The sequence below is a fragment of the Molothrus ater genome, chromosome 11, assembly GCF_012460135.2.
Source record: "Molothrus ater isolate BHLD 08-10-18 breed brown headed cowbird chromosome 11, BPBGC_Mater_1.1, whole genome shotgun sequence".
Lineage (NCBI taxonomy): Eukaryota > Metazoa > Chordata > Aves > Passeriformes > Icteridae > Molothrus > Molothrus ater.
Genome location: NC_050488.2, coordinates 2,223,774 through 2,367,952, shown reverse-complemented (window position 1 = coordinate 2,367,952; position 144,179 = coordinate 2,223,774). Strand labels below are relative to the sequence as shown.

Below are 144,179 nucleotides of genomic sequence, written 5' to 3'. Positions count from 1 at the left end.
CCTATTTTTCATTCTGCTGTATTTTGTGTATATTATATGTGTGTGGAAGGGATCATGCACTGCAGACCCTTCCATCTCTCACATTTAGGAACTTGGCAGATTTCTCAATTTCTCTGGTTGCTCTTTGGGTTTTTCCCCTCAGTTTTTAATTGCCAGAATTAAATGTCTGAATTTTTAGAATGTAGAAGTTTTAGAATGTTTAGAATTTGTAGAATTTTTACTTTCCTGATTTTAAGAAAGGTTTCAAAAAATCCTCAAGATTTTTGCAAAATGGCCTTTTCCCCTCAGTAATACTTTTCAAAGCAAACAGCTTTTATAGCACTAATCATAATATAAATGATAACTATCAGTAATTATAATGCAAATTAAAGGGAAATCCATGGAGCTGGTAAATTTTGACTGTCACAATCTCACTTGTATCACATATAATGTTCACCAAATGCAGGAATAGTCTGGGGAGTGCCTGACAAAGAGCAGATTGGGAATGGGAAGGGAGGATTCAGGTCAGGTTTTCTGTCATTTCTATGGGACATTTCAGGTTTCATTGGCAGAACAATCCCCTGGCCATGGGTTGGTGGCAGAGAGGTGCTGCACCATGGCAGAGGGAAAACTGGGATAAATAAAATCAGAGCAGCAATAAAGGAAAAGCTGCTCACACCCCAAAATAACAACTGCTGAACTTCATCAACCTGTCCCAGGGACAGCTACAAACAAGAGAAGTGCTGGGATTATTGAATTTTGCCTGCCTGGTTTTTTCCTCTCTGAAGTTTGAGCTGCAGCATCCAGAGCCTGTTCCCTCAGTCTGTGCTGGGATGTGGTGGAGCACGCGGAATCTCAGGATCAGGGTCCAGAGAAAATGATGTTCCTGCACTTTTCTGAGGGAGAAAGCACTTTTTTTCTTTTCCTTTTACTTCTTTTTTTTTGTTTTGTTTTACCTTTTTGTTTTTCTTTTTTTTTTCTTTTAATGTGAGTTGTATTGGCTACTGTGGGCACAGAGGATTCCGCAGCTTTGGGATCACAGGAAGATCTTTTTTCTTTTCGTTTTCTTTTTTATTTTTCTTTTCTTTTTTTTTTTTTATTTTCTTATAATATGAGTTGTGTTGGCTGCTGTGGGCCAGAGAGGATTCCACAGCTTTGGGATCACAGGAAGATCCGTGGCCCTGCTAATTACAGGAGTGCCATCTGCGCTGCTGTGCTCAGAGGTCTGCAGCATTTCCATGACAAACCCCTCTGCAGTGGTTTGCAGCTCAGACACAGAAATGTGCTGCTGCCCTGATGAATCTCCACTCTGGCAATGATTTGTTCCCCTCCTACCCTCAAGAACTGAAAAAACAAAAGAGCCTGGTTTAAAATCTGAAAGTGATACAGCAGTGACTGGATGTTGACTAAGCAGGAACTTTGGTTGCTGCAGTTTAGCAAGAACTTCATTCCTAAATTCCTGTAGGGGTGAGCTTTACTGTGTCATGCAAGTGCTTCTGGTCATTCTGAAACCAGTCAGTGTCTCATAAAACCTCCAGCAATTCTTAGTTTATGTTCCAGAGCATCAGCTTTGCCTCTGGCTGTATTTACTGTGCTGGAATGTGGCACTAAAGGGAGGGTTTGGAGCCTGTAACACTGTCCTGCTGCTGTCCAGTTTAATTACATGTTGAAGGTGTTCAGCTTTTTATTCCTAGTTATAAACCTCTTCTGTGAAATGCAGTTTGTGCTTGAGTGATAGAGGTTCAATAGATGCAAATTTTAAGTGAAAAAAGCAGTGCCAACCATGGCCATGACTGGGAGATCTCAAACTTTTTCAAGTGAATGATGGAAGCAGAAGTGGTCATTCACAGCACTTTTTGAGAGACAGAAGCATTCCCATTTCAGTGGATAAAGTCTTTTCAGCTGCTTCTGTATATTTGATTTCCTACTCAGTGGTTGGATTATTCCAAATTATTCCCTGCATTCTGGCCAGAAGCTGGAGCCTTCCCTAGAAAACTCAGATGTTCTGTAGCACAAGCTAGGAGCTGTCTTTAAAGCAAGTTTTTGTGAATTTAACATCACTGCTTTCATAAGTGGCCAGCAAATGTATTTAGAGCCCTGTTAAATAGTGGAAATTAAGGGGAAAAGGTGGTTAATTTGGCATCATTACTGATTATAACCTTGGAGAGTGTGTTTGTGGCTCAGAAAACACAGAGGCTAAGCTTAAAATAGGAAACAGCAGAAATTCAGTTTAAAAAGTGAAGTTAAAAGACATACAAAAAATGTTAAGATTAAGAAAAGTTAAAAGCACCAATTGGCTGTATTGGGAATAACACTGGGCTAGAAAACACACCCAGCAAGTCACCCAGCAGTTTGAGGCTCCACATGGCCAGAACAGCTTTGGCCCCATTATGACCATGCTTCTATAATCTCCCTAGATGATGCTGTTTAATCTCATGGTTGCTCTCTCCTCTAATGCAGATGTTTTGTTTCCCCCAGCTCACAATGCCAACCTTAAGCTTAAAGTAGGAAACAGCAGAAATTCAGTTTAAAAAGTGAAGTTAAAAGACATACAAAAAAATGTTGAGATGAAGAAAAGTTAAGAGCACCAATTGGCTGTATTGGGAAAACCATTGTGCTCAGAAAATACACCCAGCAAGTCACCAGCACACAGAGGATGAACAGTTTGAGGCTCCACATGGCCAGAACAGCTTTGGCCCCGTTATGACCATGCTTCAATAATTGCCCTAAATGATGCTGTTTAATCTCATGGTCTCTCTCTTCTCTAATGCTCCTGTTTTGTTTCCCCCAGCTCACAATGCCAACCTTTCCTGTTGTTGTGAAGATTGGACATGCTCACTCAGGCATGGGAAAGGTGCAGATGCTACTTGTTGCATGTTGGGAGCCTGGGGTTTGTCCCTTACCTGTGCATGCTCCTTCCTCCCCTGAGATTTTACCTTTATCTATGTCTTGGATCCCCCCTTGCAAATCTCTGCCTGTCCATGATAAGAAAGCATCTCTCTCTAGGAAAATTAAACCATGCCCAAAGTATTTTTACAACTTGGCCTTTGCAGTTTGAGAGTTGCCCTGTGTGGGATGTGCTTTGAACAGTGCTGAGATGCTTTCTGCAAGCAAAACCTTGTTTATTAATGTATTGTCTGCACTGAAACTCTTCAAGAGTCAAGGTCTGTTGCACAATCCAACTTTTTGGAGCTGGGAGTGTGGGAAGGATTTGCCTTGGTTCTTTGTTGGTTTCAGCTTGGTACTGAACGTTGATTTCCTATCTCGATGTGCTGTCTGTGATTGTTTCATACCTCTGTATAACTGCTGCTTTTTTCTCCAAAGTAATTGCATTTCAGTGGTGAGTACAGATGTTTTGGTGTCACTTATCTCACAGTGCAGGGCCAGTGGGAGAGCATTTAAATCCCATTTTCACTGCTATCAGTGCCAACTTCTAGTCCTTGCAGGGTAACTTCACTCACTGAAAACACTTCAGTGCTAGAAGTGGTTAGGTTTTAAATCAGTTAATCAGAGAATAGTTACATTTATCATCCTGAATCTCCAAAGCTCCATGAACATAATATTTGCCACTATTTTCAGATAGAAAACTGATTTGATTACAGCTTGTACTGTATGTTATTTTTTGCCTATGACTGTTTTGCTTTGTTTCATATTTAGTAAATCATTGAAGTCCAGCAGCCAATTTAATTAAGGGCAGACTGAACCACTAATTAAACTGCACTTTCTGTGGGTTGCATATGCGAAGTGTTAGAATGTTTATGCTGTACTTTGGATATTCACCTCTCATTTAGAGAAAAGGGGAAATAATGCACAGAAATGTTCCTCCTATCAAATGTCTAGAAATTATTTTTCCTTTTAGCTATGAAATATTTCAAACCCTCCAAGACTGAATTCAATCAGAGAGCAAAGGAAGGTTCCCCTGGAAGCCCAGTCCTCCCTGAGGGCACTGCTGGCAGCAGCATTTCCAGAGGTCCCACTTAAACCCACACAGCCCAGTCAGTCTTCAGAAAATCAAGTTGAAACCAGACCTCATGTCTGGTTTTTGGCTCTCAGATGGCAAATTACTCTGTGTCTTTCTCCATCTGAGAGCTGGGGGCAAATACTTTAACCTCAGGCTTTTATCTCCACCAAATTCCATTTATGGTCCCACCTCCCAGCTGTGGCCCTCAGGTTCTCCAGTCCCAGGAGAAGGAGAAGCAATCAGGGTGTGCTGGGCTTTCAGAGAGCTGCAAACTTCTCGTGTTGGACACCATGGGCAATCCTGAGCCTGCCTGCTCCTCACCACTCTGAAATGTCCTTTGGATTGGAGCCCCACTTCCCTGTTCTGCCCCTTTCACTCCTGCTTGCCCAGCTCTAATCCCCACAGGGACTGTCCTCCCTGTCCAGAGGTGATGTCTCTGCCCTCCAAAATCTGCTTCTCCTCTCCTCTGGACCAGCAATCCCCACTTGTCCATGCCCCTCCAAGGTGTAAAACTGATGGTTTAGTGTCACTCACACTTCAGCAGAGCATTCCACACCTGGGAAATCCCACCCCTAGAAAGCCCTGGAAATCCCACCCCTGGAAAACCCTGGAATTCCCACCCCTGGAAAGCCCAGCTCCTTCAGAGCAGAGGGGAAAATGAGAATGATGGAAAAATGAGAGTAGAATCTGCTGCCTGGAGCCAGCCCTCTGTGCTCCTGCCCTCCCCAGGATATCAGGACCCTTCAGCTCCTCCCTCATGGGAAAAGCTGATGGGATGATGTCAAGATTCCTGGTGGGCTCCACATGTATTCAGTTACCAGAGCAATTTACAGAACCAGCAAGAATCTGCGTCCATCGGAATTGCCTGTCACACCTAAAAAAATTAATTTTGAGGCCCAAAGATCTATAATTGACTAACATCAAAAAAAAACCCAAAAAACAAACAAACAACAAAAAACATCAACAACAAAAACAAACAAAAACCAGCCAAAACCAAAACCAAGCAAAAACCAAACCAACACAAAACAAAACAAAAAACCCAACCCAAAATAAAATTCCAGTGCCTACAAACTGCTTTCTCCAAATGAGCAGGTAATATTTTGCCTAGAATAATAGATGTTTTAAAGCAGGAATGCTATAGAATCTAGAAATCAGATTAAATATCAGATTTTTATAAATATTGTCAAAACCATGCTTCTCACGAATGCCGTTTGCAACCGAATTCCACATTTTATTCCTAATGACTCTTTTCTTCTTTTGTCTGTGCTGTGTTCTTGTGGCTTGATGACTCCAGATCAAGGTAGACAACCACTACGATTTTCAGGACATAGCCAGCGTGGTAGCACTCACTCAGACCTACGCCACCACTGAGCCCTTCATAGACTCCAAATATGACATCAGGATCCAAAAAATAGGCAGTAACTACAAGGCATACATGTGAGCCAAATCCTTATGTTCTTTCCTGCTTTTGGTTCAAAGTTGATAAGCACCAGTGAGATTAAAGGGTGTTGGAGGAGTCTCTGAGATGGTGCCTCCCTTGGCACACTCTCTGGAAAGAGTATTTTAGACTTTCTGTATTTATCCAAATTCTTTTTATCAGTGGTTTGTGGCTGGGAGGAGGAGGATGAGACACCAGGTGAGCCTGTGAGAGGGGTTTTGCTGCTAACTTGTGTTCAATATTTTCATTTAAAGAAAGGAGCAGTTGGAAGAGGGTTTGGTCGCACAGAGGGCTTGTTAACTCAGATTTCTTCATACTTTTCATCAATTTAAGGCCAAATTTTCTTCAAATTTTTCTTCTCCCCTCTGAGGATAAGTTAGATGGCATTCATTCACACAAACAAGCCTGAACTGTCACACTTTAATGGAACAAAGTCCTCTCCTTTCAACATAACCCATCAAAAAACAATCCAATCTTGCAGTGTCCTTCACAGAGACCATGGAAACCTTTCCCATGTTGGAGCCCAGGTGTTTGTTTGAAGGCCATGGCTAAAGGAGAGGCTCAGGGGATGTTTCACTTTCACAGATGGCATTCAGCTGGAGCAGCAAACCAGCTGTGATGCAAGAGTTGAGCTCTGGTACCTGTGTCTATGCAGATTTTTACTCTCTTTCAATTATCAGGCAGGGTAATCTGACAAACACTTGTTTTGTTTCTCATTTTGTGACAAGTTAGGTCATCTCATGCCTTTGTTCCTTCACACTTACCATCCTGAGGCAGGGAAAATGTACCAGAACATGGATAAAAATACACAGTTACATATCCACACCCACATCCAGACACAGGGATATTTCTCAAGGAACTCCTGAACAGTGGAGGAATCAGCAAATCCTTGTGAATCATTTGTAAGGTACAGTCAGGTTCTTTATCAGTAAAGAATTGCAAGCAAACCGTAAATACTAAGAGAAGTTGAAGCTGGAGTGGGGTTAAAGCAAATCCATAAAATGTTTTATAATTTAAAAGACAGGGCTGATGTTAAGAATCAAATAATTTAGAACAGCCATGAGGAAATAGAATCTTTGGTCCAGGGTGGGAGAAGGGGAAGAATTTCTCTCCTTAGGTTGATATTGGAGGGCCACAGACTCTTGAGCTCTCACCCAGACATTGCTGGTGCAGGATCTCCTGCTCTGCCCTCACCTGGCACTGAGGGGGCACTTGGGCAAGAACATCCAGGTCCAGCCTTCCCAAAACTCAAAACTCCCAAACCAGCTCAGAAATCCCTGCTCCCTCCCACGTGAGGGGCTCAGGAGAGCACAGATCTGGTGGAAGCACAGTTCCCATGGGTCAGACCCACCCTCAGACTGGACACCCAGTCCTTCTGAACCCAGAATTCACTGAACATTGCAAAATCAGCGTGTTGGGCATGTGCGTTGTGCAGTGACCAAGGCAGGACACCCAAACAGCTCATGAGGATGCAAAAGTTTCTGGAACATTCAGTGGTTTGGTGATACAGGACTGTGATTTCAGCTCCCTGTGGAACTCAGGTGTGTTGGGCCTTCTCCACCTCTCCCTGCAGGCTCCAGAACCTCAAGCAGATGCTTCAGCTTTTACCCCCCAGCTTTCCCAGGAGGGCTCCTTCCAGTTCTGTGTGTTTTTCTCACACTGCTGCTCCAGACCTGATTTTCCCCTCTCTGAGGATCCCATTCTACTTTTTCTGGCAGCACCATCAATGTCCCCTCTGACCCCCTGTCTGGGCCATGCCGTGCTCCAGTCCTGCTGTTTTCCCAGCCTGCTCCAACCTTCCTGTCCCTCTGTCCTGTCCCCTCATTGCAGAGCTGTTCCCATTCCTGGGATGTCCCCAGGATGTCCCTCAGCCCTTGAATCCTCCTCAGAGCCATTCCCAGCCTGGCTCTGGCCCTGCTCCCAGTCCCAGCCCTCTTCTCCCCACACACCTTCCCAAGCCACTGCAGGCCTGCATGGGGCTTTCTTTCCTCTCTTTCCTCTCTTTCCTCTCCTGTCAGTGCTTTGACAGGCAGATTCCTTGTGTTTTGCTGCCCATCTTTCCCCTTCCCAAACAAACAGAGCTGATTTTTCCCACTTTAGTGTGAATGGGAAAGGGATAAGGCCCAGCACTTGCTGGCTCCAATGCATGGCCAGGTACCAGATGCAATACTGGGCTCATCCCCTGTGATAGAAATTGAACCACAGCATTTTGGAGAAGAGAGCCCCACTTTTTCTTTCCCCTTTTGACTTGAAATTTAAATGCTGTTCGGCATCAGGAATAATTTTGGAAGAGTCAACCACGGTAAATTTATCATTCTGAAACATAAATGTTTCTTGTCTGCAGAAGAAGCAGTTGGCCTAAGGGACAGCAAAAATAAGTTAAAATGACAGCCTGTTCCTCCTACTTTTTTATTTATTTTTAAGTTTCTGCTCAGAAACTCTGGGTTCATCCAAATGCTAAAAGCCTAGTGATCATTTTTTTTTCTCCAGATTCTTTCATGCACTTAAATCACACCCCAAAATGAAATACGGACTCGTTATTACAAAGCAGCGTGGAAAGGAGAAGATTTACCAAATGTCTGAAGAATTCTTCATGTGCACATACATATACATGATGTCAGTAGAATATTGTTCTACAGCTGGTTCTCATTTTGCTCTGTGACACAGGAACAGAGCACTTAGAGAGCCACCACAAAAAATACCAGCTGAACATTTGTTTTTGTAGTTTAAAGAGAGTTATTAAGAGCCTCGGGTTTATAATTCTGTGGGAAATTGTGGTTTAAGTGGATCCATGAGTCACCAAACACTGGTGCTTATCGTCTGTCAGTAGAGATTATGGCCAAAAAAGCAGGATTGGATCCCTGTAAATACCACAGCCCCTCTGGAGGCTGTGTGACACACACTTAACTGCCCTGGGCACCCGGGCAGCGTTCAGCTGACTTCAAGGAAATCCAGTTTAAAAGGGTCACACACCATGTAGAAAAACAGAAGTACAAAAGCTCTGTATCTAAATCTCCCCTCCAAAAGCAGGACTGTGAGGCCAAGGCTTAGAGTTCTTTGATCAAAAGGTCAATAAACCAAAAGCAAAGCACATCAAGCAAAGGAATAGTGCTGGAGGATCAAACCACAGAGCAGGCTGCCTACCCAAGAATAGTAGGCAGACATTTCCACATATTTTTCTGATGATAAGTCCCTGTCCCAGCAATTTGGATTGGATACTGCAAATGCTACTAAATAAAGCAGGAAGGTGTTGGAAAAGGGGAAGCTCAAGTTACTATGAATTGTTTAGCAATTCTAAAACAGTTCTTCCTTCTTGCAAAGACCAAATTGAGTACAAACATGTTAAGCCTTAGTGTAAAGCACTTAAAGGTGTAGGAGTTGTTTTATTTATTGTTCAGTGTTTGGTTAAAGAGGAGGAAATGATGATGTGAAAGGCTCCTGGCAATTATCAGAAGTGAAGAAGGGTGGGAAACCTACATGTTTCATATATATAATTACAGAAATCATCTCTAGGGCTTAGGGTGTCTGGGTGGGTAGTTTTGGATCAGTTCACCATGATCTCTCATTCTGGAGTTCATCTGTGTCAAACCCACAATCTCCTGAGATCCCACCAGTGAATTCTGTGCCCACAGCACTCCCCAGCCCTGCTCTGACCCCTGCAGCATCCTCACAGCCAGCCAAGCGCCCACTTGGAGACTTCCACAGGAGCTTTTCTCAGTGTGGAGGGAAAATAGGGCTTAAATCTGGCCATCTCTGCCTCTCTAGTCGGTGGTGCTGGGATTCCATCACTGCAGCTGAGCATCTTGAGCTAAATACTGGCTAAAAGCCTTCAGGATAACTATTTCCCTTGATTTTGTCATATCTTCCTACCTAAAAGACACCTAAAAGGGTGCATTCTGATGAATTCCCATGAGAAATCTGCAAGAGGATCGAACTGTGATTTGTGGGATTTTCTCTCTGATGCCAAATGTCTGTATGGAGTAGTAATGAGCCTAAAATTATTCATTTTTAAGCAGGCACATGTATATACCTTAAAAACTGAGCAGAAATCACAACACAACCTCTCTGCTGGGTAAGGTTTCCTTCTCTTCTCTTCTCTTCTCTTCTCTTCTCTTCTCTTCTCTTCTCTTCTCTTCTCTTCTCTTCTCTTCTCTTCTCTTCTCTTCTCTTCTCTTCTCTTCTCTTCTCTTCTCTTCTCTTCTCTTCTCTTCTCTTCTCTTCTCTTCTCTCCTCTCCCCTTCCCCTTCCCCTTCCCCTTCCCATCTCTCTTTTCTCTCCACAACACAGGACATGGCATCACAGAAGAACTTTAAATTTTATGAGGGTCTCAGAGAAAAGTCAACATTCCCCCACAATTGCTACTGACCCTCGTAATTAACTTAATGGGAAATGGAGAGGGAGCTCTGGCTGCTGCCTGATCCACTTTTAATGCATTGCAGATGTTCCCTTGATTTTCCTAACTGGAAACACTTCATAACTTGTATGCATAGCCTGTTCCCAGTACAGCATTTGGCTTTCACAAAGCAGTAATCTTCCCAGCCCTGGGAGCACTCCTAAGGTTTGAGAGGGAAAAAACCTTCACATGGATTTTTTTCTTTCTTAGAGGTTAAATACAAGAAGGTGAACTGACACAGAGTGTTTAGGTTATATCAGTAAATAGCAAAGAGTGAACACTGGAGGAGGAACCAAAATCCACCTCCAAAACACACCTGAATCACTTCAGAGGTGTTAGAAACATCAATGTGTTGCTTTTTGAGTGTTGGGACACAGTGGGGTGGGTTTGAAAGGAGAAGCTGAAGCTTCTTGACATTTACCTTTGCAGTGCCAGCGTGTTACAGATAATTCAGTGCCTTTGTAGCTGGCACCAGCTCGTTTCTAACACTGCCCCTTCATCAAAGCAGGCTGGGTTTTTAGAAAACAACTTAAATAAATAAATGGGGAACAGAAATTTCCCAGCCATTCTTTGTACCTCCAGTACAAAGTGTGTTCCTGACAATGCTCTTACAACCCCTCATGGTTCAGATGCTCTGTTATGAGCTGCCAGCTGGGGGAAAGGTGTCAACACTGCTGCTGCACTCATGGGAAAAGCAGAGGCATTTGATGATGGCAATGTGAAACCACTGGCTGCCTTTGTAATGTTTTCCCCCTTTCAGGAGAACTTCCATATCTGGGAACTGGAAGACAAACACGGGCTCTGCCATGCTGGAACAAATTGCTATGTCAGATAAGTAAGTGGAGTCTCGTGTCAAAGGTAATTAAAAAATTAACAGAGTTTTATTTGAAGTGGATTTTTATAGAGTGCCATTGTTGGCACACAGGTCACAGTAAGTGCATGCATTGTGTTCATTTGGGGGAAAGGAATCTCTCAGTCAGGGGAAAGAGCAGAGGCAGGAGCTCCACGTGGCTTCAGAGTTACCCACCCACACTCACAGCCTTGGGGGCTACATGAGCCCCTGGGCTCCTACATCCACATCTGCTCCTACAAAATGTCTGGAATTCCCTTCAAAAAACTGAATTTCACAGATTAACCTGTCAGTGATTTCTCCTGGTTCATTTGCCCTCTCTTACCCACCAGTCTCACACCTCTTGTAAACTTTCCTCCTACTACATCCTACCATCCTCCTACCTAACCAAGCACTCCAGTCTGCACTTTGCCTATTGAAATCCCATTTCTCTTTTCTACTTTCAATCCCAAACTCCTTACTTTTCATTTTATAAATTTCCACTGAAGTGCACTGTGAGGCTTTTTCCCCTGTTGCTGGGATACACTGAAGCTTTATTTCCCCTGTGCCATCATTCCAGCTCTGTACTTTGGTTTACTGTTCTTTTCCTTTTCTTTCCCATTCTTATCCTGGATAATTCCTGCAGTCCAGTTGAAAACATTCATGCAGCAGCACTTTGAAGCTCAGAACTCTTTTCTCATTCCCCCTCATTTGCTCTACAACCCATAAACCTCTTTTCCCTGCAAAACAAAATCTCAGAGGCTTTTGAATGGCTGTGGATTTTCTGCTGTTCAGCTTCTCCAAAGGCTGCCACTAGTGGAAGCTGAAATAAACTCTGTGCAGTGAAAGTGGAATTTAAAAGGTATTTTAAAGTTCAACAGTAGTCCTGGCTTGTGGGGTTGTTTGTTTGGGGCTTTTTTTTAATGCCTGGAACCTACAACTTGGTGCCTCTTACGAGCTGAGGGAGACACAGAAACAGAATCATTGCCTGCCCTGGAAAGGTGAAAACAAGAAAGAAAGACGGGAATTCCAGCTCCCTGCTGTCCATGCCCTGTCTAGACTGTGTCCTCAGTGATCTCCCCTCTGGGCATGGCCTGCAGCCACATCATTTTCTCTTTCTCATTCCCTCCCACCTCCCTGCAGAAAGTTGTGTGTTCCTGGAGGGGAGGCACCGTGAGCTCTGGGCTGTGTAATTACAGCCCGTGGGCTGCTGGAACACACAACCTCCACTTGTGCCCCCAGGAAAGCAGTGCCAGGGATGGGAAATGCTCCCCTGGCCCTGCTCCTGCTGGGAATGCTGGAAATGCTCCCTGAGCTCTGCTCCTGCTCCCTGTTTTTCTGTGGAGTCAATTAGAGCAGAATGGGGATTTTCCCATTAACACACCGGCCAACAAAACCAAACTTCCTTCAGCTGCTGGGGCCAAAAGCATGGGAAAGGTGGATGTGTTCCCTGAGAGAGAGGGAGAGGGGTCACAATTCATTCCTCATTTCCCCCTGTTCCAAAGCTCCTGCTGCCCAGAGAGCTGTGCCAGCTGTGCCCACCTCCCCTGGCACACCTGGTATTGCCCCCTGGGAGCAATCCTTTATCTTTATCCTTTACAAAAACCAACCTTCCTTTGTGCTGGTGGGGCCAAAAGCATGGGAAAGGTGGATGTGATCCCTGAGAGAAAGGGGGGTGAGGCAGAGCCCTGCTCCTCTGGGAGTGCTCTCAGCAGAGCAGGGCACACAGGGGGAAAAGAGACTTTTCTGAGGGCTGCAGCAGGCTCAGAGCACAGCAAACCCCATCAGATCTGCTGCATTTGGGGTTTAATATGGATGGGCAGGAAGTGCCTTGGAAGCACTGCCTGGTGGGCATTGTTGGCTGGACACAAACCTCAGGGGAGAAATTCAGAGAAGAAAGAAGAGAGGGGCAGGAAGGGACAGGGAGAGGGGTCACAATTCCTCATTTACCCCCTCATTTCCAGAGCTCCTGCTGCCCAGAGAGCTGTGCCAGCTGTGCCCACCTCCCCTGGCACACCTGGTATTGCCCCCTGGGAGCAATCCTTTATCTTTATCCTTTATCTTTATTCTTTATCTTTCTCCTTTATTGCTGCTGGCTCTGGGAAAAGAGGGCCCATGACCTTTTGTCAAACCTACTGTGCAAGCCTTGGGTTTCAAACACTCCAGGCTGCTCCATCCAAAACCTCTCTTTCCAAATGGATTTTTCCAGCTCTGTGTTTGTTGGCAGAAGATGGGCTATTAAATATACTTTCAGAAATCTGATTGATGTTGCAGCGTTTTAGAGAAAATGTCCTCGGTTTTGTTTCCAATTCAAGTCCAGATATTTACTGTTCAAGACAAGTTTTGTTGTCCCTGTGACTTTCTAAGATACACAATATTTTACAGCCAAAAAAGAATAAATTATTTCTAAGCAAGTGCATGCAAAAAGTCCAGTCAGCCAGTGCATCTACAGATGTTGAAATTGTCAGGCATCCAAAAAACCCTCTTATATTGGACAAAAACCACGTTTCTCACAGGAAAAAAAAATTATTTTCATTGCTAAGATATTACCATCAGGATCTTTTCAAATCAATTTCTTTGTATTCTGCTTAAAAGTAAAACTTTTCCATTGGAACAGATTTGATATAAGAAAACATAAAGAATGTGACTCAATAAGTTTACTTGGAAAGGATGCTGTTACTGAAGATATTTATACATGAATCAGACTCTCAGCCCAGCAAGGAATTTCCTTTGATCCCACAATGAAATCAAATGCTTTGTTTATTACAGCAGGGTTTTTTTTTCCTGTGGAAAATACTATGAGGTGGCAAATCCATCATCAGGGCTGGAGCAGGAGAGGGGCTGGAAGAGGAAATCGCTCTGCTTTAGACTCAACAGTGAGCTAAGAGGAAAATTCATGATCAATGAATGCTTTAAAAATGGGGTTTTTTAGCCAATCATGCCCTTCAGTTGGTGACATCGCCCTGCATCATTCCAGGATCATTTCCTCCCAGCCCGGGCCTGTGGAGTCACTGAACATTCCCAGTGCCTTTGGGCCCTCAGAGCTTGTGCTACAGGAATTACAGGAATTGCCTCACTCTTCTTCTGAATAAATCCCTCCCCATCCCCTTGTTGGTCAGATAATGGCTCTATTCATGGAGAAAAAATGAAAATAAATCATATTGCTGCTGGTAGGATGGGTGAAGAGTCCACCCTCAGTCTCTTACTCTGACATTACAAAACAAAATGAAGAATTTTTGTGCCCAACTCTGTATGAAATTGCCTTTTTAGGAGTTGTAGAATTCCTTGGAATTCTTTAAATTCCACTTGAATTGTGCTGTAGCTGTCTGTAACCCAACATGAAGAACATAACCCTTGTCTGCATGTTCCACTACCCCATAATGTCATATTTTTGTCATGTCCTTCTGCATCACCTGAAGGGTTTTCCTGCCTGGGTTTCTCCTTTTGCTCAGTGCTGTAACAATAAAACCAGCCTGGTTCCTTTAGAAAACAGTTGGGCCAAAATCTAGGATGGAGCCTTCTCATTCATTTTCCTGATACAGGAGCCAGACCCATCCAATGTAGTGAAAATTCTGAATTTAGGGTGAATGTAATATTGAATACATTATTAGGTGAGCCTCTAGAAAGTCAAGAGCCTGATGAGACACTCACAGAGCAAATTATTTTTGTGAAACAGGTACAAGCTTTGGGTTGACACCTGTTCTGAAATATTTGGTGGCTTGGACATCTGTGCTGTTAAAGCTGTACATGGGAAGGATGGAAAAGATTATATTTTTGAGGTAAGAAATCCTGCTTTTTTTTGATATCTGCCTTTACATATTACAAACAGGCAAGGAAAGAACCTTTCTGATAGCTGGGCATTGGCTTATTTGTGTTTCAGGCAAGGCTGTGTATTTTTGAGCACTGTTTCAATCATGCTACAAAGCCACAGGTCCAAATTAGTGGCAAAACTTGCTGGAAAATGTAACCCTATGGATGGGAATGTCTTTTGGTGTTGGAGGAAATGTACACAAACTGCAAAACAAAGCCAAATGTGGATGGCACATTTTGCCAACCCTGATGATTTCTTTCCTGAGCAGCCTCAGTAGCTTTTCCAGGAAGGTTTATAGATAGCACCATCCCAAGGGAACCCCAACAAAATTATACCTTGCCCTGGAAAGGGAGATTAAGGATGAAGTGGAAACAACTTTACTTTTTTTTGTAGCCTAAATATTGCCCTGAAGATCTAAATCCTTGTGAATCAGAAGTTTCTGCTGTAGGTAATTTTGAAAAGTTGAAGTTTTTCATTTCCTTTGAGGTTTTTTTATGGAGAAATATCATTTTGTGTAGCCATAAAACAAGTTACCATCACTTTCCTGTCACAATTTCTTCAGCACCTTCCACGTTCCTAGAATTTTATTTAGTAGGTGGGCAAGGATCTCCAGAATCTCCTCACTCCAAAAAAGGTTGATAAAGCAAAAAGGGCAAGCTTTTAAAAAATGAAATAACCCCTGCAAATTCTGTAATGGACTGAGACTGCTACTCAACAAATCCCCTGATTTTCCATGCCAGAGGCAGACATAATTTCCAAACCCCAGAATTCTCAGAGCTGCAGAGCATTTTAATCAGGGTGCAGACTAGACCGTGCAATTAAAAAGAAAGAAAAAAGAGTGGGTGGAAGTGTGTAATTCCTGCTGTTGTCTGGAATCAGCTGAATTGTCCTGGAGATGGGAATGCTCATCAGCAAGGATGTTTAGAATCTATAAAAGACATTGATTTGTGGTGCTGTTTGCAAGGTTCACATCCACCAGAACATCTGGAAAAATTAGGATATCAACAGTTCTTACACTGCAATTTTTACAATGAAGAGGGGGAAGCTGTCTGCACCAAGATAGGGAGAATTTTCTCCTTTTGTGTCCTTTCAGAATGGGAAAATAAAAGTTACTGAGGCTGGCACGTGCATGATGCACTCGAGAGAGCTGAGCAGGACAGAGAGTCCAGAAATCCTGGGCTGCAGCTCCAGGAAAAAATGAGGAGAAAACAAGGAAAAAATGAGGAAAAAATGAGGAAAAGTTTAGGAAAAAAATAGGTAAAAAACAAGTAAAAAAACTAGGAAAAAATGAGGATTTGGGTACCACTGACATCTTGATCCTGCAGAGCTCACCTGACAAGGAACACACAGATTCCCTAATGGGTGAAATAACGTTGGCAGATTTGTTCTTGCTGATTTTCACTTGGCACATTCAGCCAGTGTCACCTCCAGGAGGAGGACACAGGTGTGTGTCACCCACCCTGGGAGAGAATGGGAATTAGGAGAGAATTCCACCCAAGTTTTCTTCAGATATCCAGACCAGTTTCCTGCTCTCCAGAAAACTGTCATCTCCAGTTTTGCTGAAGAGGACAAAATGCTGAAGTGATATTATTCAAGCCCAAAACCACCTGTGCTGTTCTGTGAACGTTTGGGCTCTTTGCAGATTTGTAGGTGAGGGATGTAAGAGATTTTTGCCTTTTCTAAACCTGGTGTGGTTCCCTGGACAAAACTGCCTTCTCCAGAGGAGCACAGTGGTTTTTCCTGTCCTACTCCAAGGACCTGGCTCCCAACTCCTCCTAGGGAGGAATGAACTAATGAAAGGATGGCTCAGCTAAGCAGAGGGGCTGTCAGGTTGATCAGGATGAGGGCCAAGTTATGATTCTGTGTCACAGCCTCATCTCTTCATTTGGTGTCTGCTCTTTCCCCCTCAATGGGAATTCTCAGCTGCCAAGCATCAGACAAGCTGTAGAAACAGGATTTTTATTAACACATCACTGCAACATGCAGCAATTTAACTGCCTCCCCTCTTCTTCCTGATGAGACATCAAATCAAGGTCCCTTAAACTTTTAACTTCTTAAATATAAGGACTTTCCCCCTTTTAAAATTAACACTTCTGAGGTTTCAGTACTAGAAGGAGCAGAGCATTGTTTGTATTTCTGATCCCACTGAATATTATCTTTCCTGTTTCATTCTTGGAAAAGCAAAGCTCTGGGAAAGTAAATAAAAGCTCAGAGTGGTGATGAGAGCAGTAAAAGAGAACAAATGTAAGAGAATCCTTCAGAGTGGCCTCCCAGAAGTCTCCCAAATTTTGTTTTAGATTGAATGGGCTGCTGCAGGTGTCTTTCCCACTTGCTTCACTTTGCCCTGAGCTAAGTTAAAATTAGCTCCCAAGTGGTGTTTTTGACTTAGAAAGGATTTCAAGAAGAAAACTTCCACTGAAAACCAACGGAGGAAACGAACAAACAGCGTTTGTGCACAATTGTATGGAAAGTTCTGCTCTCGGCCTCGAATTCCTCAGAAGCTCAGCTACTTCTCCTGTGCTCCCATGCAGGACAGAATTCCTCTGCTCAGCTCAGGGAGGGAGTGAAATCCCACTGTAATCACTGATAAACTCAGAAGTCTCTCGTAATTTCTGCTCTGGAACATTGCTGTACTCACCCATCAAAGGGAATGGTTTTGCCCATTTCTCACTCTGCCAAGCATGGACCTTCAAAATCACCCTGATTGAACTCCCCCTTCCCCTGTACTTACCATTTCTCCTGTTTCCTCCTGGAATTCCTGAGCTTTTCCCTCAGGAGGTCCATCTGTCCTGCCAGACTGACTGACTGACAGCCCCCTGGCTGCTGCTCCATCATGTTCCTCTTGTATTTCAGCATCCTGGGAAATGCCTTTTCCCCACTTTATCCACAGCATTCTTTACCTTTGCCCTTCCTTTCACCTCCCCAGCTCTGCCTTTCCCAGCCCTTCCCAAACCTCTGCCCAGCACATCCCAATCCTTAGGGGTGAGCAGCAGAGCTGGGTGTGGGAATTTCTCCCCCAAACACCATGATCACTTTGCAATTACTGATATTTTATAATTGCTCTGGCTCCTTTAGAAATCCCCTCCCATTTCCCCTCCTAATTACAGAATTTCTCTTCTTTGGGTGGCCAATCTCAGTCTTGTACCCCAAATTTTAGCTATTCACCTTTCCCACTAATATTTACAGTCAGTCCCTGGGTGATAAGAGAAATTCATCCCAAGGAACTGACTACTGAAATGAAAATACATTGATATAAAAATGCAAGTTCACAGAGATATGAATTAAGGGACTGTAATTCATAGTGACCCATGTTTTTACTGGCATCTGCAAAAGGAATGTATTTGATTTTATAAATTACAGATGTCCTTTTTTTTCTGTGAAATCCTCTTAGTGGGAAACTCCAATATTTTAAATAGCTGAACTATATGCTGAACTAAAAACTGGCTGGGTTTAAATGAGATTTTAAATCTAGCACAGGCTGTAAATAGACTATTTATAAACAGGGAGCTTTGTGTATGTTTAAACTTTGTCAAATCTTCTGAGGGGGAAAAATGCCAGCCTGACATTCCTGTAGTCACTCATAGGATTTAAAATCTGTTGGTGTTGCCCAAAATATTCTTAAGATACATTTATATAAAATCAAAATATAAAACAGTTGTCATTAACTCTTGTACCAGGAAAGAAAATTGACTGTATTCTGTGAAAGCAAAAGAAAATACACTAAAAATCACCAGATAAAGCATCCACCTGGATCTCAGCTGCTCTGCCAGGGAGTGCCAGAGGGGCTCTGTTGCCACATCTTTGGCCAACAATATTTCTGCCTCTGTGGCAACAAACCCAAGGATTTTAACAAGGTCAGAACCTCTCCAAGTGATAGGCTGGTAAGGGCAAATGGTCCTGGTTTTAATGCCAAATCTGTTTGAATCTGCCTCAGTTTGTGACTATGCCTGAAAATTCTTCATTCAAGGAGTGTAGCAGCTTCTGAGTGTAACAACTTCTCTGCTGGAGTGGCCACAAAGATCTGACACCTCAAGGCTCCTTATTTTCACTTTTCCCACCAGTTCTGCTGCACTCCATGGCAGTACCTCCTAAAGGAAGCTGGTGTGTGAACTTGCAGTTGTAGAAGTACTTGAGAGCAGAAATTCAGTCCAAACCCAATCCCCCAGATCTTAATCCTGCCTAATCCTTTGGCAGGATCTATTGGAGATAATTTATTTCACAGTCATTCCAAGTAATTGTTTTAATGCAAGTGCATGGTAAACAATGGGAGAGTTTTTTGCTCGTGAAACTTTTAACTGATGTTGGGTAAGAGGGGGGTTCATCTGCACCCTATGGTGCACATTTTTATAAATAGCTCTCATTAAAAGAGATTTTTAGAGCCCACACATCACTCCTGCTCTGAAAATCAGATGGTTTGCAGTGAAGAACCAAACATCCAATGCCCTTCACACCAAAACATTCTACATTCAGTCATCATTAACACTTCACAGTCCTGGCACCAAGCAAATTCCTCTCACAAGGAACAGCTCAGGATACCAAGTGGATTTTTAACGTGGTTATACAATTTTTAAAATAGCAGTAAGCGAGCAGAAATAAATATTAAAGGGCCACTCAACCTGCAAGGTTACATTTTACCCCTCCAGAAATATCAACTCTTATTGGTTGGTCAGCTCTTCTCCCAATTAACGGAAAACATTGGCATGTTCTACTTAAAACTATGGTTGTTCAAAAAGATGGTAAACTTTAAAGAACCTTTCAGTGTACTTATTAAACATCTCTTCTCTGCTGTTGATGTGGCACTACAGTCAAAACCAGTCATTCATTTCTAAGGAAACATTTGTTCTGGAGTTCAATTATTGTGCATTGTTTACTCTGGGGTTATTTTCAAGCCTTTTGGCTGTGAGGAAGCTCAGAGACCTCCTAAATGTGAAAATCCCAGCACAAGCATTGCCAGCATTTTGATTGCCAGCAAACAATGCCAGTGAATCTTGTAAATGAACAAACAGAAGAATCATGGAAACGATTTGGGACTTCAAGCTAATCCCATTATTGGAACAAAATCTCCCTTTGTCACTCAGGAAGAATTTCTATAGCTCTCATCATAGTTTGAAAAGCTCAAAATTTATATTATTTATAAATAAATCCTTCCCAACTACTGCAAGGTGCAATGTTCTTTTAAATCCAAATATCCCTTTAAACACCCAACTTCTGTGTCTAATTCCTAGAAAACCCTTGAAAACCTAAAAGAAGGAAGGCAAAACTCTGTTCTTTGGTAATTAAGGAGATGTTCTGGGGAGGTTGGGGGACTGAGAAGAGTTTTGCTTCCTCTAAATCCCTTTCAGCTCAGGAGGGATCCACACAATGTGGGTGTGTTCCTGCTCTTCAGACTGATCCCTGTGCACCCTCAGATAAAATTCTTCCACCCAGACCTGTGGGAAACACCAGAGTGCAGCACTGCAGGTGACACGGACATGCAAAAAGGATTGCAGCTTCTCAAAAGTGAATGAAATCCTATTATTTTTCTAAGCAGGAATGCCCAGTGCCCTTGTGAATAATAGCTGGGGTTATGTTATGTTCTTATTTCCCCCGAAACAAACACAGATGTGGCAGAAGAGGATACACTGAGAAATAACAAATATGCTGGAGAAATAACAAATATTCTGGAGAAATAACAAGTGCTTGTTTATTTTGCTTTGTTGTTTTTGTTTAGCTTTGTTATTGTTATTATATTTCCAAAACCAATACTGAAGTGTGAGGATTCAGTATTGGTTTTATTCATCAGAATGGGTGTGATAAATAACCACAGAGCACCATTAACCTGTCATGTTTAGAATGGAAATGTGCCCATTTTTATCTGCCTCTCTGCCATCCTGCTTTCTCTGTAGAAATCCTTACCTATTCTTTGCAGCCACACTACTTTTTTTAAAAAGGTTATCAATAATAACAAAGTGTAATTCCTTAAAAACTGGAAAAGTTTTAAAGTTTTTCATGAATCAATTTGGATCCAGATTTCCCTAGCAAAACTCCACAATGTGCCAGGGAGCTCAAGCTTAACTCTGCATTTCCCTGGGGTAATTCAGCTCCTGGATGTGGAATGAGCCCCAAAATCAGGGAAGGGAGGAAAGCTCAGCTGAAATTCCTGCAGATCACTGCACAGCCTGAGAAATCTCATTGTCCTTAGCAGCCCTGTGCTTCCTCTCCCTGTTCCCAAGGTGTGTGCCCAGGTGTGAAGTGAAGCTTTTTCTGGAAGGTTCTTTTCTCCCATTTTGTGGAAGATGGGGAGGGGAAGGCATTGCAAAGTTGCTATTCTCTCATTTATTTTCTGATAGAACACATAATGCCTGCAATTGTTGTGTACTTCTGCTAAAAGCACTGCTGGAAATGCACAGTCTGCCCTCGTGCAGGGGTGGGTGAGGAGGATTTCCCTCCCAGCACTGATGTCCTGTTGGTTTTGCAGGTGATGGACTGTGCCATGCCCCTGATTGGGGAGCACCAGGCTGAAGACAGGCAGCACATCACTGAGTTAGTCGTAAGCAAAATGAACCAAATGCTGTCCAAAACTCCTATTCCATCTCCTCAGAGACCCACTGCCACTCAGCAGCCTCAGGTAGGATGAAATTAAATTTCAATTCAATTACAATACAGCATCTTGCTCTATCCATTTTAAGCACAAAGTTTTTTGGACACCTGTGGAAGCTCAAAGATTTGGGAACTTACCAACACAATTTATCAGTTTGTTATATTTCAAAGAGATTGTCTCCAGATAGAATCAAGAAGTGCAAGTATTGCTGTGTTTCTACCTGTGAGTTCAGGGAATTACCAGGCTCTGTACTGTTCCCTTTCAGTCCCATATATAAAATATCATGGAAATACTGAGAAGCACTGGCATAGAAAATGCTTGCCCTGAAGATGTCAAAAATAATACTGAATAATTCTTGTTCTTGTGAGAAATTAATGAGGTTATAATCTTTGTTTAATGTGCTGCAATTCATGAAAATGCCTTAGAAATCTAGGAAGCTCTTGAATGATGTTCAGCAGAGTAGAAGATTCAGTTAAAATAGAGCATCTTGGTCGATCATTTTAAGTACAAAGATTTCCTCCAAGAATTTGGAACCTCAAGGATTTGAGAGTTTACCAACACATTTTATCAGTTTTTTAGATTTCAAAAAGATTGTCTCCAGATAGAATCAAGAAGTGCAAGTATTGCTCTGTTTCTACCTGTGAGTTCAGGGAATTACCAGGCTCTGTACTGCTCCCTTTCAGTCCCATATATAAAATATCATGGAAATACTGAGAAGCACTGTCATAGAAAATGCTTGCCCTGAAGATGTCAAAAATAATATTGAATAATTCTTGTTCTTGTGAGAAATTAATGAGGTTATAATGATTTTTTAAATGTGCTGCAATTTATGAAAATACCTTAGAAATCTAGGAAGCTCCTGAAATATGTGGAGCACAGTAGAAGATTCAGTTAAAATAGAGCATCTTGGTCTATCGTTTTAAGTACAAAGTTTTCCTTCAAGAATTCAGACGCCTGTGGAACCTCAAGGATTTGAGAGCTTACCAACACAATTTATCAGTTTGTTATATTTCAAAAAGATTGTCTCCAGACAGAATCAAGAAGTGCAAGTATTGCTGTGTTTCTACCTGTGGGTCCAGGGAATTACCAGGCTTTGTACTGCTCCCTTTCAGTCCCATATATAAAATATCATGGAAATACTAAGGAGCACTGTCATAGATAAACCCTTTTACTGAGGATGTCAAAAATAATACTGAAGAATTCCTGTTCTTGTGAGAAATTACTGAGGTTATAATAATCTTTGTTTAATGTGCTGCAATTCATGAAAATGCCTTAGAAATCTAGGAAGCTCTTGAAATATGTTCAGCACAGTAGAAGATTCAGTTAAAATAGAGCATCTTGGTCGATCATTTGAAGGACAAAATTTTTTGGACACCTGTGGAACCTCAAGGATTTGGGAATTTTTCAACACATTTTATCAGTTTGTTAGATTTCAAAGAGATTGTCTCCAGATAGAATCAAGAAGTGCAAGTATTGCTGTGTTTCTACCTGTGAGTTCAGGGAACTACTGGGCTTTGTACCGCTTCATTTCAGTCCCACATATAAAATAGCATGGAAATACTAAGGAGCACTGTCATAGATAAACCCTTTTACTGAGGATGTCAAAAATAATATTGAATAATTCTTGTTCTTGTGAGAAATTAATGAGGTTATAATAATCTTTGTTTAATGTGCTGCAATTCATGAAAATGCCTTAGAAATCTAGGAAGCTCTTGAATTATGTTCAGCACAGTAGAAGATTCAGTTAAAATAGAGCATCTTGGTCCATCATTTTAAGTACAAAGATTTCCTCCAAGAATTTGGAACCTCAAGGATTTGAGAGCTTACCAACACATTTTATCAGTTTGGTAGATTTCAAAGAGATTGTCTCCAGATAGAATCAAGAAGTGCAAGTATTGCTCTGTTTCTACCTGTGAGTTCAGGGAACTACCAGGCTCTGTACCGCTTCATTTCAGTCCCATATATAAAATATCATGGAAATACTAAGGAGCACTGTCATAGAAAATGCTTGCCCTGAAGATGTCAAAACTAATACTGAATAATTCTTTTCTTGTGAGAAATTAATGAGGTTATAATCTTTTTTTTTAAATGTGCTGCAATTCATGAGAATACCTTAGAAATCTAGGAAGCTCCTGAAATCTGTTCAGCACAGTAGAAGACATGGGCCAAAGGTTGCAAATAAATGCACATTTCACTTCTTTTATTTGCATGGCCTGACAGTTAAAGTGTGTGGAGGAAGAATTTCTGCCCCTGGTCCAGCTGGCTCCCAGGAACCACCTTTGTGTTTCCATTTCCATTTCCATGCTTTAAAAACATGGGGTTTATTGGAGTGATCCTTTTAATAACTTTGGGGAGTGTGGTGGTTTTGTAAAAGAGCAGAAAATTTGGGAGAGGTGTGGATTTGCTCGGTGGGTAAGGAATTGGGTGGGATTAAATAGAAGCCAGTAACAAATGCTGACCTGGGGGTTTTGTACTTAAAAAAGGTCACTAAATCCCTTTTTTTGCCAGGACTGAGGGGCAGGGGGATGGCTTTAGGCAGAAAGATATTTAGATTAGACATCAGTTCTTTGGAATGAGGGTGGTGAGGAACTAGAAAAGTTTGTGCAGAGAAGCTGTGGGGGAAATGGAACTAAATCCGCCCTGCCCATGACCTGTGAAGGGTTTTGGTGCTGCCCTGAACCTCCTCACTCCACAGGCATCAGCTGAAGACCAGAACCAGCCAAACTGTAAGCCAGGAATTACCAAGCCTAAATAGCTAAATACCAAGCCTAAATCAAGGATCTATTTTTGCTCCCAGCAGGCTCCACACCAGGTAAACAATTTGAGAACAGTTTTGTGGCCTACCTCAGACAGACCAGTTCTTGAGGCAGAGTGACTAATTTGTTCTTCAAATACCTCATCATGCTTTAAGATATAAAAATACCCCATCCCACATGAAAAAATAAGTGGTGTGGCTTCTATTTATGCTGCAGCCACTTGAAACTAAGCACAAAATTGTTTCAGCCACAGAACCACATACAATGGAGAAGTTTCCATCCAACATGACTCAAGTCCATTGTAAAAAGGGCACTGAGAGGGAAAGAAGGGGAAAAAATAAATCACCTTTTGCCAAAATAGTTCCTTTTAGGAGCAACAGGTATTAAAATGAAGCAGAGGCAAATTTAGAGTTATCCACTCAATACAAGGCAACACAAATCAAAATTTAAAGTAGCAACAGACATGCCTGTTACATGAATAGATTCACATTTGATATTTCACATTTTGGGGGAAAATGTAAGGTCTTGGGTAGGCTGTCCTGGATTTCAGAGCAGCCAGGGGAGGAGCAGGGTTCACTGTTACTGCTGTCATCCAAAGGAGCTGGCTGTTGGTTGGATGCAAATAAAATTCCCAATCACCCCCAAAGAAAAACTGCCACCTGAGTCCAGAATGAAAGCAGGATCCAAGGAGCTTCTTTAGAAGGGTCTTAAATTCCTCAGTCATTGCTGTCACTCAGCATGTCCATGGGAAGGGGTTTTTGCTCTAAAACCAGACTTTGGGGTGAATGCAGAGACAATATTCTGGGATGGTGGAATTCTGGTTGGCTCTTTTTAGTTTAGGTTATTCCTGAAGGATTCAGCCCTTACTGACGGCAACAAGATGTTATTCCACATTAATCTTCTTTTCCTTAGCCTACCCTTACATTATGGATTGCACAAAAAAAATGCTGTGAAAACCAGGGATATTCCTTCAGAATATTTGCCATATCTGTTAGTGCTCCTCTCAGTTAATCAGACTCTTAAAATTGGCCTTGTTCTACCAGTTTATGGTAGGAAAAGGGGACCTGATTTTCTGCTGAAGATTCCATTTGCAAATCTTCCCAGTTTTAGGGGAAAATCATGAAACACATTTGTAGAACTTAAAGCAGATAACTCCTCATGCACAGACAGCCCTTTTTTAGCTGGGTTTTGCTAAGAGTAAAATCAGCCTGTTAAAACAAAGCTGCCCCTTTCACTTTTGAACAGTCTTTCCTAATGTAAGAAATTATTTCCCATTCTTGAGGAACAGCCAGTTCATCTGCAGGGCAGGGGACACTGCCCATTTCTATGGGTGACACAAAATGCAAAGCCACTAATTTATCCCAAATCAACTCTGTGCACATGTAGAAACCAAAATACTGGAGATATCAAAGAGTAACTGCTGAGTTTTGCTGCTTCTGCTTTTAAATGAGCAGCCTGTGCTCAATAATGCAGCTCCAGGTGTGCCAGGTTCTGAATTTCTTTATTATCTGGGGGTTTCAGAAGTGTTTCTATTTTAATCCAGACTGGGTGACTGTACATAAAAACATGCTTCAATTTCTAAATGCCCACAGTGATCAGCCCCACTCCAATTAAGCATCCATCAGGAAACAAATCAATGATTGGGAAAATCAGCCTTTGTTTGGCACTGGGCAGCCAAGTCCTGTGGGGATGGTTGGCCCTGCAGTGCTCTGGCAAAGCTCTCCTGTCACAGTGCCAGTGGGAGCAAATTCCAGAGGGAAACCTCACAGGGCAGGCCTGGGATTGTTAACCCATTAAACCTGAGATATCTGAATGGGGAGACTTCTTCAATACAGGTTTTCTATGTTATTTGTTTATTTATCTGCAAACTCTTGCCCAGACTCTGCAGCAAGTTCTGCTGGTGCACAAAGGGCAGAGAAGTTGGGCAGGAGGAGATTTGGACTCTCAGAAATTCTACCTGTTGTGGTAAAAAAAAAAAAAAACATCAAAATGAAGCTGTTTCTATTTTTCAAATCATGATCATTTGTTTTACCCCACACCATGCTGAAAATGGAACTTTATCTAGGAATATGAATTGAAAAGTTTTCCATTAACAAACCTGCTCCATTTGCAGGCAACAAAATTGTGGATTTTCCATATTTTCTCACCTCTTTGACTACTTTTGACAGATCTTTAGAGAACCCTCTTTCAAATTTTCCCTAAAAATCAAGAAAATAGCTTAAACCACCCCGTGACTCTGCTCTGGATTTGCAGGATCTGGCTGGTTCCTTGACCATTACATTTGTGGATAAAAAAATAAAAATGGTCAAACTCAGAGCTGCCTGTCAGGTCCTGAGGTGAATTGTGCTGGAGGAAATTCTGCAAAGAAATTGGCATTGTCATTGAGAATCCCCATAAATGCAAATGTTTATGGGTGTGTGAGCAGCTGAAGCTGAGGGAAATCCTGGTAGGGAAATGTCCATTCAGTCCTGTTGCATTACCCATGAAAGAAGAAGGGATTTATTTCCTTCATGGAAGGGAAGAAGGAAGGAATTTGTGCTCCAGAGGCACAATGTCCATGGCCTGATGACATCAAAGAGAGCAGAGCATTCCCAGCTACATCCTGGTTCTGTGTGCTGTCAAAGGAAGGAGTGGCCCAGTGCTAATAAACCAATTATAATCTGTGTATTCTCCATTCCCTGACCCTTTCCATGCTGGAGTTTATCCAGTTTGATTGTTCCATGTGCAGAGAGAAAATTGAACCACACGTGGACATAGTGTAAATAACAAAATGTGAATTCCAGAGAGAAAATCAATCCATCAGCAAACTCCCTGTTCCTGGATGTCCATAGGATCAGCCACAGCTCTTTCACTTCCATCTCTTGGATTTAGTGGGATTTTGAAAGGAAAATACTTATGATGAGCAGCAATTTACTTCCAGTCACTGCAGTTTTTATGATGACCAGAAAATGCAGTTATTTGGTTTGATCTTAGCTGAAGGGACCACATTTTATTGGGAATGATCCCCTCATGGAGTTATTTGGAAATGGAGTCCAAAAGGACTTTTGGTCCATAAAAATCCTTTTAAATCATAGTCCTTGGTAAGATAAATTACATTTCTTATTAAAATATTTACAGGGTTCTTGTGGATGCCTTCCTAAACATATTGGTAGAGAATCTAAACCATTGGCATCAAAACTCACAAAGAGCAAAGAAAAATATTGCTGGGGCACAGAAATCACACAGCCTGAAATGCAGCACGTTCCAAAGGTTATTTCAGTCAAAAGCCATTCTGAAAACTGTCGGGTTTGCTGGAGGTGGTGCCCCCTCACTGCAGTATTTTGGTTATTTGCATCCCAGCGACACCTTGTGGCTTCTCTTCTGCAATATGTGACTTGGGGAATAAATAGAATAAATCTATTCTTTATTATTACACTGTATTACGTCCTATTCCATAAGCTCTATCACATTAAAATCTATTTTTCTGTATATTTTACAACGCAAAAATGCTCCATACTCGAAAATTTTTCATCATGTTACTGTGATGCATTTCTTTCTTATTTTTTATTATTCTTTTAATATGGAATATATTTTATTTGGCTACATTAATGTGCACATAAATAACTGTATATATATATATTTGTGTGTGTGTGTGTGTGTATATACACACACACAAATGTTTATCCTTGTGTGCTTATTTTGATCAAAAGGGGGTTTTAAACTCTTAGTTTTTATGTTAGTGAAAATAAAAGAACAGCTGTTACTCCTTTAGGTCCCAATATAAACACAGGGAATTAAGAAAAGCTGCAGAAAATAAACAAGTAGGAGCCTGAGCTCACCACAGCCTTGTAAAAGGCCACATTTAGGGCACAGTAAAATTTATTTATCACAAGTACAAAGTGATGGAAGGGGTTTTTTTTCCTACACTGAGGTTATTTGTCCACCTTTGAACACGACCCCAGCTGGGGCAGGTTCTGCATGAGAGGGACAGGGGCCCAAGAGAGGCAGGACCCAGCTGGAGCTGCTGCATGAGGGATGGTCATGGATCCAAAACAGTCCCTGTTTCATTAACAAAGTTTGATTTATTTTAAGCATTTGAACTCCACATGCAGGTATTGAAATGTATCAAAACCACAAAGTTCATGCTGGAAAATAAACCTTGAACCCTTGAATATTGATAAGGACACAACACATAAAGAACTGAGCAGGAATTTTACTGATGGTGAAAGTGGAAATAATTGGTTTCAAATCCTTCCTGAGCCCCTGCACCAGCAGATGGAGTGAGAGCCAAGGGAGCTGCTCAGAGCTGGGTTTGAGTCTCAGGTAAATAACTGGGGATAAATCTGTACAAACTCTGGGATTTTACCTGTGATTGTATCCATAAAAGGAGGGTGATTTAATCAGAACACTGATAAGGGGTATCCTGCTCAGCTTGGTTCAACTTGCCAAGAAATAACCAAGGGTGCCCTTCTGAAGGGATCTGATGGCCTTAAGATTATAGAAAAATACACTAAGGGTCATCTATGAAAGGCTTTGGGTTATTTGGTCAAAATTTCCACTGACATTAACAGAAATTTGACCAAATTAAATGAAGTTTTCTGGGTGTACCCTGATTTTTTTTTTTTAATTTCTGAGTACTCTATATTGAATGCCTATCACCAGCAGTATACCTGGAAAAATAAATGATTTCTGCAGAAAAGCCAACAAAGCTTGGTAAGATAAAAATTTGCCCACAAAGCTTGGTTAGAAGAGAATCCCAAAGGAAAAAGCCCCTGACAGGGTCAGGCTTCAGGCCCAGGAGGATTTGGATGATCTCAGTTGTCTGTAGGATCCAGTGCTTCAGCATTAGTGCTGATTTTTTAATTCAGAAAGCCACAAAGCACTGATAAAACTGAAAAACAAAACAATTATTATACTTAACCAATACTTTTCCACATTTCTGTTAAACATAACAACATGAACATTCTCTTTTTGTCTTCATTGACACAACAAAGTGATGATTTTCCTAACTTTTTATTACCTCCTACCAGATGATCTCCTGATCATCTCCCAATCTTCCAGTGGTGTTGGGAATTCTGACACTCCGTGGTCCCTCCCCTCAAGAAAAAGAAAATATTTGGGATTTAAAATAACCCTGAGCCCACCAGGATGGAGGGGCCTGTCTGTTCTTGGTAGACTTCTGTGAGAAGCAGCTTTTTGGTCCCATAGGAGTTCTTTTGGAAAGTGCAGGAATTCTCCTCATTCCATTCCAGAGCAAAGCCCATCCTTTTCCAAGAGAGAGCCAGGGCAGCAGTGAGCCCATGGCCCCAGGGCAGGGAAAAGCTGCCCCAGACACAAACAGGGCAGCCCAGGCTGGACCCCTCTGTTCTGTCCTGGTGCTGTCATTACTATCATAGACAACATCCTTTGTTGGGTATTTTATAATTATTTTATCTTATTTTTCATCTATTTTTACTCTCTGATTGTTTATTTAAGCTGAACCTCACAAAATTCCTTTTTTTTTGGAGGCTTTTCCTTGCTCTCCCTTCCTTTCCCCAACATGGTGGGTGTGTTTCCTCTCTACTTTTTTTTTTTATTATTATTATTCCCTGTCTCCACTTGACTTTTTTGTTTGATTTCTCTGACCTTTAAATCATACCCAGTTAAGCAGAGGGGGTTGGCTTTTCTCCATGTTTAACTTGCAGGAATTCTGCCCCTCTCCCCAGAAATCCCTGCCATGGTTTATTTTCACTAAAGACCATGTGTGTCAAAATCTTTAAACAAGGAGAAGCACCAAGAGAAATTATGGAAGAATCCAAAGCCAGAGCAGCTCATTTTCAACTTTTCTTGATTTTTCCATAGAAAAAAAAAAAAAAATAATAAGCAACCCTCACACACAGCCACACTTCCAGCTCTGGAATGTGGGGATGGACTTGTGGAGCTGCCAGCAGAGCAAACTTGTGTTCAGCTGCTTCAAAATCCCCCTCCATCACCTTTCAGCTTCTAACAGAGACTTGTCAGAGCTCAGAGCAGCCCTAAAGCTGCTGTGTGTGTTTGAGGGCAGCAGCAGCACCATGAGGAGCAAGCAGAGGAGCTGTGGATGGTTGTTGGGTCTGGTTCTCACCAGAGCCCTGAAATTCACTTTTATTTGGGGACAGCTCAGGTGTCTCTCCCAGTGCCTTTTTTCTGTGCCCCCTCCCACTCCACTGTGATCCTAAAACACAAAATGGGGGTTCTCAGACTGGGCTTGAGGCTGCTCCAGCATCTTTTTTCCAAATTCTCTCATTTCCAAGGATAAACTTCAGCTCTGGGTGGATCCAGTACCGATGGATCTCTGCAAGGTGAACTTGTGCAGCCTTTAAGCTCCTCCTGTTCATGCAAGGATCTCTTGCCATCCCACATTTCAAAACAGCCATAAAAATAACCTTCTGTTTGTTAAAACTGGAGGAGCAGACACATCACAGCATCACCCACAATCCCTGGGCTCAGGGATCAAAACTTCCTCACAGTTCCAGCCCTCAGCACAGGATTTTGGCACTTCCAGCCCCACCTGACCCACTGAGAATGGGGAGATTCCTCTGTATGCTGGGAAAGGTGAGACAAATCCACCTTGCCAGTCACAGGATGTCCTCCTGCATCTCCTGGAGCCTTTTCCCTGCTTTTCCATGTTTTGGAGCTCTTGCCCTGCTGCGAGCTCCCTTCACACCCACTGTCAGCACACGGGGGAGCTCGCTGCCATCCCAAATTCCCTCCCTGTTTTTGGCTTCTCCTGGAAACAGCTGCCTAAAAGCTGCTGTGCCACTGCGTGGCTTCACTGCCCCCTGCTCCAAAAGCACAAGGGGAAATCGGATTTCTTCAAGCAGCAAAAGAGCTGAAGATGAAATTCCAAAAGCATCCTCGTCCATTGCAATTATCGCCTGGTTCTGGAAGGAAGCAGAAAGCTTCCTTAGCTGATGGCACTTCAGAAATGCATTTTCCCTGAGAAGCTTCTTTAGAAAGCTCATCAAACTGAGAGATGGGGTGGTTTTTTGTGCAGCAGGATAACAGAAAATAGGGCTGGAAGGGACAGTGGGAGCGGAGCTGTTCCAGTATCTCAGGGAAAACGCTGAGTGTCCATGAGAGCAGCACTGAGCTCCTGCTGGGTGCTCACCTGCCCTGAGCCACCTGCCCTGCTGGGAGCATCCCTGCCCAGGTGGAGCAAAAAAATATTCTTTAGGAAAAAAAAAAAGGTCCTGAAAGTCCCTTCCAACCTAAAGCATAAAAATCTATGATTTTATGATTTTTAAGACTGATTCAAGAAGGAAGCTGTTGTCTGGGAAGTAATTCGTTATCTAGTAATGGAAAACAGTCTGTAAAAACAAAGTTAGAATACTCTTTAATGTTTGGGGGTTTTTTAATCCCTTTTCAATGCATTTTTTAAATACTATTTCAAGTAAAAGTCTCACTGTTAACTTGTTTTCTGCTCTGAGCAGGCATTTCCTACCCACTCAGGGGAAGCCCCTTGACAGGTTTTGCAGAGGTTCTTTGGAAACTTGGTTGGGCAACAGCAAAAGCTGCTCAAAGTTTGGGAATTCTTTATCATAACTTCAACATGAAGCAACCCCAGGCTAGCCTCATTTTTGCTGAGTGTGTTTTGCACACAGATTCCCTCAGTGCAGAAGGGCAAGGCTGGACAGGGCATTCCAAAATTGTGTAAAAATCAGGAGAGAACTCTCCTCTTGCTGTCCCCCTTGCACAGGCAGCAGGAAGGTGGATTTTTAAAATCTCATCTCTCCATTGTAGCTGTTTCTCTCAGTCCACAGGGAATATAAAAAACAGCAAAATCTTTATTGTGGGAAATGGATTTGTAGAGAGTTTTCAGGGCTTGACACAGTATATATTTATATGTAAACTTTGAGATAAGAAATGTTGACTTAGAAATGCTCTAAAATAGGACAGATTTGAAAGAGAAATAGATTTAGAAAAACAGTTTGAAAGGATGGTTTTGTAAATAAGACTAGATATTTTAGAGAAATAAAACTATGAAAGATGCATTGTAGTAAGACCTATGAGGAGTAATTTTAGATTATTAACTTTAAAGTATCTACAGCAAAAAGCTAACAAACTGAGAAACACTGATAGTGTTTTGTAATTAGGAAATAGCTTCTAATTATAATAGTGTTAATTATAACATCTGTATTGTCTCACCCTTCTCATGAGACTGAAAATGGAATAAAAGTTTTTAAAACACCTCTCAGTTACCCCATCTCTGGGTAGAACAAAGCCTAACCCAACATTTCAGGTGCTGCTCAGTGGCCCAGAGTGGGGCAGCTGCACCTCCTGGGCAGAGCCTCCTGCTCCAGGGGAAGCTCTGAGCCAGGAAAAGCCCCAGCCCCGCTCACTGCACGCTGAAGGGACAAAGCAGGAGGCTACAAGTCACTGAGAAATTCTGTATTTTTGGAGGTTCCACTTCAGGATTTCACTGCTTTGCTAAATTACACAGCACGGGCTTATTTGCAGCCCAGTTTTATTCAATTTCTGCACATTTCGTCTTGGTTTGCTTTGGCCTTTGGCTTGAAACTGCCCCCAGTTTCTGTTCATAAAACCCCTTTATTTTACTAAACTAGGCAGATAGGTTCTTCCAAAGGCTGCACTGAGTTGTGAGGAGATTCTGAGGTTTTCATGGCACAAATCATTCCCATTAGATTTCAGTTACTGAGTCAGCTCTGCCTTTGTGACAGATTTATTTCTTATTATAGAAGAAATCATAATTAAAATTATAGTTTATATTTTATAATAATATAGTTATATTAATATTGTATTATTGACATAATTATAATATCTTTATATATAATATAAAATATATGATATAATATAATATAATTAATATAATATAATATGCAAATAATATGGTATTGTATATTATATATTATATAAATACTATAATATGATATAATAGATATTATTTTTAGTAATTATATTATTATTAAAATTATTATGAATTTTATTTAGCTCCACCGATCAATGTCATTCTTTCTTTAGGATATTTTGGCCCCACAGTCTTCCAGCCCTGCATCATCTACAGGTTTTAGTAGCACACACCTATTTTTTTGTGCCAACCTAATTAATTAATAATCTACTTGAGTTCTGCATCCCACTAATGTCCTTCCCAGTATTTTTTGTTCAATAACTGCTTCTTTCCTCAGCAGACAATTCCTTAGCTCAAAGCAATATTAGTGCTTTACCTTCTCCAGTAACTTGGCTATTCCCAATTTTACAGACCTGGTTTTGCATTCTGTATTTCATGAGTCAGCTGGTTTTCATTTCTGAGATGAAGAACGTTGCATTTTTACCTGCATCTCATTTTTAGCTTTTATCCCACCTGCCATCTTGCCCTTCCTCCTGTGTTTATCATCATCTATAACACTTCAAACACTCATTTACAGTTTACTCTCCACTTAAACTCTCTCAATGACCTCTCTCCTCAGCAAAAACATTTTTTCTTAGTTCTCTTTTTACTTAAATGTTTTACTATTTATTCCTGTTCCTTTACGAGCTCTAACTCAGCTCATATTTTGGCAGCTCTCAATTGATCCCTCTCTCCTTCTTGACCTGAAAAACATGGCTTTCCCCTCAAATATTGAAATACCTATGAAAAGCTCCTGTCCTTGCATTGCAAAGAAAACCAAACGAGACCCAAAAACAACTCTACGTGCTCCAAGTACAGTTCACAAAGGCTTCAACCTCAGCCAAATCCAAATCAATTTTTGCTGGGACTCTGTTTAGCATCTCTTTTGCCCAAGGGCTATTTCCCTGCCAAGTTGCTGCTTTTGCTCCCACCCATTTCAACATTCTTCAGACTGTTCGAAATTCAAGTGTCTGTGAATCCAATCTGCATTTATATAAAGGTAGAAAAAGAGGTAATGCCTTGATCAAACCCTGATGCAACTTATTTGAAGAATAAAAAGCTTTTTCTACCGGTTCTACCCCTAAAACTCCAAAGAGACAGTTTCAGGTAAGTGTGGAAAGGAAGGAAGTGCCACAGGGACATCTAGAGACATTTACATTCTAGATAATTAGTGAGGTTTGTGCTCTGGCTGTAATTAGCCAATATTCCCAAAAGTCATTATGCAGCCAAATCCTCACTTGTTCTACCCAGGGCTGAGAAATCCCTGGAGTGGATTTGCAGCATTCATGGAGGCTTCCCCAAGTGAAGCTGGATTTTTGGGGGGCAGTTGTATAAACAGCAAACCCCTGTGAGCAGGAGAGCCCCTTCAGGCACCCCACAGATTGCTCCTGTCAACAGCAAAACCCCTCCTCCCTGGGAATTTGGGTGGATGTGGAAATTGTGTTCCACAAGGTGAAAACCAAAGGGGCTCCTCCTGCCATCAGCCACCACACCTCACTCAGGTAATCCTAAACCATCCCAGGCACTCTTCTGTACCACTGAGTCTGCTCTAAACCATCCCAGGCACACTCCTGAACCACTGAGTCTGCTCTAAACCATCCCAGGACACTCCTGTACCACTGAGTCTGCTCTAAACCATCCCAGGCACACTCCTGTACCACTGAGTCTGCTCTAAACCATCCCAGAGACACTCCTGTACCACTGAGTCTGCTCTAAACCATCCCAGAGACACTCCTGTACCACTGAGTCTGCCCTAAACCATCCCAGGCACACTCCTGTACCACTGAGTCTGCCCTAAACCATCCCAGGCACACTCCTGTACCACTGAGTCTGCTCTAAACCATCCCAGGACACTCCTGTACCACTGATTCTGCCCTAAACAATCGCAGGCACTCCTGTACCACTGAGTCTGCTCTTCAGCTCCTAAACCATCCCAGAGACACTCCTGAACCACTGATTCTGCCCTAAACCATCCCAAAAACACTCTTGTATCACTGATTCTGCCCCAAACCATCCCAAAGACACTCCTGTGCTACTGATTCTGCTCTTTAGCTCCTAAGCCATCCCAAAAACACTCCTGTACCACTGAGTCTGCCCCAAACCATCCCAAAGATTCTCCTGTACCACTGATTCCTCTCTTTAGCTCCTAAGCCATCCCAAAAACACTCCTGTACCACTGATTCTGCCCTAAACCATCCCAAACACACTCATTTAGCACTGATTCTGCCCCAAACCATCCCAGGACACTCCTGTACCACTGATTCTCCTCTTCAGCTCCTAAACCATCCCAAACACACTCCTATAGCACTGATTCTGCCCCAAACCATCCCAGAACACTCCTGTAGCACTGATTCTGCCCCAAGCCATCCCAAAGATTCTCCTCTACCACTGATTTTGCCCTAAACCATCCCAAAAACACTCCCATACCACTGATTCTGCTCTTCAGCTCCTAAACCATCCCAAAAACACTCCTGATTCTGCCTTAAACCATCCCAAAGACACTCTGTACCACTGATTCTGCTCTTCAGCTCCTAAACCATCCCAAAGACACTCCTGATTCTGCCCTAAACCATCCCAAACACACTCCTTTTGCACTGATTCTGCCCCAAACCATCCCAGGACACTCCTGTAGCACTGATTCTGCTCTAAACCATCCCAAACACACTCCTGTACCCCTGATTCTGCTGTTTAGCCCTGAGTATCCAAATGAGGACCCGTGCAGGGCCATTTTCCATAATAAAATCCTACATTCAACCCTTGCTCCCTGCAGTTTTTGAACCCAAAACCCTGCATTTAACCCTTGGTCCCTGCAGTGTTTGAAGCCAGGCTGCCTTCAGATCAGTTTTATTCCAAAACATGTTTGTGCTACAAGAAGGTGGTAGGGAGGGTGAATGTGGAGGCTGGGCAGCAAAAGAAAACAGAAAATCAGCAAGAGGCGTGAATCCATGAGCAGGACAGGTCTGGTCCAGCACCTCTGCTCAGAGAGGAGCTCCCCCAGCTGCTCTGGCAGCACCTTGCAGAGGTGAGAAGAACAGTCTGCAGCTCATCTGCCAGCAACTGGGGCTCCAGAAGGAGCCTGGATTGTATTAAAGGTCTTGGCTCAGGGCAGCAAACAAGGCTGGTTGAAAGCCTGCCTTTAATAGCAAGTATCAAGGTTCTGACTGTCTGAAAGAAAGGCTCTTGGAAAGGGCTGGAGATTACTACAGACCATTGAAAAACCATGAGTAAGATTTCTCAATTAGGAATGTAATGCTAATTAGACTTTTTGGGTCAGCCTGGGTGGGTTGGCTAATTAGCCAAAGTAATATACCCATGTGATTGGCCTGGAGTGTGGGTGAGGTTCCTGGAAGCACCAGGTGATATCTGGTGAAAAAAAAAATAAAATAAAAAAAAGGATGTGTGGGTGGTAAAATCAGGACAGCTGCAGTCAGTGACTGAGGAGGGGGAAATACACCTTCAGCAGGGAATGCACTGCAGAGGGAGAGCTGAGGAAAGGATTAGGGAGCTCCTACAATGTTTATTGAAAGCTTGCTTTGGGATAAAATCATTTCTTTGGGAGATGAGAGATATGCAGATTGCGTAAGGGCTGCCGGTGCCGTGTCAAGGCAGTGCAGTTGTGTGCTAGAGCCTGAGACATTTCAGAGGCAGAACAAATGGCAGGTTTGCTCCAGCCTCGGGGCATGGGGCAGCCAGGGGCCCTGCAGGGCTGTTCCAACCTTACAGTGCACGTGTTTTCAACTGCCAGCCTGTGTTTCTAAATCAAACACCAGTTTGACCTGCACAGCCTTTTGTTTTAGTGGAAAAAGGATAACACCCATATCCTCCCTGGGCACCCTGTGCCACTGCAGAGAGCTCCAGGCTGTGGCCCTTGGGACCACAGGCCCTTAGCACCATCAGGTGCTAATCATGACAATCACAATTATTAAACCTGGAGTGTGCTTTCTAACAAAGTCACGTGGGCTGCTTGGGACTCCAGCAAGAAACCCTTGGGGTTCCTGCAGCTCACTCCTGGTGGCTTCCCTTCCAGAGCTCTGTGCTCATCCCAGTGCCCAGCAGCAGTGAGGGGGGTCAGGAGCTGCATCCCAGCCCAGGGACAGGCAGGAGCTGCATCCCAGCCCTGGGACAGGCAGGAGCTGCATCCCTGCCCTGGGAGAGTCTGGAGCTGCATCCCTGCCCTGGGACAGGCAGGAGCTGCTCCTCCAGCCCTGGGACAGGCAGGGGCTGCTCCTCCAGCCCTGGGACAGGCAGGAGCTGCATCCCAGCCCTGGGACAGGCAGGAGCTGCATCCCAGCCCTGGGACAGGCAGGAGCTGCATCCCAGCCCTGGGACAGGCCAGGAGCTGCTCCTCCAGCCCTGGGACAGGCAGGAGCTGCATCCCAGCCCTGGGACAGGCAGGGGCTGCTCCTCCAGCCCTTGGACAGGCAGGAGCTGCATCCCAGCCCTGGGACAGGCAGGGGCTGCTCCTCCAGGGCTGCTTTCAGCTCCCCCCTGGGCTGGTGCTCTGCTCCCCAGGCAGCTCCTGGTGCCCAGGCAGATCCTGCAGGGACTGGTACCCCCAACACTCTGCCCAGGGCAGCCCAGCAGCTCCTGCAGCAGCCTCTGAACATCCCAGCAAGGAGGGAAACAAAAGGAGAGGACTCCAACCCACACTAAAGCTGATATTTTATGGTGGCTTTATCTTTCCTTACAAAAGTTTCTTATTTTCTACACATCCTCACCCTTTAGTGATGCTAAGAGAGGACTCCAACCCACACTCTAGCACTCTGACATTTCCTGGTGGCTTTATCTTTTCTTACAAAATTTTCTTATTTTCTACATATCCTCACCTCTTTAGTGATGCTCATCAGGCACTGTGGAACTGGCTCAGGTAAATCAAGGAGCACAGTTTATGAGGATCAGTTTTTACTCCTCATTTGGGCTCCTGCAGGTTGTTAATGCTGACTAATGAGACTTTTGGAGCTGCCCTGTGTCCTTTTATTTATGCAGCTAAAGCAGACACAGCAACTTGCAGCAGCTGCATGCACTGGAGGGCTCTTGTGCCATTTAGAACTCCACAGCTGCATTGCTGGGCAGGAATTCAGAGCACTAGGAGCAAGATTTATTCTGTAAATAAAGTACTAGGAGCATGATCAAATAAAAATCTATCAGAAAAAACCCAGTAAGCTCTGCAAGAAACACGTTTAATTGATTTTGCATTTGCTCTTTAATAAATTCTGCATTTTTTTCCTCTTGACAGATGGCAATTTGATTTCTGGATCCTTAAAAAAAAATCCTAAGCTATTACCTACAATGATTTAACATCTTTCACATTTCAAAATGTTAGAGATGGGCCTAAGACAAAGTTTGGATTCAAATACTCCTGTTCCCAGAGGATGTTCTGCTCCAAGGTTTTGGTTCAGGCCCATCTTTTCCTTTCACAAGTATCCATGTGAAAAGGATGCTGCCAAATCAACCTCCTGTTTTGAAAAGTGAAGTATCACATGTGTTTCTAATAACATGTCAGATGGAGAAGCATGAAGTCATTTCAATTATTTTTATTATTTGTCTGTGGTTTTTGCTTTCTTCTTTCATTTTGCTTAGCAAAACAGTGAAGCTGGAGCAGCCCACCTCCCTCCCCACTTACAGCCAGCAAATCAAAGTGAAACTATCAATGGCAAAACTTCTGCTGTGCAAATGCTTCAGGATACAAGTGAACATAATTAAAAATCAATTATTTCTTAAATTACACAAAGGTATCTGTTGAAATCCATTTCCTATTCAGTCTGTCCTAAAAAAAAAAAAAAAGAGAGAGAGAGCAGATGCATTGAAATACAAAAAAATGGTTGCTGGTGCTGGGAACTGAGGATAAAGTCCTTCCCCAGATGGAGGTAAGGCTGGGAAGGCACTCCCTGCATCCTGATCACATGCTGCAAAGGGAAAACAATTTTTATAAGAGCTCAGCCTTGGACCAGCCCAGGATTCATATATCATGTCAGGCAGCAACTAAATTAAAAAATAGTGTCTGGAAGAAATTTAAAGTATATGTTCAGCCCCACCAATAAAGAGTTTTCTAATGAAAATAAAGACAAATTAGTGGAAAATTGGAACCGAGCTACTCTAATTTTTTTTTTTCTCTTCTGTTTTCAAATGTATTTTCCAGAGTGGATCACTAAAGGAGCCAGAGCCAAACAAAGTCCCACCTCAGCGACCACCACCTCAAGGTTGTTTACAGTACATTCTCGACTGTAATGGCGTTGCAGTAGGACCAAAACAAGTCCAGGCTACTTAGATAACTGAGACCAAAAGCAAGGGTTAAAGCAAAACTGAAAAGTGAAAAACAAAACAAAACCCAATTGAAATCAGAGAAACAAACAATCTGAATGCAAGCATCCCAGTTTTGTTCAGTTTGCCATTGTTTCAGTGCTGACCTGGACTGTGTTTTTTCTATGCAGTGTCAACTCTCCCGTCTGGTTGTTTCCTTGTTCCTGTCTGTGCGTGTAATGCTTTCCAACCTTCCTCTGTAAACTCGTGATTGCAGGGCTGCTGTCAACAGTGTACAAAGAATGTGCCTCTCTAGAGCCCAGTGCCATGTACACCCTGGATGGTTAGACAGTATTTCTGGATATTTGATATTGTTCAGTACAATCCCCCTGAGGTGCAAGCCCCCTGTCCCTTTGCTTACTCTGTGAGTGTGTGCACACTGTACTCATAGCCTTTATTTTTCTGTGCGTGTGCATGACCAATAGGTAGGTGATCCAGATATATTTTTAAAGTCTAGATTAGGATTTGCTAGTGAGGCTTTTTATTTATAATTTTATAAAGTTTATTAACCTTTGAGTTTTACTTCTATGCGAGTGGAAGTCTGCTATTTTGGTGACTCCATAAAATACAGTTCTTCCCAAGGAATATTTAAAATATCTTCTATTTTACATACTGGTATTCATATTTTTAGTAATTCTGCATTAAATTATTAGCTACAAAGCTATGTAAATGGGCCACCTATGTGCAATATCTCAGTGAAAGTGTGAGTATTTAATGTATCCTGTTTCAATTAAGTAGTACCTTTTGTTGTCATTCTGAATTAGTAATCTATGGAGATTTTTAATGAAAACTAATGCAAATACTTTCAAAAAATCTTATACTTACCTAAGATTTAAATCCCAGGTTATTTGGTGAGAAGTACCTCAAGGACTGTTAAACTTCCTGTAAGAGCTCATTTCATTGCAAATACTGAGAAGTGAGGGGATGGCAGACCAAGGTACCTTTAACCAGCTGAGGATCCTGGGTTAGAAAATGCAAGGCAAAAAATATCAGTGGTTTTCTTTACCAACTCAGGTCTCCTATTTTACACCTGCAAGTTTCCAGAGAGCTGTAAAGAAAATCCAGTCCCAAGGTTATCCACATAAATAGGGTTTCTAAGAACTGCTTGGCATCGAACGTGCAAAAGGACTTGAGGTGCCTGACAACTGCTAGATTTTCTGTAGGTAAATTCTTTGTGATTTTTGCATGAGCAGTGCTCCACAGGCAGGCAGTTAATCTGCTGGGAGAAATCTAGCCTAGAATCACAAGCTGCACGCTGCTGGCATACCAGAAAGCTGAGTTGCAAGCGAGCCACAAAACTATAATTTTCATCTTGAATATGTACAAAGATGAGTAGTGGCCATTAGTTTAGTGCAAACAATTATGTTTAAGGGGAAAACAGCCTGATGTTCTACGTCTGTTTTCCCTACAAACACTGGAAAAAGTTATCAGTGAGTCTCATCATTCTTAGTGTTTCTTTTATTTGTACGAGCTGGCTGGTGAGATGAGAATTAAGGTATGCATTATTAGCTATTTAAATGTTTGTGGTAAGTGCTACTGTTTACTACCTATCAGTAAATTACATGAATATTTTGCTTTAGTGATCAGCATTTGTCTGGGTCAGTGGTCGTTCCAACGATGGCATTGGCTATTTTGTTCTATGTCAAGGAAATCCCACCCAGAAATCAGGTTCACAAATCCTTTCCTCCAGACACCCTAAAAGAGAACAAACCATACTGCCCTGGGGTGGAGAACTGAATCTGATGGCCGATTTTCCTTGCAAGCAGTTGGTATTTTTTGCATGGAGTAGTGCCAGTATTCACAAGTGCTTTTCACAGGACATTTGTGTGTTTTGTGTGTGTGTGTGTGTGTGTGTGTGTGTGGAAGACCTGGGTGTCTCAGACAGGATTCCAGCCTGTTCCCTGGGAAGGATTCGCAGGGGCACACACAATTCCTACATCCCACAGCCAAGAAACAAGCCAAGATGTCTCTCTGCATGTCAGCATGCTTAGGTGCAATATTGTGGGTAACAGGGAACAGATGTTTTACAGTGTAGGCTTAATGTTCAGTTCTGTTGAGTTATTTTTGGTAAAAGTTTCTTTCATGATTGTTGCCTTTTGTACAACCCAGCTGCAAGAAAGTGAGCAAACACTGGAAATGTGACAGCAGTATATCTTTTATGTGAAATCTCTTGTACAGCTTAATGTGCAATAAAAGAAAGTTATATCTGTCTTCAGTGTAAAGTTTCTGGCATTCAAGCCTGTACGTACAAGTGGGGGAAAGAAACCTTTCTGGTTTTCAATATTGAGTGAAAGGAGACTAATAAGAAAAGGCTCCTTATTAAGATGTTGCAAGACCATGTTATCACCTTCAAATATTTCCTACAAAAGTGGTTCAAATTAATAAACAATGAAGGCACATTCCTTAACATTCAGTACGTGCTATTTATCTTTCTACACCACAACACACTGCTACAATTGTGTTAAAACTCACTGAGGCATCAGCACGTGCTGTCCTCACACACACACACTGGAATTCATGTAGTAAGGGGAAAGTTAACTGTAAAAGCAATTTGAAAACAACAACAAAAAAATAATGTATTGCAAGAGTACATCTAGATATGATGGTTTGCTTTGAGAGACTTGAGCAGATTAAGTGTTTTACTTGCACTAAATATCTATGCAAGACTAAAAATTCCCAGATATCCAGAAGGTCTAGCTCAGTTGTGTTCTGTGGTATTTACAACAGCTCTTATCCTGAGTGAAGCACTGTACAAACAAACACTCAGAATGTCATCCCATCCTTTCTCCCCTCAAGTCAGATGTCCTGAGTGCATTTTCAAATGCAAGGGTTAAAATTCAGTTACAACAGCCATTCATCTAGAAAACCCCAGTCAGACCTGGGAGCTGAGATAAAAGCAGCAAGCCCTGATGTCTGACACAGCATTATTTCAGCCAGAAAGCAGAAAAAACCCCACTGGTGATACTGTGGAATCTTTCAGCCGTGGGTTGCGCAGCCTGAGTCTCTCCTGCACGTGGTGGTTTCCCACTTCATGCAGTAGTTTGCCAGTGAAGTGCCTTCCTGGTAAAGCATTTGTAGTGGCTTTCTTGTGTTTCTTGTAATGTTTTTGACATATCTCAAAAGAGATATGTCAAAAGAGGTTAAGTAAGTTATGAAAATATTTTCAACCAGCCAGAAAATTAGATTGTTTTACTGCTGTAAGAGTGAATCTAAGAGGAATATTACAGAAATGATTTTAAGACTCTGGAGGAAGAAAATATCTGCAATAACTACACAGAAAATAGTGACTGTCTTGCTGAATTAGATATTGCTGCTCTGTTCAGTTACCTCACAGCCTCTCCTTGACTTGGGCCAAAACTGTTCTGGGTGTAACTCCATTGATTTGGTTTGAAGTCAGTACCTGGGATAAATGGGGTGCTATTTAGCAGTTTTAAGGCTGATTCATGGGGGGCTCCAAGCAAGTTCCTCACGATTGTGAGCAGTGCTCTTGCCTCCCCGCGAGCACACGCGAGCAGGCTTTGACCTTGAAAGTAGAATTAATCACGTTGGAGAGGATGATTTTAAAGTGTTGGGTATGAAGTTCTAAATAAGGCCTCTTTGCAACTATAACATTATGAAGTTTTTCTTGTACTGAACCTAGGGGGCCCAGTGCAACCCCAAGGAATGCAATCCCAAAGCCAGGAGCCATTGCAGCCCCAGCGCGTGTTCCCCGCGGGGCAGGCAGCAAAGCCCGCAGCCTCGCAGCCCCAGCGCCCGCCCGGACCCACCACCCAGCAGCCTCGGCCCCAGGCCCAAGGTCCTCCCAGCTCCAGGTTATCAAAGGAAGCAGAGCCACAGCCACAGCCCCAGCCAGAGCCACAGCCTGCGCCACAGCAGAAGCCTCAGTCGCACCCGCAGCTTAAGTAAGAGTCGCTTTATCCGGGCTTCTTCTCTCCTCATGGCATAGATTCTGTCTGCTGGGGTTGGGGGGATGCTCTGACAGCCAGGGGGAAAATGAATGTGCTGTTCCCAAGTTTAAAAGGAGGTTAAACAGCTCAAAAAGCTTAATCCCTGGTAATGGAGTCAAGTAAACTGCTAGCGTAGTTCTAGTCCCAAGTCTAAAATGACTTTTTAGTCCCTGGTAATGGAGTAAAGAAAGCTAGCATTAGTTCTAATCCCAAATTTAAAACAAGGTGAAATACCTCAAAATGCTTAATCCCTGGTAATGGAGTCAAGTAAGCTAGCATTAGTTCTAGTCCCAAGTTTAAAACAAGGTGAAATACCTCAAAATGCTTAATCCCTGGTAATGGAGTCAAGTAAGCTAGCATTAGTTCTAGTCCCAAGTTTAAAACAAGGTGAAATAGGTCGAAATGCTTAATCCCTGGTAATGGAGTCAAGTAAACTGCTAACGTTAGTTCTAGTCCCATGTTTAAAATGAGTTTTTAGTCCCTGGTAATGGAGTCAAGTAAGCTAGCATTAGTCTAGTCCCAAATTTAAAGCAAGGTGAAATAGCTCAAAAAGCTTAATCCCTGGTAATGGAGTCAAGTAAACTAGCATTAGTTCTAGTCCCAAGTTTAAAATGAGTTTTTAGTCCCTGGTAATGGAGTAAAGTAAGCCTCTAGTGTTAGTTCTAGTCCCAGGTTTAAAAGCAGGTTAAATAGTTTAAGAACCTTAGAGCCTGCTAATGGAGTAAAGCAAACTGCCAGGGCTATTTCTAGTCCCAGGTTTAAAACAAGGCTAAATAGCTCAAAAAAACAGTCTCTGGTAATAGAGTAAAGTAAGCTGCTAGCATTAGTTCTAGTCCCAAGTTTAAAATGAGGCTAAATAGCTCAAAAAGCTTAATTCTGGTAATAGAGTAAAGTAAGCTGTTAGCATTAGTTCTAGTCCCAAGTTTAAAATGAGTTTTTAGTCCCTGGTAATGGAGTAAAGTAAGCTTCTAGTGATAATTCTAGTCCCAAGTTTAAGACAAGGCTAAATAGCTCAAAAAACAGTCTTTGGTAATGGAGTAAACCAAACTGCTAGCATTAGTTCTAGTCCCAGATTTAAAATGAGATTAAATAGCTCAAAAAGCTTAATCTCTGTTAATGGGAGTAAAGTAAGCTGCTAGCATTAGTTCTATCCTGAGCACCATGTAAAATTTAATCTGCCCATTGTGCAATTTCTGCCCTGGCCAGGTCTGAAAATCCATCATCTTTTGGTCTCTGTTTCCTCCTTTTGGTGCCACCGAGTCACGGGCTGGGTGTGATGTGAGCCTGCCCTCCAAGAGGAAGTCTTATCTGCTTCAACTTTTAACCTTGCAGTCACTGAGACAACAGATTCTGTTTCTAAAGGCACAGTCCAGGCTGGGTCATGTTGGACAGTGGCTGCCAAATTGGTTCTCTCTGCTGCCTGTGGTTGTGCAGAGGCATTGCCTGAGTGCTCAAGCCCTGCCCAGAGAAGGCTACACAAAACTCAAAATAATAATAAAAAAAATTTTTTAAAAAGTGGTTCTCCCACTTCTAGAAGGTTCCTTACTGATTTACACCCAGTAAGGAATATGGAAAAATCCCCCCTCAGAGCTCAAAGCCAGCCAACAGAAACCCCAGAGAGGCACCAGCAGAGCTCTGACACAACCATTGCCAGGAGAGTCTCAGACACATCTCCTCAGTCTGGGATGTACAAAGAGCTGCACAGAGGCTTTGTTTCCTCCCAGGAACACAGATCCCCTTGTTCCACCCACTCCTGTGCTAACACCAGTGGGAAACAACCCCGGGTCCTCCCTGAGCCCAGCTCAGTGCCAGAGACACGCTGGATGACAATATTGTGCAAAGAGGACAGAATTTCCCTTGCCTCCATGGCACAATGTATTTCTTTATTCTGTTTTCTGATCATAAACCTCAAATTGATTCCTCCATCATTTCAGATGATGGAGAATAGAGAGGTGGATTTTTTTTAAGCAAGATGGAAATCAGTTTATAGTTCAAAACTTAACTTCTGACATTGAAGAAAAGCAGCTAAGAACAGTTACAGGAGGACTCTGCCACATGCTGCTTCCCAGCTTTCTCCTTTTAGCTTTTTCTTCACATCTAGATTAATTTTTCTGTTCTCCAAATGGAAGAGTCTCTCTTTAAAATAAAATAACAAAGGAGAAATGAAAGTTTTTAAGATGCAAGCCATAATAAGAGCCGTTTTCTAACTTTCAGAAGCAGTTTTAGGTCCACACCAAGGCTCAGATCTCCTGCCTGTAGGATTAACTCTATTTGCATGTGTATGCTTTGTATTCACCCACATGCTGTTGCCTAACCTGTATGTACATGTTATTAATCTGTGAATAAATATTTAATTAGGCTACTTATTGTGTTACTAATCAAGTCAAGTGCTGCTTCCCACCCTCCCTCTTTCAGTGAGTACAAACAAACATTTATCAGTCTATTCTCATTAGCACAACTATAATTTATGAAAAACCTAAAACGCCTGCAGCACTGTTTGCTGTACATTATTAGTTTAGAAGGAGAGGAGCTGCAAACCATGAGGAGTCTGAGACAATCTGAATAAGGAAAGTGCTTCAGTTTTACCAGAGCCAAAACTGAAATCTATTGTGCTGAGATAAAAATGAAATCAGGTAACTCGTTTTACCCATGTAGGGATGTCTTTGTAAAAATAACTCATTAATGTCTTCTATTTCAATTCAAGCCTATTTTTTAGATGTTATTTTATCTGACAAGTCATGAGTTAAAGTCTTAGACTTATAGCTATTTTCCTCCTTGTTTTCCTTGTAATGTTTTTCTTGCTTATGGGAACTTAGACCAGAGTTACACGACAGCGGTAAGAATGGAGTAGCACTGCCAGGCACTGCCTATAGGAAAGAAAAAATAGATTTGATTTGGGGTGTTTTTTCAAAGATATAAAATGCCTTTAAGCCTCTATTAAGGCTCTAATATTCAATACATCTAGACAAAGGGAGAGCACATTACAGTTTAGGATTCAAACTCTTGTAAAATACCTGATTTTTCTCTCTGCACAACCATTTGCAGCCTCACCAAAACACAATTATTTATCAATCCTGTTGGGTTGTGATTTGGATTTAGTAGCCAGGCCCACATTTTCTTCAAGGCTCTAATTTGCACCATCCAATTCAGATCTGCAGAAAGAAAAGAAAACACCATTGTGTTCCTTGAAGGAAATGTTATCCTCAAGCCTTACTCTCAAGTCAAAGGTGCAGAATTGTGTGGGACATAACAAAAATGGGTAAAAGCCAATTTTTGTCCAGCTTCAGGGACAAATCCAAGGGACAAGTCTGCTGGAGCTTGATTATCTGTTTGGTCTCACTTCTCCAAGGGGTTGTGGTTGCACTTGGTGTGCACCCAGTTATCCCATGGGATGCTGTGGAGGGAATTCCAGTGGGAATTTCTATGATTTCCTCTGCATTTCCCCTCCTCTGAATCCAAGTGTTGGGGGGTGGAGGCTGGGGGACAGCGTGACCATGCAGAATTGTTGTGTTTGTGTCTTGCAGCAAGTCTCAGTCCTTGACCAACGCCTTCAGCTTCACAGAGTCCTCCTTCTTCAGGTCGTCCGTGAACGAGGACGAGGCCAAAGCTGAGACCATCCGGAACCTGAGGAAATCCTTTGCCAGTCTGTTCTCTGATTAGCCAGCTTTGTGTAGAGTCTGAATGTCCCATAGGTTTTGTTCTCCCTGTGCCAGCACCCTTCTCTACTGTGCTCACTGTTGTACCAAGCAATATGTCCAACCTACAGAAACACAAATCGATAGCAGGAGGACTTTGGTGGGGGAGATGCCACGCAGGAACACGTGGAAAGCTCTGGAAAGAAGGAAGGGTTCCATTGCTCCCACAGAATGTCTGGTTCCAAGGTCCTTATCCATTGTAATTTTGTGGCCTTACTGTGACTGAAGTATATAATCCTATTTGAGACTCCTTTGTAGAATTGTGTTAATAAAGCATTGGGGAAGGGGTTCCTCCTGGCTTTGCCCATCCCCAATGCATTGCAATGCATGTGTATTTCGTGTGTAAATGTTTTGTACTGCAGAAGTATAGTCTTGACTTGTTCTTGCCTCCCAGACTCAGGAGGCCATTCACACCGACATTCTTGTCGAGCCACATAAATAATGTGAGAAATTGAAGCAGTTTCTTCCTCCTTATCCAATCCCTCCATCAGCTGGTTGTGGACTTCTGATGTATTGCTGGGAGTTATCAGTACACTATATGTCATAAATAGAGTGTATATGTACTACTGTATCTCCATATGTCTATTTAAAGAATTTATTTCCAGACTGTAACCATAACTGGGTTTAGTTGCAAAGAATATGCATGATGTTACCCTTATTTTTGTGAACACCTTCTAATAAATGTAAAGTCCCATGCCTGATTTAAAAAAAAATGTCTTCTACAAAGCTTGTTTAGACATCAATATATATTGTCTATTTTGACTGATATCAAGAGGGTAGCTTTATGATTATAAAATATTTGGACACAAACTACAGCTGTAAGAAAATAAACTATCACAATGAATTCCTTTGTTGAATCAGCATTATAAAAAAATCCCTATAAATTGTAGGAATCACATTTACATTTTCTACTGAGTTGTGTGGTTTAAAAAAATTTTTTTCTGACTTCTGCAAACAGAATTGATGCCAGACTTTGAGGCAGTAGCAGCAGATTTTAACAAAAGTTATCTGAGTCAAACTGAAGAAGCTTTTTAGTAATCCCTAGATTACCCATTTCCAACTGATTTTCATGTCATTCTCAATCTCTTGTCACGAATTACATGCAATCCTTGCCAGGAAACAGTGCTAACAGAAGAAACAAGAAAAAATAACTGAATAATATTAACAGGGAGAGGAGATTAATGAGGGAGAGAAAGAGAACACCACGGTCACTTACAAACCCCCTTGGATTTGTGGTGGGTTTGTAGGGACACCTCTGCCTCTGAAATGTCAGCTCCCAGGGATGGGGGAGCTGGTGGGGCCCGGGTAAATCACAAGCACCTTTCAATGGCACAGACCCTGTCAGCAGTCAGGGCTGCTCTGGGCGCAGGGCTGGCAGTGAGAGTGGAAAGTTGAAATGCAGAGGAGCCAGGGCTGAGCTCCCACAGGAGCACCTGGAGGCTCTGGAGTCAGCAGTGAGCTCAGCACTCACCCTCCTGGAAAATGGGCAGCCCCAGGTGCCCCAGGAAGCACAAGCAGCCCTTGTGGGACTGACCACAACAGGACCAGGGCTGAGCCAGGCCAAGGGGAATTTCTGGGTGAGTTTGCACTGCAGCCATGGAAACGTTGACTCGCAGCCCTCGGAGAGGTGGAACCCCAGCCCCTCATCTCTGGAGCAGCCCTTGGAGAAATCTCTGACTGACAATTCTCTTTCCTTGCAGGAGGAAGGCACTGTGGACAGTGTAGCTTAGCTGATGAATTCTGTGGCCAAACAGAACTCTTTTTATTAGTTATTAGTTCATAAATATAAGCTAGACTTTGATTTTTTTATTTTTTTTTTAAGCTTTGTCCCCTTCCTGCCCCCCCACTGGATTGAAGCACCCTCCACGAGGCTGCAACAACAACCTTGAGCACTTGGAGAGCCTTTCATGTCTGAGAAGCGCTTTACTTCTAGATTAGAGAGATTAATCAAAGTTGCTAACGCAAATTAATTACTGCTACAGAGAAAGCATAGTAATTATGCATAGTTTGGCACGGTCCATGATTAGTACATGCCTGGTTTCAGCAGTATTTAGCACAATCTGAATTACATTAGCCCAGGCCCCAGATTTCCACTCGAGGCAAAGTTTCTTGCTCATATAAAAATTCCCTCCCACCTCTTCCTGGGAGAAAACGGGTTTCACTACAGCCTTTGTTTTACCATCTGCAAGACAAAAAAGAAAGAAAGGGGAGGGGAAAAAAAAAAAAAGGAAAAAAGAAAAAAAAGCCAGGGAGAGGGGGATGATGCAATCCAAGGTGGCTGCTGGTGTTTCCTCCCACACAGAGAACTCGCTGCCTGCCCCAGTGCCAGCGTGCCAAGGAGTGTCACACACAAGCTGCTGCACGCTCCCCTCCCCGGGCTCTGCCTCTTGGCTAAGGCATTTCCATCTGGAGACACCTCCAGAACAGAACCAGGCAAAAAAAGGAGTTTTTGTGGAGGGCTGTTGGAGCTTGGATTGTCTGTGCGGTCTGGCTTCTCCAAGGGGTTGTGTTCCACTTGATGTGCACCCAGTTATCCCATGGGATGCTGTGGAGGGAATTCCAGTGGGAATTTGGGTGTCTGTGGGGGCTCATCTCTGTGAGCCCCAGCCTGGGAGCACTGCTCTGTTCTTCATCTCTGTTCTTCACTTGCATTTTTCCATGCCCAGGCAGCTCACAGTGCCACAGGTTTCTATGCACAGCGCTCCATCTTCACTCATCTTTCACTTAAAAATCAGGAAAAAGCTGCAAGATAAATAAAGCTACAGGAGCTACTAATCAAGTTTAGTCTTGAGATGGAGATGGAGCCATTCTCTGACCATTAGGCCTGAAGCCAATTCAAAATGCTGAAGCAGATTTCAAGAGATTGTAATTATGGTCGAAGTGACTAATCCAGCTTTGAAACAACCACTAACTCTCCAGTAAAAATTAGTCAAAATAGCACTGAGGTACTTTGTAAACACTGGGTGTACTTTGCATACTTCCTACCTGACAAAAACAAAGCCCCTTGTGGGAGCCAGGGCTGGCTCAGGGAAGGGATCACGTACAGGGAAGCTCCTGTTTATGAATTTGGGGCAGGCTCTGCAGCTCTCTGGGCACTCACAGGGCTCTTGCCACCCTTTGGCTGAACACCACCAATAAATTTCCTCCTGTCCACCAGCAGCAGCTTCCAGCAGGGCTGGACGTGCCAGGAACATCAGAGGTGGGAGCTGAGCTAGGCCTGGGCTGGATGGAGGGGGCATCCCAAAGGACACAGCTTGGCAATGCTTGGGACTGAGCTTCCTCCTCTGGCTGGACACAGCTGCCTCATCCCTTGTGCACATCCTGAGCTGGAAGGGCCCCACAGGATCACTGACCCAGCTCCTGGCCCTGCACAGCCCCCAGCAATCCCACCCTGGGCACCCCTGGGAGCTCCTGGAGCTCTGGGGGCTGTGCCCATTCCCTGGGCACTGCCCAGCACCCTCTGGGCGAGAACCTTTCCTAATATCCAGCCCAAACCTCTCCTGGGTCCTGTCCCTGGTCATTAATGAAAACAGCTCAATTACAAAAGGCTGTCACACCACACCACATCCAAGAAAAGGACCAGCCAGCGTGGCAGAGCTCAGAAAATGCAAAAGGCTTCAGTCCTTTAACTCAGAGGGTCAAATCCTCTCCCTAGCTTAACTCAAATCCTCTCCCATGACTGACTACCCTCTCTTAATCAACCTCAACATTGCCCTCCCAATCTTAATTGCAGTAGCCTTCCTCAGGCTAGCAGAGCCCAAAATCCTAAGCTATATACAAACATTGTTGGCCCATTGGGGCTCCTACAACCCCTAGCAGATGGAGTAAAACCATTTATCAAAGAGCCTATTAGACCATCAACATCCTCCCAATCTTATTTATCACAGCCCCAATCCCAGCCTTATTCCAGCACAGCCCCCAGCAATCCCACCCTGGGCACCCCTGGCAGTGCTGTCCTGGAGCTCTGGGGGCTGTGCCCATTCCCTGGGCACTGCCCAGCACCCTCTGGGCGAGAACCTTTCCTAAAATCCAGCCCAAACCTCTCCTGGGTCCTGGCCCTGCTCACCATTCCAGCATGGGCTCAGAAGCCATTTAACAGTGCTCTGCATTTCTGCTCCCCCAGCACAGCAAAGCTGTTCAAAAGGCAGCACTGCAAACAAAGAGCAACCTGCACATTCTGATCCTCAGCAGAGTTTAGTTTTCCATACCAAAAGTAGCTAGAACTGATTTTGGACTCAGAGCAGTTCAAGAGAAATCATCTAAACTGCCCCAGGTGTGCCCACAAATGGATTGAAGTTCTGGATGGCAGTGCCTGTCTCCAACAAGGAAATGCTTTTTCTTAGACATCACCTCTAAACAAGCAAAAATGTTTAAGGTGTTTTTTAAAATCTCCTATCAAGAGATTCAAAATAGGTACCTAAAATTAGTGATTAGTTTTCCAAATGCATATTCAGTTATTCAAATTAGCAGCCAAATTTGCAAAATCCCATCAGTTTCTGTGATTCCTCCTCTTTTTTGAGGAAGAGCATTCCACCTTGAGATGACACTTTACATCAAATTTCATGAAACAGGGATTTACTCCTCTGTAGCTAAATTATTGCAGCTCAAAAATTAACTCAAGATTAAGAAAGATAATAAAATTAAACTTCTTTTAAATAAAGAGAATGAATTCAAATCATATTTTAAGAATCAAGTAATTTTTCTAGATTTAAAATAAGCCAAGAAGAACAGAAACAACACCCCCTGTTTCACAGTAAGATTGCCCAGGAGAGACTTGTTTGGAAGTTTTTTAATCACAAATTACAACACAAAAAAATTAGAAAGAGAACCAATTTAAACAAAACAAAATCAAATGAACAGAATTTGTGGTTTTTACTGTGTCTGCAGTTTTAACTTCTTTCAGCAGTGGCATTGCTCAGCACTGCCAAGGGTGGATGTGGGGTTTAAAGGCTGATCCACATCACATTATCCAACACCTGAGTTTCTTCAGGACAAATTCTCCTTCAAGGCTTTATAACCTCTGAGGAATAACCACTTTTTTTACCTAAAAACAAGATTTCAGTGGTTATTATTGCCTTGCACTGCTTGTACTTCCCAGCACCATGAAGATAGTTACAGTAAGTAAAAAAACTGAAGCTGCTCATGTTCTTCTCTTGCTTTTTTTTTTGCTAGGAGTGAATTTTTGGTAAAAAATCATGCAGATTTATAAAGCACCTGCACTGCAATACAAAAGAGCTGTTGTCTCTCCAGATGAGAAAGAAGAGAAACAAGGAGAGCGTGTGGGCTGGTATTTAGCTATTTTTTCTTTTGGGAGCTCCCTCTCAGAAGTCTGTTAGCAGTGTTTGAGTGACAGGCGCTTTTCAGAGCTGATGCAAGAGTGAAAGGACTTAAAATTACCCAGCTGGATCTGCTCCATCACTCACAGAATGTCTGCAGTGCTGAAGAAACTCTGGATAGGACTGAACATAAAATTAACCAGAGCTGGGCTTCTCTAGTGTGCCCCCCTAAAGAGGGGATTTCATTTTCCTGTCCCTCAGAGCAGCCAAGGTGATCCCCCAGGGAATTTGTGTGGATTAGCAGTTCTGTTTTAAGGAAAAGCAAGATGCTGATGCTTCTTTTCACATCAAGTTTCACATCAAATTCTGCCACTGAAGGCTCCTTTTGTGGGCACTGCAGATATTGGGCAAAACTTCTTCAGGTAATCAAAGAGTGTGAGGATACATTTCTTCAATTCACACCTGCTAGAATAAAATCTCACAGCCTCTCTCCTAAAGCACCTCCTGCCCTGAAATCAGGAGTGGTTTTGACCCAGAGAGGAAGCAGAGGGGGCAAAGCATCCTCACTGTGAGAGCAGGAGCTGGGAGCAGCTCCTCTGCCAGCGAGATGCAGCTGGGGCTGCTCTGCAGATCTCTGCAAGAGGGGATTGTGCAAATCCTCCAGATTGCAGGATTTGAAAATTCCTTCAAACAGGATTTTTCTATCCTGACTCTATCATCACTGAATTCTTCAGACTTTGAGCTGCTTCAAGCCCAACCCCTGCTTTTTTCCCCCTTTCCTTGCTTTGCACCCCAGAACCAGGAGCACAGGGGATCTTTAGGCAGGTTTTCCCCACATCCAATTCTTTTTTCCCTTCAGTCCCAAACTCCAGTGGCCTCATGCAGTGAGGAACAGGATGTGCCACTGAAGCAGTGCCCCTGGAATTCAGAGTGCAAACAAACTCTGCTGCCAGGGTGACACATCAGCTCCCAGTCCACGGCACATTTGCCTCACACAATAGATACACCAAACAGCTCCCAGGGCCAGATTTCTAGCTTAAGAGAAAGGAAATGTTCCTTTCCTCCCCTCTCCTGGTGGGGAAATGGAAATTAGTCACTCCCTCCCCAGCAGCTGAAGCAGGGCTAATTGCAGTGATGGTAATTGGGAGCTGCCCTGGTGTTTGTCCTGGTGACAATTTCAATAAATTCACTGGCACTGAGGGCTGCAGGCTTCACCTCCCAGCTCCTGGGGAATGGGGGGGTGTTTCCACACGGGCTGGATTCCACCTCTGCTGCTGTAACCACACAATCCCAGGCAAACACTCATTTTTCAGCCCCTGGAAATGGGAGTTGCTGTCTGCGTGCAGCGGGAGCGGGGCTTGCTCATCACCTGTAACAAATTTGGGTGTATGCAGGAGAGCTGCCATTTAAATAAAGGCCTCTGCCCCACCTGCTGTGGGAATGTCTCTGAACTAGGATCAAGGAAGCGTTCTTTTTTTCTTATTTAGATGGTTTTTGTCTGTTTGCAAGTCATGACTGAATCTGTGAAAGCAGCTGAAATGGCTCTTTCAGGAGCACGATGTCTCAATCCCTTCTCCCCTGCAAGCCAGGTTCACTTCCAGGTGAGCAGCACACTCCAATAAATACTCCTTTCCTCACCTTTGTTCCAGGGTACATTTCTGAAGACATTAGCATTTTTCACGCCTTTTTTACTAGAAAGGGAAAGCATTTGTGTTGACTCTGGGCCACGGGAGCTGATGTAATCCCATGGCAAGAAGACTCCTGCTGCCCTTAAGAATGTCAGTACAAGTTCTGAACTGACTTACCCTCCTCTGGAATAATTATGCATTCCACTCTGGCACATTTGATCATGCAATTCTCCTGCTTTGTAGATTACATGTCTTGAGGAGGTACAAAAGGAAAGAGCAAAGCCTGGTTTATTTCTGTGCCTGCACCTAACAAAATTATATACACAGACACACACCTCGAGTGGGACTTTTAAATGTAAAATTATGTGAGAATTTAGCTTATTTAATATGTACATTAAATACAGGCATCCTTTCATGCAGCAAGGAGGTGCAAGCATCTCTTGGGAGGAACACAGCGAGCTGGGGGAAAATACATTGCTAAATTACAATTGAACAAGCTGAAACTTGTCCAGGTTAAACAGCCCACCCTCAAACTGCGAAAAGCCAAATTTTGCCCTCGGCAGCTTCTGAAAAGCAAGCTGCCTTCAGTGGATTTGTGTGAATTTAACTGTCTAGAGTCTCCAGCCACATCAGAATCCGTCTCCCTGATCTGGGAGATAGCAGAGCCCAGCCTAGGAAGTCTTTGGAGAAGAGACCACTTGGCAATCCCACACTAAAACAGGATTAAATGTGAGCACAGGATGCAGCTGGGAAGGGATGGATGTTCAAGCACACAGCTACAGTAAATGTCCCCACCAAGGAGGTTTTTGGGTGCATTTCTCAGCCTACCCCTCGCTGACTACAGCAAAAGCCTAAAATGGGGTTTAAAAAAGAAACCAAACAAATAAAAAAAAACCCCAAACCAAAACAAAAATAATCAACCCCCCAAAAAGGCTTCCCCCCAGCCAAAAAAAAGCCTTAACCAAAACAGGCAAATAAACAAACAAACAAACAAAAAACCCTAAAACGAAAAGAAAACCCAGCAAACTGGAGGCATAATTGCCCTTGGTTCTCTCTACAAATAGCAGATAACAAAGGCTGACTGAATAAAAGCTGAATTCAGTGTGAATTCAGTTCTGACAAACAGGGACTAAAATACAATAATGTCCAGGGGCACAGGGCAGGTCAGTTTTAGACTGAAGACACAAGAATGGTGTTGGCAGAGCCAGCAGCAGCCCCTGGGGAAGGAATGGTTAAAGTCACTGCACGCTTGTTCCTCACCAAAGTGAGGAAGAGGATTTTTGCTCTCCTCTCTCAGAGGTGTTTTGCTGCATCCTCTTGAGATGGAGATATTTCAAATCCTTTTTTTTTTTCTCAGACCTCCAGCACATCACGCTAAAAACTCGGCAGCAAGGGCACCCAGCTCAACGCAGGGGCACATCAAGGATTTAAATGTTTAATTTTTAACTCTCCTGGAACGTGAATTCCACTATTGAAAAGTTCTACCTTGTTCCACAAAACACAAAGCTTTTTTATTTTTACCTCAAAATATTGCCATAGACTGGTCAGTGATGCTGAGGTGCAAAGTCTCTGTGTTCCTGTGGGATGAGGGTGGGACATGGGTGATGTGCATGGAAAATCTAAACCTAAAAATGTTACAAAAAGACACACAAATGTCTTCAATTCTCAGCTAATTCTGAGGTTCAGGTAAACCAACACATCCACAGTAGGAGAGGGGGTAACTGGAGCACCTGCACCTGTATTTGTATCTGAATTTTCCTGTTTAAAACTTCCAGATCAACCCAAAAGTCAGATTTTCTATGAGTGGCTCCAGTTTATGATGGGGGCAGCACACAGTTTATATTCACAAAATACAGCTCTTCCTTATTTTTAAGCTTATTCTCCCAATTAACACACTAAAGACCTCAATAATGAACATTAAAAAAAGGCCAACATTTCCATTCAGCTGAGAAATAGAGTGTTGAGCTGTTAGCAGTGATGGGGTTTGTGCTCCCTCACACAAATGGCTAACTGAGAATGAGAAGCAAGTTCAAGCTTGAAATGAATTTTTTTTTTAAGCCACCAGAACATAACACTAAACATGATTTAATAATGGAAAGACTGGCACAACCTTAAAGGAATCTCATCAAGTAGGCAAGGTATGCTTGGGACTTATTATAAAACAGTTAAATCGAGTCGGAACCATAATCCAGATTCTTTACATAATTATGGCAGGAGGGTGTGGGAGAAAGAATATCAATTATTTTTTAAACTGGAGAGCTTCTAAAGTAAAACAAGCAATACATTGATCTCCCATTTCCCTCAGCTCTCTTGGAAATGTAATTTTTTCACTTACATTCATGCTATAGCCAATTTAAAATCCAGCTTAACATTTTGCTAGCACTGAGAGGTTTTTTTGGTTTTTTGGGGCTTTTTTGTTCTTTTTTTATTCTTTGTTGTTGTTGTTGTTGTTTTGTTTGGTTTGGTTGGTTGGTTTTGTTTTTGAGTTTGGGTTATTTTTATGTTTGTTTTTTATGGTTTTTTTATGTTTGGGGTTTTTTTTATTTTAGAAATTAGAACAATTTTTATCACAATTCTCAGCAGGTCAAGCTTAACATTCTTAGGACAGTTTCTTCTCTCATTAATTAAGCTGATCACAAGGTGAATGAAGCATCATTACTTGTCCTCATTCCAGTGGTAACAAAACATTATTTACTTAGTCACTCATAGAAATGACTTAATTAAAACAATAGGATCTGATGCTGTGGGCAAAATTAGAGAAGGGACTGAATTGGAGCAGTGCAGTGACTGAAAATGGAGAATTTGTTGTTTTACACTCAATTAAACCTTAAATAATTTCTGCTCCAACTAAACCCAGATCATTCTGTGCTGTTTGCAGCCAGAATCCCACCTGCAAATATCAGAATGGCTTTCCCTGCTTGGAAGGGCTTCTGCTGTGGATTTCTGTGCTGGACCCAGCAGAACCCTGAGATTTCCTCCAGCATTTCAAGGTTTTGAACCTCTCCTGCAGGTGACTGGGACGAGGTGTCAGGACAGGACAGGAAATGACACAGACACGCTGCTCTTTTCAAGGTAAAAGAGAGTTTTTAATTTCTGGCTCCAACATTTATAGATTTCCCAAAGTGACAGTGGGTTGGAAGGTGACAGTGCCACCTCTCCAATGACACTGGACAAACCAACAGCCCCTCAAATTTCTCCTCCTCCATAAAAGAATGCAAAGCAATGAGTTATTTACAGAAAGCGTGTGAGAAAGCTCATTACAAGAATGCAAACATCAGAAGCTTTAGAAAAACTCAAAAAATCAGGGTGACATCGAGGGGATGGGGAGGTGCTGGGTGAGGTGAGGAGAGCAGAGAGCCCTTGTGGGAGCCCTGGAACCAGAGGTGTGGCTGTGATTAGAGCAGATCTTCCGCTGATAAAGGCGCCTTGCATCAGCTCCTGGCTGCTCCTGCCGGTGACTCAGCAATCCCAGGAATCCAGCCCCAGCCAGCTGTGAAACCTCCAGTGATGCTTTCTAGAATTCCCCAAAATGGAGCCCTGAAGCCCTGGGCAGGTTCAGCTCTGAGGAGCAGCTCCCCAGCCTCCATCCCCTGCGAGTGGCAGAGCCATCCCAGTGTGTGGGGTGTTTGAGGGTGCCCAGCACGAGGGAAGAGAGGAAAATCTTGACTCCATGTTTCAGAAGGCTGATATTATATTATATTATATTATATTATATTATATTATATTATATTATATTATATTATATTATATTATATTATATTATATTATATTATATTATATTATATTATATTATATTATATTACAGTATATCAATATATTAAAACTATACTAAAGAAAAAGGAGACATCAGAAGGCCAGCAAAGAAAGGAATGGAATGATAATAAAAAACCTGTGACTGACCAGAGTCCTGGCGCAGCTGGACCTGGGATTGGTCATCAGTTAAAATCAATTCTCATGCTGGGTAAACAGTTCTCCAAATCACATTCCAAAGGAGCAAAACATGGAGAAGCTGAAGCTCCCCAGCTTCTCAGGAGAAAAGATCCTGGTAAAGGTATTTTCCAGAAAATATGTCAATGACACCAGTGTTATGGATGGATACTGAGATGATTGGCTCTCACAACTAAAAGATAACAATTGTGTGAATATTGAGAAAAGCTTTAGTGATGTAGAGTTGTGTTATTGTGGTTAGGATGTCCTCTGTTCTCCCCACGGTTCCCTTTCCCCCTGTATTGTTGCCATCAGACAGCCTGGGCTGTCTGGGACAGGTACAAAGAAGCTGCACAGGTGTCCCTGGCATGGGGCAGCTGGGGATGGAAAAGCTTGGGGTGCTCAGGGGGTGGGCATGGCAACACCTGAGCTCCAATGCAGGTACAAAGCAGTCTGCACTGATGAATGGCACAGAAGAGCTGCCAGACAGACCTTGGGAGGGGCCAGGGCTGGCTGGTGCAACCCCAGGGGTATAAAAGCCTGAGCATCCATCCTGAACATGAACCAGCCATGAGGGGCAGTTCTCAGCACTGCAGCTTGTTTCCTTATGTGTTCCTTTGCTGTATTTTTGTCAAGGTTTAATAAACCTCTTTAGGTTTTCAAAGTGAGCAGTTGTCTCTCACACCAGCCCAGGTGTTTGCTCTGCAGCAGGATTTGGTGTGCAGGGCTCAGCAGCTGCTCCTGCTGCAAGTCAGTGCAGCACAGCACAGGAAACTCAGATTTGGAACCAAAATGGAACTGGGAGAGCAAACATTCCTGGTAATTCTGGTGATTCATCAGTCCTTTTTTTCTATTTCTTTCCCCCCTGATTTTGGCATTCTCAAAAAAACCCAGAATTTTTGTCCATTCTGTAGAAGTCTGAAAAGGAGAACACCTCATAAAATTCTCTTTGATCAGGAGTCTGTGTTTTGGGTACTACCCCAAAGCACCATGATTAACAAAATTATCTTTGTCAAATATTTAATTAAAATAGTGAAATACTGTTTTTTTAAATTATCCCCTCCTGCTGCCATCAGAGATGGAATATTATGGAATTATATTCCATGGAGTTATATTCCATGGAATTATATTCACCATTGGATGGACTCAGCAGGAGAATTCTGGGGTTTTTTCTCTTCTTCCCTCTAAGCAATGAGTTTGCACCCATCACTTTAAGCCAGCCCAAGTGAAAGTTACTGTGGCTGGGTTGCCAAAATTTCTTCTGAAACAGGATTGTAGTTGTGGAGGGAAGCGGAAAAGGAATGGTTCTGTTCCTTTCCCTCAAGACAGACTTGTGAAAAGGAGGAGTATTTGTGGGTATTTGGGTTTGGTCTTCACAGAATTGGTCAGTTTGTGCTAGAAGTAGATGCAGGAAAATTTCTGCCTGTTCCTGGCCTGCCATTGAGCACAGCTGTGCTGGTGCCCACAGGGGTCCCAGGATGAGGAAGAGAGGAGGATCTGACTCCATGGTTCAGAAGGCTGATTTATTATGATATATATTACATTAAAACTATACTAAAAGAATAGAAGAAAGGATTTCATCAGAAGGCTGGCTAAGAATAGCAAGAGAAAGAATGATAACAAAGGTTTGTGTCTCAGAGAGTCCGAGCCAGCTGACTGTGATTGGCCATGAATTAGAAACAACCCCATGAGCCCAATCCCAGATGCACCTGTTGCATTCCACAGCAGCAGATAACCATTGGTTGCATTCTGTTCCTGAGGCCTCTCAGCTTCTCAGGAGGAAGAATCCTAAGGAAAGGGTTTTTCAGAGAATACCACGGCTGCACCCAGGTGTAAAGAGCAGACTCCAGGCAGTTTGTACCTGAACCTGGAGTTTGCCCACGTTTCTGCCTCTCCTCTGAGTGCAGCTCAGGCTGGCAGCTCTGCTCTCAAATCTACAGCTCCCTCTGACTAAAACTGAGCCTTACTTGCCATGCTGTGCCTGCTTTCTGATATTTCAGTCGTTCCCTTGAGCTCTGGCAGGAAGCAATGACGGGCTGTGCATGCTCTGACACAGCAAGGTGTCACAGGGCTGGGATTTCATCATCACCCTGTGACTGAGCAGACATTTCCTCTGGGCTGGGTGATCTTCAAACAGTGGCCTCCAAGAAGAGGAAAAATCTCAAAGTTGCATTTCCAGTTAGGCTCATTCTTAGAACAGGGCCCTGAAAAATCCTGAGTGATTACAAACATATGGGAATAAAATTGACATGGGCAAGGAAAAAACCCCATTAATTTAAACCAATCAATCTTTGTCACTTATTGTACAGTGTTCCAGAAAGTCTGCAGCTTCTCCTGAAACAGGAATTGCATTTTCTAGGTTCCATTAGTGAAGTTTAGGAGGGGCTTTAAAGCCAATTTTGAGGTCTGCCCATTTGCTCTGCGTTGAGATCAGTAAGTCTGGAAGAGGCGATGAAATGAAGATGAAGTCAAGAGCAACTTTTGTGCCCAGTTTGCACAATGCAGCTCCAAAATACAATCCATCAACTAATCCAGAAAATATCTTGGTGCCAGCTCTGGTTTTCAGCACCATGCCCTTCTGAATCAGCACCCAGAGTGATTTAAAAGCACAATTGATCCAAAGCTCAGTTTGCTCTGAGCTCCTGACACGCTCACCAAAGGCCAAGTGATTTTCTGCTCGTGCAGCTGATCTCACTGCAACAGTGCTGAAAGTGGTTTTGCGATTATTCAACTAATTTATGTCAATTTTGGAGCAGTTGGTCACTTTTTTGGAGCAGAGTGGGCTTTGAGGAGAGTGATTTACTCTGAAATATTGGCACCCATCTGCTGCTAAGGCAAACATTTCCTATTCATAAAACCCAAACCAAAGGAGCCCACTGCATTCACAAGCCAGTTGCACTTTAATATCAATGAAGGCTCAAAATCCTGTGTGCTGTAAGGAGGATTTGAGCCAGAAAAGGCCATGATGTTGCTGAATGGATTGCTGTCCAGCACAGGGATCATTTACATTTTAAACAAGTGGGAGTGTGGGTTACTCTGTGTATTGACATTTCACAAGGTGCACTCACAATGCAGGGAATGCCCCTTTCCCAAATGCAAATCCTCTCTTCTGTAATTTTCAAGATCCAGTGAGAATTTCAGGACTAAGGAGGACCCAAAAGACAGAACCTCCTTTGTGCTCGGCTCTCTTCAACTCTTTTGCCAAAGACCCCTGAAAAGCAGGGGGAAACTCTGAGCAGGAAAAGTGGCACTGCCACGAGCAGCACACCAGGACCCTGCTGGATTTGCTCTGTTGTGACAGACACAAACCTCAGGCTCTGACCAAATACTGGGCAGCAGAGATCAAGGGGCTCTGGGACCCTCCCCAGACAAACCCTGGGGTGCAGCAGGTGAGCCCTGAGGGGAGGTGGGGACACCCCCAACCCTAAACCGGGCCCCTTGGTGGCCCCCTCATCCCAGAGAACAGCACGGGGCCCCAGCCCTGAGCAGATTTTCCTAAAATAGATTCAAAAATAAATAAAAATCAGTGTGAGGTGCTCTGTGAGGAATGAAATATTTTTCAGCCTTATCTGTTTATATGTTTATCGTATTTTATGTTTATCTGTATATGTATATGTAATATTTATCTGTATATTTTCCAGTTCTGTGCATCTTTGTCCAAAACTTCTTTCTGATCCCCAAAAGAATGGACAGCCCCCATCACCCTCTTGCCTCTTGCACTCAACATTTCTAATCCATCTGCCTCTGCACTCTGTTATTTCTTACTCCAGCTCACCAGCTTTTGTAACAGTGTACAGAAAACATGTGCCAAAACCTCACTTGAGCAGAAAAGGCCCAGACTGTCCCTTCCCCAGAGCAGATTTGGTCAGCATGGATTTGCCTATTGCCATTTCACACTGGAAATATTCTGGAATTCTCCTTTGGCTGCTGGCTTCCTGATATTCATAGAATATCATATATATATATGTATATGTATATATATGCATATGTGTATATATATGTATATATATATGTGTGTATATATATCTCATATATATAATTATATATATAATTTATATGTATATAAAATTCATATATAGAATTCCTATATATGTATATAATTCAAATAATTAGCATGTATTTGGAAAGGAAAACAGTGAAAATTTACACATATATATATGTATATATATGTGTATATATATATTTCATCTATATAATTATATATATAATTTATATGTATATAAAAATCATAAATATAATTCATATATATATAATTCATATATATATATATATATAAAATTCAAATAATTAGCATGTATTTGGAAAGCAAAACAGTGAAAATTTCTGTAAAAACACTGGGTCACAATAAAAATATAATCTTTTTTTTTTAAATCAAAACAATGAGAAGGGAAATTAGTAGGATATCTTAATTAACTTGTCTTCTGCCTTATGCCTGCTGCAATGCCCAGAGCTCCTGGAAGTGCTGCTGCTTGTGTCGAATGAATGATTTGTCACTGCCCAGCTGCTGCAGCCACCCCACTGCTGGCTGGGCTCTGGGGAATGCATCCCTCACATGTTCCTGTTCCTGGCACTTCATTATTCACAAATTCCCAGGCACCAGAGCAGCCCAGGCAGTGCCACCACACCCAGCCCCACCAGGGCAGGCAAACACCTCTGACAGCCTGGCTGATGCAAGCAGCAGCAGATCGATTCCATTGATTTGCACATGGCTGCTCACTCACTCATTTGTAATTATTTGTAACTGCTTTCCACCCAGGGTTTGGATTTGAACTTGTGTTATCTGTCAGAGACACTGCTTATTATGTAGCCTAAGTGTAAAATATTTCAGAAAAAAAGTGAAATAGGTGATTTTTACAAGATCAAAACTGGGGATATGTGGAGCAAATCTCGACCAGGCAACTTTCAGTTCTACTTTAGTTTCAAACAAAGTTTCCTCAGAGTTAATACCGCGGCAGTGCTGCTGTTACATTTATTTCCTACCTCGGGTTCAGGGCTGAAAAGTGAGAGGGCTCCATGGTTTGGGAGGAGGGATTTGTCCCCAGTTCCCGGTGTTTGGGATTTGTCCCCAATTCCTGTGGATGGGATTTGTCCCCAAATGCCCCGTGGGTGGGATTTGTCCAGAGTTCCCTGTGGATGGAATTTGTCCCCAGTTCCTGTGTTTGGGATTTGTCCCCAGTTCCCTGTGTGTGGGATTTGTCCCCAATTCCTGTGGATGGGATTTGTCCCCGATTCCCCGTGTTTGGGATTTGTCCCCAATTCCTGGGGATGGTTTTTGTCCCCGATTCCCCGTGTTTGGGATTTGTCCCCAATTCCTGGGGATGGTTTTTGTCCCCGATTCCCCGTGTTTGGGATTTGTCCCCAATTCCTGGGGATGGTTTTTGTCCCCCGTTCCCGGTGGCCCGGTCTGGCCGCGCCGCTCGGTTGCGCTCCCGGCCGTGCCCAGCAGGCGGCGCTGGCGCTCCCCGCGCGGCGCTGCCGGGGCCGCTCCTTGGAACCACCGCGGAGAGCCCGAACCGCCCCCGAACCGCGTCCGAACGGCACCCGAACCGCCCCCGAACCGCATCCGAACCGCATCCGAACCACCTCCGAACCGCCCCCGAACCGCCCCCGAACCGCATCCGAACCACCCCCGAACCGCATCCGAACCGCATCCGAACCGCCCCCGAACCGCCCCCGAACCGCATCCGAACCGCATCCGAACCGCCCCCGAACCGCATCCGAACCGCCCCCGAACCGCATCCGAACCACCCCCGAACCGCATCCGAACCGCACCCGAACCGCATCCGAACCACCCCCGAACCGCATCCGAACCACCTCCGAACCGCCCCCGAACCGCCCCCGAACCGCCCCCGAACCGCATCCGAACCACCCCCGAACCGCATCCGAACCGCATCCGAACCGCCCCCGAACCGCCCCCGAACCGCATCCGAACCACCCCCGAACCGCATCCGAACCGCCCCCGAACCGCCCCCGAACCGCGCCCGAACTGCATCGGAACCGCGTCCGACCCGCACCCGAACCGCAGCCGAACCGCATCAGAACAGCGTCTCGCAGGCCGAACCACAGCCCGAATCACATCCTGAACCGCAGCCCGAACCGCATCCCACAGCCCAAACCTCATCCCGCACTGCATCCCAAACTGCACCCGCATCCCGAACCGCATCCTGAACTGTGCCCTGCATCCTGAACTTCATCCCGAACTGCATCCTGCATCCCGAACTGCTGCATCCCGAACTGCTGCATCGGGCTGCATCCCGAGCCGCAGCCCGAACCGCATTCCATCCCGCATCCCACATCCCGTGTCCCGCATCCGGCGTCCCGCACCGCATCCCAAACCGCATCCCACATCCCAATCGCGACCGCATCCAGCCCCGCAGAGCCGCGGCGGGGCCGGTCCTGGCAGCGCCCAAGGAGTCCCCATATCCCGCACCTCCCCGCATCCCGCACCTTCCCGCATCCCGCCTGCACCTTCCCGTATCCCGCACCTCCCTGCATCCAGCTCCGGATCCCGCCCCTCAACCAGCCTCGTGTCCCACCCGCATCCCGCACCTGCATCCAGCTCCTCATCCCACCCCTCATCCTGCCCTGCACCCAGCTCTGCACCCTGTCCCGTGCCCAGCCCCCCAAACTGCTCAGCATCCCACCCCACATCCAGCTCCTCATCCCACCCCACATCCCACCCCCATCCCACCCCACATCCCAGCTCCATCTCATCCTATCCCACCCCATCCCACCCCCATCCCGCCCCCCCATCCCTCCAATCCCTCTGCCCAGAGCCACGGGGACATCCCAGGTTCTCCCAGTGTCCCACAGCAACAAACTCCTGTTAGTGCTTGTTCCAAACTCACTCAACTCTAAGAGCCCCAGTGCTGTTAAAACTGAAAGAATGATCAAATTCAAACACAATTAATCATTTCCTCATTTTTCCTCTTTTGTTAAAACTCAGATTGGGCAGCCTTAGCTTGGAAACTTCCATGTAAAAAAATCATATGAAAAGAGGAAATAATAAGTAACAGAGAGAGAGAAGGCTACAAATATCTGAGTGACCTACAAAAATATTGCCAAATCATGCACCGTGTCTTACCTCTGATAACAAATTCCTTTTGAAAATGATTGCATTATTTTTAAAGCCTTCTGTAAAGGGAAAACCTTAGGTAGAACTCTAAATTTAAAAAAAAAAAAAAACCACACCCATCCAATTAAAAATTCCACGTTCAGTTCTTTGGCTGAGTACAGGCACTCACCACATTTCACTTTCTTTATTGCAGCTGCAGGAAGGAGGTTTTTGGGGCTGTTCCTCCGGCCCTGACCCAAGTGCACCTCAGTGCCAATTCCCCCTGTTCACAACAGGGAGATGGAAGGGAAACGAGGGAACAGAAAAGAGAAACAGGGATTGGGGTTTTTTCCACCCATGGGCTCTGAAACTGATCTTGGCCACGCTACCCAAGGAAAGTTACAACTGCAGTTAAACTCAGAGCTCTGGAGCACCCCAGCTAAAAGAAACAAAACCCCATTTGTAGAAGTTTTTCCCCACAGTTTTGTCCATGAATTCTGTAATCCCTTCTTTAAAAGGATGAACACCTTCAGCACCAAGCTGTGTGTTCAGGGAATAACTCGTCCCTGGGATGCGAGACAGCTCAGAGCAGGCCTGGGATTATCCATTCACACACAGGAACATTCCTGCCAGCACTGACACCCTGAGCTGATTTATTCTCTGTGTGCTCTCAAATGCCACTGCAGCTCTGCTCGCCATGGACTGGCCTTGAGCTGTGAGTGCTTCAGCAATGCACATTTCGTGTTTTAACAAAATATTATCCAATAATAAATAAATAAATAAATAAATAAAAGAGAATACCCACATTTGGGTTCTTTTGGGCATCTAGAGCTGAAACATCATCGTGTGTTTTCCTTTCCTTTCTAAAACTAAACTACAGCTGTGTACATATCGCAATGAAATATTTTTGTCTTCCACGTGTCTTGAAGAGAGCATAGTCCAGCCAATCCCATCACTAATGCAGGAAGTGTTAATGGAGAATTGGTTTGCTCTGTCCTGAAGAGCTCAACCCCTGCCTTTTGTACTTCCATACACACTGGGGTGTCAGAAAACTCAAATGGAATTTGTAGAAAAAAACAGCAACTCTGCTTAAAGCCACCAGTCCTTACAAAAATAAAAAAAGCAGGATCCATTTTGAGTGTTTTCATATAAAAAAATTAAGATAGCAATATTTGATTTTGAGCTCTGGCATTCCTTGCCCTCCTCCTCCCTCCAGCAGGAGCCAGAGCGACCAGCAGGAGCTGCAAGGCAGTTTGATCTTTGTTACATTGGGACTACGGGATGCAAGCAGCTCTTTTACAAGGCATCGTAATTGTTTGTACTTGCAAAACTGGATTAAGAAATCAGTGCTATTCTTAAAACACATTTATCACATACATACAAAAGTCAGCACATTTCCACTCGGAGCACAGCCCCAGCCAACCAGAGAGAGTTCCCGTGTTCCGCCCACGCTCGCTCTCTCATCCTCCCCTTCCCCAGAGCAATCCTGCAGCTGGCCCCTGCAGCCTGTGAATGTCCCCCCGAGCCCAGCAGGGCACACCTGCCCCAGCCTGGCCCTGTGCCCCTCACCTGGCCCCTGCTGCTGCTGCCACCGTCCCCAGCTCCCCGCCGTGGTGGCTGGGACAGAGAAATTGGGAGTTCTGGATAGAGAAGGTGAATTTATGGAGGGATCCCAAGGGGTGCAAGGCACAAGCCCTTTGCTGTTCCAAAGGCTCTGGGAATTTCAAGCAGTCCTGCACAGGGGAATTGAGATGAGGAAAAGAAATGGGGTTCTATAGGGGGTGTCACTGGACCTGTAGGATTTTTAAGTTTGGGGCTTTACTGAACTTCTCAAAGTTTCATGAAACACGTTTTCCTGTTATTTAAATCCATTTGTTCTTCGACTGAAGCTTAATTTAAAAAACATGTCTCTGACTAATTCTGTTGTAAATGCTGCTGAAGATGAACAAAACTAACACTATAATTGAAAAAAAAAAAACCCAGAAAAGGCCTCATGCCTGCAGAACAGCCATACTCAGGCTGCTGCCCAAGCTGTGAGAGCACAGCTCTACTTTCGTTAACTGACTCAAAATCAACACCCATCCTGCTAAAATCTGTACCAGACATAGGGAACTCTAATGACAGAATCCAGAAGATGGAGTTCCTCTACTCATCTGTTTTCTCTTTCTGTTTCTTTCTTGTTTGTGTGGCTCCTCTGTTTCCCTTTTGTGCAAACCCAGGACACCGGGAACATTTCTCTGTCTGCTCTGGGGTGTCCTGACCCCCAGGGAAGCTCTGACTTTGACCCTCATTCATGGAGAAAGCTTCCCAGACTTCAAAATAAACCAGAACCCACAAAAGTGTGAAATAGATTATAGAGAGTAGTGTAGTTATATCACTTGGTGAGAAATTTAGTTTTGGGATTTTTAGTGTGTTGTGGATGGCAGCAAGATGGAGGGCACAGGGTGTCATCCTGGGTTTCTTCTTCATGCTTCTTCTTCCTCCTTCTCCATGGGTTTGGGTGGCATTTTGTAATTGGGCAGAAAAGTCTGCATTGCAGCTCTGTGGGATCAGTTCTTGGGTTAAAAGGGAAAATAATCCAAGTGTCAGTTCTTAATTGGACAGTTCAGTCTTAAAAGACCTGGTAACAAGAGACTGTTGGCCATTTTGTGCCTTCTAATGAAAAGCTGCTGACCTCACAGTAATGAGACTGTTTTACTGATAAGAAATAATAAACACTTGAGTCTGAACACGAATTACTGTCTCAAATGCCTTCAATCCAGAGCCAGAAAAACCAACGACTGGGACCCCCACACTGTTTCCCAGTGAAGCGGGAAAGGGTGTGAGGGTCCCAGTTGATAAAAATGTTCAAATAAAATAGAAGATATGGAATGTAAAATGTAAATGTAAAATGTTGAGGTAAAATTTTAAGACAAAATGTTTCCATTTTGTCCCTCCAGCTCTTTCCTGATTCACTCTCCCTTTCAGCACAAACCAAGTCCTTCAGCACTTGATCTCTGTGGAGCTGCTCCTCAAGGGAGTTTTCTCCAGGCCCAGCCTCTGTGGTAGCTGTCCCATTCTTTCCCCACTCTCCAGGGAAAAGGAGGGGAAAATACCATGGATATCATCCTTGCTTCTCACCTCAACCCCTGTGTCCTTCTCCCATGCAAGGAAAGCATTTTTGGGAAGCAGAAGAACCAGCAGAACCCTGGAGCAGCAGTCCTGTACATTCTGGTTAATTCTCTTGGCTGTTTCACACTTCCAGAAACGTCCCATGGGTATTCCCAGTCATGTCAGAATTTCTGTTACTGATATTTCATAAGCAGTGTTATAACTTGGGAACAAAAGCTGCAGAAAACGACATTTTTATTTGTTACTTTCAGTTCAGGGACGTCTGTTTTCCAGACATACTCTGCCTGCAAGCAAGATGCCCTCATGTTTTCCATAGGCACCCTCTATTTTAACTGGAATTTCTTGCTACCTGCAGGGCAGGTTGAGAATTGAGATGCCCACAGTTTCCTTCCTGCTTAAATGTTTGCTTTCTATCCTTCTTTCTCTTTATAGAACCTCCTGGAGCAAGAAAAGTCATTCTAGACCCCCTCATGGTCCATGTTTTCCATAGGCAATCAGGGCACCCTCTATTGTAACTGGCATTTCTTGCTTGCAGGGCAGGTTGAGAATTGAGGTGCCCACAGTTTCCTTCCTCCTTAAATGTTTGCTTTCCATCCTTCTTTTTTTCTCTTTATATAACCTCCTTGAACAAGAACCTTTTTTCTCTTTATATAACCTCCTTGAACAAGAACCTTTTTTCTCTTGATATAACCTTCTTGAACAAGAAAAGTCATTCTAGACCCCCTCATGGTCCATGTTTTCCATAGGCAATCAGGGAACCCTCTATTGTAACTGGCATTTCTTGCTACCTGCAGGGCAGGTTGAGAACTGAGGTGCCCATGGTTTCCTTCCTCCTTAAATGTTTACATTCCATCCTTCTTTATTTCTCTTTATAGAACCTCCTCGAACAAGATAAGTCATTCTAGACCCCCATTGCCCAAGAAAAAAAAGACATTTTCTCCAATGAAACTCCATGGCAGCCAAGAAGTGTTGTTGTGCCCCTCTGGCTGGCCAGGGCTGTGTGCAGCCTTACCTACATCCCAGCAGTGCCAGAGAAGGAAATGGATTTTTTTCCCCTCTTGGCAGCTCCTGGGGAGGTTCACTATTGTGTTCTGGGAGTCCTCGTTCTCCGGGGCTATTGTGAGCACTGTAGTAAACAGAACTTTCAGCCCCAGGATGCAAGAACAGGATCCAAGGCTGGGAGCAGGAGCCAGGAGGGGATGTGACCGCTGCCCCATTGCGGGGATGGCCCAGCCCTCCATCCCAGCTGCTGCCTGAGCACATTCCCTCTCCAGGGGGACAAAGGTGGCAGCAGCGACAGCCGGCCCGCGCACAACAGCACCAGGATGTGGAAAAATTTCCTTCCCATCAGGGGAGGGAGGAAGAATGGATCTGGATTGCAGATAGGGGCTGCAGCTCCCTGAATTGTGTCAGCAGATTCCCAGCGAGCGCGGGGAGCCAGGAGCCGATGGCAGCGGGGATCTGGCCCAGGGCTGGGCCTGAAGTGCTCACAGAATTCCAATGAGCTGCTCTGCTCTTTGGCACAGGCTGGGATGTCAGCCAGGCCAAATTTCATATTTTATAGAGGAGCAGATAGGGAGCAGAAAGGGGTGAATGTGGATGGTTAGGGAGCTGGGATTAAATAGAGCTATACAGAATAAAGCTATAACGCAGGGGTTGTATTGTGTACTGAATCAAATAAAATATTTTATCATAAATCAATTGAAAAGTCGTAAAATAAATGCAATTATTTCATTTTAGATTTTTTATATTTATTGGATTATTTATTATTTTATAATAAATCAATTGAAAAATAATAAAATAAATTGAATTTTCTTATTTTATATTTATTTATGGTCATTGAAGTATTATTATTTTATAATAAATAAATTGAAAAATAACAAAATAGATTTAATTATCTTATTTTATATTTATTTATATCTACTGAAGTATTTATTATATTATAATAAATAAATTGAAAAATTATAAAATAAATTGAATTTTCTTATTTTAAAGTTATTTCTGTTTATTGAAGTTTTTATTATTTTATAATAAATAAATTGAAAAATAACATTAATTGAATTTTCTTATTTTATATTAATTTATATTTATTGAAGTATTTATTATAATAAATAAATTGAAAAATAACAAAATAACATGAATTATCTTATTTAATATTTATTAATATTTATTGAATTATTTATTATAATAAATTGAAAAATAACAAAATAAATTGAATTATCTTATTTAATATTTCTTTATATTTATTGAAGTATTTATTACTTTAGAATAAATAATTTTTTAAAAACAAAATTAATTGAATTATTTCATTTTATCTTTATTGGTATTTATTGAAGAATTTATTATTTTATAATAAATAAATTGAAAAATAATAAAATAAATTGAATTATTTCATTTTATATATGTTTTTATTTATTGAAGAATTTATTACTTTATAATAAATAAATTGAAAAATAACAAAATAAATTGAATTATTTCTTTTTATATTTATTGAATTATTGACTATTTTATAATACGTACATTGGAAATAATAAATAACATAAAATTCATAACATAAATAAAATACTGTGAACAGCTCTGAAGCCAAGTGTTCTGCGTTAAGTTTGCTATGGACATAGAGGTGTTCTTGTAGCTTCAGGAAGGAATGAAGGAAAGGTGATGATAAACTTAATGTTTAGGGAAAGATTACATGGATTTTACTGCTCATGAAATTGTTCAGCATAGAGGAAAGAATGGATGAAAGCAACTCTGGATGAAGGAAATTAATTGCTTGGTACTACCAATCTTCAACATTCAGTTACATAAATAAATAAAGATTTTGGGGGTGTTGAAACAGCAAAGGTTGGATCTGATTTGATCCCAATCAATGACCTTTACCTTCTCAGGGTCACTCCAAGTCCCTGCTGTCTCCAGGCCATACCAAAGCTGGAAGTTGTTTTTCCTTTCTTCCCACACACTGTCAAATACCCTCAGGTTGTACCAACAGCCCTCCAGTGCCCTTTGCAATGTGGAAGCCCATTTAAGTTGCTAATTAATTCAGAAAAACATCACCTGTTTTTACTGACATTTCATCACTTCTCGTATCTCTGTCAATTGGATTATTGGGTGGTGTTGAAACCAAACCTAGAGAAGCTGCTTGCCATGTCTGCAAGGCCATTCTGACCCAAAACAGAGCCCTGCACCAACCAAAATCCTTCTGATCATCTGAGAGGTTCTGGGCAGAAATGCCAGGGCCTTTTCTCAGATTAACTCTTCACCAGGAGCCACCAACAAAGGAATATTGGGCACAGTTAGCAGGGAGAGAGAGAAAAGAGGAGTCAGGGAGGAGATGCACATAAGGAGGACAAGTTGAGGGTCATTTCCAGACACAAATTAACCCTTGAGCAAAACAAGTGTGCACAGAGCATCTCTGAGAACTTCACACCTCTCTGGAAGCTGCTTCTCTCACCTCATGAGTTTGTCACCTTCTAGCACCTTCCTCACCCTCAGAAAGGAATCATGAGCTGGAATCCAAGAAAAAGCTGGTTCACAGTTCCCAAACTTAAAGACATTTTTCTTCTGTACAAAAGAAGTTGTTTGGGTTTCAGCAGGAATGGATTTTTCTGTCTGCACACCAGATTTCATCCAGGCAGCTTTAGTTGCACAGGAGTCTGAAAGGGCTTTTCAGACTTGGGAAAGCAAAGCTGCAGAAAACAACATTTCCATTTGTTCTTTTCAGTTCAGGAATGTCTGTTTTCCATGGTGGGCTGCAGATTACCCACCAAAACAGAGAGCTGGGGCAAAGAACCCTCTCAGAGCCTGCCCACATTTCTGAGAAAAGGACCAAGAGTGAATTCTGCTCACCTTTCTGCCAGCAATGAGCTGAAGCCTTGATCCCTGCAGTCCTTGACACACAAATCACCCCATGAATATCAATTGTTCCATGGCAGTGGCAGCAGACATGTGTCACCATGTGTGGCATTGGGGGACAAGTGCTAATACCACAAAGATATTTTAAAAATTGACAGAAAAATACAGAAGAGCTTTGCTGACAGAAAACTTTTGTAGCATTCAAAATCCAGCTTTTTCCTTCAGCTCTGTCCTTTAAGGAAATCCCTGAAAAGGTCAAATCACCTTGCTCGTTTAAGGAGCTGAAAAAAACTAATAAAAACCCAATAATTTATGGAAATGTCTTTATTTTCTTATATTCCAGGAGTAACTAAAGCCACTTGGCAAAAGGAATTTCCCAAATTCTGCTTTGAGCAGAAAACATTCTGGAAACTTTGGCTATGGCAATGCTTTAAAAATGAAATTTAAAAACCCCCAGCCTAATTAACATCTGCTTCAGGAGCTGAAGTTATTGCAGGGCCATTTATCTACTCCAAGGATCTTGTTCACAATTGAACAGATTTTTAATGTTTAACATTTCTGCCCATAAACCACCAATGAGAGCCACTCACCTGAGGTTGCATGGAATGGGTAATTCAGGGCTGTGTTCCTCATCAACATTTCTCACTAATTCCAGCTTTTCTACTCCCAGGAGAGCTGACAGCACCCATGACAGAAGTGCAGTTCTTTTTAGAAAGCTCAGAGAAGATTTAGAAATTTTAGCACTGGAGGATAAACAAAAACTATTTAAAAAATAAATATTAAAAACCAAACCGAATATTAAATAACTGAGAAAACTCTTTCTGCAAAAAGCCTGATGTGAATGGCTTCAGGTGTAGTAGGTTTATGAGGAAATAAATCTGGAAATATGTTTTGGAAAGGTCCTCTCCAAAATGCAGCTTTGCCCACCCGCAGCCTGGCTTTTCTGAGACATGGCTGGTCAGAAGGTGACAACCAAATCCTCTGCTGCCCTCCTGTTTTAGGGGAATTTTTCCTCTATCAGGGGAATTTCATTTCCCACTGTTAGACTGGCCAGTTGCTTAGCAGGAGAAATGGAATTTTTGGGGCACATGGCACAGGATGCACCATTCAGGCAGGGAATAAATTCCAGAATTTGAGAAGATTCATTTTCCTCAGCTCAGGCAAACTGCAGCACATCCATGGTGTGTCCAGGACTCAGAAAGCTCAGATTTTACCAAGGGTGATCTAAAATTTAAGAGATCTGAAGTCAACCCTTCTTCAATTAACTTTGGCTTTTCTTAATGTTCTCATTATGCAAATCATTCTAAAGGCTTTGGAAGAACTTTTTGATCATTATTCTGCCTCTTCCTTCAGTTTTGGTTTGGTGTTTGGGGTTTTTGTTGCTATTGCTGTGCCCTACATAATGAGCATAAATTTCTAGAGTAAGGAAGTATTTCTTCTACCTGGTTTGTGTAGAAACAAAGGGTAAAAAGAGGATTTTTAAAAATCTTGGGGGCTGCTGATGTTCCTGCAGCTGAAAGCCAACAGGTAAAAGGTGATGGTTGAGCAAATCAAAGATCCCCAAACAATTCTGTAGTCCTGTCTCACTTAAAAGGGATTTTAAGCCTGGCTTAAGTCCAGGGCAGCTCTCTACCTTTGAGTCACACATTTGAATTTGAAATGAGTGCTGGGGAAGGTTTATAATTTATTTAAATGGCCATTCAGAAGAGCTTCAGCAGCAGCTCAATGGTTGTTATTGAAGCTCAAGAGGAACAGATAATTGGCTTCTGGAAAAGCAGAGCTGTGGGAAAGTGGGAAGGAAAAGTGTAGCTGGAAGCCAACAACACTCCAGAAAAACCATCTACAAACCAGGGTTTAGACATGTGAGGGAATAATTATCAAATATTGTCTTATAAATAACTTGAGCAGGTATTGGAGAAACACAAATATAAATTATTTAGATAATCATTCTTAAAAGATGTAAAGAGGTGAATTTAACAAGTGGATTTGCTGCCATACCCACAGATCCCAGAGCAGCTTGTGCACATTCCTACTCTCACCTGGCTACCAGAAATCATTATTTATTTTCTCAATTTAAGTGGTTTCAGAGTATTAGAGAACTGAATAAATGTCTCTGGGAAATAAGTTTTAATGCTCTCAAGTTAAAAAAAAAAAACAGATATTTTTATAGAAACTGTTTCTCAAAAATACAAACATTAATTTAAAGTAAAGTTTGAGACCATTTAAAAACCTGAGCTGGTAAATGGATCAGACCATCACATCACACAAGTTAAAAATAGGAATATTACAAAATAAAACCAGCTGAGGCAAAATATCGATGGAGCTGAAATTCCCAACAACAGAAAAAAAATCAATTAAAAATGAATAAATGACTATGAATAAGAATGAATGTGAATATAGTTTTATGAATCAAACTCCAGCCAAAACCAGCCTGGAGCTGCATGATGAGTAAACAGGAAACTGGAACCAAGAATACAGAATGGAAGGAGGCTGCTGCCACAGGTGAGAGCAATGACCCCAAGTTTTTTCTTTCTCCTGAGCTAAGATCAGCAGGTTTAATAACTCACTTATTAAAGGATGAATTCTTAAAACCAATAACTTTTTTCTCCATTTCTAGTGATTTTCTGGATGTCTATCTACAGACAAAGGCAATTTTGTTCTCTCTTTTGTTCTCCTGATCTTAATGGAAGTTCAAATCCTGCAGTACTCCTCCTCTGTGTTACTGCATGGGGTACTAAATCTGAAATTCTGCTTCTCACTCCTTGGGCATTTATTGTTATGCTTTTTATATTCCATCACGAATCCTTGTTATTTCATCCTGCCTGCCAAAATGTCCTTGGAGAGCAAAGCTGCCCAAGTCCCAGGACACAAAAAGCCATTTTCCCCCAAAAAATCTTTCCTGTTGCCACTTCCCCGTGCTCTCAGTAGTGACCCATCTATTTCTAGGAGTGAAAGTGAGAACTACCCCCAGTGAGCTGAAACTTCTGTGCTCTGGCTGGAAAGGAAAGCTGTACATTGGTTTTCACTCATATCTAAAGGGATGTTTTGCTCTCTGGAAGCAGGTGTAAATTATTGGAAAAAACCAAAATTATGGAAAAGCAGCTGGTACCAAAAAAGTGACTTCAATTATGACCTGATTGGAATTGTCACACTCTGAGGAGAATGGTTATGAGAAGATAATCTTGATTTCTGATACACTTTATTATCTGTATTTTATCCTTTAAAAATCAGCTTTCAGTGATTTATGTCAAAAATTGAGTTACCTACAAAGCCTATTTAGAGAAAAAATTCAGCAAAGGGCCAAACTCCACCCAACACAAAACGTTTTTACAAATGGATGGTTTGTTGCTAAGCATATTTGAGCAGGAAAATAAATAAAATAAATAAATCAAAGGCACAATAAATTACAATGTACCATGAGAATTTCTCACTAGAATCCAATTTTCTGTCCTACCATTCTACCCCCATTTTTGCACTTTGCTTCCACAGGTTTGGCTCCAGGTTCAGCTGCTGGAGCACAGAACTGTGCACAGAACAATGACCGGCCCAAATGTCCAAAATTCTCAAATAAAAGCAGGGAAATTGATATTAAATTTATTGTGGTTCACTGAAACAGCAGTGGGTTGCCAGGTTCTACTCCATGGTGTACTGAACTGCTCCATTTTATTATTTATTGCTTTATATAAAACTCAAAAGCCAGAAATCAGCACAAGGTCCTCTGTAAGTTCCCAGAATTTCATTGTTTTGCTCACACAACCACAGGGGAAGAAAATACTCTTAATGAAGATCACAGAGAAAAAACTTCTGTAGAAAAAATGAGTTTGATGACATCTGCTCCACATCCCATAGAAGAGATGCTTCTATATTAACTTATGCAAATAAAATTAAACATGCCAGAGTATGCAAATGAGCTATTAATAAAAAAATTACCATACCTCACATGTGTATAAAAGACTTTTTGAAGAGCTTTTACAGCTTTCCTCTGCTAATAGTGAGGGCTCAGAGCCACAGAGAGCAATTACAATGCTATTACAATAAAAATAACTCCAATTTCATTCTGAAAAACACCAAAAAAAGTTATTTGCATTATCAGCTAGTTACAATCTGAGGGAATAAGAAATCCCAGCAATGTGGAAATATTTTTAATTGGGGTTTGAAACATATTAAAGCCATCCACCAACACTACCCTCTACTCTAGACCTGCTTTTATTTAATCAATTGCATCTTGTAACAAAGAAATTTTCAGCAGGGAGTATTTATATCCTAAATTAGAAATACCAGGTTTCTGGCTGCTTTGTGTGTTGTTCCTGACCCAGTGTTATTTTTCCTCCATTTCTGATCCAACCAGCTATTTAAATTCACCAGGATGTTTGCACATGCTTCCTAATTCACTTTATATCTTAGCTAGCACTTTTTTTCTTCATTCTAAAAATTTTTTGGCATCCAACCCTTGACATGAAAAGGCAAATTCTATAGAGCTCAGGTTGAGTCAGCAGAAGGGCTGCTGCTATAGAATGGCAAAAAAAACCTCCACAGAAATTGTCAAATGTCCTGAGAGAGCAAAACATGACAAACCCAGGAGCTTCTCCAGTGATGATGAAGGGTTTCAGGCACACAGTGGGCAGAAGTCCTAAAACACTTGAAAAATATTTAACTGAACAATGATGGAGCAGTGCCAAATACTAAAAGTTACCAAAGATAATTTTAATTGTTGTAGATATAATAGTGTTCAATGACAGCTGTTTTGGAACAAAAAGGTTATTTCCTGAAAATTATTGTAATATTTTTCTCCCCAAAATAGCCCCTGATTCACTGCTCAAGTTACCTGGCATCCTCTAATGCTCAGCACAGCCTAACAACCAGTTATTAACTTTAGTTTTTAGGAGTCTTCAGATCTTAAATGAAAATAATGACTTATTTGAAAGACTACCAAGAGTCAGTTGAGAGGGGGAGCAGACAAAGCAGGAGAACAATTTGCATGGCTGGAACACGATGCCTTTAATGTAACACCAATTTCAAGCTGCTTTGCCTGGCCATATTTTGTTTTCTTGTGCTTCTGCAAAGCGTAATTCAAGTCAGGATTAAACTCACTGTTTCTCTGCCCAGCAGAATTCCCTGCACATTTTTATGATGAAGGTTTAATCATGGAGTAAGGAGATATTTATTACACTTTTAACAATCTCATCTGAGGCCTTTGGGTTCGGCATCTGTGTGCATCTACACAAAACAACCCTGGGAAAGGAAAAATAGGATAAATATTGGGGTAATTTTTGACTGGGCTCTGTCTGGATCTCCCACTCCTGCCTGGATAAAATCAGAAGGCAGAGTTTGGTGTTTGTTTTGTCAGCTCACAACACCTGTGGATAAAGAAGCATCTGCAGCACAATTTGTGAGCTGTAAGAAAAGGATGCTCACATTTGATTGTGATCCTTTCAGAACTGACAGGACTAAAATGACATTGGTTTAGGACATTTAGGGTTATAATAATGTGTATTAATTACAAAGACAATCAAGAAACTGCTCGACTCAATCTTTGGTCCTTAATCAAAAGCCATGCAACCCATTCACTGTAAAGACTAATGAAGGCATTCCAGCAGACATCATTAAATCTGGAGGATAATCTGAATGTCATCTGATTCTCTTTCAGTCTCTGTCACCTATATCCACCCTAAATAATTCCAAAATGTCTTCAAGCATTTAAGCCAATAAACCTGATTACAGGACATTTGGAAGAGACCCTGATTTCCTTGGTTTAGAAGCTCTTTGCAGAAGAAATGCAAATTGTGGTGATGGGAATGAGAGATGCATGACAGGAGTGCTGAGAGCTGCTCCTCAGGAGGAGGAGATGCTCCCCATTCCAGGATTTTCCTGGGATTCAGGAGCTGCAGTGGGAACTGCTGCTCTACAGCATCATCAGCATTTCATGGGCAGGCAGCATTTCCTACGTCCATCCCAGCACCCTGGAGATTTGGGGAAAATATGTAAAAAGCAGGGGGTTTAAAAATAGTGCTTCAAATTAACTCCATCACAACAATGTATAAAAACTATAAAGCAGGACAAAGGTTATAGGAAATGGAAGTACCAAGAGATCTTCAAGCAGTCCTCCAAAAGAAACAATGGGAGGGGGGGGATTAATTATTTTTTCACAATTATGAGGGAGTGAGTACCTTTCTCATACTCTTACAGGAAAACACAATCCTCCTCGTGAGCAAATGTCTGATTGCAATCTGGAGGCAAAGTTCCCCAGGTATTTCGAGTAAAAGTTTGTACTTTAGAGTTTTTAGTCTTTACTGGAATCATTGACTTGCTGTGTAAGAGAGCAAATTAGCAAAATTAGTTACTTCAGGAATATAGCTTTATAACTAGATATATTCCTATAAATTTAGGAATATAGCTTTATAACTAGGTATATTCCTATAAATTGAGGAATATAGCTTTATAACTAGATATATTCCTATAAATTTAGGAATATAGCTTTATAACTAGGTATATTCCTATAAATTGATGAATATAGCTTTATAACTAGATATATTCCTATAAATTTAGGAATATAGCTTTATAACTAGATCTATATCTATACATCTAGGAATATAGCTTTATAACTAGATCTATTCCTATAAATTTAGGAATATAGCTTTATAACTAGATCTATATCTATACATCCAAGAATATAGCAGTGACCTACTGATACAATTCTACACAAATTATGAGAATGAAACAATTATATAGACAGCAATGACTTGGATCACAGTGCTTTAGCAATGCAATATTATTTCTATTTTGTATATGAGTAAAATGAGCAGTCCTCTAAAAGAAACAATGGTAGGGGGGGATTAATTATTTTTTCACAATTATGAGGGGCTGAGTACCTTTCTCATACTCTTACAAGGAAAACACAATCCTTTTCATGGACAAATGTTTAATCGGCACCTGCAAGCAAAGTTCTCGAGACACTTTAAGTTAAAATTTGTATTTTTGAGGTTTTAGTCATTAGTGGAATCATTGAATTGCTGTATAAGACAGCAAATTATCAAAAGGAGTTACTTTAGGAATGTGGTTGTGATCTGCTGACACAAATTTCTTTTATGAACACAAAACAATGGTACAGACAGCAGTGACTTGTCTCACAGTGCTTTAGCAATGCAATATTATTTCTTTTTTATAAATGAGTAAAATGAGACAGAGCTCAGTGACTCCAGTGACCCACAGGAAGTCAGTGACACAACCAGGAATAGAAGCAAGACCTCTCAGCAGCTCAGTCCCATGCTTTAACCACAACCCAGCCACCTCCTTCCCATCTCAGATTAGCACAACCCTGAGCCTTGGTTGCATCAGCTCCTCATTTCAGATGTCTAAGCATGTATAATTGTAGAAATCTGGATTTCTGAAGTTAAGTTACATTCATAAATCTGTCTCAGCTCAATCAGCCAAGAAATTCAGATAAACTGGTTTTAAATGAAGCTCAAAACGACCTTTTGGTTGCTTTAAAAGGATTCCTTCAGAAATGAATTTTGGATGGATGAACACATCTGACACATCAGTTTGTGCTTAAGCTCCTTATTCCTATATTTTCTTTTGCCTGCCAGCTGTCTGTGATGTGCAGTTTGGGCCCATTTCATCAGAACGGGACTGGAACAGCAATATCATATCCCACTGCAGAAGAGCCAGGCACTCCTAGAGAGGAAGTTATTCCCTCCAAGATGAAATCAAAGAGTGGGGGGAGACTGAAGGTGAGGAAAAAAAAACCATTACAATTAGAGGCAGGCAGGCTGGTGTGATCTTGGCTTTAGTGACTTTAAAGCAGGCATGGGTTGGATTTTGCTCTCTTTTTATCCAAGCCTCAAAGTTCAGGCAGAGGAGGCTCATTTTTAAGGGGTTCTTGTTTTGACCCGCTCTGCAGTTATCTGTGCAAAATCTGCACCGTGCCTGCTCCTCTCCCTCCTGCTGGATCCCAGCAGAAACTCACCCAGCAACTCACCCAGCACTCTCCTCTGCCCCAGGAATGCACTTTCCACCCCAGCTTTTGCCATGATCTGTGTAAAATGCCACTGATAGCAGCTGAAACTTGCAATTCCCTTCGAGAAAAGAGTGTGCAAGCTGCAGATAGGAGTGTGCTGTGATATTATGACTTGCTTTTTAAAAACATGCCTTCCCAGACCAAAAACTGCCAGTTAAGACAGAATGAGATATGCTGAGGCAAATAAGATATGCTTTTTATCAATAAAAGGACACCAGATATATGAATTAAAATATTGCATTACCCAAGAGACAGAACACGGGGTAACTTTAAAAAAAGGCAGCAATACAGGACATTTTTAACTTATTTAAACTGCCATTCCTTTAAAGCATTGCATTTTGCACAATCAGGGCTTGCTGCTCAGGCTGTCAGATTTCTGGCTGCACTCTCAGAGCAGGAGATTGCCCTCTAGATGTTAAAAGTTTGGCTGCTTCTCCATTCCATCCCAGAGCACCAGGATGGGACACACTGCGTGAGGGGTGATTTTAAACGTGAGTAATGCACCCAGAGACTGAGCACAAACCCAGGGGAAACATAAAAAGTCAGTAAAAGATGGAATTTGTGTCTTTGCAGAGATGGGAAGGGGTAGAAATCCTTGCAAGGTTGCCAGCGTGGTCAAAAAAATTGTAAAAATCACAGCATCACCTCCAAAAAATTAATTTTTCTAACCATAAATGCCTACCTGGAATGCCTTAGGAATCGTTGCACAGAAATTCCTTCACCAAGATGGAAAAGAGAAATGAAACCACTCAGGGGAGTTTATTTTGTCATTGCTAACACCCTGATCCATCTGGAGATTCCACAAAGTCCTCATTTCAGTTTCTCCTCTCAGTGAGAACTATTTTTGCCATATGATTCAATTGAATCTACTTCAAATTTTCTGAATAATTGAAACGCATAATGTACAGTCAGTCAGTAATAACTGCAAGCAGAAATAATATTTTTTTTTCAGATGCAATAAATGCTTCAAAAAGACTCACCCTGAAAAATGGGCTGATTAAAGTGAGTTTAAAATGCAATTCTTTCACATGAAAAGAATTAACTAATGCTTTTATACCCAATAAAAAAAAAAAACAGAGTATAATTGATCTTGTGGAAGGCAAATTATCTTCTAATTTTAAAACCAGAACTGATGCTGAGAGAGTCTTTTCTGCTTGTCTTTGAACTTAGGGGAGCACTGCCCATGGCTCAGCAAGGCCTGAGCCTGACATTTCATTCTTGTTTCATAACTCTCAGAGCTCCCAGCCAAACTCAGGAATCCTCTCAGATAAGCAGGGGAGAAAGTCTGGATCATCAAAAACTGCACAGCCAAACAATGCAAACAAAAACTTACCAGAAACTGATAAATGTCTTTATTATGACCATTTCAGTACTCGATAAAGCAACTTGATTACAGAATAGATAATACATTTGTAGCCTCTTTTATTTCTTTACCAATACAGAAATTATTGGCTTTTTCTGAAAAAAAACCCCACTCTTTGTTAAGGAAAAAAACAAAAAAAAACAGATTAAAATTATAAATAAGGCATACATTTAATTATCAGAGAAAATGTATGGGCTTCTCATCTCTTCATTCTTCAAATTAAGATTAGCTGTCCAAAAGAAACATTTAATAGGATATCAAATCCTACCTAAAAATCCGTGTTAAGCAGAAAATCAGACTAACTAATCTTTTCTTTTCCTATCTCAATCTGCAAAAATGCATATTTACAAAATGTAAGTAATTTTTACATACGTTATCTCTCAGTTTTTGCTTTATTTTTAATGAGTTCTGTTCAAAAGATGAACTTGCTAAAGAAAATAATGCTTAGAACAGAACCAGACTGACAGTGTCTTTGTACTATTTCTGTGAAAGCTGTGTTTGGCTGATTTCTCTGGACTGACAGAGATATCTGTCTCACCCGTGCAATTTCATTAAAATCCAAACTGTGCTTTGTATTTCTGCCTTTATTAAAAGCCTGGGCTCAAAGCAGGACTGCACAGTCCCCACTGGATGTTATCAATACCTGCCAATTTTTGGAATGCTTCCAGTTGCATGGAGTTTGAAAGAGTTTGCAGGTTAAAACCTTGATTTTGGGGAGGCATCCCCTTTTTTCAGACACTTAAACTAAATGGGGAATTCTCCAGCAGCAGAGCAGCTGTTCTGCTCTCACCAGGGCTCAGTCAGAACTCTGTGAGGGTCCAGCTCAGATCCTTCTCCTTTTAACTTTCTATGGAAACTCTACCTCAGCTATTGCTGTAAAGTGGTAGAAATATTAATAACCAAGGTATTTAAAATCTCTTTGTTAAGATTGTTTTACCCGCATTTGCCTCTTTGTTCATCCATGGTAATTCTGAGGGTTTGTTTTACTTGTTTTCAGGACCTGGCTTCTAATTCTGAGCCAGGGCATTACTGGAATAGGTTATTACTGCAGTATGTTAAAATAATTTTTAAAATACCCAACCCAAACAATAAAAAAGAACCACTTAAAAAAAATATTTCCACATTTCCAAGGCTAAAAAAATTCAGATGAAAGGGAAAAAGCAGGAATTGAAAAAAAAAAATCCTTGATCTGTCAAGGCAGAGGTAACACCTCAAGCCTATACAAATAGACAGATAATTCTCATAAAAATTAACACAAGGCTTCAAGCCTCTGCAGACAGAGAGATTGTTCTCATAAACAAAAGGCTGGAGGCAAAGTTAGTATCTGTAGGTAGTCCAGGTATTTTGACGTGTTCAACCCTAATCTATAAATTGCCTTCAGTATACAAATAATAAAGCAAATGTGGGCTCTCTTTCAAAACTCTTGATGACTAAGAGACATAATGAGGCAAATTTGGGATCCTCTCAACCTTGCAGTGATGTCCAAGGGATCAAGAGTTTTTCAAGATAAACTGTTGTGTCCCGGGGCACCTCGAGTTCCAGGATGACTCTTTAAAGCCTGTTGATCTTATGCCTTTTTTTCCACATCTAACTTCTTTTTTCAAAGCCTCAGAGGCTGAGATAGAGGAGGTGACAGGCTTGTTGGGGCTTGCTGCCTCCGGAGAGGTACCGAGCACAGCCTATACCGCTCGGCTCTGCATTCCTGGCAGGGGGGGAAGAGCGCCCAGAGATTATCTCAAGCGAAAAAGAAAAAAAAAGAAAAAGAAAAAAAAAGTGAAAAAGAATTTGCTTTACCTCCGTTACTGCTAAGAACCTTGTCAGAAAAGCCTTTACTCCTGTCACAGCAGGACACAGCCTGACGTGAGGCGAGCCAGCCAAAGCAAACCGCGCAGCGCAGAGCGGAGCCGGCTGCAGAATGGCAAGGCAAAAGAGAAAGCAGCCGGCAGGCGGAAAAAGTGAATTTTCAGTTACGGGAGATTACAGGGAGCAGAGATCAAACTCCAGCTGCGCTGCGGGGCCGCGCTCTGCCCTCGGCTACACGCGGCCGATTGCGCTGTGCGGGCCGGGCCGGGCCGGGCCGGGCTGCAGGACGGCCCGAGGGGACAGCGAGGAAGGGGAGCGCCTCCTCCTCATCCTCATCCTCATCCTCATCCTCCTCGTCCTCCTCACTGCCCGCTGCCTCTCCCGTCCCGCTCTTCTTCGCCATCCCCGTGGCTGCCCCCGGTCCCCTTCCCTATCCCCATCCCTGTCCGCGTTCCCGTCCCCAGCCCGGCCCGTTCCCGGCCCGGCCCCGCTCGCTGCCAGCCCCGCTCGCCGTGGGCTGGCGGAGGCGGCGCCGGGGGGAGGCGGGCCCTGCCCGGGAGGCCGGGCCGAGCGGGGGAGTTTATCCCGCTGGAAGGGAACGGCTTCTCCCGCTGAGAACTGACAGCGCCAGCTCCGTGCGGCTGCGGGGACCGGCCCCGAGGTGAGGGGCGGCGCGGGCAGCGCGGGGCTGAGGGCACCGCGGGCTGTGAGGGCACCGCGGGGGTGTGAGGGCACCGCGGGCGGGTGTGAGGGCACCGCGGGCTGTGCGGGCAGGGCCGCCGGGCTGCGGGGCTGCGGGGGCTCGGGGCGGGCAGGGCACGGAGCCCGGCGCCGCCGGGGATGCTCGGTGTGCCGGCCGGCCGGGCGGGCCGGGCCCCTTGGAGCGGGCAGAGCGGAGCGCTGGCGGAGCCCGCGCGGGATGCGGTGCCCGGAGCGCCCCGGCCGCGCTCCAGGCGCGCTCCCGGCGCTCCGGCCGGGGCAGCCCGGGCGCTGTGTCCATGGTGCTGCAGCGGATGGTCGGGGCCGCCCCGCTGAGGTGAGGCTGTGATGGGCAGGATGGATGGATGGATGGATGGATGGATGGAGTGATGGATGGATGGATCCGCTGCGCGCCCTCCATCCCTGCTGCCCGTGGGGGAAGCACCGCCAGGGCACTGCTGGGCTCACCTGGCTACTCTCGTAATGAATGAACAACTCGTTTCTCTTTTTTTTTTTTTTTTTTCTTTCCTTCAATTTCCCAATCGCAGAAAGTCGGGGAGCCTCTCACAGCCTGCAACAACTGAGATGCTATGTTGAAATATATTGTGTCTTGATGGCATGCCTCAGGTTCGCAGGAGCGTTTTGTAATCTTCCTGGTGTCATTTCTCCCCAGGGTATTCTGCAGCTAGAGAGTGCAAGTTCCTGTGGTGTTGTAACTTTGTGGCCCTGTGTACGCACGACAATACTATGCTGACTTCACAGGGATGCCTTATTAATATCAGTGATGTAAGGCTGCTATTTACTGTGATCAAAAGCTCGGGGAATTCTCAATTTCTGGATGTCCTGTGGAGTTTAGGTTCCTTTAAATCAGATGGATCAGTTTTAATTCTCCTTGAAATAACCAGGGGTTTGAGTTGGATTTGTGGCTTGCTGCCCCGTCTGTGAACAAGCTTTTGCTGTAGAACACTGTTACAATGTTCCATTTTAAAATATCTATTTTCTGGTAGCAATTAGCCTATCATTTAATAAGTAATTTACCTTTTAAAAGGTTACTATGATTTGTTACTAGTTAACCAAAAATTCCCAGCATACACCAAGCAATTGTGACATATGATACTGAGTGCTCTGCTTTGAAAAGAAGTTTCACATGGTGTGCTCCCGTTAATATCAGAATTTGGAGCATCAAGTGATGTGTTTGACATCATTATTCACTTTGGCTGTCACAAAAAAAAAAAATTGCTGCAAAAATTGCTCAGAGATTTAATTATGAGATTACAAGAAATCACTCCTAGCAGTGTGTTAAGGCATGTGGCACAATATAAGCATGGGCTTGTCAAGGGGAGAGAAAGCTGAAAAAAATAGTTGGCACTGACTTTGAATGATAACCAATCAGAAATATAATATAAAGGTATTTTTTACACAGACAGCTTTTGAATTTGAATGTTTTTAGGCATCAGTTTTGTAAAATATCTCACTGACTTGTAGTGGTTCAGAGATTCTGTGCTTCTAAACAGCCTTCAGATGGTCTGTGTTTCTTAGAAATGCCAAATTCCTAGATAATACAATGTATTTAACATCAGCATTCAACGAAACATCCATTATAATACAGAATATACAACTAATATTTTTCCAGATATGAATTTGAGTTTCGTGTAACGGATCTGAAGCGAAGGCGGTGAAATATTAGAATTTAATTGAAGGATATCGAAGCTATGCCTTTTAACCTTCCTTGTGGCACTGATAAATGCACCCCTTATCAACAGTGCTTCTGAATCTGACTCTTTTGTGGACTTTTTTAAATAACCAGAAGTCCATTTCTAAGTCAATAAAAGAAGTTTAGGCACTGTTTCAATCACTTTTAGTGTAATTTCCTCCTTTTAGCAATGGCTAATAAAATGAATTTTGAAAACGATTTTATTGTAAGAACAAGAAAAATTTAAAAGTGGAATGAAAACTCTGTCTTGTACAAAGCCGGACCAAATCATGCAAAGTGAAATTAATACTTTTTTTCAACTTGATTGGTGAGGCCCTCTTCAGGTATTTTTTAAATATAATCTGCTCAGAGTGGAGTTGAAGATCTTTCCTTGCCCTTTTTAGTAGCCTAATTGTGAATCACTAATTGTGTGTGTTTGATATTCAGAATCTGAGTTTCTTTTACAAGCTTCTTCACGAGGATTGTTCCCATGTCCTTCTCTGTCACGCAGTAAAAGTTTCCAGTGCAGTTACTCAAGAGGAATCATCCTACAATTACAAATTCTCCATGAGGCTTTTGAAGTCATGGCTCCAACACTTTCCATTAGTTATTGCTACTGGTTTCATTTTTTAATCACTAATAGGTTTGTTAAATCCAGCATGATATTAGGTGATAAGTGCTAATTATTTCATTCTGTATTTCCATAATGGTGTCTAGTTTGTAACAGCATTTAACAGCAGGATCTGGTTTTCAGGTACTTTATGCCAGATGTTCTTTGTGTGTCAGGTCACTTTTTGTGAACTAAAAGAGGAAGAGTTAGAAACAATCCAAAGCAAGAGAGCATTGATGCACTCAGTCCTACTCCTCACACCTCAGACAGAACTTGGGGGCTCCCAATAACAGGACAAGTTAAAGGAGGTAATTTACAATTTAAAGGACTCCATTTACTTGGGGAAAATCTCCTCCTTCCCCCTGTCTTTTTCCCTGTGGAGGCTTTTCCAAGGCAGAATGAAAAATGGAAAAGCTGTAAGATTTGTCTTCGATTCTCAGGAATATGAAACATCAATTGATTCCTACATTAAATAATAAACTTTTTCTATTTCTTTTGTCTCTTCCCCCTTCCACTTTTTATTTTCCACAAAGGGAAGAGCCCAGGGAGTTTTTTCCAGTTGTGCTTTGTTTTAAATGTAGGGTAGTCCACCTTTTTCCAGTGGTGCTGCTCTCAGGTACCAGGGACAATGTAGAAAATGCAGGTGCTAAGCAAATTATCACCCTGGTACTCAACCCTGTGGTGAGTGGGCTTGGGATACTCCCAGGTCTTGCAGGTACAAGGAAATAGGAAGGAGAAAATAAATGTGGCAGCCATAGGAAAGATTAAGTTTCTACTTCAGCATCAGCTCTTCTGCTGCAGCATGCGCTTCCCTCTTCCTCCTGCTACAAAGTTGTCAGCTCTTCTCACACTGCAGGGCAAATGATAATAAATCTGTCGTGGAGTTTTGCTCTTGAAATTTAGAGGGGGAAAAAAAAAATGAAGCAAGGCCTATTCTGCAGTCTTCCTATCCAGAAACTTTCGCAGAACTGAAGTCAATTTGATGATGTTCACATTTTTCTCCCACTCCACCCACACCTTCCATTATATTATTTGGCCTGTTTGCCCTCTCATAAACCACTCTATAGAACTGAACTAAACAATGACATCATTCCCCAATTAAAATTCGTGATACATGAACTATATAGATATTTTTAATTACCTGTGTTGCAGTAGTACCGAGCAGCCTAGTCAAGACTGGGGCCATCTTCTTACTCAAATGAAATAATTGAATAATTGCCCCTGTCCTCAATACTGTGTGATCTGGGATGTGAGAATGCAAAGAATTCCCCATTTGCAATGGAGAAACAATGCAGGAGTGAGACTGAGGCAAAAAATGAAATTTAAAATTTCAGTGTGTACATTTATACTTGCAGGAGTAAATGATGCTGACAATGGTAGGAGATTCTAATCAGCATTATGACAGAAAAAGTTAGGGGTTTGTGGAATAAATCTCCAAATTTGCAGCAAAAAAAACCACCTCAACGTCTAAGCAGTATCCTCTTTTCTTTACTTGGCAGTTTTTAAGCTTTCCTTGGAGACAGGGGAATATCCCTGTTTGACAGGGAGGAGAAGGAAGCAGCTCCAGAGGCAGGCTGTGAGTTTCTGGAATGGACTAGCAGGAGATGCTCTGTGGACTTGCATCAGCCACCCCCTTTCCTCATGACTAAGCAGATCTCCTCCATGCCATGCAGGCTGCACATTCAGGACAAAGTCTATGAATTCAAGTCTCTGAATCCCAAAGTCTACTCTGCTGGTTGATAATTAGCAATTTACAAAACACAAAACTGCCGCAGCTCTGGGGATGTACATCCAGCACTGCCTGGGGTGAACATCCCTGTGGGGTTCTGGACATGCTTAGAGGGGATGTGTGTGTGTAGGGAAGGGATTAACCCTGTGTTAGCAATGGCTTCCTGCTAATCTCAGCAGTGCTGAAAGGCTCTGTGTAATTTCTGATAACACAGGATAATAAATATTAGGTAATATCCCAACAGAAAATACACAGAACACTCCACGCCAGCAAAGAAACTTCTTGGTTTCGTGGGAGATGCATAGAATCTAAAAAATGGATCAAAATCCCAGCTTCCTTGAGGCCAGTGGTGGATGTGCTGTCTCAGAAGGATCAGGTTTGCAGTGATAAAAGTTCAGTCCTCTGTACAGTTTGCTCCCTTGCAATTACTGCTGGATTCCTGCGTGGCTGTGGGTTTAGCATGCTCAAAATTGAGGCTCCGGCTCTAAAGGAATTACTGCTTGCCCTGTGAGACTAAATGCCTGAAATTAAATAACCATGAGTATGTATTATAGCCTAAGTCCTACATATTTTTCTTTAAAACTTGTGAGAAATGCCAGCGTAACAGGAGGAGTAGATTCATCTGCCTTTTATGTGATCCATTTCTTAACATATTTCAGCTCCAAATGAAACGCCAACATTTTGGTGCAGACTTTGCAGTTGGTGTTAGTTTATTCTAGACTTCAAATTAGGCATGGATTCTCCTTTTGGTCTTCTCACAGCTATTATTATGCCATTGTAAAAGAGTCTGCTTCGTGCTGCTTTACGGGCTGCTGGAATTTCATGGGCTCCATGGGGATTGATGTCTTTCCTCTTTATCACAGATCAGATTGGGACATATTTTAGATTCCCTTTTGCCAGAATCCCAGAATTTTTACAGACCTCCTGCTTCAACTCCTCTAACTCACCTGTGTGTATAAAATCCGAAATATGTGATTTGCATCAGTCGTACTTTCAGCTGTATGGAATATTTCTAGGATAAGGCAGAGCAGTGGAAGTTTTCCTCTTGCATCTCGTGTTTCCCTCTGAGTTTCAGCATTTACAGATCAGACTGGGACATGTTTTAGATTCCCTTTTGCCAGAATCCCAGAATTTTTTAGACCTCCTGCTCCAACTCCTCTAACTCACCTGTGTGTATAAAATCTGAAATATGTGATTTGCATCAGTCGTACTTTCAGCTGTATGGAATATTTAGAGGATAAGGCAGAGCAGTGGAAGTTTTCCTCTTGCATCTCGTGTTTCCCTCTGAGTTTCAGCATTTACAGATCAGACTTTGACATGTTTTAGATTCCCTTTTGTCAGAATCCCAGAATTTTTACAGACCTCCTGCTTCAACTCCTCTAACTCACCTGTGTGTATAAAATCCAAAATATGTGATTTGCATCAGTCGTACTTTCAGCTGTATGGAATATTTAGAGGATAAGGCAGAGCAGTGGAAGTTTTCCTCTTGCATCTCGTGTTTCCCTCTGAGTTTCAGCATTTACTCTGCAGAGAATTTCATATTTGCACAGAGCAGTCCTGCCCAGAGTTATGATCTCGTCTTAAACTTTTTACACAATACGTGATTACAGCGCGTTGCATAAAATGGGATTTTTTTATGTTATAATATTGCATGAGAAGTCCATAGTACTTGTGTGTTTGTTTAGATTTATTGAACAGAGAGGTTGTGTAACTGCTGTTAGTATTTGTGGCCGTGTAGCAGCAATTCTGAAGTTTGAGAGGCTTTGAACTCAGGTGCCATCTGTGTACAAACAGACTGAGGAACATTTTCACTCCCTGTGCTGGGGGAGTGTTTGAATATTGCTGTGAGCTCACCCATGGTGCTGTGAGAGAGATGTCAGCCTACCAAAAGACTCAGATTGTTCCACCAAAAAAAAGAACTATGGAAAGAAAAATGTTAATTACAGGCTTTAACACTCACACCAAGATCTTCTAGAAGGGGTGGTCAGAAAAACAGGTTTTACTACCTGGACCTGGTGCTTTGTGGTGCTATCTAATACGGGGGCTTGTGGAAAAATGCAGCCACTTCTATTTACTGCCTTTCATAATGTACATATTTCCTCATGATAGGTTTAGGTCCTGACTTTTTATGTCTACAGTAAATAAAACTGAGAGTTTATCCTGCCATCTCGAATGTGTTTTCCTTGGAGTTGCTGTTCCCTACAGTGGTATTTCAGTATTTCAGCTACAGTATTTTATGCTGAATCTCAGTTTTTAAGCTTCATGGAAGCATGTTATTATGTGGTACATTGCTAGATTGATTTTGAATCCTACCTATGAATGTAAAAAAAACCAAGAAACCCAAATTTTATTTTCAGTTACACCCAGAGAAATCTATAGATAAGCAAGTACAGAAGTACATGAGGGCAAAAGGTTGCTTTATTTACTCAGAGTTTATCTGTATTCTCTAAACTTATTCAGGATCATATTCAGGGAGAAATTTTGAAGAGGATGCAGCAGAGGGTCTCATTCCCTTCAGGATTAGGAAAAAAATATAATATTTATTTGCTTTCTAGCAGTCATTATGTCTAAAACAAAATTCTTACACTGAATTAACGATGAATGCTCCCCTGAAGTTAACCAGTGCTAGGGGATGGATTTATTTCATGGAGTCACTAAAGTTCTGCAAGGCTTTCACTGTTTTTCTTTCCTGTTGTCACTCCCAGATGCCAACATTTGCACTTAAACTGCATTTCTGAGATGCCTTGTTTGTACATCAGGGCATGATAGCGTGTTTGAGGTTTGAAATTATTGGGCATACGAAGAAAAACAGGCAAGTGTTTTATTTTCTTTTAAATACCCCATGGTATTGGCAATATAAATTAAGTTTTACAAATGGGTGGATATTTGGGGGGTACTCATATGGAGGTGCAGACTTTTTGATTTTGTCCTAGAACAGGATTAGAGAATGTGGAAACAAAAGTTCTGCAAATGTGCTTTCACTTTCAGAATTTCCAGCTGTTGCTGAAGCTGGTTTGAGATGATAAACAAGATGAAACTTTAAGCCTTATTTCAAACAAAAGGATTTCACATTAAATCAGCTCTCTGAATGAAATAAGCACCATTTAAAAGGTTTCTTTTCCTGCATTTGGTTTAGATGGTTTTGCATTTACATTACAGCTATTGCCAGAATTGCTGAATTGGCCTGGAGTGGATTCTTTAGTAAAGATCTCATCTAAATAGGAGTTGTTCATTTGACTACAGAAAACAATTCTCCAAATTGCTGCTACAAAAGTTTCAGGTCCTGAATTTACGATAGGCAAAAAGCAAATATTCAAGGATTCCATTGAAAGGCTCAGGGTTTTTTACTGATGGTTTCAATGTATTTTTCATTAGTAAGGCAAGGCAAAATAATTTTTTAAAATCTGATGGAAGCTCAATAAGTCGTTCCTACCTTGCTTCTTTGGGTTATTATTGTTGTTGCTGTTATTAGTATTATTACAATATTTAATAAATGCTACTGGAAGCAAATGCCAGCCCTGCTTTGCCAGCTTTTGGAGCATAATTTGTGATGTGAGCTTGCCAGTTGTCTCAAACTGGAATTGTTTTTGTCACACAGAACATTAGGCCATGATGAACAGGAAACTCAAGAGGGTTCCTTGCACAGCTTCCTTTGGGCACTGCCCAGATTTTGGTCCCTGACCCTCGTGTAGCCAACTTCAGCAGGATATTTGTGTCCCCAAAATCTGCTTCAGTGTCAGGCTTTTAGCAGGGATCCCAGCCCTTGGATAAAACCCACACTTGAAATCCTTGCACTGCTCCAGCTTTTCAGACAGGGTAAGACATCAGGTTATGCAAGCTGCATTCTGACACAGGTAATGACATTTGAGGAATTATTTTCTTAGATCAGGATTACTGATTTATTAAGAAATAGTGATTACAGCACAGCTGGCGTGGGCAGGAACTCTTGACAGTGCTTGAAGTACTGGGAAACCCTTCAGCACCAAGAACCCACTTTTCCTACAGCAGAGATATTTTCTCCTAGACATCTTCTTGAAAAAATTTTGGCAATGAAAATCATAATCCAAAAATAGAATATTCAAGATCCGCATGCTTCATTTATATAAAAAACCCACTTAGCAGGGGAATGTCAGAGTCCACAGCAGCAGGTCCCATGATGAAATGAGCCTATCACTGTTTTCATTGGTATCTGTCAATTTTTTCATGAGTCACAGTTTTCTTGAGAAGGGCATTTTTTATGCAAGGCAAGAGTTGCACACAGCACAGCAGCTGTGCTGTACACTGTGAGCTGTACACAACCTGCTGTTTCATCCTTCATGATGTAACACTGAGGATGTGGAAGTCATGTGCACTTCTTGCCATTCTTCATTTTGGTGCCAATTTCGAGTAGGTGAGAGATCAGACAAAAGCCCAGAAAACTGCTCTGTATTTTCTCCATTCTGCTTTTAAAAGATGACAATATCACCAGTGCCCTCTTTTCTAATATTCATAAAACAGAATTTATGCAGAAGAGGTGGAGTAATGTGTGATGTTAAGATTGGCTCTGGCTTTTTTAATCTTGTGAAATAGCAAGATTATCTTTAATCTTAATGGAGGCTACTGGTGTGCAGTGTGATTAGATTAATTGCAGTGGTGGATTAGGGCAGGGATTGAAGGCCAGTGTGGGACTTTGGAGGCCCAGCAGAACAGGGAGTTGGGAAAATGGGAAGAAACTGTCCACAGTAAATATCAGGAAAGGAAGTTAATTAATTAATTAATTAATTAATTAAAGGAAATTTCAAAGGAAGGCAGTGGGCAGATTAGCTATGCCTGCTGGATTTCTGTATTTATTTAGCCCTTTTTATTTTTGCCAATGAAAAGTATTTAAAAATGGGGCAATTCTTTAAAAATATACAGATGTTTGAATTTCTTTCTCAAAGCCTAAAGTTTATTGTTGGAACCTTCTTGATTTTGAATTCTTCTCTCTGGTCTCTTATGAGATTTTCAGCTTTTCTTGGTTTAAGATATGCTGACAATGCCATAACGTGGTCTTTCACTGTATTTTGGCATCCTTGCTCATTGTTCTTTTTCTGCCCAAGTTTGCTCTGTTTTTTAAATCTAGCCTCACTTACGACTCCTCTGAGAACAGGAACTGTCTGATCTGCTAACAACAAGTGACAGCTTTCCTGTCACTGGGGACAGCAGGGCAGGCAGGGAGCGTTGCTGCACTCGAGGTGAGTTCAGAATAACAATAACTCGTCCCTAGCCCCGATTTTCTGTGCTGAGCCTCTGCTGTGCCTCTGACGCAGGCTGGGCAGCAGATTCCTGTCTCCTCCCCAGCAACAGGAAGGCACAGCATACAAACCATGTGGCAATTTGGAGTTTCTGCTCCAGCTTGACCCTTAGACACGAGGGTGACTCTTGTGCGGGCGCTGGTGAAAGAGCTGGACTGGGCATCTCCACGGAATGGCAGAGTTTTCATTTGAATTTTTTTAAAAATTTAGACATTTTAATTTTTTTTTTTTTAACTTGAAAAAAAATTCATTTGAATTAAAAAAAAAAACCAAACCCACAACAAATTGCTAGGTGTGAAAACAGCAGGATTGTCTCTCTCTTTTCTCCCCGCTAAGTTTTGAAGGGAGGAATAAAGGGAGGAAAAGGGCTGAGGTGAACAAAGGAAGAGAAAGTAGAGAGGGCCTTTCATTGTCCTGGAAGGCAAGCAGGAAAAAGCAAGGAGGAAGAAGGAATTGATGTAGGCATGGTTGCCACTTTCCTGACAATTACTCCAGGAAAGGCTGATGAATGTAGTAATTATACCTGGCAGTGACTCTGTGAAATGAAGGGATTCTCTGGAGTTCAAAACAGCCAGAGTGATAGAGCACTCATTTAGCTATGAATATGGAAATGAAATAAATGAAATAAAGACAATGTAGGCTAAGTGCTAAATAGCACTGCTGTCTACTTCCATGGTGTCATTTAAACAGAGAAAAACATCCTCTGAGTAAGAATTCCTGAAATTAAATCAGAGAAAAAAAATGGGAAATATGCTGCAGAAGGGAGGGCGGCAGTGGGAAGAGATACTGACAGAACCCACAGGAGTTTCCTCCCTTCATCTTCTAAAAGCCATTCTTCAGAACAGGTTCCCTTATTGCCTTTGGTGCTGAGCAGCAAATCTGGTGAAAAGAGAGTTTTCCTCTACATCCATGGAGAATGTGGATTATCCTAAAAGCTGGCGGTGATTTTGAGGTGCCAGTATGTAATAATAATGTGATTATTAAGAATGATATGAATAATTATAAATATGAATGCTTAAAACTGATTTCCAGCTTGCAGCACTATTGCCATTCTTGTATTGTGGAGTCTTGAAGCAGCAAAATATCTCCTGTGCTTTTATGAGACACAAAGATGGATGGGTAAATGCCTCTGTTGGATGGCAGCTACAGGAATTTGATCATTATCAAGAATGGAACTTGTATTTTAGAGTTTTCCATCTGTACAGGGGTTTCTGCACAGATATTTCACTGAAATGAACTGCAGATTTTGGAAAAAGAGGTCAGTGCCTTTCTTAGCGCTCAGTGAAGTGGTGTACAAGAGAAAAGCACCTCAGGTGAGATTGAGGAGAGCCCTGGTCATGTTCAGCTGGGGCTGAAGCTCCAGAGTGCTGAGAACCCCCCCAGGTACTCCCAGCAGAGCTGGGGGCACAGGTAGGAGCAAAGCTGGTTCACAGTTAAATCAATAACTGAGTGCATTTGAGGGGAAGCAAACAAACCCCAAAGCAATGAAGTTCCCCAGTCCCTCTGGACACAGAGGCTTGGAAATCAGAGAGTGCTGAATCTGGGCACAGCTGCAGGAGTGAGGGTTCAATGGATGCATTCTAGAACTGTCCCTGCTCCAGTTCTAGCCCAGCTAATTAAGAGCCACTCAATCACTGCCCTGACATCATTAGGAGCCAGCAGGGGCCGTGGACCATTTGCAAGAGGCCATTTACAAATTACCAAGTTTGCTAAAGGGACAAGCATGGCCAGAGTGAGAGCCCTGGTGCCCTTCAGTTTATGGACAGGGAATCAGCTGAAACACCTCCCAGAGCTGACAGCATTTCTTTTTAAGTTTCTTCCTGCCCTCAGAGCAAGATGAACTGGGCCTAAAATCTACTCCTAGATTTTTAGCTCTAAAAGAAGAGTGATTTTTATTGTGGAGATCTTCCTAGGAGAGCTTGTGGCACCCAAGACACAAATTTCATGTTTGGTAACAGAGTTTCATTAAAAGAAAAATCTCTGCAGGTCATTTTAGTCTGTGTTGCCCATTTATTTGGCTACCATGTAAATAAATCAAAGAAATAAAGTTCAGAATCTTTTAAATTACTCCAATTTTTTTTTTCTCACCCCTGGTGAAACAAATTACAGGAGTTTGTGGCGTGAATAAAGAGCACTAATTTGAGCTCGACTTGTAAAAAAATATAAATCAAAAAATCCAAATGAAGAATTCAAAAAAATACACATAGGCAACTAAAAAATACACATAGGCTCAATAATTTGAGCTCAACTTGTAAAAAAATATAAATCAAAAAATCCAAATGAAGAATTCAAAAAAATACACATAGGCAACTACTTTACTGCTGAAAGAACTCTTTGGATATGGGCAGAGCCACACTTTTTAACAGCCACAAGAATTCCCACATTATTCCTTTTATGTCTCCTTCTGTGTTACTCTTAGTCCTATTACAAACCTTTGAAGTTGGAAAATTTTGATTTGATATTAACACCCCAGATATCCATTTTTATGTTTTATTTTCCATTTTAGCTTGAGTTACTACAAAAATTTATTCTATTTATTCATCTGTCCTGAGCAGATCTTAGTGCAATACTTGTATATGACACAGTCACTGCTCTGAAAAAATAATTTGAGTTTTTTATTGTCCTCCTGTCTGTTCCAAGAGCCAGAGACAACATTGTAACTCACCTGTAAAGAATATATTACAAACTGTTTGCTCTGAAAATTCCTCCTGGCTCCAGTGAAAGCGCAGAGGGCAAACAAAGTTCTGAAATGTGTGCACAAGGTGTGAGACAAGGGGGTTAGGCCTGGCTTTAACTCCTGATTCTGGTCCTTCAGGGCAGCCTAAGCTCTGCTCACCATCTCCTGCCTTCAGTGGGATTGCAAAGGACCACGTTGGCTGATTTGCCCCAAACTGTGTCAACAATAAACCATGGAACTTTAATTTTGTGGTAATTCAATAGACAGCATTTCACACAGAAGTGTAAAATCTAAAAGATTAATGCGTACTTTAACACCTGAAAATTTGAGAGCTAAAATATTTGACAGTGTTGGCACTGTTTTAAATTTCATTTTTGCCTTAAAAGTTGATAAATATTTTAAGTGTTAAATTCTTTCAGCTCTGTGATCATTGATTGAATTAGAGGAGGTGAAATTATCATATTTTGTTGAGACTTAAAAAGAAATGTCAAGAACCTTGTATGGGTAATTAAACAGGTGAAGCATTCAAGAGGAAATACAGAATAAGCTATAAGATTTTTCAAAAGAATGAGACATTTACTTCATAATAAAAATTGGGCAATTCAGAGACTCAAAGCACAATTTCAGAAGAAAATTTTAATATTTTAACTTCAAATAATTGACTGGCAACCTCAGAAACAGCACAGAGAGGAGGAAGCTGTTTCCCTTTGTAAGGGCATTGTCTTGAATGGGGAAAGCATTTATTTCTATATAAAAAGCATTTATTTCTATAGGAAAAACACCCCAGCACTCCTCAAGCCCTTTTGTTATTCCTAACTAAAGAGGAATTTTGAAAGGAATTTTTTAAAAACAAAACTTGTCATTTTTTAACTCACTGAACTGAAAGAGGGGGATTCTGATTGGGTGTTAGAGAGAAATTCATAATTAGGAGAGTGGGGAGGCCCTGGCACGGGGAAGCTGTGGCTGCTCCATCCCTGGCAGTGCCCAAGGCCAGGCTGGACAGGAATTGGATCCTCCTGGCATAGGAGAAGGTCCCTGCCCATGGCTGGGGTGGGGCTGGGGGATTTTTGAGGTCCCTTCCAGCCCAAACCCCCCTGGGATGCTGTGAAGCCATCACCCCCTCCTTACGTGTGCTGAGGCAGCAGCACAACCACGGCCACTCCCAACCACAGGAGCAATCCAGAAATGCAGAGTTCTGGGAGATATTTTCCTCTTTTCTCAACCTTTAAGGCACATATTTCAACTTTTCTCCATCCACCTTGGAAAACCTGAGCTGAAATGGGAATTAAACCATAAGAATGGATATCTGGTGTGTTAATATCAAATCAAAATTTTCATATTTACTTAAGCTAAAATGGGAAATAAACCGTAAAAATGGATATCTGGTGTGGTAATATCAAATCAAAATTTTTGTATTTACCTGAGCTGAAGTGGAAATGAAACCATAAAAATGGGTTTAATCAATAATATCTGGTGTGGTAATATCAAATCAAAATTTTTGTATTTACCTGAGCTGAAGTGGAAATGAAACCATAAAAATGGGTTTGATCAATAATATCTGGTGTGGTAATATCAAATCAAAATTTTCATATTTACTTAAACTAAAATGGGAAATAAACCATAAAAATGGGTTTAATCAATAATATCTGGGGTGTTAATATCAAATCAAAATTGTCCAACTTCGATGGTTTGTAATAGGACTAAGAGCAACACAGAAAGTGAAATAAAGGGAATAATGTGGGAATTATTAAAAATTATGTTAAAAAGTGTGGCTCTGCCCATATCCAAAGATTTCTTTCTGCAGTAGAACCAATTCCATTAGTTTCCTATGGTTATTTTTTTTTTTTCAATTCTTCATTTGGATTTTTGGAATTCTTCATTTGGATTTTTTTTTTAACTGGTTGAGCTCAAATGGTTACTCTTCCAGTGGTGACACCAACAATGATTTCATCCCTTTTTGTTCAAACTCCTCTACACTTTTAGTCAGTTCTGGCTGAAAAAAGCCAAGAGTTTCTGAAAGCCTCGGGATGAAGAGAAAGAGCCCAACAAAGACATGATAGAAGTGAATATTTTAAGCTTATTTTCTTTACAATGACATTGTCAACTGAAACGTTATTTTTTAATGGGCATTATATGAATCAATCTGTTAAACAAATATTGGTGTTTTAGGATGCATTCCAAAATTTGAAGTATTCTGCATACCTTTGGGATGTGCTGGCAGCTTCTGGAGCCACTGAAATCTGGGACTTCCTACAAGTTCCTCACTTCAGAATGAGGCTGGATCTGAGTATTTCACTACAGGGAACTGGAAGCACCAGAAATCCCACAGGGAAACATTTGCCTTTTGGTAAATCCAGAGCAGAAGGCCCAGAAAGGCATCTAAACATTTCCACTTTAGTCTCAACTACTTTGTCCATCTTTTGAATTTCCTTCCACTGTATCTGAACCACGAGCTGTTATTCAAAAATTGTGTCAAATCATCAATTCATAGAGCCTGAAACTTTTCCAAGAGAATAAAAAAGCAGTTTGTGGCCTCTGGGAGAGTAAATTCCAGGGTTAATTTATAACTAAAGCAAATGTATCTATAAAAAGAAGAAAAGCTCCATAAGAAATATGTTAACAAATGACAAGAAAAAAGAGGCTTGATAAAAGATATCAGGACTTGTTTGGCACCAGTGATTTTATGACTGAGGAATTCAATTATAGGTGTGTTGGGAGTAGCAAATCACAATCCTTTAAATTACTAATGGGAGACAAAGCTCTTTATCATGGCCTGAATGTGCTCACATGAAATGTTCAGTCCTGCCCTCTGTAAATAAACTTTTAGTGCCTGCACTGTGCATCTGCACCAGCCCTGTGTCACCACCGTAAAACAGATACCCCAGTCTGTTGAGTCACTCCTCAAACACTGCTGGAGCAGGAATGATGTTATCCATGACATTCCTTCCTGTAACATGGGCTGTTCAGCTGGCCCTTTTTCCCTGCTGTATTATAATTATTATTATTATTATTATTATTACTATTTTTCTGGAGTGCCGCTGGGTTTGTTGGCAGGAGAGCTCGGGCTGTGTGACCCCAGGGCTCCCAGCGATAGGCAGTGAATGCTATCGGCGGGGATTTGTTTGCTCTCTTGTTGGACACATGAGTGTCACAGAGCTCTTGGGCTGCTGATGCAGATAATGACTTTGGACTTGCCCAGGAGAGGCAGATTAGGCCGGGATCAATTGCAGATTAAGCCCTGCCTAGAGCCTGACACCATGGGAAGGCCGTCTGCTCCCTGCTGTGGGAGCAGTGAACCCATATCAGCCCTGCAAGGAGGAAGGGCTGCTGCTGGAAATGCAAATTTCCCTGCTGGGGAGATCCCCCTGCTCCCAGCTGGGGCAGGGAGGTGCAGAGAGCTCCTCCTGAGCCTTCCAGGGCTGCAGACTCGGAAACTCGTAAAGGTGGCGGGGCTGGTTTGAGGCTCCTTTGAGTCTTTGTGGGGTTCTGTTGGTTTTGTCATTGCCATGACCTCCTAACCCTCCCTTTCTACTGGGCCATCCTTGCACGAATGTTTTATGCTCACCCCAACCTATTAAGCCAGCCAGTTATACAAGAAGTAATAGTAACAAAAATAGGAAAAGTAACAAAAAGTAATTCACTTTATTTCATCATCGCTTTCTTTTCTTCTTTTGGCATCCCTATAGCTGACAAAAAAATGTTGTTTGCCTAGCAAAGGTTCAATGCATAAAGCTTTCTCCCTGAATATCCAAAAAGCAAAACATGTACTTCTTTTTGTGCTGACACTTCTTTTTGTGTTGACACTTCTTTTTGGTTGTCTCTTTATTGGCCAATGGATTTTAATTTTAGGGAGAAAATTATTCTCTCCTAAATAAGAACTTATTGACAGTTGTTGGTTTTTACATCTTGAGCGTTTGAAAAATTATAAAATATAAGCAACATCATTCAACTTCTAGTTATTTAACTAATTGTATTTGTTGGTTTCATTGACATAGAGGCAGAAAGACTAAGAAGTGTTGAAGTACCCCCATCTTAAACTATTAAAAATGTTTGTTATACATAACATATAATAAGTATGTAACCACTGTGACTGCTAGCTGGTAGTCAGCCCATAGCACTAATATTAAGGATTAATTTTACAACCTCCTGCTTTTAGATCAGGTTCATGAAATGCCAGGGAAGTGTGTGGATTTCTGACACAGAATCTCTGTTGTGAAGAGGAAAAAGCAGTTCTGTAGAGGTAGATATTCCACACAGGAACAGCAATGTGTTCCACAAAGCCAGTGCTGCCCTGGTGCTCTGCATGCAAGCTCACAGACCTTAAAACTCCTCACAGTTTACTCTCAGATGACACTGAACAAAAGAAAAAAAAATTTAAAAAGGTGAAAGATTCAGGGAAATACCTTTGTTAAAATGCTGGGGTTTTTTTGGTTAACTCCCTCTCAGCCTCTAGGAATGCACTGGATGTCTGTCAAGCCCACAGGGCTGTCCTTGCTGCAGAAGTGTACGAATTTGTCTCCATGCAGAGCTGCCATTGCTCTTTTCCTTATCTGTGAAGGAAACACAGCAACTCCCACTGGGGAAATTTCATCTTAACTTGATCTTAAAATAAAAAAAATCAAGGGAAAGGTCATATCCTAATAAGCTGTGCAAATCTAAATTCCCAGGGAGCTTCAAAATGACATTGTATGACTAGGGCATTAACAATTTTCCAGCATGTATTTTTGAACTGCTTACAATAGTGGTTTTAACATCCCAGAACAAATAGTAAAAGCAAGACACAACTGGCAGGATCCAAGATGTGATTCACAGCACGTGGCCCATTGATAATCCAGGGGAGCTGACAAACACAGTGGGATTGGCAACTTTCTCTGCTTCCATTGAGATGGAGATCTTGGGAGGAAGCTTTTTATTGCTCACTCCATGTGTTGTTGTGATGGCAGGATCAATAGTTTGCACTTTTCCCCCAGTCTCAGGTTTTGGAGCAGTGATTCCCTCAGGCTGGCTGAGGAAGGAGGAGCTCGGTGGTACCTGCATGCTCTGGATGGGGAATTTGGGTTGTTCTGGTCAGGTACTGAGCAGGAGGCCCAGTGCTCCTGTTCAAAACAGATGCTGCCATTGCTGCCCTGCAAAAGGTAAATTAAGTGCACTGGTGGAAATTTTACAGCCAGGTTCAAAGGAGCCAGTGTTTGTCTGCAAACTATCTCGTCTGACTCAGTGGCCATATGCAGAGAAAGCTGTAAAAAATAATCCATAGTTCTGAAGTGAACCAAGCCCAGTAGCAGATTACACCAGAAGCAGTTCAGAAATCAGAATGAGACCAATTTCTGGTTGTGTTAGTTCTGCACACCACACCACAGAGGTTTCAGCAGCCCAGCCCCTGTTTTGGGAAGGTGTGCCATGAGCCCCACACTGCTTGGAGCCAGCGAGCACCTGTCTGCTTCACAAACACTCTGCTGTTCAGCCTAATTTGTGATGCTGTATTGACAGCAGAAAGGGAAGGTGAGAGATCAACCAGGCTCTACATCCACCCTGGCAGTTTGGGTGGTGGAATGGAATTAGATCATGGTTGTGCTTATTTCCATGCTGGTCAGGTCCCTCTACAGCAGGCACATCCCTGCTGGTGAAGAGTCACCAGAGCTGCTGCAGAATCCCTGCTCAGCTGGTACAGAGTGCAGGGTAAGGTTAAAGCAGGTGTTCTCACTCTGTTAGCAAGGGCAGGAAGGGTGTGGGGAGCACTGGAGACCCCTTCTGATCTCATGGACTGATCCCAAAGTTCCAGGGGCAGTTCTGCATCAGCAGAGTCTTACCCTGACATTCAGTGCTCTGTTACACTCCCCCTCACCGGCTGGGATCCAGGTGTCCCTTCACAAATTGCTTCTTGCTGATATCCTGAACAGTATTTGAACAGAATTCTTTTTAAACACAGCTGGATCATTAAGGAGACAACCATTGGCATAGAGACATTTGTAACTACTGAGCTTGGTTTGGCAACTAAAGAAAACTGCGAGCGGTAAATGGAGCTCACCCTCAGTCCACATCAGAGCCACATGTTTGGCTGTTCACACGCCTGCTCCAGGGTTACAGAAAGTCACAGAAATCACTTTTAGTTCCTCACACCAAACTTTCTTGCCTAGAAAAGGAATCTTCTAAAAAGGAAAATGGGGTTATGACACTAGTAATTTATTGCAAAGTTAACTGTTGGTATTCTGGCCCAATTGAAGATAAATTACTGATTTGAAAATAAACCAATCCAGTTATCAAATATCCAAGAGTCTGTGGGCAAAATTGCAGTGTGTGATTTGTGGTTTGTGTGTGAGAATGGCACATGTATTTAGATTAAAGAAATATACTTACACATAATTATTCAAAACAGCACTTCTCAGGAAGTTAATTAATATTTTTCCAGTAGAAATTAGCTATCAATGTTATCAATCATAGTAAATTGTAACTCTAGTTTTTAGTTTTCTAGTTTCTAGAAACTCTACATTTTTGGCTTGCATTGTGGTATATCCTTATATTTAACACAATATGAAACTGAAGGATTTGCTGTTGGTTGCCCTCTTAGGTTCCTTGCAGAAGAAATTCCTACAGCAATTTAAATATAGCAAAAACCAAGACGATGACAAGAACACATGACAGAGAAGGGAACTGAAATTTTCTCAATCTCTTTCTTCCCCTCTTTTTAATGCTGTTAAATTTTAACACAGCTGCTTTGCTGGTACCACTATTGTTAATGTTGCATAAGCCTATAATTATTAATCTTTTTGAAACACTGTTCAAACTTGATTATACACCTTTCTCCTCAAGTGAAAGCAGCAAATGCTGTCAAAGACAGGATGGCAGCTGAGGTTTTTAATGACAGCAGGTGAGTTTCCATGGGCTGGGATCTCTGTGAGTTGTCATCTCAAATTCAGAGGTTCAGAGGATTCTAAATCCATGGGAGCAGAGGTGGCTGGGGCACCCTGAGATTGCCACTCTCCCCACAAGACTTGTGTGTAAAACACAAACTGCAGAGCCTTTACTGCTCCTCTCAAGCACTGGGAGATTCTTTCCAGCTGCAAACACATCTCCAAAAATGACTAGTTAGGAGCAGCTGTTAAAAATAGCAGAATTGTGAAATTGGCCAGAAATAGCTTTCTCCTGAGCTGCTCCCAGCCGCGGATCCTCCGCTTTCCGCCGGTGTCCTCGAGTGATGTCACTTGAGCTCTTGGACATCTCAAAAATAGCAAGGCCAGTTCCCATCTCCTTGAACAGTGACTGGGACAGTGACAGGGACCCTGGGGGTGGCACTTGCCACCTGCTGACTCTGTGGGTCAAAGATCAGCAGTATGAAGAAGAATCACATCACACCCGGGTTTTAAAATGTTTGGTTTAGTGCAGAGACAAAGAACAGTAGCAAAAGCTGTGGAACTCTGTTAGAATTCCACAGATATTTGTTTCTTTATTATAGACAAAGAACAGTAGCAAAAGCTGTGGAATCCTGTTTATTGGCAGGCACAGATATTTGACTTGTTTCTTTATTACAGATATTATTTTATATTTATTTCTTTTAAAAAGAAAGAAATTTATTCATAGATATTTATTTTATTTCTTTAAACACTTATTTAACATATATTTAAACAAATCTTAATACAAACAGCCCCTGCTTTGGGGATGAGGGACACTCACAGGAATGACAAGCAGCTCATGAGTGTGGAATCATCTTCCACACCTTGGCAGGTGAAAACGTTTCTCCTTCCTTCCTTCCTTCCTTCCTTCCTTCCTTCCTTCCTTCCTTCCTTCCTTCCTTCCTTCCTTCCTTCCTTCCTTCCTTCCTTCCTTCCTTCCTTCCTTCCTTCCTTCCTTCCTTCCTTCCAATTCCAACAGGGATATTGGAAAACTTTTACTTCCAAATAGGTTGACAAAAGTAGGAACAAATCGCATCGGACATATTCTTGGGATATTAATAACACAGCGAAAGAATAACCCAACAGAAAATAAAGATCAAAGAAATGCCTTCCTTTTAGTTTTCAGACACATTATAAAATCTAAACCATGCCAGATACTTTATTAGAAAATACAGCAGGTTTTTGAAACTGTAACCAAGTCAGGGCTTTGTAGAATTTCCCATTAATGTATCATTATGCAGGTTATATTTAAGTTCTTTTTGAAGTGCATTAACGATTTTGAAATTAAATATAAGATGAAATCGTGTTCTTTCCCCACAAATATTTTGTCTTTTTTATTGTTATAAAAGGGCTGCAGGGGGAATATTCATCTCTTAGTTCAGGTTCAGACAGCACTTCCCCACTCTGTTTTCAGTAAGTTCCTTCTGTGTTCTGAAGGCAATGGTGTCTTGAGGTTTTTTTCCCTTAAAAAGTACATTTTGAAAAGAATTCAATATTTCCATCAATTCTGGGCTGTTTTGCAGGGGAGCTTTTATCAGAAAACTGTGAGGGGGGTGGCAGGAGAATTCAGGTCCCCTTCTTCAATTATCACCTAAAGTGAGCTGATAATCCCCTGTCTGAGCCATGGATTGTGGTATTTTGATTTTGAGTGGTAAAGAGGGTTGAGTTTATTAATTTCAAATGGAAGGAAGGAAAATGACATCACTGAGAATAATTTGATTTGCCCAATGTATAAAGTGACATCCAGAACTACTTGGAGTTTGGTAGGGAAGCTGTTGGCTATAAACTTACAATATTGACCAACATTATAAATTATAGAATTACAGTATTAATATTATAATCTTAATGATGATTATTTAGTTTAGAGCTCAAGATGAAGCAGTTCTGTCTGGGGCTTTCTGGTATCATTATTTCAGAGTAACTCAGATCCTGGGTGCTGAATCTAAGGGTATTTGGGGTTTTTTTCCCTCTGCTCAGTAGTTGGTGTAGTTTCAGCTACCAGTTTGCACAAAGCTTTTCTGAAGTATGTAAAACAGAAAAATCCAAATGAAATTCCTCTCTTTTTTGCTGAAAGTTAGAAATACTAAAGGAGGTTGTTTTGTGCTAACTTAATTCCCAGGTTTTATAGTAGATGCTTTAGCATTCTTTCTCTCAGTTTGCTATTATTTAGTCAAACACAGGCTTTAAAATTAATATTTCTAATACCAATTCTCAATGCTTAATTTCCTTCAGAAATTCCCCAGCTATTTTTTTTCTGGAATAAAAACTGAACACAACATTACTTAATATTGTATTTTATACTGACCCCCCCCCCCCCAAAAAAAAAAAGAATGGAGAAGATTCTTTTGAAGCTTGTAGTCCAGCAGAAGAGTCACAAGTGAAAACTGTTCAAGGTAACTTAAATCTGGAGCAGAAGTGCAGATTAATTTCCTGCTGCTCATGAAATGCTCCTCAGAGTGTTGCAATTGCAGTTACAGCAGCTCACCCTCCCCGTGCCCCGAGCCCACACTCCCAGCCTGAAGCCACCTTGACTTGGGCAGAGCCTGAAAGCTGCCTGGAAAAATTACAATTCAGAAAGAGGGAGCACATGGGAGGCCAAGAACATTGATCTCAAGCTGTGATAAGCATCCAGCACTATTGAGAGCAATCACTCTTGAATCACATGTGAAAACATGTCAACATGCTTCAGCTGGGAAATTTTTGGAGGGTCAAAAGTACAGGAGTCAGGTGACAAGGGATTGCTCTGCTGCTGGAAAGTGGCTGAGCAGGTTGGATGCTTTGCAGTTTGTACAGTTGAGAAGGTTAATTTTATTTTTTTTTTCTCATTTAAAAGATGAAAGGGATCCATTTGTGCAACAGATGATAGGCGTGCAAAAGTTCACGTGTGCTTATTATGACATTATTTAATTGTAATAAATTGTTACATTATTTATCATGTGTATTTATTAATACATTATTTAACTCTACTCAGGGTAGGGTAGAGAGCCTGCTGTTGGATATAATCAATTTTGGGGGTCCTTTTTAGTTTATCTTGTCAGAATAATGTTGGGATGTCACCTCTGCTTCCCTTCCAAGCTTAGGAAAATGTGCTTGAAGCATTTGAGCCCCTAATGAAAATACCCTTCAATAACTCTGTGTAAAAAACAAAATCTGATGATTCCAAATAAATTAAAACCAAACCAATCCAGTTATCAAATATCCCAGAGTCTGTGGGTAAAATTGTAGTGCATGATTTGTGATTTGTGTGTGAGATGGTGGATTTGGGGACAGCTAAAAGAGGAGAGTGGTGACTGCTCAGCCCTCTTTGGTGCTATTTATCTGCTTTCTCAGGGTTTGGTGTGTTGGACTTATCTTGCCATGCCAGTGGCTGCAGAGGCACACAGAGCAATATTAGTTTACACTGGATGTACAGAAATTCTACAGAATTCTAGAGAGGAAAGTGTGTTTGCTGTTTCTCTGAGCTCCCTGTATTTAATGCAGAAATGCTCAGCATGTTTACGTTCATGAATGAGTTTTGCAACATGGTGCTTTTTCACTTTTACAACTTGGTGATTGTCCAACAGATTAAATATTTTGCCAAAACTCAGTCAAATCACGTGGGCCCTCCCTCCAGTCTTGCTGTATTCAAATAATTTTGCATTTTTAGTGCTGGGAAGATGAGAATGTGATGGAAATGACTCATCCCAATGAGAGAGATGCATTTTTATGGATTATTTGCAGTGTGTTTAACTTCCAGGAAAAACTTTAAAAGTGGGATTTAATTCAAGGAATGAGTTTAAATTCATGTGGCATTTTTTTCCTCCTCCTCCTCCTCCTCCTCCTCCTCTTCCTGTGGGAGTATTCAGTATTCTGCCATGGCAGGGAACTGCATTTAGGATATTAATGAGTGTATTTCACCCCAGTCCAGTTGTGTGCCTTATTAGCTCATCTCTTGGAAACAATACTGAAGTTTACTGTCTTGTGAACATTAAAAAGCACTGACATGACAGAGTCTGAGGAGAGAAAATAATCCCAGGCTTCTTCCCAACAGAATTCTGCATCCCTAAATTCCCTATTACTACAACATGGATTGAGAAAACTTGATGTGGTTAGTTCAGTATTAAAATTACAAAAATTCTTCAGGGTGAGTATCAAATTCATCACATCTACAGTGTTTTAAAAGGAGAAGATGAACTCGATATGGTTCACGTAACATTTACTATGAAAGTTATTAACATTTCAAAAACAAATGCAAACTTTGTGTTCTGAATTCCAGAAGGGACTACAACCATTGAAGATTCCATCCTCAATTGATACCTCAGCTGTTAATTATTGGCCAAGCACCATTTCCAGAGAATGGAGTCTATTATTAATATATAAACTGCATTAAGAGACATGTTGATAATGGCCTGATGAAAGCAGATAAGCACTGGAGCAGCAGATTGTCCTGTCCATAGCTGTGGTGCCCACGCAGGTTTGTGCTCTGCCACACCACCTGAAATCCTGGAAAATCACATTTTCATACAACACACCATGTGTGAGCACAGCATAAATTCAATGAACGTTTTTGTGCTGCTTTTGAAGGCTTGAGACAGAGCTGTTCCCTGTTGAAACATCAGCAGGCTGCTGGCTGACAGTGCCACTGGGACTTTGTGGTGCTGGGAGTTTGTGTTCTTAACTCTGGGCACAGCCTTGCCACTGCAGCAGTCGTTTCACACAGGAAATAGAGCATTTTATGAGCCCCTAATTTCTGATGGATGTGTGTTACGACACACATGGATTTATCTGTGTGGAGGAGATGTAATTTAATCATGTATCTTGGCCAAAGAAGTCCTTTCTTAGCCAAAAACTGTGGTTTTAAAAGAGTTGAACTCTAGGCAGGTGTTTGGATGCCATTAGCACCAATGCAATATTCAAAATGAGAGTTTTGCTCCATTTTGAGCCAAACACTGAATTTCTGTCAAAACTGGGAAACTTTCTGTTGAGTTCAAGGCACATCTGACTCCTGAAAGCACAGTCACAACTCGTGCAGACGAACCTTCTGGATGGGTCACTTGCTCTTAAAATACTTTTAACGTCAAATATGATCTTTTGGAATTCTATTAATTCCTTGTAGTTGGTCAAACTTTTCTTAGAGCCAGCAATACGAAGCCTGCCCAGTAGAAAGAAATGCCAAATTATTAAAGTATGTTGAGCCTTGGAGCCAAGCACAGGCCTGAGAATGTTAACACTCTTATCAATTGAATTGTGTGCTGCTGTTCCAGCTGACAAAGCCCTGCTATCTTGTGTCCCACACGGCGTTTTTGGGGATATTTTAGAATCAATGACTTCCTTCAGCCCGGCGAGGCACCTCCAGGGCTGGAGCAGACCTTCCCTCAGCTGCTTGCCAAAGGGGGCAAAGGGCTCTCCCAAGAAGTCAGCCCTTGCTGATTACAAAATCCAAAGTGATTCATTGCCTGTCTATCAGGATCCTATTTTAAATCACAATGATTCATAGAGAGCAACGCCCACATTTTATATAATGAGGCACTTTTACAATACTGCCAGCACAAGGCAGGGACGTGCTGCTTGTTCCTGCTCTCCTCCAATCCCTCAAAACCAACAGGAGCCACATTTCACTTCTGCTGAGGCACATTGGAAATGCCAATTTATGGTCTTGCCCCTCGGAATCCTACAGAGGTTTATTCTGATTTTATATTACCAACCAGATGATACCTTATTTTTCACATTTTTATGCTCCTGGAGGTGTAATTCCCCCCCCTCCCCAAAAAAAAAAAAAAATCATCTCTATTTTGAAGAGTGGGAGAGATTTTGAAGACATTTTCAAACAAGAGGCATTGGAAGAGAAGTCTTTCTTCAGAATCACTCACAAAGCATGACTGGAACTAGGAAAGTGCAATTTCTCTGCTCAGGGATTTCTAAGAACAGTTTGAGGACATTTCCCACAAACTTTGAATCTGATTTAACAGAAATCATCTCCTCATCTCCCTGTTCTGCCAGTGCTGTGACTGCAGTAGAACATTTTATTTCTCTTGTAGTCAGATTTTACCATCAGGAGCCCAACTCTGTCACTTCCAGGAATTTGTAGTTAATTTCTCCCTGATTTTGAAGTGTTTTTCCTGTTAAATCTGACCTGCCTGCCTGTTTTTCAGATCCATAAATCAGTATTTCTTATACAGAAATTTCCCATTGTCCAATAGTCTCAATTTCTATTGAAGCTCCTTGAGCACAGCCTTGCAATCAGTTTCTTTCATACCCTGGAATAACCTGAAGTTTCGTGGCTCTCTATCCAGTATCAGACTGCAACAAACCCTACATTAACAAATTAAAATAGGATGGGAGAATTTGTAGCATATCTGAGTAGCCTGTGGCATTGTTGAACTTGTTTCTCATTTGCAATTATATTTACAAGGGTTTATGTTGCTGCAAGGGTATAAAATGCTGCTATTCCAAGTAACCCAGGCTGTTTTGTGTGAATTCCATGGAATAGAAAATTTATTTAACACTAAACAGCTCTATTATTCCCTGAATGGGCTTTTCTTCCTTGTTTCTATTAACAACTGCCTCTTAAACGTTGTGGTAAATTTTATGGACTGTGCTTTTAGTGAGCACAGCTTGTAGTTATAATTCAGCTATAGGAATAAAATACATTTCCCACTGATTTATGAGTTGCTTTCTTTTGGCCTTTCCAAGTGTTTGGATTTATACAGTTTCTCCTGGTGTTTTACTGTGCAGCCTTGCTGAGAGGATGAATGGATTACCTCCCCTTTTAGTTGGCTTTTTGAAGGATGTGGCTGCACGGGGCTCTGCAGCCCTTGAACCACTGGGATTTCTGAGGCACCCAGCACTGGTCAGATGGGAGATGGGGCAGAACTGAGCATCCCCAGCAGTGTTTGATTTGTTTTGTGAGCCATCCAGAACTGGTCAGACTGGGAGATGGGGCAGAACTGAGCATCCCCAGCAATGTTTGATTTGTTTGTTCTCTGAGCCTCCCAGCACTGGTCAGACTGGGAGATGGGGCAGCAATGAGCATCCCCAGCAATGTTTGATTTTTGAGCCATCTAGCACTGGTCAGACTGGGAGATGGGGCAGAACTGAGCATCCCCAGCAGTGTTTTTGTTTTCTAAGCTATCCAGCACTGGTCAGACTGGGAGATGGGGCAGAATTGAACATCCCCAGCAATGTTTGATTTGTTTGTTCTCTGAGCCTCCCAGCACTGGTCAAACTGGGAGATGGGGCAGAATTGAACATCCCCAGCAGTGTTTGATTTGTTTGTTCTCTGAGCCTCCCAGCACTGGTCAAACTGGGAGATGGGGCAGAACTGAGCATCCCCAGCAGTGTTTGATTTGTTTTCTGAGCCATCCAGAGCTGGTCAAACTGGGAGATGGGGCAGAATTGAACATCCCCAGCAGTGTTTGATTTCTGGACCATCCAGCACTGGTCAGACAGGAAAATGGGGCACAATGAGCATTCCCAGCAGTGTTTGTTTGTTTATTTTCTGGACCATCCAGCACTGGTCAGATGGGAGATGGGGCAGCAATGAGCATCCCCAGCAATGTTTGATTTGTTTGTTCTCTGAGCCTCCCAGCACTGGTCAAACTGGGAGATGGGGCAGAACTGAACATCCCCAGCAGTGTTTTTCTTTTCTGAGGCACCCAGCTCTGATCAGACGGGGAAATGGGGCACAATGAGCATCCCCAGCAGTGTTTGTTTGTTTGTTTGTTTATTTTCTGGACACAGTCTCAAGCTGTGCCAAGAGAGATACAGGCTAGAATTAAGGAGGAAGTTTTTCACAGAAAGAGTGGTCAAATACTGGAATCATCTACGCAGGGAGGTGGTGGAGTCACCATCCCTTGATGTGTTTAAAAAGAGACTGGATGTGGCACTTGGTGCCATGATCTAGTTGAGGTATTAGAACATGGGTTGGACTCGATGATCTTGAAGGTCTCTTCCAACCTAGAAATTCTGTGATTCTGTGATTCTGTGACCATCCAGCACTGGTCAGACTGGGAGATGGGGCAGAACTGAGCATCCCCAGCAATGTTTGATTTGTTTGTTCTCTGAGCCTCCCAGCACTGGTCAGACTGGGAGATGGGGCAGAACTGAGCATCCCCAGCAATGTTTGATTTCTGGACCATCCAGCACTGCTCAGACTGGGAGATGGGGCAGCAATGAGCATCCCCAGCAGTGTTTGCAGGTGTTTCTGGGTTTGCTGGCACACCTTGAACATTCCTCTCACCCCTGGTTGCTGCTTTTCCTTTTGCTCTCAGAGTCTGGGCCCTGTGCTGGTTCTGCAGGTTGGACAGTGGGTGGGAGAGGAGCCTTTCTTTCCTCAGCTCCTGCCCCTCCTACTCAGTGATTAACCCTTGAGGTGTGGCCTGGGCTGACAAAGCCATTTGCTCCAGAACCCTCCTCTGGTTTTATTGATTACAGAGTGTTTATTCCCTCCTTTCCTAAGTGTATTCTCTGTGTGGATTCTTTTGGGGATTTTCTGCTGGACATGTTCAATTTTTTAGGGCCATTTTTAGATGGCTTCAGAGCTGGATCTGAGGAAAGAAGAGGAAAATGTAATCTCTTGTGCTTGGAGTCAGCAGTGCTTTTAAAGTCATCTATGTCAAAAAAATGCCATTGTGAACTCATTTGTGAGCTCATTTTTTCACTAAGTTACTTTTTATTATGGAGCTGTTTTGACACCCAACATTTGCTAGAGACCCTGGGTATTTTCTTTGTTTTCACAGCTAAAATTAAGGTGCAGGGAACTTTCGTTTGCAGTTCTTTATTTGAAACAAACCCATAAAAATTTGCTTCTTCTGTCCCATGGTGAGGTCAGTTTTCATTCCTGTGAGTGTTTTTGATAAATTCATGCTTGAAATGGAAATTCCCAGGTCTGGTGAGGCAGTGCTGCCCCAGGAGTGTGCCTGGCTCCAGGCTGGGTGCAGGGGAGCAACACTGTGGCTTCAAAAACCCTTTGAATTTCCAATCAAAAATTTAGCAGCACTTATCCTCTCAGTAGCCTGGACCCTTTTCCCACATCCATAGTGGTTTCTAATGTGTGATTTCTTTGGGAAATTACTGCTTTGAATAACTATTTTAATCCTATCAATATTGCTGTTCAGTGTGTTTGTTCATCATCACATCATTGAAACATTTTTTGTTTTATTCTAACAGTATTTTGAGTGTGCATAGATAAAAACAAACAAACAAAAAAAAACCCTTTCTATCTCTCCTTTTAAATAGTAAAAAATTCTGTAATGAGTTTTTTAAAGCAAAGCTTTATAGGTTTTTGGTTGTTGTTCCTTTGCTTTTCCTGCTGCAGTTGGCAAAGCGCTGACTTTGTCAAACTCAGAATTGGGGGCATCAGCCACCGAGGCTCTTTCTCCACCCTCTTTGTGCTTGTTTGTTTGTTTAGGAGCATCACTGGCTGTGCCAGCGGAGTTCTTGGAAAGAGGTTTTTTTTTTTTAGTTACGTTGTGCTCCCTCTGCTGACTCTGCAGCAACAGGACACGGAGAGGTTCGGGTCCTGTGCCGGGAAATGGGGGAAAATCGGGAATCTGCCGGCCGGGAATGGGGGAAATAGCAATGGACAACAGCTTTGAGTCATTGTTTGGGACAAAAAAAAAATTAACAGAGTTTGGTAAATCCAAAACAGAATTATCTCTGCTTGATACAAATATTCTCTATTAGATGAAGTCCATTTTAGTGGTAGTTGCTATTAGTGAAAAATATACCATTTTCATCATTGAGGAAGATATCTCCTAAAGACTGAAAGCTTAGAGCTCCACTATACTCTGGCATAAACAGGAATATTCAAAATCTGTGGAGTAACCCACACCTGCTGAGAGGAGAGGTGTTCTGTGGACAGCACAGGGAATGGAGGGGAGGGAGGGAAGGTAATGTTCTCTCACTGGAAAAACACAGAACTGAGGCAAGAATCTGAGGGGTTTGGCCAGCAAAAATCAAATGCAGTAAGATGGGGTTTTCTCTCAATAACCTGAAGTTCACAGCCCCTCACTGGGAGCTGAGGGCAGCACTGATAAAAGGCAGAATCGAGCTGCTCCAGTATTGCCACACAGAATTTCTGTGTCAGAGGCAACAAGAGGACTCAGTTATTGGGAGGGGAATGCAGAGGGTATCACAAGACTGTCTGCTCCCTTTCCAGAGCCCTTCTCCTCTGAGACATCAGGGCAGGTCTTCAACTCAGTGCATGTGGTGCCATTACTTAGGGCAGATGTGGTTTTGCAAGGCACACATAAAATGTGATGTTATTCTTCCAAATGGATCAATAAATTGGATCTATGTGGTACCAAGCTGCCCCTTCACCATCTCGAAATCTTTCCTAAAAGCTGAGGATGATTGTGTGATCTTAACCAACTTTTGTAGGTATTATTTCACAGAGAGTCTGAGCTGCCTTAATGAAATTAATTGGAAAAAGTCCCATTAGGTTCTGCTGGACTTGTGTATGAGTTTACTTGACAAACTCTGACACATTTATACAGGAGAGGAAATCCAATCTGTTCCACAAAATTTGTCTTCATTAAGAAAAACCCACGGATTTTGAAAACCCTTGATTTTGAAGTGTTTTTCCTTTTAAATCTGACCTACCAGCCCGTGAGTATTTCAGATCCATAAATCAGTATTTCTTATCTAGAAGTAGCATTATTTAGTTCAGATATCAATTTGTCCATATTTATTCCTGCCCATATTATTCCATTATACCTTCCTTGATTTTAATAATGCTTCAAAGCTGACAGACTTTACCTATTTATTTTTGGCTTCTTATTTTCTGTAACTCCCGTCAGTTGGGATGTTCTGGTTGCTTCATTAAATACCTGTAGGGTGATATTTTGGTAGTTTTGTCTGGAAAGAGCGTGTCTAGAATGCAGCACAACAGGCCCTTCAGGTTACCTGAGCACAGGTAGTGTTTATGGTAAGGAGCAGCTCGTGATCCAGGATGTTTTTCATACCATGGCAATCTCCTCTGTTAGATTTTATGTTCTCCTAGCAGGGAATAACTGTCTGAGGAACTGGAGAGCAGATCAGGCAGGAGATGAGGTGATGATGAGATTTGTGCCTATCAGCAGCACAATGACCAGGGCTGGCTGTGCCAGGTGAGCTCAGTGGTTCCCTGCACATGGCCCTGAGCAGCTCCACAGGAATTCAACAGGGTGAAGGCACTCAGCAAGCTCCATATCTCAGAATTAAATGTTATCTCAGCAGCATTATCTCTTTCACTCCTGCTCTTTTGGAGGATTTATTGTCCAAGCTCCTCAATCTGACTTCCCAAATAACATCCCTGCTGCTGTTCTGCACAGCCTCTTGCTGGCTGAGAAGGGTTTTTGCACTTGAGAATCTTCTAAATCAGAGAAATATTTACAGATCTGTTACCTGGATGTCACCCAGGCAGCTGTGAGTTATAAAAGCGTTCTCCAGTCTGTTCATTGGACTTGTCCATTGGATTTTTTTAATCTTGGTTTTTGGGTTTTGGGTGTTTTAAAACCATGAGCAGACTACAATTAGTTGATTTTCTCTTTTCCAGAGGGAAATGTTGTCATTCCTCTTTCCTGGGGAGGAAAAAAGACGAAGTACACAGCAAAAATCAAGTAAAGCTACATGCAAAATAGAAGCATTTGTAAAATAACCATTAAACATAGGAACAGTCTTCACATTTGGGTTTTCAATAATGCAAGAATAAAAATAGCACAGAAGATGTTTCCTTCATTTGAGTATCTCTAATATAAATTCATCTGAAAATAAAAATTCATTGTTTCTCTTGTCATAGAAAATTTTGTTAAATTGAACAAGATACCCATCATTTGTTTAAATCATATGTGAAGATTGGATCTTTAAAACTGCAACAAGATGCTTTGTGTTTTATACCCAAAACCTGAGCAAGCCTGGAAGTTCTCATCATTCAGAACTGCTTGTGAACAATATTACTGTGGGATCTTGAGAGTCCTGGGATGTTAACCTCTGGAAGGGGTGGAGTTTATGGGCTTTTGACTGAAGATTTGTAAATGGCTGCTGGCTCCAGATTTTATTACCTTGCAGCAGAAAGAGGAGTAGGGTAAAGCAGAATTACTCAGTGACCTGCAGTGGCTGATAGGTGCAGCCACAATTCCCTGGTTTTCTCTTCAGGGTGATCTTGGCATTTGTGTCTCCTCTGTTCTCAGCATACAGAGCATGTGTGTGATTTGGGCAGACACAGAGATAAAAACAACTGGCAGGGGAAGAACATGAAGCCAAATCCCTTCTATGCAGTGATGCTTAAACAACAGGTTACTTTAATTATTTAATTTTATTTTGTCCCTTCTAAAACATCACAAAAATCTAACCCATCACACTTCTAGACTGGAGATACTTTTACCACAAAACCACTCTGGCATTTTTTGGTCGACTTTGCTGAAATGATTTGGCTGTGCTGACTGGGAAATGAGATTTCTGATAAGGAATTACTACAAGCTCTTAGATTTTGCAGCTTGTGAGTGCCAAGCCAGCCCTCTGGACTCACCTGCTTATCTGAGTTTGTCTAAGCTGTGAGATATCTGTAGCCAGGGAAATTCCTGCACTCTCTGGGTGGGAATGATGCAGGAGTGTCACAGAATTACTCATGGTACACATCATGGCCTTCTCCAGAACATCCCAGCCACGGGCTGAGTGAAGTGAAACCCAGCTCAGCTCTAAACTGCTGTTCAGCCCACAGGGGTTTGAAACTGGAGCTTTTTCACTTGAGAACACAAAGTGCTGAGGTCTCCAGGTTGTCAGGATGTTTTTCAGAGCTTTGATGGACAGTGCAGTAGAACTGTTCACTTTGCAGTGGGATCAGGGGCAGATGATGGAGGCCACTTCTCCTCATGGAGTGGCCCCAGCTTGTCCTTGCCTTTCAGCAGGTGCTGAACCTCTCCAGGAGCTGCCTCAGAGCAGGGAGGTGGCTGTGCAGGGGCAGCTGTGCCTGTGGGTTCTCCTGCCTTGTGAGGATTTGGTTTCCTGCAGTTATTCCTTGGCCACACAGCAGCCTGGGAACTCCTGGGATGAACCTGGGCTGTGCCTGTAGCATCCTCCACCCACGAGGCAGAGCAATAACCCTTGATGTCTCTTGTCTAAAGGAATACAAACCAATTTAAAATGTCTCTTGGTTTCTGTATTTTTTAAAGACGAGTCTGGCCATTGCAAGAAAAGGGATCTTAAGAAGGAGTCTGTCCTGGTTTATTGTTTTGTTGGGAAATCTGTTTTAGGAAGACATTTCCCAGTGCTCATGGCCAGGGATTTCACTTTGTGCTGACAGAAAATGTCATCAAATCAGAGAATCTCCTGAGCTGAAGGGACCCCCAAGGATCATCCAGTGCAGCTCCTGGTCCTGCCCAGCCACCCCAACACTCTGGGCAGCCTTGGGAGCTCCTGGAGCTCTGGCAGCCCTGGGAATGTCACCATTCCCTGGGCAGAGCTCATGGTTTGAGCCCTGCACTTGAAACCTGACATTTGGGAGATAACGCACAACACCAAGGTACCCTGCCAAGCTGCCATGGATTTTCCCCAGGGATTTGTGGCAATTTGACATCCTGTTGTTTCCCTCCTTTCATTAAGGAGAACATCCCTGACATCCCAGCCAGTGGGACTGGGCATGGCTGGGGTGCAGCAGCACCTCTGTGTTCCCACTGCAGTGAGAATCTCTCCTCTCACATTTAAGAATTTAGAAGCTCCCTTGTCAAGGCCAAGGCAGAACAACGGCAGGGTTGTGCTGGGAGTCCTGAAAGTGGGAGGAGTGCTGGTGCCATTCCTGAGGGAAGGCAAAGTGCCACCATTTCTGGGCACTGGCATTCAGCAGAGCTGGTGGGGAGGGCAGGCACAGCTTCATCACCTGTCAAGAACAGACGAGATCCAAACTCTGGAGCACCCCTGCTCCAATATCTTTATTTTGCAACAGCACTTCTGGCTGTGGGACAGAGTAGTTTTGATTCAAAGCAGATCAAATCAGAGTTTCTGTTATCTAGAGGTTAAAGGCCACTCACTTGATTGGGTTTAAAGTCCAAATTAAACAGCCAAAGTGACCAAGCTATTTTAGTTCTGAAACATCTCTTCTATTTTTAGGGTAGAATGTTCTTTTTATAAATAGTGGAAAATTAAACACAGACACTGGTTATAAAATAGCCTTTGCACTTGCTGTAACTCACAGACCTCTTCATGGTTGAAATCTGTTTAAATCAAGGATTTCGGTTCACTTGCTGGAACTTACAAACTTTTTTATAGTTGAAATATATCTAAATCAAGGATTTCAGTTCACTTGCTGGAACTTACAAACTTTTTCATAGTTGAAGTATATCTAAATAAAGGATTTTGGTTCAGCTATTTGTCAAAAGAGGACTTGGAAAAATATTTCATATCTCAATCTAAATTCACTCAACTTGCAGGAGATTTTTGCAAATAGAAGTTTCTTATTTGTTTTCTGCTTTCAAGGTTTGCATAAATATATATGGAATTTTAAAAGCCATAACTTACATTTCCTTGATCCTTGGGTTCAAGACTGGGATTAAACTTTTTGGCAAACTCAAATGAGCACAGTTTTCAAATATTTCTCATGATTTGGAGGAAAACCACCACTATTTTATGCCAGCTACTTTGGGGGTTTTTTCTTAATATAAAAACCCTTGAGATTTTCAGGCACTTGGGAAGAATGGTGCTGAGAATTTGCAAAAATGAGAATTATTTGTGGAAGACTTCTAATTTTGTTGACAAGAATGCTATGGAGAGATGAAGTTAAAGTTTTAATTTTGAGCCTGTGAACGTGGGACACTTGGAGATCAGCTTGGGGCTGAACAGACTGGAGATAAACATCCTAAAATGTCATTTTCTTGTTGGTGTTTGCAGGGATTACAATGGTTGACACAGAAATGCCGTTTTGGCCCCTGAATTTTGGAATCAGCCCCATGGATCTGTCAGCCATGGATGATCACACACATTCCTTTGACATCAAGCCCTTCACCACCGTCGACTTCTCCAGCATTTCCTCCCCTCACTATGAAGATCTCCCCCTTGCCAGAGCTGACCAGTCAGGCCTGGATTATAAATATGATATCAAGCTCCAGGATTGCCAAAGTAAGCTCTGCCTTGTTTTGAAGTGTTTCCCTCGTGTCAGTGTTTCCTTCATTCCCTGGAACGTGTGCTAGCAGCAAAGGGATTTAGAACTCAGATCTCCTGTGTCAGCAGAGATGTTCTTGAGGGCAGATGGAAAAGGGAAAATGCTCCAGCAGACCTTCAAGAAAAGGGAAAATGCTCCAGCAGACCTTCACCCTGCCAGAGCAGCAGCTGGGGCTTAGGGGAGGCACCATAAAGTGTCCAAAATGACATTTTAGTAGACACATGAACCCCTCTGTTGTCTCCTACTCCTGCACCTCGTGTGCAGCTTTTCCTTTGAACTCAGTGCACACAGTGCAGAACAAACTCCCTGAATGTTGAAGAATGCCCAGCATGCAGAGCATAATCTGAATTATTAATATGTGCAGCTTTTCAATTCCAAACAGCCTTAGAAAGGGATGGAGTAGAAATCTTGGCTAGACCTGAGGCACAGCATTGTTCCAGCTCCATCACAGCTCCTGGATTATTTTTTTTTTTATTACCTGCTGTGAAACATGCTGGTCTTCCACAATACACACTGAAAAATTACACCTAACTTCCTTTTAAGAAAGGAAGTGACCTATTCCTAAATAAATTATCACTGCATTCCTGCTCAGCGTAGGATTGGGAGGTGCTGTGCCTGGAACTCTTTTGAGGATGCACTTCTGCTTAGATGTGACCTCATTTTTTTTTTGTAGTCATCTGTACAAGAACTCTTTCAGGGGAAATTGTGGTGTTTAATTTGGGTGGTACAGTGAAGCAGGAGCTGTGTGTCTCTGCACTACTGCTGTAATAAATGAATGGACATTTTTCCACCAGTCATTTATTTTTCTTTTGTTCAACTAGAAATATTCATAACACTTTAATGCCAAGTACTTTTAAGGAGTGCAGCAGAGTTTAGATGGCAGAAATTCTCCTCATCTTTACTTAGATAATTTCTTCCCAGTTTATATAGGAATAAATCTTTCTAGTTTGTATAGTATAGCCAATCAGGAAAAATAAAAATATTTACCTTCTTTAATACTCTGTTACATCATCCCTGATGTAATGTGACTTTCAGACGTCACAGCTCTCTTCAGTGATGATTGATTTAAAGACATCACACTTACTTGTTTGAGACCATTCAATATTAGAAATTGCTCTCTTAATTAGAAACTTTCAGAAGAGAAAATTTATCTCTAAACTGCACCCAAAGTTGAACAGTTTTTCCCAGGAGAGAGCTAAATTTCTGGAAATATCTGATATTATTTTATTTTATTACATATATATATATATATATATATATATATATATATATATATATGAATGATATATTATTGGATATTTATTGAATAATATAATAATATACTATATAGTAGATATACTATATAGTATTATATTATATTATAATAGTATTATATAATATATAGTGTTATATAATATATAGTATTATATTATAATACAATATAATTATATAATAATATATAATAATATATAGTATGTTATATAGTAATATTATATTATATAATATACATTATATTATTATATATATTATTATAGTATTATATATAGTATAATATACTATATATAATAATATATAGTATAATATACTATAGATAATAATATACTGTATATTATATCATGTTCTATTATATAACATATATTATATAATATTATTATATACAATAACATATTATTATTGAATAATGTATTGTTGAATATACAGCTCTATTAGACACTTGAATATGTTTTAAACTAGATTTGACACTCCAGCCCATCTCCCTGTAGGAGTTTCCAACACCTTGAAGGAATAAACCAGGTGGAGACTGAGTAAAGCCTGACTTCTCCATACATTAATTTTTAGTATCCATCTTGAACCCTTGCACACTCCAGAGCTGAGAGCTGGATCTGTAACACCTTTGTCCAGCAGCACCTGCCCCTTCCAGCTTCTGCAGCCACTGCAATGCAGCTCCAGCTCCTTCTGCAGCCCTGGTCTGCTGTGGCTTTGCTGTGGGGCAGACCTGGCCATCCCAGCCCAGCATCCCTGGGATGCCTTGTGCTTATTCCTCACTGCTCCTGGTGCCTCCGGTTTTGGCTTTTGTATTTTTCACATTCTGTGCTGCTTTAGTGTGTGGGTCTGGGCTTCATATGAGGGGATGCTGAGCTCTGTGCACAGAGCAGGGAGACAAAACAATTCCTGCTCCAGCTGGGCACCAAGGACAAATGATCCAAATCTCAGCCCAAGAGCACAAACCCCGTGGGCTGGAGAGAGAAAAACAAGGATGGGACTGCAGGGGCTAAAGCTGGAATGGGACAATGAACTGCAAGATGCAAATGGAGCAGAACTGATCCCAGTGACAGACCCCGTGCCTGGCTGTGCATTTTGGGACCATTTTGGTTCATCTTGGGTACAAAGGTGCATCCATGGAGGAGATGCTTTGAATAAATCCCTGCTTTATTCTGTAACTCTGCCCAGCCTCTGTTGTAGATCAGCCTTCCCAAGACATCCCTTCCCCCATGAATTCAGCTGGAGTTTACCACTCACCTCTCCCCTGTGCACAGGTGCCATCAAGCTGGAGCCTCCTTCCCCCCCCTATTTCTCAGAGAAGGTGCAGCTGTACAGCAAAGCTCACGAGGAGGCGTCCAACTCGCTGATGGCCATCGAGTGCCGCGTGTGCGGCGACAAAGCCTCGGGCTTCCACTACGGCGTGCACGCCTGCGAGGGCTGCAAGGTGAGCTCCAAAAAGCACTTGGATTAACATCTGGTACTGTGTTCATCTCAAGAATCACTTGGGAAAATCACACCTTCGTGCTTTTAAAAAAAAAAAAAAAAAGTTTTAGGTCTTTGTGTCAATTTTTCTGCGTATAATTTATGGGTTAATAAGCAGATGTTTCTTTAAACCTTGCTTTTTTTTAAAACCTTGCTTTTTTTTAAAACCTTGCTTTTTTCAAAACCTTGTTTTTTAAAACCTTGCTTGTTTTTTAAAAGCTTCGGGTTTTTTCTTGTTGATTGTATTGATCTATTCAATTTTTTTGTGTGTTTTTTCCCCTTCTTTCAATCGTGCAAGTATATTTCATTCCCTTCCTTGGGTGTCATGTGCAGAAAATCTGAATTCTTAGAATGCACCAAATTCATGCCCAACTCCAAAACTTTGAGCAATTAAAATTCAGGCTCTGTTATTCTGATTAATTCGAGGTTTTTTACCCATTTTACACATTTTAGGTGAATACAGAGAAGTCTGAAGGTATTGAGGAATGTGCTTGCTGCTTTAAAACCCCGCTGATTTTTTATGTCAGTGATATTTAGTGTTTATAATATGTAAAGGACAAATGAATGGTGTAAAAATTGCAGTCCTCAAGAATGAGGGAAGAAATGTCAGAGAATTAAATTATTACTATTTCATTGAATTCAAAGAAAAACATTAGAGTTGAATGTGAAATTCCTATCTTCTCCATTTTCAGTATCTTGAGGAAAATAACTAAAAGGAAAGAACCATTCCAGAGCTTAAATAAAATTCTTAGCAGTGAATTAGGAGCACACATAAAGCAATAAGTACAAAGTACGTTACTTAAATTACAGTTAATTATATAAATAAAAGTTGGCATCGTGCTTGTACTGTTATTATTCCCTGTGAGGAAAAAATAATTTTTACAAGGAAAATGGGAGATAACTCTGGATAAACTGTATTAATTAATTATGACTGATCCAAAAAAACATATTTAAACTGTAGAAAGAGAAATAAGAACCATTTTAATTTACCAGAAATGGAACTGCTGTTGGCAGAATTTTTGGTTTGTCATTGTTTTCAACGAATTTTTTACACTGGTAGTGAACTTTATATTTTGAAAATGTCCCATTTGGTTTGTAATCATTTCCCACAAGCAGTGGGACAAACAGAGCTTTGCTTCCTTTGGAGTTGTGCCCTTAAATGCCGTCCCTAATGTGCTTTAAACCCCACTGATTCCCTAAAGCTTCTCCAACTTTTTGGGAATTTTATCCTTCTATTGAATGGGGTTGGAAACACTAGATCAGAGGATGAACAGGAGCAGAGAGGATGGTGACAGGAGCTGTGCCTCCTTTGGAAATCCATCTCTCACGTGTCCTGGGTGGGTGGAGCAGGGCCAGGATGCCCTGGCAGCTCCCTGGTTCCATCCCTTCCCTGTTTCCCTGGTTCCATCCCTTCCCTGTTTTCCTGGTTCCATCCCTTCCCTGTTTCCCTGGTTCCATCCTTTTCCCTGTTTTCCTGGTTCCATCCCTTTCCCTGGTTCCATCCTTTTCCCTGTTTTCCTGGTTCCATCCCTTTCCCTGGTTCCATCCTTTTCCCTGTTTTCCTGGTTCCATCCCTTTCCCTGGTTCCATCCCTTTCCCCGGTTCCAGCCCTTTCCCTGTTTTGCTGGTTCCATCCCTTTCCCCGGTTCCATCCTTTTCCCTGTTTTCCTCGTTCCATCCTTTTCCCCGTTTCCTGGTTCCATCATTTTCCCTGTTTCCCTGGTCCCATCCTTTTCCCTGTTTCCTGATTCCATCCTTTTCCCTGTTCCCTGTCCCATCCTTTTCCCTGGTTCCTGTCCCTGCAGGGTTTTTTCCCTGTTTCCTGGTTCCATCCTTTCCTTGTTCCCCTGTCCCTGCAGGTTTTTTCCCTGTTTCCCTGTCCCTGCAGGGTTGTTCCCTGTTCCCTGTCCCATCCTTTTCCCTGTTCCTGTCCCTGCAGGGTTTTTCCCTGTTCCCTGTCCCTGCAGGGTTTTTTCTCTGTTCCCTGTCCCTGCAGGGTTTTTTCCCTGTTCCCTGTCCCATCCCTTTCCTTGTTTCCCTGTCCCTGCAGGGTTTTTCCCTGTTCCCTGTCCCATCCTTTTCCCTGTTCCTGTCCCTGCAGGGTTTTTCCCTGTTCCCTGTCCCATCCCTTTCCTTGTTTCCCTGTCCCTGCAGGGTTTTTTCCGGAGGACCATCCGGTTGAAGCTGATTTACGACCGCTGTGACCTGAACTGCCGCATCCACAAGAAGAGCAGGAACAAATGTCAGTACTGCAGGTTCCAGAAGTGCCTGGCTGTTGGGATGTCACACAATGGTGAGTGCTGGGGACTCTGAGCCAGCAGTGCTTCACCTGGTAAAGAGCATGGGGCATCAGCACAGCTCCTGAGAGTGCTGCTGGAATGCCCACATCTTCAGTTTAGAGAGAGATTGCCCTGGTTTGGGAGCCTCTCCATGATTTAAAATTGCTTTCACATCAAAATCAGACAGGTGGAGATTTGCTTTTCTTGCTTTAACACATAGTGTAACATGAGTTGGCTTTACTCTCCATCATTCCTGCTCATTAGGAGTTCCTCCTGAATATATCCTTTGTGTAATTGCTATTTTTCACTTCACTGTTTCATTTTCTGACCAGACCCTTTTTCCTCCTGGAGTTCAAGATGCCTTTCCTGGAAGCCAAAGACTTTATTAGGAAATATGGATTAGAGAATCTGAAGCCTTGTGAATAACAGCAACTTGAATTTGCTGCACAGGTCACTTACCAAGGGCTGTTGGCATCACTGAATTAGCACTTCTCATACTAAAACACAACAAATTGAAATGAAAATATTCATTTTCATGAACTGTACAGTTTTAAAAATCCCCATCCTCCTCCTTTCTAGGGCACCCCTATCTGTGGCTGCCTCCTTTACCTTAAGTAATGGCAGGAAGAATATCACAATCCTGCTCAAGGAGAAAATCCCTCTAAACTTTAAAATTACCAGAGCAATTCATGTGGAAATACTTATGAATGTTTGGGCAGAAGGACATAATGAAGATTCTTTGTTGCCTTGCTTTGGCAAAGCTGAGTAAAAACAGGAATTAAATGTCATAACATAGAGACTTATGTAATTCTAAGGGTAAAGAATTGCAAACATGACTGGGAAAATAATTTCACTGTGGTTTTTTTAGGACTTTCATTATTTTCAATATAAAAAATGAGTGTGCTGTCCCCAAGAGGAAAGCTGGATTGTGGTTTGCAAAGTTAATACATGCACTGAATGTAAATTGGTCTGGGAAATGTTTTCTTAATAGAAAATATGGTTTTCAAATTCCTGGGATGCAACAGTAACACTTAAAAATAAATCTAATTTTGAAATGCTACTGTGGGTATTTTTATAGTAATTTTATAGTAATTTAGGAGGGTTTTATTATTATTATTTTCAGGGTGCATGCCAAATTCTCCCCTGGCCTGGCAGCACAGCTCCCAGTGGTGTCCGTGGGATCCATGGGCAGCTCCGTCAGCAAGGGATGGCCCAGACCATTCTCTGCCTTACAGCATCTAGAACAGCTTTCAAATTCACATTTCATCTGCATTTTTCCCTCTTTAGCCACTGCCCAGGCAGAAGCTGTGGCAACAAAAGCTTCTAGGATTGGGGAGGCAGGAAAAGGGCAAAGCCATTTGCCCCAGGGCTCCAAGGAACGTTTTCCTTTGCTCCAACCAGGAGTTCTCCCTACAAGGACTCAGTGTTATTTATTCAAACATTGCTTTCTACACTTGCCTTTTTCATTTTGCCCGCTCTGGGTGCGTTGCCTTGCACAAAACGCCCTCGTTCCTTCCTAATTTATAAACTAATTTATCAAAAAAAGCTGAATTTCACCTTTGAGGACCGAGAAGCATAAAGAAATGCAACACTGGATGTGTTCCTACCCAGGTTCCTACCCTCAGCCAACAGAATTTTAATATCTTAAATATTCTTGTAATATCTTAAATATTCTTTACATTTCATGTAGACTGGAGTTGGAACCAGGAGATTTCACCAATGACACTGAGACACATTTTAATGCTGCATCTCCAGATTGGGTAGGGAAATTACCAGAATTTTAAATGCTTTGAGGCAGAATGTGGGTTATTTGTGCCTGAGGGTTCCAGTCTTGTGTGGATGTATTATTGCAAAATGATCAGGACAAAAGGGGGACTGCAAGGAGACACTCAGCAGCTACAGCCACATTTTTTCACGTAGAAATGCTCCATACCACTTGGCTAAAGGTTAAAGAAGACAGTGGTGTTCTCATGCTTGGAATATTGTTTTCCTTTCCTTCTCTAGCCACAGTGCAGCTCTGGGCTTAACCCTGAGTGGTGCAGACTGGGTTCTCAAGTGCCACTGAGCAGCTGCTTGGTTCTTTTTGTGTTGAAATGTCATTTATTTTGTTCTCTTCTGCTAAAAGTGCTGCTGGTAGTAGCTCAGCTACTGGAATGGGAAAAAAACACGTGGCAATGTCTTTGTCATCAGTTTTGGGAGCAGGGGATTGCTCAATCTGGGCACATCTCCACCACCAAAATCAGAGAGGTACCCAGCCTGGCTCTACCTTGTGTTTTCTAATGTAACAAACTGCATTTATGGGCTAGTTGTGGTCTCTTTATGCCCAGAAATACTCCAGACAATCAGAAGAGCAGTGCCCTACAGAAGAGTCTATAAATAACCACATTTTTACATTTAACTTCTCCAAGAGGTAAAATCTGGGCTGAGGATGAATATTGTAGTTCTTCCACAGAAAGGACAGAATGCAGCACAAGGGACTGACTGTGCTCACTGTTGGCTTTCTGCTCCTGACATGTGGGCAATGCTGGAATTCAAGAAAAGGAGGAACTGCCCAAGGAAAGAGAGAAATCCACGCTCCAGCTGCAGGCTCCTGCCCAGACCTGCAGAGTCTGGGATTGCTGGGAGAGAAGCTGGGAGAGAACCCCCCCAGCCAGATTTCCAGAGCTCTCCCAGGCTTTTCCCAGCCCTGCTGATCCCTCCCCAGGCTCTCCTTTCCCAGCCTGACCTTTGGCAGTGGCATCAGCATCAGCTCCTCCTTCTCCTCCCATCTAAAATCCTCCTTTCTCAATTCCTCCCATCGACCTCTCGCTGCCTGAGCTCTCCCTGGTTTTGTCTCAGCGCCCTGAAAATGACAGTGACAAGGATTTTTACAAAAGGAAACTGCTCCCACAAAATTGATTTTGCCCCACATTTTGCCTGCTATGCTAACAAACATTGAGCAGAATCTGCTGCATCTGATATCTCACCAATAAAATATATACCAAAGACATTTAGGATAAATTATTCCATGGAAAAATAAATCCCATGTCTATGAAATTGTAAGATAGGAGCTCTTGATTCACAACCCTCCTTGTTGCTATCAAATTGTTATATTTAAAATATACTTTATAATGAAATATTGTATTTAAAATGCATTTGAGTCCTGATCAGCTTTTCTTTTGATGGAATGGCCAGTGGGATTCCAGATAATGAATCTGCTTTTGCAAACCTCAGCTCTCAGGAGCAGGCCCACAACAGAATCATTTCCTGCTGGGTGTTCAGTATAATTTAATATCAAGGACACCCAAGTAATTCTGAAATATCCAGCACATCTCACTCCCAGACTGAGGTTGCTGAAAGAGGAATTCAGTCATAAAAAGAATCATTTTTTCTACAGACATGAAATAAGACAGCTGATCAATAAATATAATATTGGAAAAATAGAGAGGGGAGATGTGTTCTGGCATAATTATTTATTCTTGGAGAAAAATGTCCTGTTTGCCCATCAACACATTGCAGCAAACTCACAGAAAATTGGCTGCTTGTTTCCAAAACAAATATCCCCACTAAAATCATCTCTATATGATCTTAGCAGCACTTTTCCTTTATCCAAGGAACACACTAATCACTGCAAAAATATTCATAATATTTCTATTTCCCCCTAGGGCCAAAATGCAAACTTTGATTTCTTCCTTCCGTTTCTTGTTTGGATGCTCTTTTGTTCTGTTTTGTTTTCATAAAACAAAATAAATTCTGTTTACTGAAATATCATGTGATAAATCAGTCTTGATTTTGATGGCCCATTTGAAACATTCTCCAGTCAGTCCCCACATGGATAAATATTCTTGCTTAGGAAGTACAGGATGGAAAAGTAGGAGGTGCAGAGGAGATCTGAGCAATTTTGAGCTCATCTGATGAGGTAGAACCATTTTCTGATTTTTCAATACTGCAGATACACAGAGGTGCCACGAACAACTCAGCTTTTTTTAGCTTTTTATTCCCTGCCCAACCTCCTTCCCCATTCCTTCATTCTGATGTTGACAATTTATAGCACTTGCTACGTTAAATTCTGCTGAACTGTTTAGGAATTCCTTCCTGCAAGGCATGTGAGGGTTTTGTTTCTAAACAAATGAAGAACCTCAGATCCATGTGGTGATTTGCCCAGAACAATACAAGGCTCAATGGTGGTTCCCATCCCGAGCCAACAGAACTTTAATATCTTAAATTTTCTTTGCATTTTATGTAGATTGGAGGTAGAACCAGGGGCTTTGCATTTCTAAGCAAGGTATGATAATGGGCCCAGAGATGATTTGTTTGTTTGCATTTCTTTCAAGCTCTCCAGCTGTTTTGACTAAATGCAGAAAATTCTCTTTCCTTGCTTGCCTAACCCCGTCTAGCACAAACTTCAGCACCGAAAGGCAACAAGAACTCAAATGTGCTTCTTGAGGTGCAAGTGCAGGTGCAGGAAGGCGGCAGGGAAGCCCCTGAAGTGTGGGTTTTTGTAACTCTTGTGGTGCTCTCAGCCATCAGGTTCGGGCGGATGCCCCAGGCGGAGAAGGAGAAGCTGCTGGCCGAGATCTCCAGCGACATCGAGCAGCTGAACCCCGAGTCCGCCGACCTGCGCGCGCTGGCCAAGCACCTCTACGACTCCTACATCAAGTCCTTCCCTCTGACCAAAGCCAAGGCGAGGGCCATCCTGACAGGAAAGACGACAGACAAATCAGTCAGTTCCCTCTTCTTTCTGTTGCTTCCTTTTTTCCGAGTAAATGATTCGCCAAGCTGACAACTCAGCTCTTAAAAAAAGCCAAAATACAAAACACCGAGCCTAAAAAAAAAACCACCAAAAAACCCCACTTTGCTGTTGGCAGTTACACATTTCAAGCTGTCTCTGAAACACAGGAAATGTTTTTAGATAGGATAAGTAAACATTATTTGAAAAAACTCCAAGTTCACCTAATAAAATACTTGAAACCAGGACAAGAATTTGAAGGTCACCTTAACCTTTTTGTATTCCCTGATCCTCTCTTCCCGTTTTCCCTCTCCTTGCCCAGAGGTTATCTCCCACACTATCTGTTGAAGGTGGCTCTCCAGCTGTCAGGAATTGCTGCTCCCTGAGGAATATCCCTTTTCCTAAGTGGCAAATGATTCCAGCCCCAGCACATTCTTATGTGATGCTCGTTCTTATGAAGCTCTGATGAATTCCTGCTTTTCTCTGGGTTATCTCAGGTCACATCAGTGCCCTGTGTTGGTGCAGTTGGAATTTTAGGAGAATGGACAGGAAAATCTTGAAAAAGCAAGGAATAGTGAGAAGTGGGTTTGTGGGTTGCCTTGGAAACTTCATTTGCCATCCATAATAATCTTCTGTATCAGTGAGAGGAGCATAAATAATATCTGATCATGTTGGTAACAGTATTTTAATACCTAAAGAACAAAATAGTTTTCCACAACTTATAACTCTTAGCTTGATGTGTTTTCTAGAATCATTGGCAGAAATTTTATTGTCAGGAGTACAACAGAGAGTGTATTTTATTTTCCTTAATAATTTCAAAGACTGCAAAGAACTCAGAGGTACTTCAGGCTCCAAAAAGGTATTTCTTCCTTTCCTTAAAGGCAGTTAAAATAATAATTTTAATGTTGTCCAGAAATTGGTTGACCCCTCACATAAAAGATGTGGCGGGCACTAACAATGTGAGTAACTTTTCAGCATCAAGTTTGAATTAGCTAAGTTTATTTATTCTGCAGAAAGTGCTGTGCAACCTGCTCGTGCCTGAAAGTTCCACCACTGCACTCCTCACCCAGTAAATGTATAATTGCATCAATTAATTCTCCTTTTTTCCTTGGGAGTTTCTAAACTTTGGCACATTAGAAACAGCAATAAGGCAGTAGACAGATTCCAGCTTCTCAGTGCTGCCAACTTTCAAGTCTTTCTTGAAGATACCACTGAAAGAGTGACACTCAGGATTTAATGGTTCAACTTTCATGCTTTTATCAATGGATTTGATGCTCTGGAGCATCAAACTGTTCACTGTGGGCATAGTTTAAATTCATGTTATTTTTTAGGTGCTGTATGATCTGAATTAATTTTTAATGTCTGGATATGCAAGTGAGTGTATCAAGACCAGAATGAGTTATTCATCATCTCCTGGGGTATACAGAGCTCATTTGACATAAGAGTCTACTCTCAAGTTCATCTGAATCCTTATATTTAAAAAAATCTTTGGCTATTTTGAACTCCTTCTTGATTTTCATCTATCATGGATGAGTGGTGTAATATCAGCTTTCTAAAGCACGTGGGCATGGACTAATAATGACTTTTTCTTGTACTTGGTGCTCCCACTAGAAAGAACAGGAAGAAATTGCCCACTAGAACCAAAATATGCATTTTGAAAGCATCTGCTGCAGTCCTGTTACTCCACTATTCCATGTGTGTGCATATCCATATGTACAGATATGTATTTATTGGCTTTGCTGCTGCCAAAAAATGTCATTACCTGAAACATTCCTGCTCTCCTGGCTTTTCTCAGTGCAGTGTGTTTGTTGTTTCAGTTTCACACTGAAAATCCTCAGTGCAAGTGGGAAAATAATTTAATCCCTCCTGGAATGTCATGGGCTGGAGCTGTAAACATAAAACCATGAGAATCAGCATCCCTATTAGAATCTGCAATCATAAATGACCTTCCATTTTAAAAAATTATTTCTTTAGTCTGATTGTTGGAGTATAATCCCTTGTAATTGAATTAATTAATCAATTTTGTTAACAAACCTATTCCTATCAGGGAGATTTGTGCAGTGCAGCAATGAGCTATTAGTCATTAATCTTCTTGAGGAAAAGATTCTTCAAATGAATTTGAGAAATCCTCACATAACCACTTCTTTAAACCCAGGAACTTCTTTTGCATATTCTAGAAGAGATTGTTTCCAGATCCTAATGCAAGTATTCTGGCACCACTTTTGCTAAGCTGCTTTCAAAATTGATTTGTTCCAGTTGAGTTTATTTCACAGTCAGCCTCATTTTTGTGTTCTGAATTGTGGTTTGTAGCATGGTATTTGTTTTTTGCTTTCCCAAAGACAAGTTGAGTGGGTTTAAACATATCCTAATGTTGTTATTTTTACAGGAGTTGACAGCAAAAGGTCTCATTTATCAGTTAATCAATACCATAAAGTTGATATTACTTGCAGTGTTTCCTAGGATAGAACGTGAAAGGAACATGAAAGTAAATAAAGGAATCAAAATGAGAATATTCTCTGTCTTTCTGCCAAAAAAAAAAAAAAAGAAGGTTCCTTTCCACTCATTAGATTGTCTTTTATAGAAGCTGTTATAATTCAGGTAAAAGTAGTATCATTTAAACCTTTTGTTCAACATTCCAAACTTTGAATTCTGGAATTCCAGAAAATTCTATAAAACAAAAAGCAAACAAACAAAGGAAAAGGCAAAACTCTGGGTACTTCAAAATAGTGCTCCTTCCCCCCCTTTACTCGGCATTTCTGTAAATCATTTGAACATTGTGAGGATATTTGTTTTTATAGGTTTAGGACAATTTAACTATTTGGGGAGCCCTTGACAGATTCCTCAGGACAATTTAACTCTTTGGGGAACCCCTGATGGGTTCCTCAGGACGATTTAACTCTTTAGGAACCCTTGTTATGTTTCTCAGGACAATTTAACTATTTAGAAACCCTTGATGGGTTCCTCAGACAATTTAACTCTTTGGAAACTCTTGACAGGTTTTTCAGGACAATTTAACAATTTGGAGAACCCTTGACAGGTTCCTCAGGACAATTTAATTCTTTGGGGAGCCCTTGATAAGTTCCTCAGGACAATTTAACTATTTGGGCAAACCTTTAGGTTCCTCCATACAATTGAACTATTTGGGGAACCCTTGATGGGCTCCTCAGGACTATTTGGGGAGCCCTTGATAGGTTTTTCAGGACAATTTAACTATTTGGGAAACCCCTGATGGGTTCCTCAAGACAATTTAACTGTTTAGGGAACCCTTTAGGTTTCTCAGGACAATTTAAATCTTTGGGGAACCCTTTAGGTTCCTCTGGAAAATTTAACTATTTGGGAAACCCTTGATTGGTTTCTCAGGACAATTTAAATCTTTGGGGAGCCCTTGATAGGTTTTTCAGGACAATTTGGGGAACCTTTTAGGTTTCTCAGGACAATTTAACTCTTTGGGAAACCCTTGACAGGTTTCTCAAGACAATTTAACTATTTGGGGAACCCTTGATAGGTTCCTCAGGACTATTTAACTATTTGGGCAAACCTTTAGGTTCCTCCATACAATTGAACTCTTTGGGGAGCCCTTGATGGGCTCCTCAGGACAATTTACCTATTTGGGGAACCTTTTAGGTTCCTCAGGACAATTTGGGGAACCTTTAGGTTTCTCAGGACAATTTAACTCTTTGGGGAACCCTTGACAGATTCCTCAGGACAATTTAACTCTTTGGGGAACCCTTGACAGATTCCTCAGGACAATTTAACTATTTGGGGAACCCTTGACAGATTCCTCAGGACAATTTAACTATTTTGGGAGCCCTTTAGGTTCCTCAGGACAATTTAGCTATTTGGGGAGCCCTTGACAGGTTCCTCAGGATAATTAAACTGTTTGGGAACCCTTGATGGGTTCCTCAGAGATGTCTGAGGGGTTGCTGCTGAGTTCTCTGGGGGTTCCTCAGGAGTCCGGCGCTCTTGGGGAGGACATTTGGGAGTAACAGGAATTTCCCTTTGTTTCAGCCCTTCGTTATTTATGACATGAACTCTTTGATGATGGGGGAAGACCAGATCAAGTGCAAGCACGTGTCCCCCCTGCAGGAGGAGAACAAGGAGGTGGCCATCCGCATCTTCCAGCGCTGCCAGTTCCGCTCCGTGGAGGCCGTGCAGGAGATCACCGAGTTCGCCAAGAACATCCCGGGCTTTGTCAACCTCGACCTCAACGACCAAGTGACTCTGCTCAAATATGGGGTCCACGAGATCATCTACACCCTGCTGGCCTCCCTGATGAATAAAGATGGGGTTCTCATATCCGATGGACAAGGGTTCATGACGCGGGAGTTCCTGAAGAGCCTGAGGAAACCTTTTTGTGACTTTATGGAGCCCAAGTTTGAGTTTGCTGTGAAGTTCAATGCACTGGAATTAGATGACAGTGACCTGGCAATATTTATAGCTGTCATTATCTTAAGTGGAGGTAAGTGCTCTCTTATTTATGTGGGATTTTAGAGGTTTTATATGGGATTTTATGGAATTGAAACCTTTAACTCCTGCCCAAACAGCAAAGTGCTCAGCACTTCAGGCTGGGAGTGAGTGCATTTACACAGAGCTTTTTTAGTCATTTTCAAATCTCTTTTTGTTGTTCACCTTTCATTCAGTTCCAGACAGAAACTGAAAATGGAAATGCCCTGATATTAGTGATGGACCTGGAAATGCCTGCTGAGTCATCAGTTCATTTAGGCACAAAACAAAATCAGGGCTATCTTTTGGAAAACAGGAAGGGTGGTATTTCACTGCCAGGAGCTAAAATTCTGCAGGAGATTTTTTGGGTTTTAAACTCTTAATTAGATTGTGCCGTTTGTTAATTGACCACAAACAGCTTTGACTCCAGAACAATTCCAAAGCATAGGTGGTATTGGGCTTACAGGGTTATGGTGCTTTTCATTGTTCTTCCATTTGTGCAAGGTTTTGTTTGCCTTTAAAAGGAGGGAGAAATGCATTTTTCAGGAGAATTATGGTCCCCTAAAAAAAAAAACAACCCAGGCATTGTGTGCTTGTTCAGCTTTCCTCAGCTGTATTTTTATACATCACACTTTGAGCAAAGCATGAACCTGAAATCCCAGGTATCAAAGTGCCCACATTCAACTGAAAAATCACTGAATTTCAGCTTTTCTGCAGCCATCCAGTGGGTTCTGTGCTCCTGAGGTGATGTCACTGCTCTGGTTTGGGAATTAGTGCTGCCTACCAGGATTTATTTCCCTTAGACACCTTCAGATTTATTCCAGACACATCGAAGCTCTGTTCCTTTGGCCAACACTCCCAAGGCAGTGATGTTGCACAAATAAAATCTTGCCCTACTGATTTGTGTGTATTTTGGCCCAAGGTGGAGCTGCACACATCCATGGCAGGAATGTGCTGAACGCTCTGGATTCAGTAATTTTGTTATTAAATTACATTTCAGCAATCAGACACAACCTCGTGCTATTGTTCTAAAAGCAGCAGCCCTGCTGCTGGGAGGGCACTCTGAGGTATATCTGCATTTAAATTCACCTCCAGTTCCTCCTGGCACTGGGTTTCATTCAGGAAAAAGAAGGGTCACAGCAGAATTTGTCCCACTGATTCCGCTCCCAACAAGAATTCCTCCCAGAGATTTCCTTGTGCAAACCTTGGGCACTGTGATCCCCCAGGGCTCTGCATTCATTCAGGAAGGAAAACACCTTGCTGGGGTGTTTTTGGTTGGTTTTGATGGGAGAGGAGAAATGATGCAAGCCTCTCAGGGCACTGCTCAGAACGTGCCAACATTTTGTGGGTTTGGTATAATGAAATGTGACAGATGAGCAAAGGCCTCTCAAAATTCACTCCTCACTGCAAAAAGGGAACTTGTGTTCAGCAGAGCCCTGTCCTCAGCAGGGTTTGGTTTCCACCAGAGGAAATAGGAATGATGTAACCAGTCTCAGGTTTTAGATTGCAGGAGGACAGTGATTCACATACAAGAATTAACTGGGTTGAACCAGATTTATCAGCATGTCTCTTTTTTTTTCCAGGATAATTTGTAAACAGAGACTTGTAAAGAACTAATGAATTTGAATCAAGTAACTGTAGCAAAACTCTGAAACAAATATGTAGAGACATATCAATCCATTTAAATATAAATCAGTCCTTTCTAGGAAGATCCTTTAATTCCAACAAAGACCTCCCTATCTTTTTGCAGAACTTTTTTTTTCCAGAAAACGTGACAACTGCTTGAAAAAAAAAAAAAGTTTATGTTTTGAAGACAATTAAGCTTTGTATGATATCTATTGAACTGGGTGTTAAAATGTCTTGTGTGATATAAAACTGGGTCCTGTTTCTCAGCTGTCTCAGATGTTTCTGTAAGAGCTACACCCTTGCAAAATTGTATTTGTGTAAGAACTATTTGAATACAGCAGGGTGATTTCACTGAGAACAGGATTTCAAAAGCAGAGTACCTCGAGGACTTGACTTGCTGCAGGAACCCTGCAATGCTTAAATCCCCTCATGAAATCCTGTGTACAAACATCTCTAACACAAAGCCACTTTGTGAAACCCAAAAAGATCCCAGCCAGGGGCTCTGAATGTCAGTGAATCTGTGATTACCTGGTGAAATTGTGCTAATTCTGCTGGCTCCAGGGGGACTGGCTCTTGTGCAGCTCCAACAGAAGGGGAGAAAGGAAAGGGAAAGATAATTCCAGCTGGAACATCACACATGGAAAGCTTTTCCTTGGGAAGTGTTTGGAGTTTGCCACAAATCCTATAAAACTCTTTAGCCTTTTGATAACCAAACAGCTGCTTGTGCATGTTATCTCAAAAGGCAAAAAGCCCAAATCACAGCAATAAGGAGCTGACAAATTAACTGTAATAGCAACAGATGGGAAATACTCCCACAGTGGATTTGACTGTTCCTGAGCCGCTCAGTGCAGCCTCTGTGTGTCTCAGCTACTCCAAAGGTTTCTCTGAACTCATTTCTGCAGAGCTGCTCTTACTGTTGGTGCTGTAAAACAAAGTCAATGCAAGCAAAGTCCTGTATTCTGAATTTAACAAAGTCCTGTATTCTGAATTTAACAAAGTCCCGTATTCCGAATTTAACAAAGTCTTGTATTCCGAATTTAACAAAGTCTTGTATTCCGAATTTAACAAAGTCTTGCATTCTGAATTTAACAAAGTCTTGTATTCCAAATTTAACAAAGTCTTGCATTCTGAATTTAATGCTGGTCAGACAGAGAGACTGTGTGTGAGCATGGGATTTCACCTGGTCTGTACAACAGAAATGCTTTTGGCCATCAGCAGCAGCACCAAACCCTCCTTACAGCATCCTTCCAGCTGTAGGGACTTTAAAAGACACACTTTGGTTAAATGAGATTTGGAAAGATTCTTTTGGGAGATTTTCTTCTTCTCACCTTCAGTCAGTAGTGAGTGCTCTGCTATACATGGAAAAGAACTGAAGCATCTTTAAAAAATCACAAATCCACCCGAGCAGAAAATGAACTCTGCCACGAGAAGGTTTAGGGAGAACGAGCTGGATGGCTCAGTTTGGGCAGGAAAGATAATACTGCAAACCTTATTGGAATAATTCACATTTGTGAGCTGGGCAAACTCACTCAAGCAGGCTGTTGCCAAACAAAGAAAAAGCTCAAAAGGGAATTTTGCAGCGTGGATGGACTCGAATTTTTGTGTATTATCTTCTGCAGTGTTTGGATAGAGCAGGAATGTTTGGATACAGCAGTGTTTGGATACAGGAATTTTGGGATGTAGGAATGTTTGGATACAGGAATTTTGGGATGTAGGAATGTTTGGATACAGGAATGTTTGGATACAGCAGTGTTTGGATACAGGAATTTTAGGATACAGGAATGCTTGGATATAGCAGTGTTTGGGTACAGGAATGTTGGGATGCAGGAATATTTGGATCCAGCAGTGTTTGGAGCAGAGTATCCCTGTAAACACCCACACCCTGCCAGTCCATGTGCAGTCAAACTGCTTTTTAAACCTAGAGATGTTTCTAAAGTCACTTTTTCTGTTTTCTGTGTGGTTTTTCCCTTAAATTTTAAACCACAAGTCCATGCTCCTGGTGCAAACACTGTATTCAATAATTTCGCTGCATTCTCAGCTCAGCAAAATTTGAAGTTTTATCCCTGGCTATTACCAAGAAGTAGTTCCTATTTCAGTGCCACACAAATCCTGCACTCTGGTTCAATGCCTGCAGGGATGATCTGCAGTTCTTGCTCTGATTACAAAGCATTTCTTTGTTCTGACAAACTCCTGGTGACTCCAACACATGTGACAGTCTCAGAAGACAAACCTCAAAGTGCTGAGTCACATCTGCCTCAGCAAAAGAAAAGAGGAGCACATGTGTTCACTCAGCCAGATCTTTGCCTGTTTGTTCATTGACATTTTAAAATGGGCATTTAAAAGCAAAATGCATTTATTCAAAGATAATAAAATGTAAAGACATGCAGGTGGCCATGTCATATGGGAGGACCACATAGAAAAGATTGTAATTATTGCTAGGGACATGAATGAAGCATCCAAATATGTAAGTAAACAAACAAACATTTTCCCCTGAGACAGTGTAGAATATCAATTTACACAAAGTGGTACTGCTTGCTCTCAGAACTTTGGGGGTATTGGCCTTTCCCAATCACTGTGAACATTTTTTAAAGCAGTTTTCAAACCAATTGAAGCAGCTGTATGACAATGAAAACATAAAGAAAATGTGAATAAAGAAACATAATAAATAGCAGGGAACTGTGGTGCTCTTTTTCCTGCAAGGCGCATCCCTCTGCAGCCCCTCACGACACAAAATTCACCTTTTGGTACAAAACCAAATAGCTCTGGAGCAGATCTATATTTAAGAGCATTTTAACAGCTTGAAATATACCATAATAGCTGGATGTTTAAGCTTTTGCCTCCTATTTCCTATTTTTCCTGATTTAGATAAGTTTCTTGGAACAGAAGTAGCATTTCCCCCTGTAAGAGGTTTTTACTGAGAAAGTAAAGCAAACTGTCAACACCCAAAAAACACTGCCCATATCCTGAAGTTCTCATTCATGAAAAATCTCTCTTGCCTTCAATGGGAATTTTCCTTCCTCTTGAATTGGCTTGTACAAAAATAACATCTGATGATCTCCTAGGCTTTTGTCAGAGTCATCTTTTCTGCCTCTGGTCCCACTGGGTCATTAAAAAATCATCAGATTGGGGTTTTTCATGGGGTTTTTCAGGATTTTAGCCACTGCAGTCCCAGGCACCCAAACTCAGGGGGCTCCTGATAAATCCCAGATCCAGTGGAGTTTCCTCCTGGACTCTGAAGCCCAACATTTGAATGGGGATTGGCTCCTGAAAAGCTCACACCCCAAAAGCTTCCCACCCCAAAGGAGCAGGGGCAGAGGGAGCTGGGTCTCAGGGGAAGCCGAGGCCACGTCTTTGTGCTCTCTGATTTCTTGTGTCCCTGCACACTGAGTCAGGCCCAGCTGGCTCAGAGTCCAGCTGCAGCACACAAGGGGAATTTAAAGCTATCACAACCCCAAATTGTTACCAGCTTTGAAAGGCTGAAATTTGGCAATTTTCAGAAAGATGTCAACTCGATTCTGCAGCCCATGCAATGCATTCAGGTAATCAAAAAATAAATATCTAATATTTATCAAAAATTCTTTAGGTATCCTTAAAAAACCGCTCAAAAATTCTTAAAAGGAACCTTTTTTATATTTACTCCAGACTTTCTGAACCAGATTTTATGGGGTTATCAGTCAGATGGGGTAAATAAATGATGTCTGCAAGATGAGCACGCTGACAAACAAATATCCAGGTTCACACTCAAAATTCCTTTTATTCCTATCTTTGAAATACTCTGCCTAAACCTCAACTCCTGGAGAGCTGAGTATCCTTTCCTGATCAGTGACCTTGGTTTTCATGGCTCCCTCATTGGTTTTCCTGCCAGCTTTGCCTTTTAGTTTACACTGCAGTTTTCCCCATGAGGTAAAGCCGGGTATTTATAAAGAGCTTTGTTTTCTCCCAGCCTTTCTGCCAGCACAACTCGAGCTGAGCTAGGAGAACTCTCTGCTCAGAAAGGTTACCAAGATCACAGGAAATAACAGCTTCTTTTTTATGGTTTTAATGGAGATCAGCCTCTCCTCTTTGATGAAATGGAATTATTGCCTCAGGCAAGTGATTTAAGGCTTGCAGTAGGCACTACTTTTTATTGATCAAACTGTGAAAATCATTTCAAGCTACACAGCAAATTTTATTTAAATTATTGACTCTTTTCATGATTTATTATGATAGTTGGGATGTGTTACCCAGTATTAAGTACTTTGGCAGTAACAAATTCATTGTCATATATGAGAATTTAACAAAGTTAAGCATCTTGCATTGCTTAGACGTTCAACATTTCATTACCTTTCAGTGCTGGAGAATCAAATAATCTGCAGAAGTTGACTTTATGCCTTTTTTTTCTTTTTTTTTCTTTTTTTCTCTTTTTTTTTGTTTTTTTTGGTTTTTTGTTTTTAAATTTTGATGGGTTCACATCCACTTTGGCAGGAAACATTTTTAGCGACAGCAGCTACATGCAAACCCATCAGTATATATTAATTTTCCAGAAGTGAATTACCTGATACAGATTGTTTATCCCCCAACAATCTCACTCTTTTTTTTCCCACACACACTCCCAGTTTATTGTGGAAAATCCACTCATTTAATCCACGGCAGTAGATTAAACCTAGAGAAGTGTCAGTGGATAAACCTAGTTCTGGAGTATAAAACTAATTCTAAAACCCCTCTGAGCAAATCCCAGTGAAATCTTACAAACTACCCAATGGTCAGACAGCTCTCAGGAAATGCCATCTGTAAAGGCTTCATTTGCTAAGAAATGTGTAAGAAATTAATGCATGGCACTGATGCTGTGATGCTGATAAACTCCCAACCCTTTTTTTTCCCCAGACCACCTAGGGGGAATATTTCCAATTCTAAAATTGGAATCTAAATCTAAATCCTAAAACTCCTTTGAGCAGATCCCAGGGAAAGTACCCTTTGTAAGCAGATCCTTTACAAAGTACCTTTGTAAGCTAAGAATCACATAAGAAATTAATGCAGAAAATCAATGTTTGGTGCTGATAAACTCCCAACCCTTTTTTTTCCCCAGACCACCTAGGGGAAATGTTTCCAATTCTAAATTGGAATCTAAATCTAAATTGAAATCCTAAAACTCCTTTGAGCAGATCCCAGTGAAACCTTACAAAGTGCCTGATGCCAGACAGCTCCCAGGCAATGCCATCTGAATTTGCTAAGAATCACATAAGAAATTAACAGAAAGTCGATGTTATGGTGCTGATAAACTCCCAACCCTTTTTTCCACAGACCACCTAGGGAAAATGCTTCCAAGACTAATCCTAAAACTCCTTTGAGCAGATCCCAGGGAAACCTTACAAAGTGCCTGATGCCAGACGGCTCCCAGGCAATGCCATCTGCATTTGCTGATGAACACATAAGAAATGAAGGCAGAAAATTGATGTTATGGTGCTGATAAACTCCCAATCTTTTTTCCCCCAGACCGCCCGGGGTTGCTAAACGTGAAGCCCATTGAAGACATTCAGGACAACCTTTTGCAAGCCCTGGAGCTGCAGCTGAAGCTGAACCACCCCGAGTCCTCTCAGCTGTTTGCAAAGCTGCTGCAGAAAATGACGGACCTGAGGCAGATCGTCACGGAGCACGTGCAGCTCCTGCAGGTCATCAAGAAAACCGAGACGGACATGAGCCTCCATCCTCTGCTCCAGGAGATCTACAAGGACCTGTATTAATGAGCAGAGCAGCTGTTAATCCCCTGACATGATGTATGTTCTTCAGATTGCACTATTTCTATGAGGGAAAAACTTGGCGTACCTAAGAGATTACTGTGAAACAGCATTTAAAAAGAGAGAGCTTAGTATAGTAGATCTATTTTATGCATATTGTTTATAAAGACACATTTACAATTTACTTTTAATATTAAAAGTATCTATATCATGAAATTGTTGGCAGTATTTTCAGAATTAATTTTTTTAACTACGTTATTTCTTACAATCGCTTGTCCGAGTATGATCGATGCTTCACTCAAGCATGCACTTAAATTTTCAGCTCAATAAAAACCTTTCTCCTCGAGCATTCCCAGGGAAATGTTTGAAGCATTAACGTTCTGTTTTGTGCTCCTGAAGCAGCAGCACAGTAAAATTCAGTCCCAGGTTGGTGCAACCTCCCAGGAGAGCCTGCAATGCCAAAGGGAGAAGTGTCAGGTGTGAAAATGTTCGTGCCTTCCATAACAAGGCTGGACACTGGCAGAGCTCTGCAAAGGGCAGTAAGGAGAGATCCCCCCACTCCTTTGGGGGCAAACTGAGGAATCAGCTGCCATTCCAAGGCTCATTAAGGGAGGAATATGCACTGCTCAGCACTCCTAGGAAACAGAGACCTTTTGATTCCTCTGCTTGGGCAAGTGTGAGGCAGGTGGAGCAGCAGCTACTCCAATTCCCACCCCACAGCAGCCAGGGCTGAGCTGGAATGGGTTGGTACAAACCTCTTGGCCCAAGACCTTCCCCAGTTATTTGATAAACTGCCATTGAACAGCAGTCAAAATATCATGGAAAATTGCAATGCTGTGACAACTCCTAAGCAAAAGCAAGGTTTAGATTAATTCTTGTGTAAAGATAGATCTGTGATGGAGACTCTGCACCCTGAGTTCAATCGAGCTCTAGGTGCTCATCCAGGGGTGCTGGGAGATGTTCCTGCTGTTGAGGTTGTTGGTTTTCTTGCATGTGTTCCTCTATAATGTCACCTCAGGGTTCCACAGGGAGCAGAGCACAGCAGAGTGAACAAATTTAACAGAAGGTAAATTTCCTAACAATGTCATTTGGGGGCATTCTTGGTGCTGAGGTGAGAGATTCACATTTCACCTGCCCACCTTTGATAGTTTGTGAATGTGACCCCTGATTACATCAAGCAGGGGGGACCCACAGTGGTGGACCAGGAGAGGGAATACTGGGGGGAAAAGCCACTTTTTGTAATTTATATATCAAAATAAGGAGAGGTCCCCAATACCCCTGGTTTCCTCCCCATGTCTATATTTTATTTATGTAGCAAAAAATGTGCCTTAAACTGAGTCAAGGGGAGTGGTGATTCCCAAGTGGACAAAGAGGTGATGTAGGTGTGAGCAGGATCTCCAGGGAGTAGAAATTGGCTTTGCTCCTAATGCAGACCTTGAAACTCTTAAACCAATGCAAATTATGCAATAAAGGAGCTGAGAGAGGTAAATATTAAAATTAATCCTTCAGCTCACACCTGCTGCACCTGGAAAGGTTTCCTGCTGCAGATTTCAGGGAACCTCTGGGCCTGAGGTCAGCACTGAGCACTGTTCCCACCAGGAAATGTGGGGAATTGGATCATTCAGCTCCAGGTGTGGAGCCCAGGGGTGGAATTGCACTGAGATGAAGTCACTGCCAGGCTGCAGGGAGCAGCTCTGATCCTGCCAGGCTTGCAGTGAGGTCATCTCAGGTGGCTCAGGAAGGATGGCTCTGGAGCACACAGAGCACTGCAGCTCATGCAGTTCATGCAGCTCATGCAGCTCATGCAGATCATTGCAGCTCATTGCAGCTCATTGCAGTTCATGCAGTTCATGCAGCTCATGCAGCTCATGCAGCTCATTGCAGCTCATGCAGCTCATGCAGCTCATGCAGTTCATGCTGTTCATTGCAGTTCATTGCAGTTCATTGCAGCTCATTGCAGTTCATTGCAGCTCATTGCAGCTCGTGCAGTTCATGCAGCTCATTGCAGCTCATTGCAGCTCATGCAGCTCATTGCAGCTCATGCAGCTCATGCTGTTCATTGCAGCTCATTGCAGCTCATTGCAGCTCATTGCAGCTCATGCAGTTCATGCAGCTCATGCAGCTCATTGCAGTTCATGCAGCTCATGCAGTTCATTGCAGCTCATTGCAGGTCATGCAGCTCATGCAGTTCATTGCAGTTCATGCTGTTCATGCAGTTCATTGCAGCTCATTGCAGCTCATGCAGCTCATGCTGTTCATTGCAGCTCATGCAGTTCATAGCAGTTCATGTAGTTCATGCAGCTCATTGCAGTTCATTGCAGCTCATGCAGTTCATTGCAGGTCATGCAGCTCATGCTGTTCATTGCAGTTCATTGCAGTTCATTGCAGCCCCTGCAGCTCATTGCAGTTCATTGCAGCTCATTGCAGCTCAGGCAGCTCATGCAGCTCATTGCAGCTCATGCAGTTCATTGCAGCTCATTGCAGCTCATGCAGTTCATTGCAGGTCATGCAGCTCATGCAGTTCATGCTGTTCATTGCAGTTCATTGCAGTTCATTGCAGCCCCTGCAGCTCATTGCAGTTCATTGCAGCTCATTGCAGCTCAGGCAGCTCATGCAGCTCATTGCAGTTCATTGCAGCTCATGCAGCTCATGCAGCTCATTGCAGTTCATGCAGCTCATTGCAGCTCATTGCAGCTCATGCAGTTCATTGCAGTTCATTGCAGCTCATGCAGCTCATTGCAGCTCATGCAGCTCATTGCAGCTCATTGCAGTTCATTGCAGCTCATTGCAGCTCATGCTCAGCCCTGCAGCCTTGCTGCACATCTCAGGTGGTTCCAGCTGAGCGTGGCCCTGCAGGAATTGCATCCACGCTTCCATGGCGGTTGCAGTGCACAGGGAATGTTCTCTTTCTGGAATGTTCTCTCTCTGGAATGTTCTCCCTCTGGCTGAACTCGTCTGTTCCCCGCTGTTCATTTGAAGTGTGGCCTTCCCTCCCTCGGTGGGAGAATTCCCACAGCTGCCCCTCCCGTGGAGGGCTCAGAGAGGGGCTGGCACTGGGATGGAGCCCAGCTCCAGCTCTGAATTCCTGTCCCAGCAGCACCCAGCAAGAGCCATGACTCTGAGCCTGCATGTCTTAAACAATCCCATTTCCCACTGGCTTCCCTTGAAATGGAAGTCCAGAAGTAGCTTCAAACAAAAAGGAATTTTAGGGCATATCCTTACAGAAGTAATATTCAAAATTATTGGAAAATCAGTGGCAGAGATGCTCTGACAGGGAAATTGAGTTCAGTACTTTGTTAAAGCACTGAAAAAAATCTGTGTAACCCAGCAGCACATTAACCAAAGAGCTTCATCCCACTCCTGCAGGGGGTGATATTTCTGAAACTGTCCATTCAGCAGAGACAGTGCCTAAGCCACTCAGTCCAAAAATCCCTACATTCTGAGAGTGGTGATGGAGTCAGAATCAGAAGAGTTTTGCAGGAATGGGCGTTATCCTTTATGAGGATGAAGGCACTGAGTGCCCAAAAGCCTCAACTTTTCTTTCAACTGTATCAGCTGCTCTAATAAAATCTGTTGTTCTCCCCACACCCTGTCTGCTCTCACATATTGATATTATTCCCCATGTTTTCCTCAAGCCATGCAAAGTGTTAATATTTTCTGTGAGTTACTAATCACTGACATGTTCTGATTCTGAGTGGTTACATCATGGTTAAGAAGTTTTTGCCTGAAATACTTTTCTACAAGAATAGGTCTTAAGGGAAAAATGTTCATTTAATGGACAATTGCTATGTACTAATTTAGAACAAATGACTGTTATGAGGATATGAAAACATCTTCTCAAAAAATAGCATTTTCTCTTGTGAATTATATTCAGAATTTTGATCTAATTGTAAATACTTTCTGTTTCTATGGGACTTTATTTATTAAAAACACAAACTTGCTAATGGGAGTTCAGCAGTAGGTTGTAATACTTTCAGACTCTCTGGAGTTTTGGGTAGAATGGGCTACACCATAAATGAACAATTTGGTTTTTGATCTTCAGTGCTACTAAAAACATTTAACAACTCAAAAATAGAAGCAGTCAGCTGGTACAGGCTGCCTTTGAAGAGCTTCATTTTGCTGGTGTTGTGCTGTCCCTCAGTCCTCTGTGCTCAGGGATGGTGTGGGACCATTCCCACAGGCTGGGAGACTGCTGGGCTGTCATTCTGCCTTGTAGTTCACCCTGATCTGCTTTTTCTGTGGAAAACCTGCAGGTAAATGGAGCCCAGGGAAAGTCATTGGGTGTCCCTGTCACATCCAGCCCCTTCCCCTGGCCCTGTCAGGCAGCAGAACTTTCCCTGCAGGAGCTCAAAGGTCCCTGTTCAACAGGCAAAGTTTCCTTCTTCAGGCAACATTGGCGACCATTTCTCCAGCAAATGTTGCTGTGAGGGCCTGGAATGGAAATTGAGGGGACAAAAAAGCATTTCCAGCATCCCCATTGCTGCAGCCCAGACCACTTCAGTCACAGTTTCCATAAAAGCATGGAAAACCCTTCTGTGCCCCTGGTGCAGCTGTCTCACCTCCCTTTGGTCCTCCCTGACAGAACCTTCTCCCAGCACTCCAAAACATGGGAAAATAGGAAATGGGAAATGGGAAAATGGGAAATGGGCTTGCCAAGAGCTGCTGAGCCCCTTCCCTCAGCTAACACAGCTCAGGTCCAGCCACTGTGGGCACAGACAAGCCCTGAGGGATCAGCATTTAATGTTTGATTTGCAGCTGCAAACTCTGTCTTGATGTTGAATGCATTTCAATGGGACTTTTTTTCCTTTTAAATAAGGGGTGATATCCCTTAAATGCATATAACACCAACTTTGCAAACACAAGCAATACAAAGCTGCAGCTAGAAATTTCTAGAAGAAGGAAAATCTGAGGGGGAACAAGCCCAGCAAACCCCCCTGGCTCAGCAGCTCAGTCCCACCCCTGTCAGACAGCTCAGGTTCTCATTCAAGCACTGGATAAATCATGGGTCTCGTCATAAATCCCATTCCAAGTGTCTGGTCTGAAAACCAGGGGTTAAAAATCAGCTGCACAGGGCTGTATCCAACCCCATGGACACCAGGAATGTGGCTCCACTCTTCTCTGCCCTGGAAATGGTGGGCGCAGGAAAAACAATTCCTGAACTTCTGGATTTTCCTTTGGACACACAGGGGATGCAGAGGAAATTAGGCAGCACATCTTCACTGGCCTGAGGTAAACACTCAGCAGGCAAAGACTGACCCAGCAAAGGAAGAAAGGAGGAAATGATTCCACAGCTTTGGATGCAGTGGAGCGGGGTGAGATGTGTGTGTGTGCAGGATTTTACCTTTATTTTTTCCTAAGAGCCAAATGCCCCATGGACTTGGTGTCTGCAAGAAGTTTCAGTGCACCAAAGCCAGTAAACAGCACCTCTAAATTTACATGC

At 42.2% G+C, this 144,179-nt stretch overlaps 2 protein-coding genes across 2 annotated transcripts in view; both read left to right on the top strand.

Moving 5' to 3' along the window:
* SYN2 (synapsin II) overlaps positions 1-47,378 on the top strand; it is a 184,610-nt gene extending 137,232 nt beyond the window's left edge. The window contains exons 6-13 of the mRNA XM_036404701.2: positions 2,771-2,833; positions 5,235-5,377; positions 10,532-10,606; positions 14,277-14,379; positions 20,869-21,018; positions 38,732-38,792; positions 42,533-42,794; positions 46,364-47,378. Coding sequence (XP_036260594.1) covers positions 2,771-2,833; positions 5,235-5,377; positions 10,532-10,606; positions 14,277-14,379; positions 20,869-21,018; positions 38,732-38,792; positions 42,533-42,794; positions 46,364-46,499 — 993 coding nt within the window. The 3' untranslated portion in view covers positions 46,500-47,378. The remainder of the gene's footprint in view (positions 1-2,770; positions 2,834-5,234; positions 5,378-10,531; positions 10,607-14,276; positions 14,380-20,868; positions 21,019-38,731; positions 38,793-42,532; positions 42,795-46,363) is intronic.
* A 35,823-nt stretch (positions 47,379-83,201) lies between these two features.
* On the top strand, positions 83,202-139,100 carry PPARG (peroxisome proliferator activated receptor gamma). The gene is made up of 7 exons (XM_036404706.2): positions 83,202-83,223; positions 116,975-117,202; positions 119,762-119,931; positions 122,124-122,262; positions 126,751-126,950; positions 130,965-131,415; positions 138,498-139,100. Exons 2-7 carry the CDS (start codon positions 116,983-116,985, stop codon positions 138,743-138,745), a joined length of 1,428 nt encoding a protein of 475 aa, XP_036260599.1. The 5' UTR covers positions 83,202-83,223; positions 116,975-116,982; the 3' UTR covers positions 138,746-139,100.
* Positions 139,101-144,179: the final 5,079 nt, after the last annotated feature.

Excerpts from the sequence above, each read along its gene's own strand:
- PPARG (XM_036404706.2), top strand. The coding sequence starts at position 116,983 with ATGGTTGACACAGAAATGCCGTTTTGGCCCCTGAATTTTGGAATCAGC. Across the intron at positions 117,203-119,761 it reads CAAGCTCCAGGATTGCCAAA|GTGCCATCAAGCTGGAGCCT; the intron begins GTAAGCTCTGCC and ends CCCTGTGCACAG. Across the intron at positions 126,951-130,964 it reads GAAAGACGACAGACAAATCA|CCCTTCGTTATTTATGACAT; the intron begins GTCAGTTCCCTC and ends CCTTTGTTTCAG.